The 117,048-nt window shown below is 49.8% G+C and overlaps 2 protein-coding genes across 8 annotated transcripts in view; both read left to right on the forward strand.

The window, feature by feature from the left end:
• TMEM248 (transmembrane protein 248) overlaps window positions 1-16,003 on the forward strand; it is a 20,243-nt gene extending 4,240 nt beyond the window's left edge. For 2 of the 7 annotated variants that reach the window (XM_040532514.1, XM_040532518.1), the window contains exons 2-7: window positions 5,177-5,351; window positions 6,029-6,314; window positions 7,560-7,710; window positions 8,486-8,669; window positions 9,126-9,269; window positions 10,037-16,003. In XM_040532514.1, coding sequence (XP_040388448.1) covers window positions 5,193-5,351; window positions 6,029-6,314; window positions 7,560-7,710; window positions 8,486-8,669; window positions 9,126-9,269; window positions 10,037-10,057 — 945 coding nt within the window. In that variant the 5' untranslated portion in view covers window positions 5,177-5,192 and the 3' untranslated portion in view covers window positions 10,058-16,003. Of the gene's footprint in view, window positions 40-2,159; window positions 2,176-3,171; window positions 3,371-4,240; window positions 4,256-4,525; window positions 4,683-5,176; window positions 5,352-6,028; window positions 6,315-7,559; window positions 7,711-8,485; window positions 8,670-9,125; window positions 9,270-10,036 lie in introns of those variants that run through there. The other 5 variants (XM_040532517.1, XM_040532519.1, XM_040532520.1 and 2 more) reach the window with 5 other exon arrangements.
• Window positions 16,004-34,938: 18,935 nt separating this feature from the next.
• LRRC75A (leucine rich repeat containing 75A) lies at window positions 34,939-104,670 on the forward strand. Its single transcript, XM_040532526.1, has 4 exons — window positions 34,939-35,967; window positions 61,824-61,952; window positions 80,889-81,001; window positions 102,490-104,670. Exons 1-4 carry the CDS (start codon window positions 35,707-35,709, stop codon window positions 103,091-103,093), a joined length of 1,107 nt encoding a protein of 368 aa, XP_040388460.1. The 5' UTR covers window positions 34,939-35,706; the 3' UTR covers window positions 103,094-104,670.
• The last annotated feature ends 12,378 nt before the right edge of the window (window positions 104,671-117,048 follow it).

Here is a 117,048-nt window from a genome sequence, read left to right on the forward strand (position 1 = left end):
AAAAGTGCTCTGCCCTGGAGGATTCCGCTCAATCCCAAAGTAGAGATTTTGGCATCCCTCAGGAGCTAGCCCTGCGTGCCCTCTGCTTCTGGCAGAGGCTTGGGGCTGTGCGATTGCATCCCGCAGCGTCTCGTTATGGTTCTCGAAAGCTGAATTAAAGCAGCTGCATTTGCTTGCACCTCCTGTTTTTTCTGTAGATATCGGTATGGAAAAGTAAGTCTTCCTGTGAAGTTAGTGGGAAAGCTCTCTTTCTCCCAACTGCATATTTTATGTTAAAAATAGTGTATTGTGAAATTCCAACAGAGATGGAAATCTATTGATTAGCTGTCCCCAACTCCTGGAAGAAGCTGCCCGTAAAAGCTGCTGATCGTGTATGTAGTAGCAATGGGTAGTTCATTTCAGGGTATAAAAGGACAGCCTTCTGGCGAGGTTAGACACTTTCTAATTTTAAGTTTTACCCTGATTTTTTTTTCCTTTTTAAAATGTGTGAGATTTTTTCCTTTTCAGAAAGTGGGAGATAATAATTGGTGTTGCTGTGCGAGCCAGCAGAGGCCTGATTTCCACTTGTCGGATCAGCTGATGTTCCTTTTGCTAGTTCTGTTTGATAGCTTGGCGATACCAGATTAGAGATAAAGACATTCTCATTAAGTACTCTTTTTAAGGCTTTGACAGAGCACTTTGAATACTCTGAACTTTAATAGGCAGCTTCACAGTTAACACAGCTGTGATCTATTTTGCGTTACCATTTTTCAGTGTACTTAAATGTGTATATTTACTATTTTTAGCGGTTTAGGTGGTAGAGATCACATTCTGTTCGTTGAGAAGAAAGCCAAATTCAATTAAAGGTATCTTTGGTACCTGCTACAGTTTCCTGTTCTTAAATGAGAGGCGCTTCAGTTTGAGATCAACACCGTGGCTTTGTTTGCATGTTACTTATGGGTGGTTTGCTAGGAAAATCACAGTTCGATTGGTTTGTGTTTGAGCGTTTTCCTGGCACGCAATGTTACTTTCATTCAGGTTAACCCTGATGTGACCCATTTCCTAACCCCCATTGTGCTACTGGTAGTGAGGCGTCTTTGAAAACATAATTGATAATAAAAATACACGGAACTGCACACAGGGAAGATGAAATGCTCTGAAGTGCAGGAAGATGCAGGCTTGCGAAATATGCGAGGTCTCAATGCAGTGCCGTAGGGATGGGTTAGCTCCAGCCTGCTCCCTTTCTCTTCCACCCACCCTTTTCTTCCTTAAGACATTTCAGTGTTGGTTTTTGTTGTTGTTGCTTTAAATATTTAGCCCCCCCCAAATATTTTTCTTCTGTGGACTGCAACTATCTTGTATGCGTAAAAAGAAGGGGAAATATTTTTACGGAAATCACTTGATTTTAAGCTTTCTGGTGGAAAGATAGCAACATTTTGGCAAGAGATATAAAAATTACGTTGTATGTTTACTTTAATCTCTTGGAAAATCATGTTTTGTTTTTCCTTTTGGCAACTCCAATTTTATTTTTAATACCTGCGTTAGTACACCATGTTTTTTGTTGATGTTGTTATGAATTCAGCTCCTTTGATATTAAGCCCTGAGAAGAGAATTTAATACATCTGCTGTGACTCATTTCATCGACCTTTTGCTCTTTGCAATAGACTTCAAGATTTTCCCGATTTGTAATTTATTCTCGAAAACCTCACAGCTCCGTTTCAGAAGTTACCTTTTCCTCATCCCCTGTCACACACGAGGCAGGAACAACTGATAGTGTTGCTTCCTGAGGCTGCTGTATTCATCCTTGAGCTATCGTGGTGGAAAACTCCCCCAGATTGCAGAACAGGCGACTATTTACTTATTTTTTTTAGATGGTTGAACAAGTCTCCTTATTTTTTTATATGGTTAAGCAGGTCTGTGTTTGCCTGGGACTCTGGCATGCTAACTGCTATTTCCATCCTTCACCATCTTTATCGTTTTAATTCCATAACAGACCATCCCAGGTTTCGCAGGGATCTAAAAGCGCGCCACCTCTGCAGCTCTTGTCCCGCGTTTCCCGATGAGCACCATCAGCCAGAACTGCCCGTGTTGTCCCGACGCGTGCACCTCAGCACCAGGCAGCTACGTTGGAGCTGGCGGCCGCTGTTCCGAGCTGGCATTTCTCCTTCCTCCTCTTGTGCTCCAGCCACTTGTTAGGTTGGTCGTGGATGTTTTTATTGCGCAAGCATTAAAAGGCTTGGGCAGAGCAGAGCGAGGCAGACAGCAGCCATTAGGGCCTCTTTCTAGATTACTTATTTAGCTAAAAAGAGAAACCCGATCTTGCTTCCCTGACGTGCCAGGAGGTAATAGCATTCTGTTTCTTTTCCTTAACTGTGTGAAAGAGAAATAAAAGTTTCAATGGTATCCTGTAGGTTATTCATTTACACAGAGGAAGCTGTGAGTTACGAGGAGAGCTGGTAGAGGAACAGCAATTGTGGTATATTTCTGACAGGTCTTAACAGAAGGGAGGAGTGTAAGTGTGTGGACCATTAACCAGCCCCCTAAAATGTCATAGGAATATACGTTTTTGATTTTTGAGCCGTTTCACAAGTTCTTTGATAATTAATGCTGTTCGAGCACTTTGTTCCCTAAAAAATCGGCAGTTCTCCAGGCAGCAGCTTGGAAATACTCCTCTTCGTTCTGGTTTGTGCTAGCCATGTCCAATTGCTGTTTTCATGTCAGCTCCGGTATTAAATCCACAGTCGTTCCCTTTTCTCTCACAAATGCTCAAAAGGCATGTTACGCTTCGGAAATTGCAGCTTATAGCATTTTCTAATTGCTTTCAAAGCTGGTGACTTATGGGAGCATATTAAGCACCCGGCACTTTAAAGCTGGTGATCTCTTACATAAAAATATTAGCCCAAATATTTTCGTACGCGTGCTTTTCAGCACATCGAGCTTTATGGCTGATTTTAGGCCCTGTAGTAAACAAGAACGCTAATGGAACTGTTGGAAGCCCCTTTAAAAAGGGCTCGCAGACCTGTATATGCTCTGGGTGACATTCAGCTTTGATTAAATGCTCTAATAAAGCCTGCATCTGTGTTGTTATTTTCACAAGGAAATCCAGAAGGGAACGCTGCATACGGCTCTGCTTTTGGGTTATCTTTTGATCTATTTCCATCTCAACATGTGTCTCCGATGTTTTTAGCTGGAGCATTCGGGGGTTTATAACTAGGCTCGTTTAAGAAATTTGCTGCAAGTGACCAGACAGGAGGCAGGGCACACAGAACGAACCCAGCATGGTCCTGACCGGCACCGGCTCTCCCTTCCCCTCTCTCTCCTGCCCTCTCCTGCCACCGTCGCAGGCTTGTTTGGCCATACTACGGCTGCTCTTGGGCGGACAGAAGTTCTGGTAAGGTGCACATTTGTCTCACCACCTCTCTCCTTCTCTTTCCCCTCTTCTCCTTCTCTCTGCTGTCTTGGCACTGTGCTTCTCATGCTCGGACATACTGCATACTTCTGGCAGGGGGTGTTTGCAGTTTTATCAGCTTTTGCTGATAAAAAGCTCCCGGCTTTCCTGGTCTTTGCAGAGTGGATGGGAGTTGGTTGATAGAGCAAAAAAGTAAATGCAGGACACGATCTTGTGCTCTGGAGCAAGCCCCGTTTCAGCAGATCTCATCGAGGAGAGCAAGTAGGTGCGTGGGGAGAGTCCAGGAGAGCCGGCACGCACAGCTCCATGTCGTGCTGCTGCCACAGGGCTTCTGGTCTCTTCTCCAGACCCAAATTTCTCTTCTCTGGAGCAGTTTTGCAGCTTTAGTTGGTATTGCTTCTGTCAAGAATAACCGAAGCATTTTTGCCAGTAAAATATTGAGTATGCAAAAGTTGTGATCAATGTACATCGTGCGATCTGAAAAAAACAACTTGAAAGTTTGTCTCGTTCCCTTTTGGATCAGTAGATCAGATCACGGCTTGTGCTCCTTCAACCCTGTCCCTCCTACACCCCTGGGCTTACCGAGGCTTGGGCCGCGCTGCAGCTGGGAGGTAAATGACATGTGCCTCTAATAAGAGGCCATGAGAATCACACAGACCTGCAGGGAGCAGAGTCCCTGACTTAATTAAGGGTTATCAGATCAGTATGAGTGCTCAAACATTAACTGCTGCAGTGCCACATCCTGTAGATACTAGTCCTGAAGCTTGCCACTTCCTATGAGTTTTGAGGCTGAGCAGCATGTAGCTAGGAACTGTTTCTGTCCTTCTGTTATAGATGGGGTTAAAAGCCTTTTCAACAGGATTGTAGGTAAGACAAAGGTAAAAGGTTTTCTTCGAGTTTTCTCCTTGCAGAGTTGCTGAACTAGGTGCTGCAAGGCTGCACTTTAACACTTGAATGTTTGCTTTTGACTGTGCTGGGAGATGGGGAAGCTGATACAGTGAACTTAGCTTAAGTCTTTCTGCTCTGAAAATGGAAAAACAGTTAGAAGAATCAGACTAAATACTACTTTTTGGATAAAAAAAACAATGATTCAGTACGTTTCCTCAGCGTATGTTGAGTCCTCTCTTTTGTTTACAGACTCCAGTAGAAGTTCTCTAGCTGCTGCACAAATTGGAGAGAGAAAGGAGCTGCTTTCTCCTCCCCACTCGTGCTGTTCTTGGGTGTTTCTCACAATGGGATTCTCGGTGCAGAAGCCCAAAATGCCCCTAGGCTGATTCTTGGATCCCGTTTGAAGGTCTTGTCCTTTGGGGCTAGGGATGGGGAGAGTGATGTTGTAAGGCTTCAGCCTCGGTTTTGATAGTATATGGGGAGACGTACAGAGGTCGCTTTGTAGGCTGCATTGCAGCTCCATTTGCGCTGTAATTTGAGGAGCCCAAATATTGCTGGAATTAGTCACAGAGCCTATTCTGCCTAGGAAAGTGGGAAGGAGAAGGGATGGTATTATTGCTCATCAGCGATATCGGGCTGTGCTAGAGGTTGTCTTCACTGCTTAAAGTCTGTTGGTGATTTTTAAAGCTGAGAAGGTAAAATCGAGTGTGTTTTTGATTTGTGCTTTATTTGAGGCGTACCGAGCCTGTGTTCAATGACCAGTACAGAGCTGTATAATTGAATCTCATTTTCACATATGATTTCATTTTTTTGTTGTCAAACTTCTCTCTTTTGTGATTGACCGCCCCCACCCCACAGCACACAGCCCAGTCACTCTGCTGTAATGTTCTTTCTTTTCAGGTGAACAATCAGAATAATGTTCAACATAAACCTGTTGGAGAACCTGAAGGTTTACGTCAGCAGCCGACCTCCGCTTGTGGTCTTTATGATCAGCGTAAGCACTATGGCAATAGCTTTTTTGACACTGGGCTATTTCTTTAAAATCAAGGAGATCAAGTCACCAGAGATGACAGAGGTACGGTACAAGAAGTTCCCAGGTTGAACAGTGGGAATACTGATTTGAAATACATGCACAAAGCTAACGAGTTCCTTTTTCCCCCCTGAAAACCCTTTTATGGCAGTGCAAGGGTCTTATGGGAGATTGTTTTCAGCATACTTGCCACTGATTTTACAGGAAAAGTGACTGTTGGTGTGAATGTGTGAATAGTCTTATTTTAGTTTAAGGGTGAGGCCAAATCATCTGACTTGGATTTTTCCTCCCATGGCTAGGAGCCTTTTTTTTTATTATTATTCCATGATGTCAGCTAGCTTGTTTGTGAAACTTCTGTTCTTACCTAGCATTACTATCCTGTAAGGAGGAAAACCTTGTTGGAAACCACTCGTACCCTGAGCGCGGTGAGTGGACCAAGCCAGTATATTTCTGGAGTTTCAAGAAGGGTATTCTTCTGCTGTGCCCAGCAGCGGTCAGGGGCAGTGGCTGGAATTGAACACTTCAGACTTCTGTAAACAACTTATCCCATTGTTGAGATAGCCATGGTGGTGTTTGTGCTCGCTTTGCGAGCCATGTGATTTACGCTAAATGCCTTGAAACTGCAGGCAGGGTAGTATGTAGCAAGGTCTGTGCTGCTGTAGGGAAGTGGCAACCAGAAGTTAACTTGCTAATCCGCTCTAAATCTTTGCGTTTGTTTGAAGGACTGGAATACTTTCCTCCTGAGGTTTAATGATTTGGACTTCTGTATATCTGAGAATGAAACCCTAAAGCATCTCATCAACGATACCACAACTCCAGAAAGTACCGTGACCAGCGGCCAGGCGAGATCTTCTACACAGTCGCCACAGACTCTTGAGGACTCTGGTCCTATAAACATCTCTGTTACAATCACTTTGACGCTGGACCCACTCAGACCATTTGGCGGATATTCCCGCAACGTCACACATCTAAGTTCCACAATTTTTGGACACCAAATCGGACTCTCAGGTATGCAGGACTTGACTTTTATAAGTTTGAATGACAGCTACAGATAAATGAAAACTCTAGTTTATTACCGGTGAGATGAATCTTTTGCTTAGAACAGATTTATTGTGAGTGGAGTCCTGTACAGAGCCCTTCACTTGTTTGCTAGAGAAGCTTATCCCTGTGTTCAGAATGGAAAAAAAGTGCAGGTTTACCACGATTAGGCTTTGCAATGTTAAGCAGTTAACCTATAATGACAATGGAAGGTAACTTTTAAGCCAAAAAATTCTGAGCAGCAAAATCTTCTAAAAGTGACTCATTGGACAATGGTGTCTCGATACATCTTCAAGTGCTGAAGTCACATTTTGAAGGCGTTAATGTATATACTTTAGAGATCAAGTAGTGTATTGCCTAAAAAATACAGTTTATCTAAAATGCATACATAAATTTTAATATTGCAAACAGCAAAAAATAAAATGATTTAAATTTCTGTGGCATGAAGACCTCTTATTTGGCTGCCCTGACAGCTTTGACAGGAGATTAGATTGTTAATAATAGAACCTCATGGAATTTTAGCTTTTAGCCAGGGTTGCATTTTATAATAATGTCTGAAGGTGTCTTGAACCTCAGAGATCTGTAAGGAGACATTTGCCGTAGCTGTAAATCTGTGTTCTTGTATTTTATATTATTATTTTGTTACTGCTTTGTGTGCTATCAAATGCAAGTTCCATTTCAAGTAGCCTGGATTTATTTTCAGTATGAATATGTCCATATGGAGTCAGTGTTCACTACCTAATCTGCAGTTCAGTATCTGCTAGCACCTTTTCATCTGCACAAATATCTCCAATTTGAAATGTGAGCTTCAGAAAAAGCAGATGTTCAACAACATCTTTGGCAGGAGAAAGGCTAAAGAAGTGTGATTTTACTTTCTAATAAAATTCTCAGAACATGCATGAATTCATTTATAAATAGGGAGGTATTTGTTTCTGAAAGGAGCCTGATGATCCCACTTCTTTTGGGGGCAGGAGAGATTAGAAAGACCAGCAGTTGTTGTTTTGAATTTTTTTGGTGCTTTTTGTTGTTGTTTTTTAAACTTTTTTTTTGCTTTCTGTGTTGATAATAAAGATGCTGGGTGACTTCAAAGGTACAGATTCGGGGTAATGTTGCCTTCTTAATCAATTGCACGCTTTCCTTATCCTAGCGATTGTTGCTCAGCTACTTTTGTGATTGGAAAACAGCTTTCCTTCTTTCCTCCTCTCTTTCTCAAAGGCAGAGAATCCCACGAGGAGATAAACATTACGTTCACCCTGCCGACTGCCTGGAATTCAGATGACTGCGTTCTTCATGGTCACTGCGAGCAGGTTGTGTTCACAACCTGCATGACTGTGACAGCAGCCAGCAACGTGTTTCCTGTCACAGTGTAAGTGCATTTTAAACTCTTTCATAGACTGGCTGTTGGGTGATTAATTTCTCAGCTGCTTCTCTGAGGTTGTCACATCTGATGAATGTTGTTGTTGACTGTGGATATCGTGTATCGGCCTTCCTTCCCCTGCAGTAAAACCCTGTCTGTCTTGAGACTTCTGCTGTCTTTTAGCAATGCTAGATTTTTCTGTGAATGTTTTGTCTCTAGGCATACCTGCCTTTCAGCATGCAGCCTGTGATTTAAACTTCAGTAAGAACTATGGAATCTGTGAATATTTAAGACAGATACCCTATAATTTAGTTTCACTACCTTGTATGAGAGCTAAGACTTGACTCTGAGGATCTTATCCTCTTCCCTACCAAGAGATGAGCCTAAGCTGAACGTTGCTTTGCTACCAAACCCAGCAGGTGCAGACCTTTCATCAGAATAGTTTCCCTTTCTCCTCCAGACTCCCTGACACTATTCAGTATACTCTGGAGAACCATCAGACAGGTTCCCATGACTGTATGAAGCCATATGAAAACCAGCATTTTTCTAATTAAGCTGTGGGGTGTTGACTTACTGGAACAACATTCAGTTAAATTTTAATGTTCGTATAGGAATCATATGTTTTTTTATACAGTCTTTTGGTTAAGACTTTTTTTTTGCTGTTTTGTAAAACTGTGTTTTATACTGCTGTTAAGAAGTCTGGGCCTGACTCAGTTCTGAAAGTTAGCCTTACTGAAGGCGGAGAATGGCAATTAAGGTGCTAATTATTTCTGTTTTTCTGCAGTCAGCCACCACATTGCGTTCCTGAAACGTACAGCAATGCTACACTTTGGTACAAGATCTTTACCACAGCAAGGGACTCTAATACAAAATATGCACAAGATTATAACCCTTTCTGGTGTTACAAAGGAGCAATTGGAAAAGTGTACCACGCTTTAAATCCCAAACTAACTGTTATAGTTCCAGATGTAAGTGCCACGGTGTTTTTTACAAGTTATGTTCAATAAATGTGGTTTAACGGAATATGGGTCCTAAAATAGTCAGATTTAGTGCTGTTTTATTATATTTAGTGCAGGGGCTGAAACAGAGTTGGATATGCCTCACCACTGGTGGGCATGATGGTCTTCATGTAATCTCCATGGGCCTCACAGCTTTTAATAACCAAGTTTTATATTCTGAAATCATTTGACAAAAGGCAGTTCTTGTATATGGGGAGAGATCTCTAGTACAGAGTTTTAACATGAAGAACATTTTGGTTCTTTTTGTGCCACAATTAAGAATCACTTTCATTACTATGCCATCTTTTAATAGGGGAGAAAGTTGATTCATGAAGTAATTTCTGTGCCGAACGGGTAATTATTGCTCTAATATTAAGTGTCAACTATTGGTGCATTGTCAGTAAATGGTTTTAATTTTCTGTGCAGGATGATCGCTCTCTAATAAACCTGCATCTCATGCATACCAGTTACTTTCTTTTTGTGATGGTGATTACAATGTTCTGCTATGCAGTTATAAAAGGCAGACCAAGCAAACTGAGGCAAAGCAATACAGAATTCTGCTCTGAAAAGGTGAGTTTGAGTAATGACAAAATATTGGCTCTGTTAAGAAAACATAGCAAGCCTCCTTTTTTTTTTTACATAGTACAGACTAGTTCTTATCTCTTGAAATGTAGGCCTAATTCCTTTTCAAAGAGACGTGGGTATTTTATCGTGGACAGTAAAGAAGGGTTCTACAAAATACATATATGTGCTGTGTAGATCTTCGGTTATATTTCTCTCCTCCAGAAGTGGATTATTGCAGTTCAGTAAGTGCTATAACGCAGCTCTTCTGCCACACTTCTGTTGTTATTCTCACTATTTTGTATGAAGCATTGAATAGATAGCACCGAATGGTTTTATTTACCTTTCATCGCAACAGACTGAAAATTTTGAATAAAACATGATACATAATTCTGATTAGCAGCCATTAGAATTACAAAAAAAAACCAATCACAAAGGTATTGAAACAGTCATTATTCAGTATGCATTGGAGACATGGACTTTGCTTGAAGGATTAAATATGAATATATTTATTGTGAAGTAGGAAATGAATGTTGGCACCCTTTGATCTTGATTTTTTTGTAGCATAAGCTGTTTTGTTTTGTATTGTTTTTAAATTGATTATGCTAAGAACAAAATACCTTCAGACTTGCTTTGATTTCCTTTCCAAGTTAGACTTTCAAGGTTCTTCGAAAAAGGCAAGGACAGATATGCCAGCTACATGGAGATAAGCAATATCACTGTTATGGGATTAGGAATTTGACTTTAATTAAATGTTTTCTTTTTCTTTTGTTTAGGTTGTTTTGTCAGAAGCATAATCCATCCTCTTCTTTTACTGAGAATGACTGAGAACCGTAATCATTGCCTGCTGAACCCAGAATGGGTCTTAACACTCTGTGAATACATTATCTTGCAATGTTGGTTTATTCCAACCAAAGACATTTCAAGTGCCTGTAATTGATTTGTACATATTTATAAAAGTATATTCAGAATAGGTCAGATGATGCACTTGTTCCGCATTGTAGTGCGGCCAGAAACTTTCAGTCTTTACCTGTGGACATAGCCGAATGTTTGTGTAGATATGTTTAGTGATATGGCTACATATAGTCAGAGCAAGATATTTTTGTCTAGCTGCATCTGGGCAGGTTAAGATGCCTTTGCAAATGTCTCAAACAAAACAACAAATCTTTGTTTTTTTGCCCAATGATATGTACAGTGTGTTTGAAACAGTATGCACCTTTGATATAATACTGCATTTCCAGAGCCACCAATCTACTACATGAATTAAATGTGTATTTGTGTGGCCTGATACCTTCTTCCATTTGCTCCTTGCTTGCAAGAAAAGATATGAACATTTTTAGATTTTTTTTTGAAAAAAAAAAAATACATATACACATTTTAATAGTGCTGTATTTAGGACAAACTTGTGCTTTTATTCATAGTAAAAACTTAAGAAGTGAAGTCCCATTTTAAAATCTTTCTTACTGAAAACTGCTAAGTTTGATTATATTTTTTTTTCATTTGGCCTGCTGAATGCCAGAGAATCAGTCAGCATAGAGACTATCTGGAAAGCTTTCTACTTGGCCTCCCATCTGCAGTCCTCAAACCCAGAATATGCATCTCTGCTGCAGAGCAGCTTTCTGTAAACATTTTTTTTCTAGAAAGTGAAACTTGGTTAAAAGATGCATTGTATTAACAATGCCTGTTGGGGCTCTGCACAGCCTTGGGCAAGTGCAAATAATGAAAGAAAAAGAAATCCCATAGTCTGTTACTGACTCTCACTTTGGGACTCTCTATCCATCTCCGAAGGGCAGCTGAAAATGACACTTTATTAGCTTAGTCCAATTTCAATTTAATGCTGTGCACTCGGGGGAAGATGATGGAGTGAACTAGGACTGTTGCGCTTAAGGTCAGAGAGACCACACAGTAAAATTCATACTGTTCTCTGTGTCCATTCTTAAATCAGAGGAGGTTTTGTGATGTGCATTTTTCCCTTTCTCATTCTGGCTTCTGCTGTTTCTTTCCAGCTTGTTATTTGGCAACCTCCTTAATTTTCAGGAGTCTGGATTTTCCTGCAGACATCTCCACCACTGCTTTTAAAATCTCACTGATTGCCTTAATTGACCTTTCATCTTGTCTTTGTAGAATCATAGAACGGGGTGGGTTGGAAGGAATCTTAAGGATCATCTAGTTCCAACCCTCCTGCCATGGGCAGGGACACCTCCCACTAGACCAGGTTGCTCAAAGCCCCATTGGGGCATCCACAACTTCTCTGGGCAACCTGTTCCAGTGCCTCACCACCCTCATAGTGAAGAGGTTCTTCCTTATATCTAATCTAAATCTACCCTCTTTCAGTTTAAAGCCATTACTCCTTGCCCTATCACTACATGCCCATACAAATAGACCCTCTCCAGCTTTCTTGCAGGCCCTTTTTAAGTACTGGAAGGCCACTAGAAGGTCTCCCTTCTCCAGGCTGAACAACCCCAACTGTCTCAACCTGTCTTCACAGAAGTGCTCTAGCCCTCTGGTCATCTTTGTGGCTGTCCTCTGGAGTTGCCCCAACAGCTCCATGTCCTTCTTATATTGGGGCCCCCAGAGCTGAATGCAGTACTGCAGGTGGGGTCTCACCAGAGTAGAGGGGAAGAATCACCTCCCTTGCCCTGCTGGCCACGCTGCTTTTGATGTAGCCCAGAATACAGTTGACTTTCTGAGCTGCAAGACCACCATGCCAGGTCATGTTGAGCTTCTTGTCCACCAACACCCCCAGGTCCTTCTCCTCAGGACTGCTCTCAATCTGTTCTCCACCCAGCCTGTGTTTGTGCTTGGGATTGCTCTGACCAGATGCAGGACCTTGCACTTGGCCTTGTTGAAATTCACGGGGTTTGCACGGGCCCACCTCTCAGGCCTGTCCAGCCAGGTCCCTCTGGATGGCATCCCTTCCCTCCAGCGTGTCGACTGCACGGCTTGGTGTCATTGACAAACTTGCTGAGGGTACACTCGATCCCACTGCCCGTGTCGCTGACGAAGATGTTAAACAGCGCCAGTCCCAGTACTGATGCCTGAGGAACACTGCTCATCACTGGTCTCCACGTGGATGTTGAGCCGTTGACCACAGCTCTTTGAGTGCAACCATCCAGCCACTTCCTTACCAACCAAGCAGTCCATCCGTCAAATCCACGTCTCCAATTTAGAGACAACATCGTGCAGGGTAGTGTCAAATGCTTTGCACAAGTCCAGGTAGGTGTTGTCAGTTACTCTTCCCCTATCCACCAATGCTGTAACCCTGTTGTAGAAGGCCACCAGATTTGTCAGGCGCAGTCTGCCCTTAGTGAAGCCACGTTGGCTGTCACCCATCACCTCTGTTTTCCACGTGCCTTAGCAGGGTTTCCAGGAGGATCTGCTCCATGATCTTGCCGGGCACGAGAGGTGAGGCTGACTGGCCTGTATTTCCCCGGGTCTTCTTTTTTCCCTTTTTAAAAATGAGGGTTATGTTTCCCTCTTCCAGTCAGTGGGAGTGTCACTGGACTGCTACAGCTTCTCAAATGTGATGGACAGTGGCTTAGCAACTTCATCTGCCAGTTCCCTGAAGGCCCACAGTTGCATCTCATCAGGTCCCATGGGCCTGTGCACCTTCAGGTTCCTTAGCTGGTCTCAGGCCTGGTCCTCTCCTACAGAGCATGGTTCATGGTAATCCCAGTCCCTGCCTTGGCCTCCTGCAACTTGGGCGGTGTGCCAGTGATCTCTTGCTAGTGAAGACAGGCAAAAAAAAAGTCATCGAGTACCTCAGCCTTCTCCATATCCCGGGTAATCAGGTCTCTCATTTCCTTAGAGAAATCTTTTAGTGCTGACGTACCTATAGAAGCTTTTATTGCTCTTGATGTCCCTGGCCAGATTTAATTCTATCAGGGCTTTGGCTTCCCTGACTCTATCCCCAGCTGCTTGGACAGTTTCTTTGTATTCCTCCCAGGCTACCTGTCCTTGCCTCCACTCTCTCTAGTCTGCTTGAGTTTGGCCAGAAGTAACTTGTTCATCCATGCAGGCCTCCTGCCTGACTTCCTCTTTGTTGGGATGCATCACTCCTGAGCTTGGAGGAGGTGATCCTTGAATATTAAGCAGCTTTCTTGGGCCACTCTTCCCTTCAGGGCTTTGTCCCATGGCCCCCTACCAAGCAGGTCACTAAAGAGGCCAAAGTCTGCTCTCATGAAGTCCAGGGTAGTGAGCTTGCTGTGCTCCCTCCTCTCTGCCATAAGGATCTTGACCTCCACCATTTCATGGTCACTGCAGCCAAGGCTGCCCTTGAGCTTCACATTTCCCACCAGCCCCTCCTTGTTGGTGAGGTCTGGGATAGCACCCCTCCTCGTTAGCTCCGGTATCTCTTGGGGAAGGAAGTTTTCATCAACACATTTGTGTAACCTCCTGGATTGCTTGTGCCCTGCTGTGCTGTCCCTCCAACAGATAGCGAGGTGGTTAAAGTTCCCCCATGAGGATCAGGGCTTGTGGATGTGGGGCTGCTCCTGTCTGTCTATAGAGGGGCCTCATCTACTCAGTCTTCCCAGTCGGGTGGCCTGTAGCAGACCCCTACTACAATGTCACCTGTCCTTGCCCTCCCTTTAAATGTGGCCCCTCAGCTCTCTGGCTCCTCATCCATCCCCACGCAGAGCTCCATGCACTCCAGCAGGTCACCAACATGGAGGGCGATGCTCCCTCCTTGTTTCCCACACCTGCCCTTCCTAAAGAGCCTTCATCCTTCCATCCGAACACTCCAGCCATGGGAGCCATCAGGCTGCTCCTGGCTAAATTGCTGGTGTCCATATGAAACAACAGCAGCAGATAATAGTCAGTAGTGTGTATGAGGCACGGTAGCCTCTCGGTGACATCCCTGATAGGAGCCCCTGGTAAGCAGCACACCTCTATAGGGTGTGTCACGTTGGCAGACAGGTGCCTCCGTACTTTGGAAAGTCACCTACTATCCCCTATTGCCTTTTCTTAGTCACACTGGTTGTTATACAGGGAGCAGATCTGGCTGCCTTGCTCAGCTCCAGCGTCTCTCCTGATGTGATGGGTCTTTCCCCTTCAGTCTGTGGAGCAGTAAAGTGGTTCTGCAAGGGCACCTCAGCCTTCGGGGGAAGCCTTTTCCTCCTGCTGGTCCTTGCTGCTGCAAACTTCCATCCTTCTGTGTTATTGGCCCCTCTCCCTTCTGTACGTGCCAGTGGGGGAATCTTTGGCTGTTTGGCTGCGGGTCTACTGCAGGCTGCACTTGGAACCAGCTATCTAACTCCCTCTCAGCCTCCCTGATGTCACGCAGTCTTTTCACTGCCTCCTGCAGCTCTGCCACCTGCTGCAGGAGGTCCTCCACCTGGGCACACCTTTTGCAGGTAGGTCTGCAACCCACACATATGCTTTTATCTCTCTTCCTTCGGTAAATTTCACTCTAAAGTACACAAAACAAGAAAATCCAAGTCAATGTCTTACAGTCTTAATTGTGCTGGCGTAAGATTTTTAGTTTATTACACATAGACACTGTTGGGAATGGTACCCTACTGGTTTGTGGGCCTGTATCTATAGGACTTCAGTATTCAGTAAGTTCATGACTCTTCAGAGCATTTGAAGCAAATAACCACGCTTTTCTTCAGAACCTGTTTCCATTCCAGAGTTTTGGTTACTTAAGTGGTGTTAACTAACATGCATTTTTCTCCAGGGATGTTAAGGTAAAGCTTGAGAGATGGCCTAGTTTGAAGTCTAGGGATAAAATGAAGCTTCCGTTTTTTTCTCCTGATGCTGCTATGGGCTAATACTGCTTCACTAATGTGAGTCAGTGAAGGAAAACAGGTAGACAGCTTCTCCTGAAAATTGTCTGAGCTGTTCCTAATGTATGCATACCCAGCCTTCTGCATTGATAATGACTTCTAGAGTTGCCTACGAGGGTGGCTTGATCTCGGGACCAAAGGCAGGAAGAGGAAACCGATTGGGGTGGTGTTGCAAATTCTGGAAATACCTAATAAAAAACCACAATGCGACTCCTTTAAAAAAGCAAACCCATATCCTTTCTGTTTCAGCAACCTAAAAATCCGCCTCCAAATGTCCTGTTTATGAATTGGTCTGGTGGGGAAAACAGATTTTTTTTTTTTAAATCAGCTTTGCTATTTGGTAATTAGAGGAGCCTGCTTTGCAATTTGTCACCCACTGCATTGAAATACAAAGAAATGCTAAGATTGTGACCAACAAAAGCAAAAGGGAAGATGTTAGAGAAACGTATTTTTGGCCTTAGTTTATCCCTTTGCACCCATGTATTGCAGCGGAGAGCTAAGTGTGTCCATCAGGTTGAAATGCTGTAATACTGAGGAATATTGGATTGTTCCTAGGCGCAATGTACAAAAATTAAATGCAGCCAAACAGAAGAGTAAAAACTTAATATTAAAGTTCAGATCATATTGATCTTTCCTTTTTTGTTTTCTTTTTCTTTTTAACTATGACTTGAATCAGTTTTGATTCTATTTGTACGTGTTTTCTTGTTCTTAGAAAGCTGCCATTTTCTTTTGCATTTTTCTTTGGCATTACATAGAAAATCTGAGCCTTGGTTTTCAACCCTCTGCAGGTGATTGTAGGGTTAAGATGGCTTTTTTTGTTTTGTTTTGTTCTTACATTTCACTTGTCTTGTTGCATGATGGTTAATAGCTGATTTGGAAATGACATTTCTCTCCTAGATTAATTTTGTGTTTGTAAGATGTGCATATTGCTTTGCAGAATAAAAACGATGAAGTTTATTTTGTTGTCTTTATTTCTGCTAACCAGATACTATGGAGGTTTCATAAATCATTACATTACATGCACCCTTGGAAGAAATCAGTAGTGAAAGTCTATAATGGATTGGAATTTCAAATCCTTTGTATGGTGCAGTAAGCACCTTTTTATGTGTTATGGGGGGGGGGGGGGGGGGGGGGGTATGCAGCTGGTTCCCATCATGACAAATGCAGAATTTGTGATGTTTTTCTTGGGACCTCATTGTCTTTTTGTCTCGTATCAGTCACAGGTACATAAAACTTGTTTTATTGATGCAATGCAGATTTCTATACTGCACATACAGGTGGAGCACTAGGAGTGTGACAGAAGAGGACAGAGAACAGCCTTAGCTATTTTTCTGAGACCAGTGTCTTGTTAATAGTCAAATGAGTTTTTATTCCATGCACATGTATTTCCCCTTTCAGAATCCCAAGAATTTCTGCCAAATGTCGTCTGTCTTCTGTGTTGACAGTATTATTAGATTTAGCAGGAAAACCCCCAAACAGGTTAATTTCTTGCTGCAGTAAGGACCTCTGAGAGGAAGAGGAAGGTAGAAATAAGCACTTGTGATTGCTTCATTTTCAGGTTCCATGACAGTGCTAAGAGAAGTACTCAGTATGCCTTGATCATTATCATGCCCACCCCCTGCCTCCTTGCTACAGATGCTCTGTAACTCAGCTGGACTGAGACCAGATCCTGAGCATTCCAAAATGCTTGCAGGTGGCTTGAGATCGTTGAAGGACATATATGGATGGCTTTTGAAATCAAGATAATGTAAGTCATTAAATTCTAGCTCCAGTTATTGTGCAGCTGGAACAAGTTGCACCTGCATGTTTTCAGTGCTTGAGGGAGTAGGAAAAACATACTTGGTGTTGCTCTTGGAAGCTTGTTTAAAAGCTAGGCACTGAGTATTTGACAAGCACAAGATGGCCAGCCTGTCTTGCTTTGCTGGAGTATGGAGTTCAAAGCATTCACATAGTGCTCTAACATACCCTGGATGTATGCAGATGGTGCCTATTCAAATCAAGTGACAAATGGGAGCATTGTTTAAAAGCAAATCTGTGAAGTTGTTTTAGATTCTTTTTTTTTCTGGGGAGAGAAACTCTGAGAATTAATAGAAAAAAGTGAATTTAAGAGAATAGCTTTGACAAATCCCCTTGGTTTGGCTCTAGGAAGTCTGGCTAGCTCTGAAATGTCTGCCCTGAATTAGCATTAAAGCCCTGTGTTAGCATGGTTTCAACTTGGAGTTTGTATGTCACTGTTTCAGTTAGCAAAGCAATCTTCTTGGCCTCTGCTGAATTCAGTCCGTCAGCCAGCAGAGAGGAAGAGAGAGGTGCTAGGACATGTATTCACTTGTTTCCTGTTAAACAAACTTTCTTTTATAACTCCAGCAGCCACTATTTGGCAAATACGCACATACGTTCAGTGAGCTCTGGAGAAGTGCAACTTCCTTGAAGAAAATCCTGTTTTTAGAGCTATTACTGCATAGAATTATACATGAGTAGACTTAAAGGAAGATATATAGTGAATTTCCATTGGGGAAAATGTACTTAGTAAATGAACAGGTGGTGTAATCCATTTTTTTTCTAAAGTAAAGGCAAGGAACCTGTTGTCTGGAATAGCTGACAAGCCTCTTGCATAGGGAAAGTCTTGCTGTAATTTAGTACCACAGTTCTTTCAAGGCCCTCTCCTGGCTGTTCGTAGCATGAGCAGCCTAAAAGTAAGTTTTAAGCAGGTAGTAGTACAATGGAAGAAAACCAGGCTGCTTTGCTGATGAATAACAGGACATTTCCAAGAGCCGAAAGGTTGGAAGGGTGGGGTGAGCAGAAGGGATTCGTTTGATAGCACTGTAATCAGGCTGTTTGCTCGTAACAATGGTGTTTGTTAACAAACAAACAACGGCAATGAAAAATTATGTAAAGCTTGCTCATCTGGAAAAAATGCACACACTATGTTTGCAATCAGATTACATCTAGTGTTAGCAGGCAGCTACAGATTGGGATGAGAAGTACCATCTGCTGTCAGCAATGGCATTTCTTTAATCGGGCACTTTGTGCTAAATATTTTGGTATTATGTGGAAGTATTGCTGAAAAGGAGGAACAGCATCTGTCTTCTTGCAGCAATGCCTTCTTTCTGCAAGCAAATTTCCTTAGCCTTCTTTTTAAAAGAGTTTCAAAGAAGTGTCCACAGAAATGCATGTGAATAAATATGCTGAAATTTAGATTGCAATTTCTTTTCCATCCAGTGTTAATCAAAATATTGCTAGAGATGATTTACCTGGCAGAATGAAAAAATAAATCTGTAGCAAAAGGTAGAAAACTACACGTGTTAAACTCTTTGGGCCTGTCTGCCTTTAACCAGTTAATTCAGTGACTTTCAAACTTGATTTCTGAGCTGCACAAACATCCTCCTTGGAAGATGCCTGAGAACTTGCACATACAAAGGTTTCTTTGTGGTGTCTGTTAACTTGGGTAGTCTTTCTGTTAGCCTTTGCCAACTTTTCAGATGTAGCTTGGGGACTGACCTTGAGATGTCTGTTAACCCCATGCTGAAAACAACTCAGCTAAATAAATAGCAAAATTGCTGAGAACCAAGGTGCAAGCTTGCTGGATTTGGATCTTTGTTCAGCGCTGATGCAAGCAGTGTTCCTGTCCATCAGTGCACTGCACCAGCTCTCAAGAGATCTGTATTTCTTGCTCTGCCTTGCTGGGTGACTTGGGCAGCTTGCTTTACGTTTGCAGATCTCATTTTCTCCTTTATTTCTACAGGCTTTACAGCTGTACAAAGTGCTATGACCTTTACTGGTATAAACTTAGGGAGGTTATTTCCTAACCTGCAAGACTTCCCAGCAGAGCCAATATTTGCTATCTATCTTTCAGAGATGTTTCTTTACAGGATGTTAAAATAAAAATTAGGCACCTAAGGATAGACTTCCTTCTGTTATCTCTGTTGTTTGCTCCTTGCACCAATATTCTTGCACCTTGATGAAATAAGTAACTACATGAGATTTCATCTGTAGCTAAACGCACAAGTCAATCTATGCATGATCCGTTTCATAGACCTTATTATTAAGGTTTGTGAATAGGAAATTTCCCAGGACATTACATTGATTAGCATATACCATTGGAAAAGATCCCTTTTGGTTAAGACCTCAAACTTATTACAAGAGGGAGATTTACAGAGAGAAGGGTGACAATGTCTTCCTACAGTCTTTGTATAAAAGACTAACTTTGTCTGCTCCTACTGTGCAAGCATGTCTGTGGGGAAGAAGAGCACAGAAGCAGCTCAGGTAAGTGAGTGACTGCAAAATGTGGATAAACCCATCACATCCTTGTTCCCATTTCACCCCAGAGCCCCATATAAACAAAATTATCATTTTCTAGCACGCACATTTGGTAAGGAAAGTAATTTTATGACCTGTAGGTGGGGATGTGGACATGTGGAACTCACCCTCCCAGCAGCACTCACCACAGCTTAATACCCAAGGGAGGATTTTCACCTTAGAGTTTCCTCGTTTCTACTGGACTCTCCCTTTCCTTTGGCTGCAGTGCTTGCTGAGCAGCTGAGGCCAAGTTGCTGCCTGTGTCTCAGGTGTGTGGATTTGCCATTTTGCAGGGTAACGAGGTGCCACAGGAGCTGCTGAGCACCTCTGATTGCTCCTCAGCTGGTGGCTGGGGACGTGGTGGTTGAGCTGGGGTGGTCACTGCAGGGCACTTGGGCTTCTCCAGGGGGAGAGGTATTTCAGGCAGTGCATGGGAGGTTTGGGGATGATATGAAGAAAGACTTGGAAGTGAACGAGTGGGACTGGGGCTGCCTCCTCCTGCTGGTGGTGCTGTGACCCAGGTAAGTCCCTGCCTGCAGGGGGCTTGGGGGTAGGGGAGCTGTGGTGCTTTTGTGTTGGGTGGCAAAACTGGACTCCAAAGTGAACCCAAAGGGGCTTTAGGAGGTGGTGGCCGGTGGGCTAAGGGTGCTACAGAGCTTAAAGCAACTGGGGCTGGCTGAACTTGCTGTTCTTTGAGCCTGAAGCAAACAGGGTGGGAAGGAAACTTTCCGAGGAAATCCACAGCGACATCAGAGTCAGGGCTAGTACGGGGGGGAGGACTAGAAATGGGGGGGGGGGGGGGGGGGGGCGAGGAATGAGTTAATTCAGATCAGGAAAAGAGGTCTGACACTTCTGCAAGGAACTGACTTGAGGCATCCAAGGACCTGAGAGAAAACGGGGCGGGAAGCGGCGAGGCCTGGCCCTGCCCTGCCCGCCCGGCGTCGCCAGGGGGCGGCAGGAGCCCGGCCTGGAGACGGCAGGGGCCTGGGCCTGGGCCTGGGCCTGGGCCTGCTTCCAGTCGGGCCCGAGCTGGGCCGGGGCTGCAGGGTGGGAAACATGACGCTTTTTCTGCCCCCGGTCCTGTGGGGAAAGGGGGGCAATGGCAGAGCGCAGTGTCCTGGTGTTTGAGGAGTGCCTGGAGCCGTGTAACTGCACTCTGGGCAGTGAGCGATGCTCGTGGCTCTGCCACAGGTCTTGTCTGGGTGCCCCTGTCCCCCCTGGGGTGCCTGCGTGCTGTAGCTTCACAGGGAGCTTTCCTCACCCCAAGGGGTGCTGGGGTCTGCATCTGTTGGGTATTGTGGCTGAATCTCCTGAACAAGCATTAGGAATTACAGTGCAAACATAGGGTGCTTCTGTCCTTCCTCTGGTGATTGTCAGATGTCATTGTCCCCTAAAACGAGGGGTTTTCATTGAGGAAGGGATGGAATATTGAACAACAGCAGTCTTCCAGCCCTTTCCCTGATGTTCCCAAGCGGTCTCTCTGCTGATGTGCTCCTTTGGATTTGAGCCGTGCTCAGGTTTTCGTGCTGTGACACCTACCTGGCGATGTGCTTCTTCTCCTTGCCTCCACCTGTGCTTTCAATAAACAACCCACTGGCCTTAGCACTTCCTTAGCAGTAGGTGCGTGGTTTCCCTTGCGCAGCATCTGAGGCCACAGATGCCCTTTCTTAATTAGAAACAAACCTCTTATGCAACAGAGGCACTGTGGCGTTCCCAGGACTTTGTTGTAGGGCTGGGGATGCTTTACCCTGCTCGGTTCTGTTCTTGCAGGTCCCAATATGTCTGCAGTTGCTCAGGGAAAGTCTGGGAAGTGGGTTGGTTTTCCTGGGTCTTGTTCCCATGTGGGGAAATGTAACAGCAGGGAAATTGTGAAGAATATATTGGGTTTGGGGATCTTCCCCATTGCAGCCCAGCCTGGTAAGCAGCTGAGCAAAGGTCAAAGCAATTTAACAAGTTTGTCCCTGTTGTTGATTACAGGGGGTATAGAGGAGGCATTTGTCTTTCTCTGTTGTGATGGTCGTAAATATCAGTGCCCTGGGTCTGCAGCTGGTGCTACCTAACCAGTATGGGGTCCATCATAAGTTGGAATTGATATCAGGTGGAGGGAGGCAGTGTTTCCAGGAAGATGGCTCAAACCCCTGCTAGTAGCAGCACGTTAATGTCTCGTGACTATGTCCTGGCTCTTGTACCTAACTTTGCCCTGAAGGAAACAGGATTTAGAAACCTAGCTGCAGCTTGTTTGTTTGAATATTTGAACTTTTCCCCATCTCCTGTTAGAAGTAAAGCCACAGTCCCTGTGTTTCTCTGCTGTGGTGGATCAGGGAAATCTTTCTCCCCCTGCTTTGGATTTTGCCTGAATGCGCACACAGCTCCCGCTGGCTGTTAGCAGGAGAGCAAAGCAAGTGAGGCAAACCCCTGGCACACCGTGCTGTGTTCCAGGAGCACAGCGGGCTCGGAATTATTTATGATGTTCCATTGTGCATGAATAAAATGTTTTGTAGGAACACAGGAAGCCTCCATCATTGGAGATGTCCCAGCAGTGCCCGCTGCGAGCAGGCACTTTCACGAACTGAGGTGCTGGCTGCTCCCCAGTGGCTGGAGCACCGTGGGGTTAATGTCTCGCTGGCTTCTTGTGTACAGGAGGGTCATAGGCTAGACCCATTCAAAGCAGTTTTTCAGCAGAAAAGCTCCATCCACCAAGTGGTTGCCCAGGCTCGATTGTGCATGCACAAAGCAAACAAGTGACTGTGGAGTGAAACTCTGGCACATGAGGCACAATCATCATCTCCAAGCCTGGGCACAGCTGGAGGCCAGCAGGGACCCTGGTGTGGATTGGAGCGGCCTGAAAGCTGCTGTGTCTGAGCTGAGTGACTGGAGGAAGGAGTCCCCCAGCGTCCGGGGCTGGAGCCCAGAGCAGCTCAGGCTCACTGTTCCTCCTTGCCAGGGTAGCCAAATTTGTTGTTGCAGACAATGGTCCCCTGGAACGGTTGCCCTGACAAAGTCAGAATACTTCAAGAAGCACTTCCCCTTTGCTGACAAACTGGAATCTGAGCAGATCTGCTGCAAACTGAATATGAGCAGGCATTGAATAATACAACCTCGAGTCAATGCACCAGCCTCTGCAGCATCAAGATTTCCCCTTGAGTCATTTGCAGCATCATAGCAGTGGATAGAGCTAAATTTGAGCTAAAGCTCGTTTGTGGCTCAATAACTAAGTCCAGGCTTTCCCGATATGGGCTGGGGATGTTGTGGTGAGGCTCCTGGGAGATGGAGCATGTTGCAGAGGGGGCTTCTCCCATGACCTGCCATCCGCAGCCGAGTTCTCCGCTAAACTCCTGCAAGGCATAAGTCCCTTCTGCCCATCTGGTGCTGCACTGATCTGGCTGCTTACAGGAATCTCTTAACTGCTCTGGATTAGAGCTGAAGGGTCTTTATCGAGGTGTGGGGAGCACTAGGCTTTGGGTGCTGATGGGGATGGAAACAGATCTGGCGGAAGATTTGCTTCTTGGCCTGAGCTGCTGAGTATGGCGTTGGTGGCGAAGATCCCAGGCAACAGAAATTTGCTGAAACCAATGTTTCTGGTAGAATTGAGTCTTTCTGTGTTTCAGCTTTATAATCCAATTTGAGCAGGAGGTGCCTGCAGATCAGAAACCTCAGTGGTTTGGGAGTCACTACTTCCCCTGCGTGCTGGTGAGACCTGGGCACGCTCCTGCCTCTAGGTTTTTGTCTGCTGCCATGCTTAAGGCAAGACAGCAGTGTACTTTTCACTGGGAGTGAAAAGCTCTCTATGAGGACTCAAAATCTCTCAGAGGACCCTCAAAAGCAAAGACCATCTCTCGTGTTTGTAGGATTTTCTAGCCCAGAGTCAGCTCTGCTGTGGTGTGAGCAAGAGGCTGCTAAACGGAGCAGGAGCTGCTACGGGAGCTCTCAGTGTGAATCCCGTGGTGTGAATCCAGGATGGCCAAGGCTTGTGATGTTTGCGGACAGCACAATGTCTGCTATTTCTGGCCATGTTTCCTGAGAGCAGCTTGCAAATTCTCCGTGTTGCTGGAAGTGTGATATCTCTGGGAGCTGCTGCGTCTGTGCTGGGACAGCCCGGGAGGACCTCAGCATCCTGCTGGAGAGGTCTCGCTGGTGGGCTCTGTGTCCTCGGGGCTCTTGGTGGTGCTGGCAGTGCTGCTGCCTGCTTCTCCCAGCTGGATTTCATGTGACGCACGGCTTTGCCCATGGTTTCGGTGATTGCAAAACCAGATGGTACCTTGTTGCCAAAAGATTTTGCAAAACATTCCTCCGAGCTGCTCCGTCTGCTGGGGAGAGGGTGCTTTGTTCATTGTTCTGTTTATCCAAAATAGGTCGCTTCCAACCACAAGCATCTGGGGTTTTTGCTGTTGCAGGAAGCTGCCAATGTGAATGCAACCTTCAACATGCCTGTGAGCAAGCTCATTCCTGGAAATGGGAAGATCTCCATTAAAATGATTGTCTGTCCATCACACCACCCAAGGTTCTCCACTAGGATTGTGCTGAGCATGGATCGCTTTTCATTCTGGCAAACGAAAGTGTTTGTTTCTGTTTGTTTGTTTGCTTTAACCTTCTGGGAGGAGATGCCAAGGATGTGTTAAAGAAATTTAATTTAATTTCTCATACTTCCAGAGGTGCTGAAACCAGCGGGTGAATCTCTGCCCTGCTGCGTGTGGGAAGGCAGGGCTCTGTCGCACCAGCACAGGCGTCTGAATGGGGCCATTTTAGAGAGTGATGTAAAGAAAAAGGAATTGATTTATTTACTAACAAAGCCACAATGGAAGAGAACCCCTCTGTAGTGCCAGAAAGAGCATTTAAGATCTCTCTGTCTCTGGGTTAGCTTGGTGTGTGCGTTTGGGGCTTTTTGCCTCTCTATGCAGGAGCATAGGCTAACAGCAAGGGCTGCTGGTGGTGGACACTGGTGGAGAGGGCAGGTACGCTGGTTTACCTTTCTTCTCTCTTTTTTTTCTTTTTCGTTTTCAGGGCTTTTTTGCTCTCTCAAAGCTCTGACAAATGCTGCTGGGCACCCAAGGCAGGCTGCCCTCCTGTGATATATAGGGCCCGACCAAGGCCCTATATATCACCAAGCCGCGGTCAGCTCGGTGGATAGAAGTAGCTCAGCTATCCTTGTCCACCACAATGATTCACTGCGGCTGAGCTTAAAAACAAAAAGCAAAAGCAACAGACAGTAGTACCTCTCACCTTGCACAAATCTCACCTGCCTCAACACCTTGGTGCTGAGGGACTGGGGTTTGTATGTATTTCTATTAAAATTCATGACACACACTAAAAATTGCGGTGAGACTAAACTCTGTTCATGAAGAATTTAAGACTGCTGCTTCTAGTCAGGAAATGCCTTGCTAGGGGGGCACCAAGAGAAAGCAGTCTTGAATAAGAAATGCAGCTGTATCTGCAGTTGGGGTTTATAAATTAAAAAGAAAAAAGAATCGGCTCTCCTGTTCTGGCAAAGACACAAGCACGGCTGAGTTATCTGCAGGGAAGGGTGAAGCTGGTGGGGATCCTGACCTTGGCTTGTAGAGATCACCTTATGCTTCAGGTCCTCACTGCAAAACCTCCCTGCCCTATGGCTGAGGAACTGGGAGAGCCCCTGACAGGGGCAGGATCGATGAAACCAGCAGGCAGGGATGTTGGTGTGAGGCTGCCGTGGTTATTCCATGGCAGTTGTGCATCTCTCTGTATCGGTGTTGGTTAAATGAGTGGTTACGTGTTGGAAGGGTTTCTTGGGGGTGGCGAGGTTTGTAAACCTCCCTTGGATGGCCAGGAAGAACGGCAGGGCTTGGTGTGCCCACTGCGATCTAGGCAAAAGCTGTTGGTACTCTCTGCTCTGTGGCTTGAATCTCAAATACGGTGACTGAGCCTTCTCTGCAGGCACAGCTGGAATTCAAAGCACTCCTGGATTAGATCAACACTGAAGCTTGTAGCGAGAGGGAGAGCTGCGGCATTTGGCTTTGATTTGATTTCCTTCTTCTTCAACCTTTTAAGACTCTCAGGCTTGAAACTTTCCCTCCCGCCCCCAGGACCCGTCTGTCTGCTTATCTGCAGTCCGCAGACAGCCGGCTTTGCTCCTGTCCTTGCCATCAGAAATGTGGCTGGTTGCGTCAATGGATGTCTCGATAGCAAGAGCGATGACCAAGGTACCTGGCAGTGGAGCTCTCCAATGGTTTCAGGGCTTTTTCCTACTATTTATGACCAGGGCCATCCCACGTGGTGGCTCAGGGAAGCCTGGTGTGGCTGTTGCCTCTTTGTGTATATGTGGGTTGACCTTCCAAGGCTAGATGTGCCTCTTCTGTAATGTGGTCAAGGTGTTGGATGGAAATCCAGACTCTTTCCCTGTAAATAACCTTCAGCACGATCCAAAGAATCCCGTAGCTTTTTCCCAGGGAATTGCCTAGGGGTAGGCTTGCTCTAGCACTTGGGAGCCTGAATATGCTTGCAAATCTGAGCTTCAGATGTCTGAAAATATCAGAAAAAGTGAACGTGCATTGGCAAAAGAGCTCCATCTCTTCTCTGATCAATGTAGGCTCTCCCAGGTCACCTATTGATTTACTCCCACTTACAGAAAGGGCGAGACTGGGAATGGTTAGTGCCGGGATGTCTCACCCGCTCCTCCAAACAGCAGTTTTCACCCGGCTCTCCGAGATTTAACAACCTCAGCTTCTTATTGAGAAAAGTAAGCTCTTTGCTCAAGAAGCCAGGGCTTTTCTCTAGATTAGGGCCAAGAAGACGCAAGTAGGGAAGAGGTCTTTGAGTTTGGTCTGGGGTGCTACAATCTGGCACTTGGGTGGGCTTCGTTCTCATCTGTCCCTTTGAATCTTGTGGGGGCTCTTGCTTTGGAGAGGTGCGTTCTTGGGATCCCTTGGCAAGTTGTTGATGAGCTCTGCAGTGGTTGCTGTTGTCCTTGTCCTGACGATGCAGAGCCCTAATAACGCCGCTCCAGGCACCGCGGCGCATTGGCTCGGCAGGGGGCTCTTGCGCCTGGCATTGAGTTGGAGGATGGCCTCGTGTTGGGTCTTCACGGTAATGTGGTGAAGGTCTGATCCTCCAGTGGTTGATTTCTCTGATAGATTTTATGTTAACTTTGCTGAGTGATGGTGGCTATGGCTTTTAATTGCTCTGAGGTTAAGTCAAGCGACAGCATTTTAAAATGTTGTTCTTCTGATTCCGTGTTTCTTTCACAAATGCGTTCCTCTTGCAAGTGGTATCGCTCAGATGCTGAGTAATGTCACAAAAGGAGCACTAGAGTAAAGGGGAATGAGATCCATGCTTCTCAGTGCTGTTTCTAATTTTTTTTTTTTAGCTCTAACTTTTGACTTGTAGCTTGTCTGCACAGTTCATCATTCTAGAAGGGTTGTGAAGCAAATTCCAGAGGCTGAGGAACCCAAATCTCCTAGGAAATGGATGCAAGATGAGTCTCCAGCTTGGTCTTGAAAATCTCAGCCCTAAAATTTGGATGTTCGTGTATGCAAAGGGTCAAGAGCTTTCCATCTGTGCCAATGTCATCTGATCTGATATTTCTTTTTCTTAAAAGACTGTCATTTCTTTCCTTCTATTTGCCCGCTTCAAAAGTTATTTTCTTGTCCTACCTCCTCATGTCATGATGAGCAAAATTACCCTGTTTGTGCTGCTTACTTAAAATATAAAATCAAATTAAAAAGAAAAAATCAGAGGAGCAGTTTCTGCTCCTTGGGGGATTTCCCAGGACCGTGCATGCGCTGTGCACAAAGGCTCTGAGCTGCTTCCCTGCTGATCCTGCCCTCCTGAATTCGCACACCGTTGGTTTGTATTTAGCATGCGGTGACATCTTCCTTTAACGAGCACATTTGCCATCTGGGCTGCATTATTTGGACATCTCCAGGAATGTTTTAAGCCGCTTCTGCACTCCCCCCCCTTCCTGGCAAACAAATATTTTATGCAAGGCTTCACCAGCACCCTGGTGGAGCGGGCAGTCACTGGCCCTGCACTGAGCCAGCGATCAGGCACAGGGGGCCTTGGCTTTGCCCCACCAGGTTGGAAATGGGAAATTCATCAGTTCTACCCAGCTTCTGACCCTTTAGTGGGGAAGGCAGGGAGAAGGGAAATGCTGATCAGAGCAGGTTTGGTGGCAAGGTTCAAATCGGAGCCATGCCCGCTGCTGGTCTGAGCTGGTGTCCGCCAGGCGCTGGACTTTGGGTGGGAGTGAAGCAGTTTTGCTCCAGAGCAAACAAAATCTGACATCAGCTTGGTCTTGCAGGGCCCTCGGGCGCTCAGCTGCAGTGGGAGGGATGCAGCACAGCCACCCCCGGTGCTTGGGAGCGCTCTGCAAATTCCCATTTAAACACTGCAGGGAGTGCAGCGTGGATGTATCGCGCTGGATCAGGTCACCCTGACTCGCCTGCCTGTGTTTTGCTGAAATGACCCCAAAGCATTTGATTATTTCAATGAAACAAAATTGGATTTTGCTGCTGATGCCTTTGCCTGATGCAAGCTGTTGTTTATTCCCGGGGGAGGGAGGCCCGAGAAGACATAAAGAGGAACACGGTGCCGTATCCATGCTGGCTGCCTTGCTGTGAGTCGCTTCGTTACAGAGAGCCAGTAAGAAAACCAGTGTTTCCAAAATCAGAAAGTTTTTTTTTTTTTTTTTTCCTCCCACAAGCAAGTTAAAACTTTGATTTATATTTATTATTTTTGAAATATCAAGTTTTTACTCTATGCTGGAAAGAAACCAGTGGTTTCAACCTCTCTCTGGCCAGGAAATTTTGGAATCGGGTCAGTTTTACCCCACGCTCTAGAGATGTGAACTGCAAACACAAAAGACTTCACTCGTTCCTGCTCAGGAGGAGGATCTCCTCTGGTGTGCAAGCAGGGAAGGCATTGACTGGATCATGGCTTTGCTTTGAGCTTTGGGAGAGTTCAGACCTTGGTGCAGTCCAAACCAGAGGTCTTATTCCTGCCTGAAAACCCATGCCATGCCGTTCTTTAAATAGAATATGTATTTTTCCAGCTTTAACAAAGTTAAAATGGAGAAAAAACTTTAATTTTGCTATTAACCTAAGGCTGTGCTGTGCAGCATGGAGTTTGCTTCTCATAACTGGGAGTTTAAGCCTAATTTTTCTGTTCTCTCAAATGCCCTGAAAATAGTTCCTTCATCCCAGATAAAGCCCCTGCTGACAGCGCAGCTTACTGAGGGCACGGCCAGTCAATGGATGAGCACGAGGCAAACGGGAGATGAAATCATGGGGATTTATTTGTTGCCCTCCCTTCCCATCTGCACTCCCTTTCCTTTCGGGCAGTGTTGACTTGCAGGTAACTGAGCCTAGATTTTGCAAATTATTATTGTCTGAATCCTGGAGAACTGCAAATTCCCAGCCTTTATGAATTGTGACCTTCAGGCTGAGCATGAGCTCTGGCTGTCGCCTTGCTCATCCCTGAGCCACGTCCCCAACCGTGCCCAGCCCTGATCCGTGCGGGGCGAGAAGCCTGCTCCCTGCGCAAGGGAGAGCGTTTAAGCAGCTTTGCACAAATGGGATTTGCACCAGTTGGTTTCTGAGAACCCGCCACCGAGCTCAGCTCCTCCTGCACTCTCCCCACCAGGCCGGGTGGGTGCAGGTGACGTTGGTCCTCTTCTAAACAGGGGGCGGCCTGGGTTCGATGGGCACTTTGTACACATTTTTGAAGGTAATCTGGGTGGCATTGCTCACCCTGTCGCTGAGAATTAATGGGGCCGAGGCTGCCAAACAGCAGCAACTTGGTTCTGGTGCTGAGTGCTGTGTCCCGGAGCACCAGCCACAAGGCCATGGTGGAGCTCGGGACTCTGATGTGTGCCATGGGGCCGTGGTGAAGGAGCCTGGAGCACTCATGGTTTGTGGTCTGCGAAGCCTTGCACCTTCAGGAGCCACCAATTCAAATCGGGTATGGCTGGAAATGCAGTTTGCAGTGCAAAATGAGTTGGATCCCAGTTGGTGTCCTCACGGCCCCGTATGGTCCCCAGAACCACCCCAGCGTGGTGCTCGCAGTGTCGCTCATCTCCACCAAGCAGGCGTCAATCCCCAGCAGAAACCAGGGAGTAAATAAATGGAGTACGTGATCCAGAAACGTGTCCCCAGCGGGCTCGATAATGTGAGCTCCCGGGGCGCAGGCTGTTCCCTCATCCCACAGTGAGGCGTGGTGAGAGCCGGGCTGCCGGCCCTGGTGGGACAGATGGGGCTGGCTACTCCAAAACACTCATCTCCGTGTGATGGCTGGGTGCTGGGAAACGTTTGGAAGGAATTAGGCTTGGCCTTGCCAAAACACCCCACGAGTGCAGGGCTGGCCCTGGGGGGGCTCGGCTTGGTGGTGCTTGGGGTGGGGGTGAGCTTCGGGTGCCAGCAGGGTGCTGTCCTCAGCTGGGATGGAGTTGAAGATTCGTGTCCCATCGTGGGGACGTGTTCATGTCCCGTCGCGGGCTGTGCAGTGGATGCAGGATGGTGACGAGGCTCAGGCATGAAGCAACCTTTGGGAAAAACCCCAGAACCCAGCCCAGGAGTGGTGACCCCGGGTCCCATTGAATTGGCTGTTCCCCCGCAGCAAATCTTACCAGTAGAAAAGGATAATTCTCCATCAAATGCTCATCGGTTTTTTTTCCACTTTTGAAGCAAGGCAATAATTTTCCCTATGGACCAAAGTGCAGAAAACTCTCCAAGCCTTTCAAATCCTGCCTTTTTGCAAAGAGCTGGAGGGAAAGCAGAGGGTGGGTTGCGAGATGACTCCAGAAAAACATTCAGTGAGCCCTCCTGGCAGCTCTAGCCTCTTGCTAAACAACTTTTGGGCTGTGTGTAAACAGTCCTCTGCTTTTATAAACACGACATCCAGATCGTGGAGTGGAAAAAAGCTGCGGCCATCACGTGAAGGGGAGATGTATTGCTTCCGGCAGCTTAAGTATTTTTATCTTCTCTCGGGGTTAAGGGTTTGGGTTTGGACGTATTTCGCCTGGGAAATGTAGGAGCGGGGAGAGGTGGCGCTGCAGAGGGCGAGCACCTGGAGCTGGAGAAAGGCAGGATGGCAGAAGCCCGTTTTGGCAGATACTGAATGTGTGGGGACGGCTGTGGCGGGGTCTGATGCAGGGTGTGTGCTTTGGGTGCTGGGATCCGTCCTCCCAGCACCTGTGGGGGTAGCACGGGCACCTACCTCCATCCCTCTGCATTGGGATAATGCTTCTGGATTCGTCCACTCTTCCAGTTGGACTAAATTATTTAACATTTGCCAATGGCTAATAATAATAAATATATATATATATATATTTTTTTTTTTTCCTGGGAGGCAGATGTAACCTTATAGGTTTGCCTGGCCCAGAGGAGAGACAGTGCCTTTGTCCCTGATAAAGGGACAACTCCCTTAGGGCCCTTTAACAAAACTGAAGATGCAGGAGGCTTCTTGGGGAGGGTGCAGGGGGCTTCTTGGGGAGGGTGCAGGGGGCTTCTTGGGGAGGGTGCAGGGGGCTTCTTGGGGAGGGTGCAGGGGGCTTCTTGGGGAGGGTGCAGGGGGCTTTTGGGGGGGGTGCAAGGCTTTTGCTCGGCTCAGGAACCGCTGGGCGAAGTCCTACACTTAGCACTGGAGATGGTCGGTATGATAACACGCACACAGGAGAGGCACCCAGCAGCAACTGCTCTCTGCTGGCTCTTTGGGACTGAATTTTAAGCAGCCGAGTTACCTGGAAGCAAATCCTGCCCTGTCGGCCCCCCGCCTGCTCTGCAGCTAGCCCAGAGCCCCAAGGTCTGGTGGTTTTCAGGCAGCGAGGAGGAGGAGGAAGGCACTTCCCTCTGTATCACACCAGCATTTCTCTGGCTGCTCAGGCTGCGTTTCCTTTGCTCTTGGCGGTGAAAAAGGGGATTTTTATTTTTTTTTAATCTTTTTTGTTTGCCTTTTCTAGTTGAAGCCGATTATGGAGAACGAATTCAAGGTGAATAGGGAAAACTTCATCCGCTGCCCGGAGGAAACGCATTGTGTTTGTGTGATTTCTCATTTCTTCTTAAACCACTCTCTGAGTACATGTAATGTTTCTCATAATTATATTGCCTCGTTTATCCCCGGGTTTGGTTCGTCTGCAATTACATCCTGCTGCACTTCACCTGGCCCTGCTGCAACGCCTCACTGCCAGCCTCGCCAAACCCGAACCGAATAAAGCCTGGGGAATGGGTAGCTGTGTGCTCTTCTGAAATCAGATTTTTATTCTATTTGGCTCTTGTCCCCAGAGAGGCCGTGTGGAGGCTGGCTGTTCTCCTCCGCCTGGGCCTGGTGCTGTCTTCCAGCAGGGCTGCTTTTTTAAGTCAGAGACGAAATCTCTTTAACTCTGGGATCCCTTTAAATGCCATCTTGACAGCGATGTTTCAAGTGGCCAGCTTAGTCTTGTCCACACAGCAAGCAGCGCTAACCTGCATCTGATACTGACATTTAAAATTAATCCTAATCGTTGCCTCCCCATCAAGACAAACCGATGAGTCGTGTGCTGCTCTCCAAAGCAAAAGTTTGCCTCTGGTGAGCGCCAGCAGCAGAGTTTGGGTCCCAGCAAGTCCAGGTTTGAATGCCCAGAGCTGCTGGGGAGGGACACAAAAAGCTGGTCTGGGGAAGAGTCGTGGGCTGGGCTGGGCTCTGTGTGCAGAAGCGACGGTGGGAGCTCTTGTAAGCCGTAGATTTGTGGGGGTTTCTCAAAGCATTTTGAGAAATATCCCCCTTTTCATTACCCCAAATTGGACCATGCTTGTGCAGAGTGGATTTTCCCATTTAGGATGGGAGTTCTGGTTGAGGTCTGAGATCAAAAAGGGATTTTCTGCTTTAGGCTTTGTGCAGAATTAATCCCCCCATCTCAGTCTGTGAGCGTACAGAAGTCGCAGCACCTTACAAAGCGCATTGCAAAGGCCAGCACAAGTGGCTTGCCGAGAGAGAGGTGTCACCGAGTCGCCATCTTCCAGAAACAGCAGCCAGCCCTTCCTGGCAGCGGGAGGTTTTACCCGTGGCTGATTTGAACCCAAAGGTACACTCGTTTATGTGTGCAGGGCAGTTTGGTGGTGGGCACGGGCAGCTGAGGCTAGGTGCCTCTGGTTTCAGGTGGCTGATGGTGGATCCAGTGTCAGGTCGTTGGCTCTTGTGGTGCGGGTGTGTCCTGGCTTCTGCATGAGGCTTTGTGAGGTATTACTTTCATTTTGGTGTAAAAGTGAGAGTGTTCTTAAATCTGAGTTCTGTGGGAGAGGAGAAAGTCTTCTCCCAGGGCCTCATAATGTGAAATTATTTCCTTTTAAAGCAGCGGACTTTGGTAACACGCCCTTCATACGATGTACCATAAGAAGTGTGAAGAGTGTTAAGGAAAAAGAAAAGGCAAATTCCCTTAGACGAACATCTATTAATTTGCAGTTTGCACACATCTGCATGAAGGAAAAAATGCGGATTGGCTGCGGATCCGGTAATGACTTTTGCAGAGTATTTCAGAGTATTTCTCGGTCAGAGAGCTCCGGAGCAAGCTGCGGCCTGCGGAGAGCTGCGGCCTCGACTTGTTCCCAGCGCACGAGCCCTGGGTGTGCTTGGTTTGTGCATGGACAACTGGGTGTGTGTGCAAGATGAGCATTGCCATGAGTGGCAAAATGAGGCCGGGTCCCTCCCGGAGGTGCAGTAGTGTGTCCTGAGCTCGCTCTGTTGGTGTAACAGGAGCTGCACTTTTTATTTTTTTTTTGCCTTTTTGCTGGCTTTGTCCTGCGCTATAAATAAGCATGATCAGGAGCAGCAGATAATCTATCCGCCCTGCTGACAGGAGTGTCAGAAGTGCAAAGGTTGGGTTTTATTTATTTACTTGGGACTGCGGTTGCTGTGCGAAACAACCTCTCCTGCCAGGATGCGGCTCTGCTGGCTCGCCTCTCCTCTGCCAGAAGCGAGGGGAGGGGACTTTGGGCTTTAGCCCCCGCGGAAGTGTGCATCAGCTCCGTGGGCATCCCAAGGTGGGGGTAAAGGTCCCCCACGAGCTGATGCTGAGGGTCCTGGGGGCTTTTCTGGGAGACGGTGCCACGGAGAGGGTTTGCTTGCTAAAAGAATGAGCTAGACGTAAACTGGTTGTAATCCTTGCTCCAAGCTGGTTCAGAAGTGAGATAAATGCACGGCTCTTTCAATTGCTTGTGTTTGCAATGACCACAGGGAAGCAATTCTTGGTGCGGCTGCATCATGCCCAAACCCCTTTACCAGCAGGCCGAGCACCTGCATCGCAAAGCGCTTTGTAACGAACAGGCTCTGGGATGAAGCTTTGGGACAGGCAGAGGATTGTAGGGCTGGAAGTGCTGCTGGTGCTCAGCTGATTCCAGTGGGAAAAATGCCTTGTGACGGGCAAGGTGAGCGGTCCCCTCCCCACGGCTCTGCGGCCTAGCATCGGGCTCCAGGTCAGGAATGATGCTCTTCAGTTTACTGACATGCGCCCCATGGAATCCCCTAAATCTCTGGTTGGTTTCTACGAACCAAGTGGCTCTGTGTTTCCTCGTGTGGCTTAACCTGCCAGGGCTGGAGCAGTGAAATGCAGTTTTTAGCTCATGGAAGCAGCACAAGGTGTACCTCGGGGGGAAGCACTGGTGTTAAGTTTGGCTTTGGATGCCACAAAGCATCTGCAAGCCAGAGCCAAAGCCTACCGAAGACGATGGGGCTCTGCATGGTTCTCATGGTACAAAAACGTGTTATAGTGGCCGGACTTTGGGGTTTTAGAAATCTCTATGCAGGCCTGCAGCCATTTGGATATGCAGGAGAGCTGCCTTTTACTCCTCCGAGTAACAAAATACCTGCGTGCTCATGGAGGGGCGGTTGCACAGGTTGCAGAGGAGGCAGAAAGGATGCAAAGCCGCTCCGGGGTTATTTCTGCACAGCTACAGGCTGCCCCCGTGGCATGCAACTGGTGCAGGAGGGGATGCCTGCCCGGCCGAGCAGCGGTGTGGGACGGATGCCCGCAGCTTGCTGCACATCTGTACTGGAAGGCAGCCCGCCAGGAGAGGCTCTGAGGCTGCTGCTGGGGCCGTGGCAGTCAAAACCTGAATTCTTCCCAGGTTATTTCTCTAGACATCCGTCTGCTGCTGCAGCAGGTGAGCGCCGGCTGTTCCTCACCCTCCTTACCCCAGAGCTTCAACCCATGCCCCAAGCCCTGCCAGGGGGGTGGCTGGGAGAGGAGGAGCGGCCAAATCCCAGCTGGGGGGCTGCTGGGGGGCTGCTGGGGGGTCCGGGCCGGGGCCGGGGCCGGGGTTCTGCACAAGGGGGGTTTCAGGCGGGGCAGCCGCAGGTGGGGCTGAAGGCGAGGAAGCGGTCCCTCGGAGGAAGAAGCCCCCTGCGGGGAACCACCGCCGGGATGCGCCCCGCAGCCCAGCCCCGGTGCCCCCCCCCCGCCCCTTATCCCCAGTCCCCCCGGTGCAAGCCCCCCGTGCAAGCCCCGGCGCTGCAGGGCGAGAGGAGGCGGAGGAGGAGGAGGAGGAGGAGGAAGGAAGAGCCCCGTCCGGCTCCAGCTTCCTCCGCAAGCCCTGCCTCGGTGCACGGTGCCCGCCCCCGGCCCTCCCCCGGCTCTCCCCACTGCATGCCCCTCACCGCCGAGCCGAGCCGAGCCGTGCCGAGCCTCCTCCCGGCGGGGCCCCCCCTCCGGCTCCGCGCAACAGTTGCCCCCCCAAGAAGTCGTGGCCAGCCCTGGTCCCCCCCCCCCCCCCCCAGCCCGAACCCTTGGAGAGCCCCCTCGGCTCCAGGAGGAGGAGGAGGAGGAAGAAGAGGCTGGGGGGCGAGCTGCGAGGAGCCCCCGCCGCTCTCGTCGGCCCGGTGCCGGGGGCAGGAGCCCCGCCGAGCCCGGTGCGCGCCCCCCCCCCCCCCCCCCCCCCCGCCGCAGCCATGGAGCGGGGCGGCGGGGCCGTGCCTCGGCTCCTCCGAGCCGGGCTCGCCCGTCCTCGCCTCCTCTTGCCGGAGCGGAGCCGCCCTGCCGCCGGCCACCGGCCTCCCTGCTGAGCTGCGGGGGGCTCCGAGCCCCGGCCGGCACCCCCGAACCCTTGGTGCGCCCCCCGAGCCCTTTGGTGGGCATCCTCCTGTCCCTTCGTGCGCCTTCCAAACTCCTTGTGCATCCCTCTTGTGCGTCCCCCTAAACCCCTTGTGTGTCCCCCCTACCCCTTTCTGCATCCCTCTGTGCACCCCTAAACACCCTGCGCATCCCCCCCACCCTCCTCTGCATCCCCCTGTGTACCCCTTTGTGCCTCCCCCTGTGCACCCCTAATCCCCCTGTGCCTCCCCCTGTGCGCCCCCAATCTCCTCTTGCCCCCCCTGTGTGCCCCCCACCCTCGCATGCAGCCGCAGGGCCACGGGGGCCGGGGACGCTCGCCATGGGCACCAAGCAGACCAAGGGCTGCCAGCCGGGCAGCGCCGGGGAGAGCCCCCCGACCCACCAGCGCAAGAAAGCGTCCCCCAGGGACCGGGGGGACTTCCTCGCCTCCCTCGTGGTGAAGTCCGGAGAGAAGTTTGGCAAGGGTGCCGGCAGCCTGCCCCCCTACCACCGGCGGATCTGCATGATCCAGGACATGCTGGTGCTGGTGAAGCAGGGGAAGCAGGAGGAGGCCACCGAGCTGCTGAGACACCTGCGGCAGGTGAGGACGCGCAGCTTTCTCCCCCGGGGGCTGCTTGCTTGCAGTGGGGAAAAGCCAGCCCGGGACCGAAAGGCATCCCGTTCCTGAAATCCGGCGTGCTGCCCTGATAGCAAAGAGGGACGTGCTTCTTCTTCACGGGTCTGACTTTTGTGGCGTGCTTTTGGGGACGTGGCTGAGGAGCCGCGGGGTGGTCGTGGTGCTGGGCACAGGGAAATAACCCCAGGGAGGTGCTTTGCATGGTCAGGAAACCCCGCTGGCTTCATTTTCTCCTTCCCTTGGTGGCTTGCGCTGATAGCTCGGGGTTTTGCGGCACGCGCAGCCCACTCGAGGAGGTTCCCACTCAACTTTGAAAAGTTGGGTGGTTGAGGCGGATCTGCAAAGCTCCGAGGCAAATCGAGCCGGCAGCTTTTGAGAACTGGCTCTTTCCTTCCAGGCTGAGCAGCACCAGCAGCTGGCAGCTTTGCTTTTTAGCTCGCTCCTTTTGACGCACGGCTCTCGGTGGAGTTCTGCTCGTGTTGTGGAAATGCTGTCGGAGAGGGGGGAATTAATTGTGCCGAGCTCGAGACCTTTCCCCTTGAAAATCTGTTTGAGCCGGGCATTAGCTGAGAGGCAACGCTACGGGAAGGTGGTTTGAGCAAACAGCAGGGCAGCCGAGGAGCGCTGCTCTGCACCCAGGAAATTCGCATTTAACCTTTTCTGCTGATAGAAGATGATAACGAGACCGAAGCGCTGGGCGTCTTCAAGGCTCTGGGGTACGCCGGGCTTTGAGGAGCCGCAAGTTTTCCATGCAAACAGAAAGTAGGGCTTCACCAAGCTCGGGTTTTCATGCCAGAAGCCTGCACGGCGTCCTGGTGTTCAGCACAACCAGTTTGACCAGCTGGGGGAAAGCTCGCGGGGCACTGGGAGCAGCTTCTGGCCCCGTAGCTCTGCTCAGCGTCAGTCTGTCCGTGTGAAAATCCAGCTGCTCCAGGGCCCTGCGGGTTTCTCCTTGTCGTCTTCGCGTTTGGGCTTTGCTTTTTGCATTTTCCCCCCATTTTCAGGTCCTGTTAACATTTTCACAAGTGGATGAGTCGCTCCGGGCATCGCCCTGACCCCGTCACCCGCCCCACCCCAGGCACGTTCCCATTACCCCAGCGGCTGGCATCCCTCTGCCCACAGCTACGCGACTTGTTGCTGTCTTTGGAGGAGCCCAGCTGAGAAATCTGAACAGTTTCATATGCTTTTGTGTTAGAAACCTCTTGAGACTGGCCCTGAGCCTTGAGATAAGGTGCCCTCCGAGATGGACGTGCCCTCGCCCCAGAGCAGGCTCTGAGGTGGCCGTGAGCCAGGTGGCAGCTCCGTGCCCCAGAGCTGCGCCGCTGCAGCCCCGCCGAGCTTCACCGTGTGACAGGAGCCCATTGGAGCTGGCAGAGGGACGGGTGCTAATTTTAGAGGGTGTTTCTATCAGCCCTGCACACGCAGACAGAGTAAGTCAGGTGCCTGTGAAATACCGTGAGTTGTTCCCAAGTTCTCCCTGGCTTCAGGTCCTGTTTTTTCTTGGTGATGCTCTGGACCGTCCTCGTCCCTCCTGTGTCTGTGGGATGGCTGGGGAAGGTGTGGGCATGTGTCACGGGCACTGCCCTAATGACAAATCCCATCATGGGGGCATCCCATCATCTGCCAAGGGAAAAAAAAGGTCTCCACTTTGGCTAGAAATCGATTTAAAATTCCTGGGGGAAGCAAGGGACCTGTTACAGTCAGATAAGTCGTCGTGAGTGAGCATTGCTGAAGAGCTCGCTCTGATAAAACGTATCTTAAAGTGTCAAAATAGGGAACACTTTGTCCTAGATACTATAATAGACTTGAAGCACATTTTTAATGAGGCGGTATTATTCTTTTGCCTCTGGGTAGCGCATGTGGGATGCCCCACTGAGCAGATCCTGACGGCCGTGGGTTGTGACGGGTCGGCTGTCGGTGTGCTGGCGGCTGCGGGGACGCTGGCATCACTCCCAGGGGAGGCAGCTGGGGCTGGGCGGTGGTGGAGGCTTTGGGAGCTCCTGAATGTGGGGTTTTGGGGGAAAAAAGGGGGGCAGAGACCTCTTCTCGTTAGCAGTGGTGCAGCATCCATCGCAGAGGGGCTTTGCTGCTTGGGCTGTGTAATTACAAACTTAATGTGCGACGATGATGGTGATAAGGCTGCAAGACTGGGGTTTTCCAGCAAAACTAGCTCTCAGTTGCGTTTTGACTGTTTTCTTTGAAAATCCCAGCCATTTAGGTCACTGGGAGTCTTTCCACTGACTTCATCAAGCTTTGGAGCGAGCCCAGCACGCTAACGAGGGGGCAGGTGACAGCATCCCTGCGTTTTGGAGGTGCTCCATCCCTGGTTTAAGTGGGATGAGCGTGCTGGCAGACACGAGGCTGAGCAGATTTTTGGCTTTCCTTGACCTAGCTCCCTGCCCAATCCCCATCCACCGGCTGCGAGAGGAGGCTCAAGGGGACCCCTCCTGCCTGCCGGCCCCCACGCCCCAAAAATTGGGGTCGACGATCAGCAAAGGGGCAGGGCAGCAAATGGCCATTGCGCCAAAGCACAGACAGGTCCTGTGTGTGCTCCACCAGCCTCTGGCACGCGCTGCCTTCTGCGTTTGCTGGCCTCTTGCATTTCACCAAATTTGGCCAATTTCCCCCTCTCGTCCACAGCCCCAAAGTGGGAGCGCCGCTGTTTCCTTTACAGGCTCCTGCAAGGATTAAGGAGCATTTCCAGAAATGCTTTGGAGGTTGCAAACAACTATAAAAGCGCAAAGATAGGAAGCAGGCTGCTTTTTGTTTAAAAAGGTTAAAAATGGGAATAGCAGCCGGCCAGACTCGTTCGCTTCGAGGCTGCTCCTCGGAGAGGTCACAAACATCCCCAGAGCCGGGGCGATCTGACCCCTGCCTTCCCCCACAATAACGCCCAGCCTCTTACTGCCTGCAAGGTCTGGCAGCGGCCGTGAGCGGGGCTTCGTGCTCGTATTGCTCAGCCTGAGGCAGTGATGGGTTTTTTAGCTGGAGTACCGGTGGCTGTTTCTTTCTGGGTTGGTAACGCATGGCAGGGAGCTGAGAGCCTTCCCAAACCGCCCTATTAACCCCCCTCCCCCAAAAGTGCTGCCCTCTGTTGATGAGGGGTGATTCCCCGTAACCCATCCTTGCCCATGCAGCACATAGGATGCGTTTGGCAGTTAGAAACATCTGAGGGTAAGTGGAAATAGGATCAAACGCTTCCCGTCTTGGTGAGGCCAGCATTTGGGATCGCGATAGCAGAGAAGCCTCCCAGCCCCGTGGATGGAGCCACTTGCCTCTCATGGAAATAGTCCTGGTGCTGAACAAGTCGGGATCCAGTTTCCCTGCTGCAAAGCCCAGATCGACCTGTCAGCATCTTCGCTGCTTGCCCACATGGAGCTGCCACAGGGCCTCGTCCTACGGGATGGTGAGAGCTGAATTAATGATGTTGGCTCTTGGAGACACCTGGGACCCCGCTCCTGGACCCTGTACCCCAACCCTAAGGCTCTCAGGGGTGGGAGAATTGCATCTTCTCCATGCCAGTGGATTACCGTGCCCATTGCCACGCGTTGCAGGAAGCAAGAGGCTTAAATATTGTATAGAGCATCCCTTTTTTCTTTTTCTTCCTTTTTCTTTTCTTTTTTTTTTTTTTGAAGTCCTCTTGAGTTTCAGTGGTTAAAGCAGCCAAGCACTGTCAGTGTATTAAATTCTGGGAGTGTCTCTCCTGCTGGGGAGAGAATTTGTAAAACAAAGCATGTTTTCCTCCTCTCTGCTGCCAAACGGATCGTTTTCCCAAGCGGGATGGCGAGGCGCTTCCCAGCACATTACGTCTTGCTTGAGGAATTTGCCATCGGCTGGGGCTCGGCGTGCCCTCCTCGCCAGGGCAGGGGCTGCTGCTGCTGCTCGCCACGGGCTCGGCCGTCGCCTGCCTGGGGCACGGCGTGGACAGCAGTCCCGGGAGTTAAATAAAAGGGGAAAACAGGGCAAAGTGTTCTGGTAAAACCCTTGGGACGCCGAAGGTGGCCGGAAGCCAAATTGCAAGGTCCGAGTCGCGGTAAAGCTTTGTGACTTGTCAGGTGGCTTTTTGGCTGATGCCTGGGCGGTTTTGGGATGTGACGAGGCTGGGGACGGGGCTCAGAGCCCCTAAAAGGGGTGAAGGCACCGCGATAACTTCAGCTTGGAAGAAGGGGATGGGGCTCGGCATGGTCTGATGCCTGCTGAGCTTTGCAGAGCCCGAAGGGTGCAGGCGGCCGCCCCTTGCCGTGAACGTGCAACCCCGTGAGCTGTCCCCAGGTGTGTCCCTGAAGCTCCCAGGGGAAGGCAACAACGTGGGGTGAGGGGGCTGCGAGAGACCCCAAGGCTGCCTTGGGAGGGTCTGGGCGGCTTGGGAAGCTCGTAAGCAGTGTGTTTACTGTTGCTGGTTCTAAGTAGCATTTTTCTACTTAATGAGTCCCTCCCCATCTGGTTTTTGCCAGCGTTTCTGGGCTCTGCTCTTGGCTTGCACAGGGAGGTTGGCAGAGAAACGCATCGGGATCGGTCGTGGCGGGTCAGGAGTGCTCTGAGGGTTGCTCATTTCCCCCAAATGACCCTTAGGGGAGACAGATGCTGTTGTGTGTCCTCTCCACGTCGAGGCGGATACGTTGTCAGCTGAGCTGCCGGTGATCACGGTGTCTCTGGCAGGGTGAAAGGGATGGGTTTTGGTGTCTCGTCGTCTAAGATTCAAACCAACTCCGCCAAGGATGCCAGACACTGTTTTGCACCAGCCTTGAAGCACGTGCTTCGCCCCACAGATGGCAAACCTGCTGAAATATCCCTGTTTGGCCGTGTATTCGGTGTGTGTATCGATGCCTCGAGCAGACCCTGGGAAGCTCTGTGGGTTCAGGTGACCTCAACGCAGCCGGACCACACCGTGTCTGCCCTTGTCCCCTTGTGCCAGCCACGGGGACTGTCCTGCAGCCCCTGGGATGCTGTTGGACCTTGGCACCATCGCTTCTGTTCCAGGAGCGTGGTGCCCCCACACAACAGGCAGACACGAAGCAGATTTTAGTGCCAGGCTGGGGACGCCCTTGCCTATGGCTGCGGCACGGCGAGGTGGAAATTGGGCAACACGGCTTCGCAGGGCCCCGAGCTCAGCGCTGCCGCTTGGGGCTCAGCAGTTGGTTTCCTCTGGCCTGAGTTGCTGACGAAACCACCGCCGGTGCTTTGTGCAAATATTTTTAACCCCCAGGCTGCTGGTAGCATTGGCAGCAAATGAACATGCCTGATGGCAGTGAGGTTTGGTGTTTCCCACCCCAAATGGGCGGTTCTGGCCTCATTGCCGTGCTCTGCTGAGAGCTGATCTCGTGCGCTGTCCTCTCTCTGCTTCCTGGTTTCCCATCCTGGTTCCTTCTGTTCTTTTTCCTTCCCCCGTGGGATCCGTGGGTGGATGCGCCCCGCTGTCTGCTCAGCATCTGAGCAGCCCGGCTTTAATTAAACCCCGGGAAGGGGGCTCCTGCTGCTCGTCCTGAGCCAGACGGGGGATGCTGAGATGCAGGGGGAGGGCAGAGGCAGTTCCCGCCCCGCAGCGTGGGGGCAGCCCCCAGCTCCCTCTCTCCCTGTGCCTGCAGCAGCGATGCTCGCCGTGCTGCTGGCATGGTTTCCTCTCCTAACTTCCCTGTCTCCCCTGGGATCAGGAAGCACAGAAATCGGCACCGGTAGCGAACGCATTAATGCAATCCCTGCAACACGCCCAGGCAGGCTCCATTTGCAACACAAGGAGAGCCCAAGCAGGGCTGAGCGCCGTGTTCCTATACCTTCTGGCACCAAAGGGCACATCCTGGCCGAGTTCCCTCCATGACCAGCCACCAGAGACCCCAGCTCAGCATTCCCCCGATCCCACAGCATCTCCCCGGCCCCACCGAGCTGGGCTGTGTGGGCTGCTCGTGCCCTCGGCAGAGCCAGGAGCACCACGGCTGGGAGATGCTGCTGGCCGGCAGCCCCTGGCCACCACTTCGCCTGCTTCTGTAGCACCAGGATCGCATCTTTTTTTTGGTGTTTTGTTTGTTTGTTTGTTTGTTTTTCACCTGGGCTGCTTCTGCTTTCCTGTCTGGTGGCAGGGCAGCTCGGGGCTCCAGTCCGCAGGGCACCTGAAATCCAACCTGTCCCCCCCCTCTTGGCAGCTTCGTGTAGATGGCATCATTCCCTGTGTCGGGGGGTCAGTGGCCGTGGCCTCTTCTTAGGTAAGGGAGGTGCTTATGCATTAATACTGGTTTCATTCTGGTACAAAGAGATAAGGGATTTTTTAGCCTTTAATTTCTTTTGCAGGCCCTAGCCAAAAGCCCAATACGATTTAATTCCCTATCTCTCTTTTGTATAGCTCGACCTCTTTCTCCCCCAGTTTTTGTAGAAAAGACCTCTGGATGGCAAATTCAATGTTTCCTCGGAAAGCAAAAGCAAATTGTCCTTTCCATCCCTCTCCAAATTGAAGAGTTAGCTCCAATTACCTAGGGGCTATGACCTCGCTTCTTGGCAACCTCGTGGCTCTCCGAGTTCCTCAGATCTTTGCAGGACTGTTCAGGTTTCAAGTCCTGCACCTCCCAGGCTCCCCGACGGGCAGGATGCCTGCCTTGGGGTGAGCCTTTGAGGCAAGCCTCGGACAAGCATCGGGGCAGGAGGGAGGTGCCCCATGCATTTGTGTGTCTCAGTGGGTATTTAATGCCCTATGGCCTCATTGTTATATTTTCCATGAGGTTTGGCTCTCTTTCCATTACAGATCAGGGCTCAGGGCTGATCTCGGTGTAGGCGTTTCTTTACAGGATATTTCTGGGCATTGCGCTGGTTCAAGCAGCCCGTGCATCCTTTTTGTAGGTTTTTCCTGAGCTCTGCTTCGCCCAGGCTCTGATCGGGCTGCCTGCCGCTGGTTTCTTTTCTTTCATGTCCCCTTTCCTTCTGAGGCTGGTTTCTAGGAAATAGCAGCTGGGTTCCTGGCACCGCTTCGCTCCAGACCTGCCGCTTCCCGCTGCCTGCCCTCCTCGGGAGGTTTTGCAATGTTTGTGTCTGTGCTCATGCGGCGAGGGATTACATTCACGTGTTGCACAAGAGGTTTTGCTAAGGCCCTGTCCCTAAACCTCTCACAGGAATTGGGCTGAAGTGAATGTTAATTAACTAAAGAAGCCCCCAGCAGCCAGGCTGCGCGCTGCAGGACCCTTGGGTGCAGAGGCTGGACATGTGCGTTTCTCCAGAGGATGGGAAGCAGATGTTGGATTTCTTAGCTCCTTGCTTTACCTTTAGCCACAGAAAGTGAGTGCCAGCTGGGAAAGCAAAAGCTTTCTGATTTAGAAAGGGAGAGCCCAGTGGTACAGGGCTGCATGTGTAGGGCTCAGCCGAGCCCCATCGGGTTTGGGGACAGTGACCCGCACGACGTCAGCTCCCCATTGACCTATGGTGGCACGTAGAGCTAACAAAGCTTGTTTCATTGCAGTGTTCTGTCATTTATTTCCATATTTCCTTGTATTTCTCTGAGTCTCAATACTTGCTTATCGAGATCAGCATGCGGAGAAGTAGCAGAGAGTTGTCCACCTTCCATTAATGTGCCTCTTGCTGGCTTTGGGGCACACCGAGGATCCTGCTCACTCCTTTTGAGCACCAGCTTCCCTACTGGTACTGCTGGATGGAAACTGAATTGCCAAGAGAATGTTAATCCATGAAGGAGAAGTCCCCTGCTAGCTACAGCCAGGGAAGAAAGTAGGTGCTTGTAGGGTTCCTGCTTCCCACTGTTATCCAGGCATGCTTCCAGGGGAGGAATTATGATGCGATGCTGATGTATCACTGCGCCAGCCGAGCAAGGCTGTGGGGACATGGGGAAGAAGCAGACTTTTGGCATCTGCAGCCCCCAAACGAACGTCTTGGGGAGTCCCCTCTGAGCACACATCAGCCCTCTCGCTTCTCTGGTGCAGCTTTTGGCCAAAAACACCAGTAGGGACATCAGTGTGCTTGCAAATACCCACCTCAGCTGCCATGCCAGAGTGACGGTGAGCAGTGGGGGCAATGGGATGGGAAAGCTGAAATGGAAATGCAGAAAAGTACTGTGGTTAGGACCAGAAGGGATGCTGGATGTCTGGGAGCAGGATGAGGGTGGAGCTCCCATCTCCCAGCAGGGCGGCATCAACCTGCCTCCGTGCCTCTCCCAGCCCAGGGCATGGAACTGGTACTTGCTCATCCCAAAATGCAGCTCTCCCTGCTCTGTGAGCAGAAAAAGGGAGGATTTGGGGGAAATCTCACTGCCTGTGGTTGCTGTGGGCTTCCTGGGTGATGGCAGCTTGCAGAAAGTGGGAAGCAGTTTGGGATGTGAGTACGAACAACTTATCCGTGGCAGTGACCGCAGCCAAAATCAGCAAGGAGGGGATCTGGATTTAAGCAGCCTGGTTTTATGGGTAGGATTTTTTTGGTTATCCTTTAAGCAAGAGGATGTTTTCCTGTTGGGTTGTAAAAGGCGGGTTCAGCTGGGTGCAATGTGATACTTCCTGCCCCGAGCAGGAGCTGTGTGGCTGCAGGGTTCCTTGTGTGTGGCTTTACTCTGGTGGCAAGCGGGGAATTTTGGGTTTACAGGATTGATTGCTTTCAGTTTTATTTTTTTATTATTATTATTTAGATTTGTGACTCAAGTTACACAGAGACGAAAGCTAGAGTTCAAAATGCAGGAAATTAGTATTTGAATGGGATTTGATCAGACAAAAACCTCAAAGTATGCTGGATATTTAGGGCACACAAACTTCTCAGAACACATTTTACATTTAAAACCAGCTGATCCATTAACCAGAGTATTAATTTTACACAATTAATTATTCTTCTGGCCACCTTAATTAGCGAGCTTGGCTCTCAGGTTGCAGCTTTCCTTGCAGATTGGAAGGCAAAAACATGCATTTCTCTGAAAAGGGCAACGAAGCGAAGATGTTTTCTTTGCCCTTGTCAGGCTCCCCCAAAGCCCAAGGTACTTTGGTTTTTCTGGTTGCTGTTTCATCAGTGACTTCCCCTAAAATTTTGGCAGCAAGCACGCCCTGCTGCTTGGGCTGACATACGCCGGTTAACATGAAAGCGTGGCCATAGGTTGTCATTATCTTGAGTGGCTTGTTTGAAATGTATGCTTTAAAGTAAACGCGTGTAATGCATAAAGCCATTTTAAATGGCTGTATTAAGTGGATTTTAATGTCATTGGGTTGAATTCTTGTGCAACCCAATCCTTTTTTTTTCTCCCTTAGCAAGGCCTATTTGTGGAGCCAAATGTCTTTACCTCTGGGGTTTTTAGAAGAGAGTGAGTGACCTGAGGGGTCCCACCCTGCCACAGCCGCACCTCCTCACCCCTACCAGCCCCCAGAGAAGCATCCAAATCCCCTGGTTCCCTAGGGAGGGAAGTTAGAAACCCGTCAAGAAAGGGTTTTCTTTCCAGGCTTCTTTCCCCCGAGCCATGTACGCAATGCCTGCGACCGAGTCCCTGAGGCTCCACTCTGCCTGATGGTTAAAAACTGCGTGCTGTAAATAAAAACACGCAAGCATGGGATAAAACACGGGAAAGGCTGAATTTCCTCCCTTAACCTCTCCGAACATGCCCGTTTTCACTCAATCGTATACTCCTGTAAGATGGGATGCGCCTCCCAGTTCTGAGCGGTGCAAATTGCAGGGCTGAGTGGGTCTTCGAGGGGCAAATGGGGAGGCTTTTGAAACTCCCTGTGAAAAGTGGGGTTAATCTGCTCCAGCTGATGGCCTCCTCCATTACCTCCCCAATCAGCATCCCATTTTTCTTGGGGTGTTTTGAGAGAAACCTTTGCCTCAGCAATTCCCTTCCTGGGGCTGCCTCGCAGCCTCTACTCGAGCAGACAAAATTATTGTGTGTGCCATTAGCAAGCTGTGTAATGAGAATTAGGGACTGCCTGCCCAGTGAATCGGGCAGAGGGCTGCAATTTAAACAGCCTGGCTGTGCAGGAGAGCTTTGGAGAGGAATTAAGAGCATTCAGCACGGCCCTGCTTCCTGCAGGTGTTGTGCTGTGCCGGCGCTTTCTCTTCTCTTGACTGCAGAGTGCAGGGCTGTGCTTTTCATCTTCTCTTTGCCTTATAAACGTTGCTTTTAACCCAATTCCCGAGTGCTCTTCAGCACCTGCAGCAGAGCATCCCTAGGGTGGGCGGTGCAAACAGGCTCCTTCCAGGTCTCTGTGGTGTTGTTTGTGGTGTGGCTGTGGTGCAACAGGCTTGGAGAAGACCCCAAACCCAACGCTTGATGGGCATGGATGAAAGCCAAGGGGTGAGCCACGGTAGCTCTGCTGGGCTGAGAAATGAGAGCTGCCAGGCTGCCTTGGGCATCAGGATGGAGGGCAGCAGCAGCTCCTAAGGTTGCTCCGGGTTTTAGGAACACCCTGGGTGCGTCACAAGTGACCTGGGACTGCGTCGGCGCAGCACCCGGCACGGTGCAGGTGGCAACTGCGTGATTGCAACGCGAGCTGGTGTCCCGATGCATGGCTCCACTCCCCCTGTTTTTTAGGCTGATGCACAGAAGAAGTGGTCTCGGGGCTCTCCCTGCCCTCCCGTGGGCTCAGGGGTAGTTGCTCCTTCCTCTGTTTTCCATCCCACACTGTAGCTGCAGAGGGAGTTTGGGGAAGCCCGGCTGCGCCCACGCAAGGTCTGGCTACAGCGAGCCATGCCCGCCCCTGCTCAGGCAGACACGCAGCAGCTCTCTGATGGGATTAACTCCCTGAAACGTGGCGAGAGATTTCTGCGTGCCGTGCTGTCAGCTCTTGCCCGGCAGCTGCTATTCTCCACCAACACAAAGGAAATAAATAAGCTAAACTCCTGCAAGCCATTTTTTTAAAATATTCCCTTTCAACGTTGCCGCACCGTGTAAATCAAATACATTTCTAGCAGGAGTCGTGTTCGCTTGTGAGCCCTCCCTGCAGAGGTGGTGCCGGAAAAAAATATGCAAAAAAATGGGTAAAAAATAAAAATACAAACCTGAAATAACCCCAAAGGCAGGAATAAAACACGGTGCGTGCAGCTCCAGGTCACTTTGCAGTCCTGGATTGCACACGGACAATGGCATTGTGCTGCTGGCCACCACGTGCCACGTCCTGGCGGGACTGGAGGCTCACCAAGCTCCATCTCTGATGTGCCAGGGAGTGGCACGGGGCTCGTTTGCAGCTCGTGCTGTCAATTAAGTGGGAAGCAGCCAGGCAGCTTTTCACCTTTGGTTCCTACTGGCTGCAGCAGCCTCAACAACCTCCTGGCTAAAGCACCAGAAATCCTGAAATTGGACTTATTGCCAGTTGACTTGAAAGCAAGGAATAACTTCTCTTCGTTTTCATGTCTTGGGGGGGTTGTTGCTTTTTTTTTTAATTTCTGACTCTCATACCTTGTGTGCAAGCAGTAGTAATGGTGTAAAAAGCCTCTTATAGACTGCGATCTTACATTTGTGTATATATGTGTAAAATATAAACTATATGTGCAAGGAAATGGCCAAAATGTGGCTTGTGGCTCTCTAAAAGATTTCTCCATCCCCACCAGGCTTGTCTAGAAGAGTCATCTTTCTTATTTACATTTACAGCGCCCTAAAAGACACTGCAACAATTTCGGTGTAATTAGACATGAGGATTAAAACACCTTTCACATTACACGAGCGTTCTTGTTAGCAGCCAAAACCTCACCTCCAGCAACTGGACAAGGGTTGTGCTGTGTGGGCTTTTATCCCCGTGCTTTCTGCCTGCGTTCCTGCAGCAAGTAACTGCTGCTGTGCCACGTGCCTGCATGCCAAAGGGGGTGAGATGGGGATTTCCTCGCTCTCGCTGGAGACGGCATCGCTGGGGACCTGCTTGGAGCCCGACCTTTGGCTGGGAGGTGGCTCTCCTGCTGCATGTGGCACGCTTGGGAATGCAGCTCTGGTTTTGTGGTTGGTATTTCAAGAGGACGCTTTGTAGGGTGCTGGTGGGGAGGCTTCATCCTGGGAAGGACCCTCCCTGTGTGCTCCTTTCTGACCACATTTCTTTTTTTTTTTTTTTTTTTTTTCCAACAACCTTTCTTTTTTCCCAGCAGGTAGCAGCCTGGTGGCTGCTGTCCCCTGGGACAGGCAGGTCCTGAGGGCAGGGGCGGCGTGGCCGTGGGCGGCTCAGAGCAGCTGCTGCTTGCTTCTTCCTGAGCAGGGGAAGATAAAGGGAAAGAAGGAACGTGGTAGCACAAGATGAGTCTCCTCGTCAGCCTGCTGGCCCTTAGAGGTAGGGTTTTGAACCCTCCTCACTCCTCAGTGGTGGCTTTGGCTCGACCTATGCTCCTGCCGAGAGAAACAAGTTGTTTTTTTTCCCCATTTAACATTTTGCAAAAAGGAATCTTTCCTTCAAGCGTGATTCCCTGACATTTTTTGAGGGGAAAAGGGTCCCACGAGCCGGTCTGCATCACCCTGTGCTCAGTGCTCCTAGCTCTTTGGGGACGCCGTGGTTCCCCTGCATGCCCTGGGGGTGAGGCTGGAGGTGCCCGAGGGGCCATGGGCTGGCTGCTCCGGCTGCTGGAAGCCAGCCCAAGGCCTGCAGCGGTCACGTCTTGGTGCTGACTCGCTGCTGAGATCACCGGCCGTTTATTCGGCTGCCTCGTGGCCAATTGAGGAGTTCCAGCCCAGGGTCACGGGTGTCTCAGTGGGACCAGAGCAGGGGGGGAAGGCTCGGCCGGCCGTGGGGCTGTGCAATGAGCTCATCCTGGCTCTGCTCCTGCTCAGCTCGTCGTCTTGCATCAGGTTTCAGCGCTTATTCAGCCCCGCTGTTGTATCTGGAAAGCTCTGTTAAGAAGTTGGTCCTGCATCCTGAAGGCTTCTCGGGTTCTTCTTCCTCTGCTGCTAGCTTCAGGAAAGGCTGCCAGTCCAAAATACTAGCGTTGGCTATTCAGAAGTCGGAAAAGAAATGTTCTCGGCTGGTAACGCCAGGGCTGCGGTGAGAGCTGGGAGCCAAGGACTTTGTTCTAGCACCTGTGGAAGTGTTCCTTGGCCACAGCGCTTCATGGGGCCTGGCTTAGCTGCCCAGGAAGGCTCAGCCACCCAGGGAGGAGGACGAGGATTAGCGGGGTGCTCTGTTACCGGCGGCATTTCAGGCCTCTGCTTCTGGCCGGGGACGCTTCCTGGGGCGGTGTAATGTTATAAGGAGGCAGGGAAATAGCCCAGGGCGTGGAGGCAGGAATCTCTACATTCCCAAAGGAACGTGTGTGTGGAGCCCAGGGGCTGGAGGATGCAGGTCGGGGGGAGGAGGAGGTGTGCAGGGCACTTAGACCTTCATCCCGTGTGGCCCAGTGGAGTGCTGTGAGCCACAGCTCGCTGCCAGCACTGCTTTCTTGCTGCGTGTCGGCTCCTCTGACCTTATAAATTGGCAAGACCCAACCCTGGAAGGCCAGGCTTCTACCTGAGCACCAGGCCATGGAGCTCACTGTGCTCCCGTGGGGGTGAAAACACCAAGCAGGAGCTGACACAGGAACCATGGCCCTTTGGGTCCCGCTGTCGCACCCCAAAAGTGGTGGCTGGGTGGCAGCCAGCGGTGGCAGGGAGCTCCTCAGCAGGCTGGGAGCTGCGAGAAGCCAGAGCTGAAACCTGCCTTGGGTCTGCTGGGGCGCATCAGCTCCAGTGGGGCCACATCAGCTCCAGCGGGGCTCGGCAGTGGGAGCAGCAGGTTTCCGATGAGGCTGTGCTCCCCTTGAAGCAGGTTTTAGGTGTGGTTTTTAGGTGTGGTTGTGCTCGCAAGGGCAGCATGATGAAACCTGGAGGGCAGCGTGCCGCTACATGCTGAGCAAACCCTCCTCGGGCAAAGGTTTGCTCTCCAGGTCGTCCCGAGTTCGTTTGGCACGTGTGCTCCCGACATATCCACCGGGAAAGGAAATATCAACAAGAGCAGCTTAATGGCCCTGGCTGTCAAACAAAGCAGAAATATTCTCATTTTTAATCGCGGGGGACTCCAACGCCTCTTAGTGCCTTCCCGAGGGAGCGGCAGCCACCCAGCGTGGGTGCTGCTCATGTTTGGGGTGCAGGCAGTGCCTCTTCCCCCGGGGAAAGGACCCGGAGCCTGCAAATGGGGCAGAAATTGTGGAGCAGAGCAGAGGCTGGTTGGTTGCTGTGTAAATGAGATCTGGGAATGAATTCTCATCGTTGGCCAAGTGCGGGGTCTCTTTCTGGCCAAGGGTGGGTTCCTGCGCTGTGTGCCCACAAAGCCCACCCCTGAGCCCTACAGGGGCAGAGGAAAGAGGTTTTACAAAGCCCTTTGGCTTCAGCAGGGTGTAAGCATGTGCTGAGAGTTAACCAGGTATTTAAGTGATTTTCTGGCTTGCCAAGCATGAGATAAGATATTGCAGAGGAGGAGAGCAGAGCCGTGGTCTCCCAGCTGAAGGCTTGTGCAGATGGGGACCTGACCAGGCAGAGGCAGCTGCGGGGTGAGCCAGGGGCTGTGGGTTCAGCTTGCTCTGGTTCTTCTGGTCCACGCAGGTGGCTGGTGAGCTGCAGGCACGTGGGACATGCTTGAGGAAGGATTGCAAGGGAGATCTAACAGGGAGAGCCCTGCCTCCTGCTGCTGATAAAGAACGGGGCTGGGGGACATCCCCAAAGCCGGGCCCGTTTGGTGGTGCTTCTGCTGCCATTTCCGAGCACTTTCACTGAGTTCCTTGCTGACGTAAGTCAGGCAAATCAAATTCACGTAGTTTTTTGCTCTATCACAACAAAGTTTTACAATTGCACCTCTGGCCAGGGCCGGGCACAGGAGAGCGGTGCCGGGGGAACCCTCGCCGCGGGTGGGCATCGGGGCTGGGCATCCTCCAGCTGGAAGCAAGCACGGCCGTGACTGGCTGGAGACATCCCTAGCTCTGGTGCCAGCTTGCCATGACACACTTCTAGGCACAGATCCTGAAAAAAAAAAAAAAAAAAGCATTTCACAGGTTTGATGAGGAGTTCAAAGGAGAAGTGGGTGATAACCCTGCCTTTTCCCAGGCTGGGGCTGGCCACTATGACCCCATAGTTTGGGGTAGCATGGCACAGTGGGTTTCTTTGTGCAAAGGTGTGTGTGATGGGTGCTTAATAAAACCACTTCTGGTCCATCTGCTGCCAGTGTCTGGAGGGAAACGAGCCGTAAGCTTCAGGTCGGGTTCATGAGATGGGATTACCGGGGAGCTGCGCTGCACGGGATGTGCTGGAGTGGGATGGGGGCCACAGCCAGCAGCTCCCTCCCCTCCTCGCCTGGCTTTTGGGAACAGGCAGGTGGGTGTCTTAGCTCAGCGATGGGAGAACGTGGCCTGGAGGCTGCAGAAGGGGAGGTGAACACTGGGGGAAAGCCATGGACAGCCTGGCAGTGCAATGAGAGTTTCTGAGAGCTGAGCTTTTAATACGCTGTTAATTTTCCCTTGGCCGTGGGCAGAGTGAAAACAAAGCACTGGATCTCTACCAAAACCCGGCGATCCGGGAAGCCTCTTTCTGTTGTTCCAACACAGACAAGAAGGCACAAGAGATATATTTCTTATGTGTGGTGACGTTAGGAGTGCCAACCCTGTGTGCTGTGTAACCTTCCTGCTTATCCTCCCCATGCTGTGGCCGCTTCGTGCACAGTTATCTGGGTTTGCTGCTGGGAATTTCAACCTGGCTGCATCCTGCTGAGCTCCTTAGGTGGCCTGGGCTGGGCTTGAGTGTGTCTCCACATATGTATCCAGAAGTACAGTTGCCCTGATTATTATGCAAAGCATAAATTATTCTAGCGTACAAGCCTGTTATGTATTGATTTGCCATCGCTTTGAATCCCATTACAAGAATCTGCTTTATTAATGGACTTTGTCTATGCTTGAGGTGAACTGCGATGCTGGATTTGCAAATGAAAGGACTGAAATTCATGGTGTCCATATTAATTACTTGTGCTCCGCTGGCCTCCTTGGCAAGCGGGTGGAAGCTGTGGAAACCTCTGGTTTTATTCTGTTCCTGTTGCTCTGTCTTGAGTAAGAAAACGAGCTTGGTGCTGTGGGGTTTGCCTGTTTTGCTCCTTTGCTGGAAGCCTCTCGTACGCGATGAGAAGGTAGCAAGAGCAGAAAGAGGCTCCGAATGTGGTGTGGAACAGCAGGCCGTTAGCTGAAGGAGATTTTATTTTAGTGCCACATCCCACCCTGCCTCCCCATCGCTGGCTCTGAGCTAAAATCCACCGACCTCGTGTTCCTCCCAAGCAACTTTGCCTCCTCTGCCCCTGCTCTCCTCCCACCCAGGCTCCTGCTGGTGTATAAATGGGGCAAAAAATGGCTTGAGATGCTTTTCTTGGAGTCAGCTGCAGTTTGTTCCTTTAAATGATCTTTTTGCTAATGCTCACATTGTTCTATGGCAGCTGGTTTAAGGAGTTAATTGAATATTTCTCTCTCTGAGCGATGCCTTCAATTACTCCCCTCGAATAACCTCCTCTGAGAGCCAGCTGTGTTGAGGAGTCGTCGTTGCTCATTTTTACTATAAAGTCTGTATCAATAAGATTTCAGGTTTTGTTCTGGCATCTACCTGCTTCGAAGGATCCCAAAGCAATTGTCAAAGCATTTGTGTAGTCTTCCACCGCTGAAATTCAGTCCCTTTGAAGTAGAGGTTACATTTATTGAGCAGTAACAATATGTCCCTCCGTAGCTAATGCAATAATAATCAACCCAGGGCTTGGAAGTGAAGCCGGGTTTTAGGTAGCCGTTATTGGATTGCAGGCTCTTATTGTACATGCAGGAAGGGATTGATTTCTTCTGGGGGGGTACGGGAGGCTCCCAGTGGTACGGTAACACCATCGACGCTGCAGGTTCAGTGCAGTGTGGCCGTCACACCAAGCAAACCTTAGCTCTGGGGAAACCCAGCTTCTGCCAGCATCTTGCCTGAGGTCCCAGCTCAGCAGCTCCGATGGCAGCTGTGGACCATCTGTCCTGCTGTCTGTCCGTCTGCTGCAACCAGGTCCTGGTCCTCCCCTAGCTGGGATCTCCTCCTTCCCCTGTTGCCGATTCCCCAAAACTTAAAAGACCTTAATCACCTTTGCCCCTTTCCCATAGCCGGATGAAACTGGCTGCCTTCTGGAGTTACTTGGAGGACAGACAGGTGGAAGGATGGACAGACAGCAGCCAGGCCTGGTTGCTTGATGGATTCATTATTAAGGTCGGGCCACCTGAATCAGGATTCGTGGGCTCTCCTCTTGGCACATCCCTTTGCAGAGGCTGCCCATGCTGGGTGCGCAAGTGGGACTGTGTACAGCAAGTGTGCTTGGCTCGTTACATTTAATTAAATTCGGTAAGAGCAGGTGAGAGATAAGAGCAGATTGCACAAAGCGCTGGTAGGCTCGCTGTGGCTTCAGGAACTCCCATGGATTGTAGCGTGTGCGGTGAGACGCCGCCGTAATTCCCAGCGCTGCGGTGCTGAGTGCTGCCCTCGTATCGGGAATCGCTCGCTTGCTGTGTGCCCACACGCCGGGCGGTCTGTAACAGGCTGTGGAAATTAGGGAGATGAGTGATCCCGCCCTTCTGCTTGCAAATCCCTTCCTCTTTTCTGCAAGGATCCCAGTGCTGCCTTTTTGTTGCTCCTGTAAACAAAGAGGTGCATGCGAACACAAGAACTGCATGCTCAAATGTAAGACTTGAGTGCCCGTAAGGCATCTCCTGTCCCCTTCCAAGTCCAAGAGGTCTTTGAGCTACAACTTGCTGCCAACAAAATAGTGGGGACCTAAGGAAAGCTTAAAAACTTAGCTGGTACTGCTGGATGGTCAGCTGCAAACAGCAGGAGACAGAAGGAGAGCCATGCAGGGCTCTGCGTTTCCTGGGCTGGAAAACAAAGGTGAGAGCAGCGTGAGTGGGGTTTTCCTTCTCAGGTTGCCTGAACATTGGATGTCTAGGGTGAGCTAATTAGAGGGGCTTTTCTTGGCAGCTGACTGATAGAGACAGCCACGTCCCGGGGCTGCCTCAGAGCAGGGGCAATCGGCACCTTAACGTGAGCGAGCAGCAGAACAAGGTTAGGCCACGAGGCTGGGTCCTTACCTGTCAGCAGATGAGATGCCTCCTGGCCTGTCAGGCTGTTTGCCCACTGAGATCTCAGAGCCTTTTGCAAGGGAGGATGAATTGGGTTTTACATGGGGCTGGCCCCTGCTGGGATGAGGGTCCCTGTGCAGTCTGCAGGGCCTGTAGTAGCCGAAGGCACCCAAAGCAGAGCGATGTTAAAGACAAAATGCAGCAGCTGGTGCCATGGTGGTGCTCTGAAGAGCAGGTCTCTTTAGAAACGGGAGATTCCTAAAAGCTATGGTAGCTGCAGGGCAAAAGAGGAGCTTGCTGCTCCTGGTTTGCACTGCAGTAGTGACCCTGAAGTGCAGGGACAAACCGCAGCCCTGCTGCTGACCCGAGGCTTGGATGCTGCGGTTTGCTCTGGGCTTTCTCCAGCGAGCACTTCTAGCAGACACATGAGGCTGGAAATGGCGGATGCTTGATGCAATTTGTCATATTTTCTCTTAATGCTTCGCCACAGAGTTGTTAAGGGGAGCTGCAGCTTGCAGAGGAGAATTAATGGGGCAGGACAGAAGGGACCTGAAGCCTCCTTGTGTGGGTTCTGCAGGGGCTGGGGTCCCAGCAGGAGCAGTGGTCCCAAACTGATGGACCAGCAGCGGCTTGGGTGGGAAACCAGGGTGTGGACAGCTCCTGCTGCTTTAGGAGGGATGTGTGAATAATATTTTGTGAGCTTAAGACAAATGCTTGTGTTAAAGGCATTGGTGGACCTAAACTGTCTGAATTGTTCAGAGCCTGGAGTTCCCTTCCCCAGGCAGTGCTTTTAAGCCCTTTCTGTACTGGGATCCCACCGGCTCTGTAAATCAAGGTGGGGGGCTATTTGTTCCCATTAAATATCCACAGGCACCTTCCTGAAAAAGTCTGCAAGCTGTGGTCTGGCCTAACTCCAATTGGAGTAATTACATTTGCCTCACAGTTTAAAGTAAAGGAGGCACGTTCTTCTGCCAATCTCTTATTCCTGGTTGTTTATTATCGGGATGGCAGCATCTTATCTGCCCATTAATCCGTCTCTCTGTGTTTCCAAAATTCCAGCCTCCTGGAGGGGGTTTGGGCTGCCACCATTTATTATTTGAGTCAATCTGCCAGGCAAATGTTTACTTCTTCCCGTAAATGTTTACTCTTCTCTAAATGTACCCTCACTTGAGGCTTGAATGTGCAATCAGCAGTCTCTGACTAGTATTTACTCTCCTAAACAGAAAATATCCCATGCAAAACTCCGGTTTTGCACCAGTCTTTTGCACCCTGGGGATTACAAACAGAAATTTGCGGCAGCAGTTGCTGGTTTGCCTGGGCTGGGGACTGTCACCCTTGTCTCTGGGCTGGTTACAGGGGTGTTTGTGGGTGCCATGGGGTGCTGGGCACCTGGAGAATCAACTGCCCTCCAGTCCTTCCCAGCAGTGCCTGGCCACCTTGCCTGGCCTTATTTCAGCGGACAGCAAACTAGTTAGCAATTAAGCAAATGCAGGAGGGCCGATCCCGTGCAAAACAGGTGGGGGCTGATTCCAGGGGCTGTGGCCAGGCCTAGAAGATTGCAGCTGGCAGATCCATAAACACGCAGTTCTTCTCTGGCTTACGAATCTCAACCAGACTCTAGAGGATTGGTGATCGACCTGAACGTCCTAAGGATTAAAGGCAAGGAATAGTGTGTTTTATGGGACCGAGCAGCTCCATCCGTCCTCCCTCGTGGAACAGCCCTGGGGCCTGTGCGCACCCCGTGCTGTGCTCGCTGCTGAGCACGTCCCATCTCCCATGCCCATCTCTGATCCGGCCTCAGTCGCGGCAGACACCCTCCTCATGAAGTCACCTTCCCCAGAGGAGTTGCTGAGGGTGATGGATTGCACTCAGGATTAATCCCTCTCTTCCTCCATGCCCAATGCTTGTTTACAATACCAGCCTCTCTGCCTGGCGATCCATTATGCTGCTCTGGCGCTTGGTAGTGGATAAGAACCAGTTTTGGAAGAGGTGCTGGCCAAAATAGCAGCTCTAGGGATATTTATGAGCAGCTGCGACCGAAGGAGCTCTGGGCGATGTTTTGCACAGTAACCTCATTTGGGCAACCAGTGACTGCCTTCCCCCCACGTTCATAAAAGCAGCGACTGAGCACCCTGCTCTATCGTCTGGCTTCTCACACAGACCTGCTGAATTTTCCTCTAATTGCAATTCAGTGCGCAGTGACAAATAGTTTAATAAGAGAAAATGTGCCCGACTTCCGCTGCTTATGGCTGGCTCCTGGTGGCTTGGGGGAGCATCGCGTGGTGCCGGCTCTCATGGAAACGGAGCGCGGGGAGCCGACTGCTGGGCTCTTGGTGTCGTGCTGCAGTTCCTGACAGGCAACAGAAAGGGACTAACAAATCCTTGTGCCCAGCGAGAGGGAAAGATAAGCTAGGGTTATGACTCCTAATGCCTTGTTTGCCTTTTTTTTTTTTTTTTTCCTTTTTTTACTGGGAAAATGGCATCGCTCGTGTAGGGTTTGCCTGGGGAAGTCAGTGGTGAGCCCTGACTTTGGGCTGGGGTATGGGGAGCTGGGTTGTTTCATGTTGTTGCTTGCAAAAAGGAATCCCAAGGTCTGTGGCTGCACCCGTGCCTGGCTGCTGTTTTCCCAAAATAACTGGGAAATAACTCTTGTGCCTTCCATGGCTGTGCCCAGGAAGTTTCCTTAGCTGGCTGCCGTGGAGGGAGGCATTGCTTCTTCCTGCTGGACTTCTGAGTTAAATCGCTACTTCCTTCACAACCTTCTTTTTTATCTTTTTGGAAATGTACGATGTTTGCATTGCAGCAGAAGACCCCTCCTGCAGAGGCTGAATGCAGGTAGTTGGTGGCAGGGGGCTGTGATCCCTCCGTCCTTGCCCCCAGCTGGTAAACTGTCCCCAGGGACTGGTGAGGGTTTGGCTTTCTCCTGGCCTCCCAAAGCTAGAAACAAGTCAGACACATTGCAGGAAGGGCATGGGTGAGAGCAGGGAGGATGAGCAGCAAAAAGAGCAGAGTGGGACCATGCTTTCAGCCCTTTCCATTATCCCGGCTTTCTCTGCTTGCTTGTGTCATTGATCCCAAATCCTGCCTGACCTGGGCATCAGTGCAGCAGCATCATGCAGGATTTGCATCTCGGAGACACTGAGATCTCTGGTCCACTCTTGCTGGTGCCCCTGAGCATGCCAGGGGCTCGGGGCAGCTCAGGGGTGCAGGGACGTTCCCCTTCTGCTGATGCAAACCTTCCCCAAACCATCACAGCCCCATACAGGACTTTGGGTGCACACCAGAAAAACACCCCTCCAGCCAGCACTGAGACAGCCATGGTCTTACCAGCTCATAAATACCATTGTTTTTTACCCATACACCTATTTTTGTATTTTGTACTTGCTGTCCAGGTAAGGATCCTCCAGGGAAAGGAAATGTGCTGTAAAAACCCATAGAGATCGGAGCCAGATGCTGGGCGTTTCCTCCAAAGCTCGCGATCTGCGATTTGCTGCTGACAGCCTGAGCTGGTGCTAAGTTATTAAACTGCAGATGAGCTCATTGCTTGGCCTTGAACAAGTTTCAGCCTTGAGTGGCTTTAAAATATTACATGTGGTGGGAAGAGACGATGCTGGTGTGGCAGAGAGATTTAGGGAGCAGCTGAGAAAGACATCTGTGCATGAAGAATGCTTACGGGGAGGGAGGAGGGGAAGCTTCCTGTGAAAAATGTGAGCTCTCCCAGGAGAGAGACATTCCCAGATTTGTTGGTTCTATATTTTAATTTTAGCTGAAAACTGTCAGGCTCCTGAGATGCTCAAGGGGAAGTGGCAAGATGCTAAGCCTGGCTTGATCCTGAAAGATCCCAGTGTGCTGAGAGCTGCATGTGTGGAATTGCTCCTGCCTAGCCCCAAATTCAGCCCCTTTAGTACTGCGTGTTGTTTGCCAGTGATGCTGTATGACCATGGGTCAAATCCAGCTCTGACCTGATGTTAGCTTAATCCTAAGGTTCAGCTCTACCAGGTCGGGCAGGTAACAGCCACCCTGCTGTTGGAAGATTGCGTTCTCTCCCTGGTAGAGTGGGAGCTGGCTTTGGGAGTCTCCCTGCAGTGTGTTATCTGCAGGATTGCTTTTTCTCCCTTTTTTCTCCTCTTACAAAGGAGCCCAAGCTCTTGAACACACCCAGTTCTGCACAATCACTCGTGGAACCACACAGTGCTGAAATACAAGAGGAAGAAGAAGGTCTTGAAGGATGGAGTTAGTTTTTCCAACCTAATTAAAACCAAACATGCTTGAGCAGCACTGCTGGGCTCACATGGGTATTGCAGTGCTGCTCCTGGGGAGTTCCGTGCACGCAGACATCTCAGCCCCAGCTCTCAACCCTCAGACTAATTCATTATTTTAAGTGTCAACTTGGTAGAAGCTGTGGGATAGACTGTAAATAGATAGGGATGCTTTATTTTTCAAACAAGGTGTGTTTGCAATTGGAGCCTTGGTTGCTTGATTATTGTGGCCGCTTGGATTTGTTGTTTTGGGGCTTTTTTGGGTGCTCCTGGTGAGGGTGAACAGCCCCATGCATGTGGGTTTTCAACTGCCTTGGCTTGCTTGGGGCTCTTCTGTACCAAACAGCATGTCTGCAGCAATCAACAAAGCCTTGCACTTGGTGCCAGAGGGATACCCCTAGCAGTAACAAGGTTATTTAGGTCTGCAAGTATCTTCCCTCCCCCCTCCCCTTTTTTTGGAGGGGGTTAAACCAAGAAAAGATGCTTTCTTACTGCCATGTTGATTTTTGGCTTCCTACAGCAGCAGCTGTATCCAACTCTTCTGCACTTGTACTTTAAAAGTTGCATTTATAGAGCAAGACCTGGGCTCTGCGTTGCCTTATCTGTGACACAGATTGGAGATGGGCTCCTTCCTCGTGTGTGGGACTTATAGCATCTCATGGAGCTGCTTTGCTTAGCTCTGTAAGGGAAATAATGCCTTGGTGTGATCCTTTCCTTTTAAATACATCATCTCTAAGTGCAAGTGCTTGTGGTTGTGGGTGATAAATGCAATTTGCGCTTGTGAGATGCTCTAATATCCTCACATGACAAGTTCTGCAGAAGTGCAAAATGCTCAGTAAATAACAAGTTATTTGTAGAGACTGTAAATAAGAAGAGAGCCAGGAAGGACAGCTTTTTGCAGAATGATCGTGAATAAAATTACCCCAGCCCTGTGCTGTGTGTCTGGCACTTTTCAATTTTTACTGAGTGCCTTAGCCAGACTGCAACTCCCGCAGGGTCAAATAGCACCTTCCTGCTACCAGCACCTTATAAATAACTTCACGTTTCACTTTCCCAGCTTGGCACAACAGCACCCGGCCCTGGGGTCCTATCCTGTGGGTTTTCTTTGCAGCCAGTTGGTTTTTCCCAAGAGGACCAGAGCATCATGTGCTTTCTCCTCCAGGCATGTTTCTGGCATTGCTCATTCCTTCTTTGCCTGAAACTTCCATTTTGTTTTTGCAGCTCAGCCCTTTCCAGCCTCAAATTCTTGGTAGGATGGGACCCGGTTTGCTTTGCTGGCACCACCACTAATCGCTGGGAGTGCAGCCATCACCGGGCTGAACCGCCCTGCCGCCCTGGGTAGTTTGTTGTAGCTGACATTCAGCCTTGCATGGGGTTAAAGATTTTAACATCAACCTGTTAGCATTCCTTTCGAGACACTAAGCACCCGAAACACCCGCAGATCTCTTTGCTCTGGTTCGCACAAAATTTGGCTGTGGTCGCTCCCAGACCTGCTGCTCCGGCTCAGCTTGTCGGGGCTCTCACGTGTGCCAACGCTGCAGTGTGGAAGCCACAAGGGTGGATGCCTCTTCCCTGGCCCTGGTGTGGGATCCCTGCTTCCTTCCCTCCAGAATTCATAGGGTGCATGTGGAGAGGTGGATGCTGAGCACTGAGCTTAAGGGTCTTGGGAAGCTGCTTAGTTTTGGGGTGGCAGGAAGGAAATTTGGGGAGGGCAAGTTGGCAATGGGTCTGTCTCCGTAGGCTCATGGTTTCCTATGTATGAGGTAGGTAGGGGGACAGCACCAGGTCCATGTGGAGGTCTCTGCCCGCCCCAAGCCAGCCGGCTACAAATTGCAGGCATTTCCACCCCGAGTGACGTGTGTGTGTTCAAACATCACAACATTCTCCATGCCAGGTGCCACCAGCTATGTGAAAGGGGGACTTGGCATTTAATGGGGTTGTGGACAAATCTTCTCCAGCGTGGCTGTTCGCAGGAATCAAAAACCATTTTCCTCGGTGCCGGTGGAGATATGCATCCGAGAACTTCATCATTTCCTGACTTTTAGTGAAGAGTTGAAATACTTCCTCATTTCTGCTGTATTTTGGCTCAGGAAAAGCTCAGAACTAGGCCAGCCCACCAGCTTACACATCATCTCCCGTTGCCAGTGAGGGCCTGGAGGGCCAGGGTTTGGGATTTCCCGCAGAAAGGTTCACACTGGTGTGCTGTTGATGGTCACTTCTTCCTCATCAAGTCACATCTCCACCAATTCAGCATTGGCTGCCCGTTAATCACTGCCACGAGGGTTTGGCAGCACTGGGCCTCTGTCTTGCCAAAACACACAGCGGGGTGGCAGGCCGTTCTCAGCAGTGGTATGTCCCTGCCTGCCGAGCCTTGTAGATGTCATCTGGAAAGTAAATGCCTTGGGGTAGGCATGGTGTTGTCCCTGCTGTGGGGAGGTGGACGTGTTGCCCACACGAGAGGTGAAGTAGGATGAAGTGCAGTAGGACCTACAGGCCCTTGTTTCACTAAATCCTGTCTGGGCCAAATAAAAGGGGTTGCCTCTGGGCTTCACTCTTTACAAGAGAAAACAGGCTTGTGAAGAGACACATGAAACAGCCCATTGCTGTCAAAAATAAAAGGCTAAAGGGAAATGGCTTGCTCAAGCTGACTCGGGAAGGCCGGGCTGGAAAGCAAGCCCAGCTCTGCTGGAGCTGTGGTGTCAGCCGGGTCCTTGAGGCACGTCTGCTTGCTGCACCAGCCCTGGTATGGGGTTATGCTGTGGGGTGGCTGTCAGACCTCACTGCGACCCACATTCATCTGAGGGCCATCCTGTCCCTTGATCAGCTGCTGCTATGGAATAAAACTACAGTGGAGCTGAAATATTTGAAGTAAATGGAGTACGCTACATATAACCCTTCCTCTCCTCGTCCCTGTGCACTAATGTATTTCACAGCATGATGAGCTCTCTGCCAAAATTCCTCAGATTATGATGTCTCAGGATTGAGAATCAGAGAAAATAGTCTTGGAGGGGTCCTCAGGAGGTCTGACCCATCCCTAGGGCAAGATCAGCTCGATCGGAACTGTTCCTGACACTTCCTTATCCAGTCTCCAGCGGCTGAGCCTCCACCCCTTCCCCAGCCAGTCTGCTCCAGCACTTCGCCATCCCCACAGCCCCTGGGTTTATCCTTCTGTTTCCCTCACTGCAATTTGAGGCTCATTCCTTCCTCCTTATACACAGCAGAGGCAGAGCACGGCTATGCTATGGCTGTTCTCTGGTTCCAGCTTCATGCCGGCCAAGCATCTGTGTTTGCTGGAGTCGCCTGTGATTTTACCTTGTTGCATGCCTGGTGTCTGTTCACTGGGTTTTTGGCTTGTGAGGGGCATCGAGGTGTTGGACCTGCACCCCTAATGCCTCTTTGCAGAGCAGATAAAGCACAGGAGTGCTGCTTCCCCCTGGGTGACACGTTGGTGTGCCCCTTGTGTTGGGTGGTGGTGGGGATCACTTTCTTCTTGACTTCATGGGAACCACCACTGCAGGTTAATGTAAAAGATCCGTGCTAGCCACCAGCCTTGGTAACACATCTAACACTGCTCCTTTACCCTGTCTCCTGCAGGACTTAGGAATGGAGTCGACCTCTCTGGATGATGTTCTCTATCGATACGCCAGCTTTCGAAACCTCGTGGATCCGATCACTCACGACTTGATCATCAGTCTTGCTAGGTACATCCACTGCCCCAAGCCGGTAGGTACCGTGGCATCGTCACACCCCATAACTGTGCTGCTTTGGGAAACGGCTCCACTGGGAACGTGGGGCTTCACCCAAGGCAAAAGGCTTCCTATTTACTGCAATGCTAGTGTGTCTTCGGATAGAGGGGACGTGCTCAGAGATCATGGTTAGACTGCATGATATTGGGCTTTTCAGCTATCCTAGTGACATTCACCTAATGTGAGTACTTCGTGTCCTAGCACTTGGTTTTGCAAGTTATTTCTGCTTTTTGGCTTTTTGTTTCTGTGTTAAGGAACTTGCCACGTTAGAACACTTTCTGCCTTGCAAGGACAACAGAACCTTCCTCGCCCTTGTGCAATATTTATTGTGATCCCAAATGACAAGGGAGTCCTTGGCTGTGCCTGCAAGGCCAGGTTGCCAAAAAAACACAGCCTCCGTGGGCTGCTGGTTGGGCTCTGCCGTGAGCAGGTTTCACTGTAAGCACAGCCCCATGCAGATAGGGGCTTTCAAAACTCTTGGCCCTATTTGCTCCCTGGCATCAGCAGCAGCATACAGGCTTTTGGAAATCCCAGGCTGGCTCTCTTCTCTTCCACGGTTAACGTGACTTCGTGTCGTGGCCACTGGCTGTTTGGGTAATTAGGGTTTGTTCTCTCCCCAGGCTTTCCTTTTAAATCAGCAATATTGTCGGTGTCTGATTCAGAGCAGCATAGGCTCAGAGTGGTGCGAGATGTCTGATAGCTCCAAACACACTGGATAAGGGGGAGAGGGGAGGGGGGAAGACCAACAGCCGCCAAGCAGTGATTGCAGCAGACGTAGGTGGCATCAGATCTGGGGGATGTTTTAATCTCCCCGTCCCCCTGTGCTGCAGTCGCTCTCCTGTAAGCCTGGGAGGATGGCACAGCTCCGTGTGCTGTGTCCTGGCGCTGCAGTCACAGAGATGTGTTGTGCATCAAAGATGAATTGGGTGCAAACATCTAAAACACACACCTTGCAGAAGAAATTGCTTGCTTCTGCCAAGTGCTGTGCAGGCTGAGCAAGAGCTGTGGTCAGTGATGCTCACTCGACTCCCCTTGGAGTGTTTCCTCCTAAAGAGGCGTTTCTGTCTGTGTTTTATCTGGTCTGGACACAGGTCAGAGCACGGTGTGGGGAGCTGAAGGCTCCTCTGTCACAGTTGTGTTTTTCTTCTCCCCTGCACGTTGCTTGTCAGGAACTCAAGCTGAATTTAAAACAATGTGAGTTGTAGGAAGAGGCTGAGCGTTGTTTTCTGGTGAGCACAAAGGAGGGCTTACAGGGCTTCCTGGTGGGATGGCTCCATCCTAATAGCTTCCTTGGGGGTGTGGGAGCTCTGCGGCTTCCCTGAACTTGCCGCCTGGGACCCATAAGCTACTAAAAAGCTCTCTTTGCTCCAGAGGAAGCCCTTCCACCCCCATACCCTGCACTTGGCTCTGGTCACATACAGACATGATGAAGCTCTGTTTGAGGGCCACCAGGAACATAACATCAGTTGGGTTTCACACCTGATGTTGGTGGGGCCATCTCCTGTGACATGTAGGGTGCAGCCCTTCCTGCGCCCCTCCTGGGGGGCAGCAGCACCATGGCTCATGGGGACATCAGAGCAAGACCCAGCCCCTCTTGGGGACCACGCTGTGCAGCCCTGATGTTTTCCCGATGCTCCCACTGGGGCTGTGTGTCTCCCTGCAGGTCCTAGACCTCTGAATTTCTGCCAAGAGCTTGCTCGTTGCACTCCATATCCTTGAACTTGGTTGCAGAGTGGGGGTCTGTTGGATTGTTTTTCCCTCCTGGAGGCAGCAAACTCAGGGAGAGCTCTTCTGTTCTCTCTCTGCTGCTGAACTGCAAGCAGCCCATGCAGCATGGGGGCTCTTCTTCCCCACGAGATGCTGGTCGCTGAATGCACGTGGTCCTCATCATCCCTTGGGGTCTGCACCCCTCCAGGCAGTGGCCCTGGTGGCACAGCGAGGGACAGCTTCTTGGTGCCAGCCATCCCCAGCGAGGCTGCTGCAGCAAACGCTGACAGGTGGCAAGCGTGTGAGCGGTGACAGCTGTATTCACACAGCAAAGAAAACGTCACCCTGTGTTTTTGTGCAGCTCAGCGCTCCGGCACGGAGCCCTGGGGGCTCGCGGGCAGCTGCTAAGCCCCGGAGCATCCCCGGTGGGCATTGCCTTGGAGAGGAGAGCAGGGATTGCGCAGGTGGCAGGCAGCAAGTCCAGCGGCAGGACGGTGCTGCAGCTCCCGCTGGGCCTTGCTCAGGGTTTGGGTGCCACTGGCTGAGCTTTAAATCGTCTTTCATTTGGCAGCTGGATTCTGGGTGAAAAATAATTTCATCCTGGTGTTTGGCTGTGGTTTCCTGATACAGTGAGTTTCTTTTTGTCCCCCAACAAGCTGCATACCTGAGTCACCTGGGTTATTTTCCAGCCTCCAGTCCCTTTCCCCCCAGAACTTTTGCTCTTCCCCAGTTTCTTTGGCAGAGACTTGGCAGCTCTGCACGAGAGCAGGGGAGAGCTCCGGGCCAGGAGTGCTGCTGAAGGTTTGGCTTTCATTCAGCCTGCCAAAGGTATGTCGTTGCGTCCTGTGGCACACATATGCATGAATATATAGGATGAGGTAGCTGTGAACTTGCCCACATCTAGAAGGAGGTGGAAAAACTGGGGCTGATGTGGACCCTGGTGGCTATTAAATAGCTGGGAGCGATGGGGTCTCGCTTTCCTCCTGGACAGAGCTCTTCCCTGGCTCTCTCTACGTTGCTCTTTCCACTCAGCCTCTATTTATACCACCTTAGCTTAAAGGTGACCCCTTGGCTTCTCCTCCGAGCTAAAATAAAAGCCGAATGGTTTTTCCGAGCACCGGGTAAACACGTAGTGCTCTGTAGGGCCAGGAAAAGCTGGCCTGAGCTGTCCGACGTGGCTGCTGCTCAGCACAGCTCCGGGGATGCTTATTCCAGCGAGCAAATTCAAACCAGCAGCAAGGCACGAAACCCAGTTTGTGACGGATGGGGCTGGAGTGCTTTGAATGAGCACGAGCTCAGAAATTGGGTGAGCCCTCATAGGGACACACGAGTGTTTGGTGCAGAGGCTGGGCCGTGTGGCTCGTGAGGTCCCAGCCTCCCTGAGGTGCTCGAGGTTAGGTGGCTTTTGTGAGAGGAGCCTGACCATCGTCCTTCTCCATGTCACCTGGAAGTGCTCGGGATTGCTCAGCACCTCGGTACGGACGGATAATGCTGTTCGACTGACGCTTGCATATGATCAAAGACATTTGAACAAGTGTTTCCTTCCCCACAGCCGTGACCCTGGGGCTCTCTTTTATCTTGCAGTCTCCATTTCTCCCCAGCACCATGGCAGGGAGCCGTGGTTTCTGCTGTGGGCACTGCCAAATGCCATGGTGCTGGGCATGCGTCCCCACCAGGTTAAGGAGGTGGTTGCGGTGCTGTGGGAGCTCTGGTGCGATGTCTCTGTCTGTCCAGCGTTGCCCTCTGAATGGGGAAAAGGGACAAAATGCAGTGGCGAACAAAGCCACATGGTATGGGACCGAGCTGCCTAATGCCCCACAACTTCCCCACAACCATTTATCTTTGCAGTGAGAGGTGTTCCAGGCAAAGGAGCTGAAGACACAAATGCAAAAGGAGCAAAGGGCCCCCTGCAAAAAAAAAAAAAAATCAGCTCTTTTTGCCAGCAGGAATATCTGGCTATAAACTCTTGGAAAATTAAAGCGGTTTCTTTTTCCACAGACTGCAGCCACATGTATGGATGACTGATGACTGTGATAGCGAGTGAGTCAGGCTTTCCCCCAGCTTGAGGACTTGTTGGACGTGGGATAAGCACCGAGCGGGGCTGAGGGGAGAGCAGAACGTGAAGCCTCAGGCGAAGGCTGCTTTTTCCACTTGCAGCCTTGGGGCGCTTGATTGCTCCAGCTTTTACAGGTTTCGGGGAGCAGCCAGGGGGGTGGAAGCTCATCCGGAGTAAATGAAAACTGAGATGTTGGCTTTGCTCATCCCCATCCTGCTGCAGGTTTCTGCCAGCAGTGGACAGGGTAGGGCTGGTGGAGCAGCTGAGCAAAAACCCGCCCCCAAGCCTCTCCCCAAGTGAGACCCCAAGCTTGGCTCTTCTGCAGCCCACTGAGAAGCCAGGTGAAAGATGAAATCCCATTTGCTTGTAGGGCACCGGATGAGGGCAAACAGCTCAGCATAAAAACTCTGTCCGACAGATAATGTGGTCCTCTGTCTCCTCACCGAAAATGCAGAGGTGATGTGCTGGGCAGGGACGCAGAACTGGGTTTGCCCATGTAGGCGCAGTTAGATGAAGACCCATTTTGTTGTTCACTTCTGTGTCATTTGAGAACCCATGTTTAACTCTGGTCCTGGCTCAGATTTCCTGCTTGAGCTCTAAACTGATCAGGTTTGCAGTGTGGGTTTGATTATATGGCTTGTCACCCATGAAAGCAAGAAAAAGATATGTAAAGAAAAAGTAGTTATCATGACCTGGTTGAAATAGTCCATTTCTAACCCTTCTTCAGCCCCGGGGGACAAGGATTTGACTTACAGATGATGTTAGGTTTTTATGCCTTGAGTTTTTAAAACATGTAATTTCTGATGGAGCTGTACAGAAAGTAACATGAGCATTTTTCCTCTTATTTACAGCCCTGTGTGCTGTGACATGTGGCTGAGACTGTATTAATAAGCTCAGCTTATACAGGGTGAATATAACCAGGATACCGTGACCACCAGCTCAGTGCGTTTATCCCAAAACCAAGCTCATAATCCAGCTCCTCCACCATGTGTGTTAGTATTTGCTCTTGAATTAAAATTATCATTCCAGGTTTCTGACATCACACTTATTTTTGTAGCAGGACAAGCTGAAATTACAGGTACGAAGGGATGACACGTTGGGGGACACTCAGGCAAAAACCTCTAAAACCCCAAATACCTGATATAAAAGCAAAGGGGATGATGAGGATTCAGCTAATTCAACTGTATTCTGTATTAGTGGCTCAGGGTTTTTTTGCCAGTCTTGTTCCAAGTGTGAAGATAACTCGTTATGGGTATTTAGACATCTGCAATACATTAAAATATCCCGCAGCATGAAAAAGGCTGTGAAGCTCAGGTTCTGCTAACGACAGCTCTGGTTCTTCCCCATCTGGAAGTGTCGTGCCCTCTGCTCTTTACAAAAAGAGAGTTGTTCTCAGAAGCCCTGGAGCATGAGCTAAAGCTGAACAGAGAGCCTTGGAAACATGGGGAAAATTGCACTGAAGCCTTCTCTTTGCAATTTCTTTAATATTAAGACTGAAAGTGAATAATAGTAAGGGCTAGATGGGCTGCGATGGTGCCACTACCAGCAAATTTGCTGGGGAAAACTGTTTTTTTTTTTTTTTTTAAGTGCAGAGGGAGAGGGGATGCTAACCTCCCCTCTCCGAAAGCTGCATGTGGCTGGAAAGTGGGTTTGGTGTCGCTGCGGGGCTCTGGGCTGGGGCTGTGAGCTCTGAGTTGGGTCCCGGCACTCAGCCTGCTGCACCCTTTATTTATAGTGCCACGCTTCGTGGTGCAGGAACCTGGGGAGGCTGTGCCTGTCGTTTTAAAAAAATATGTCAAGTTTTAAAAAAATAACGTCAAGTAGATGAATCCTATCTGGAGCATAGCACCATATATGAGATCTACTCCTCTCTTGGGGGTGGTCAGTGGGGTACCACCCTTTCTGGCTACCTCATGTCTTGGATGTCTGGCCTTTCCTTACAAAAATCAGATACCCCGTTATAGACTTTTGTACTTCTTGTGGCTCTGAAGGAAATCCATCACATGATTTTTCAGCCTGTTGTGTGCAGAAGAGCTGGGGAAAGCCCCCCATCACTCCCTGTTACCAGCAAGGCGAAGAATTCCCTGGATTAAAAAGTACTGACTTGTCTGGGGACCAGGTGAAGGCACAGCAGCGTGCGCAGCTCTCACTGCGGTGTGGAGAGACAAAGGAGCCTTTCACATCCCGGTTCCCTAAATGATAGCGGGTGGGGGGCGATGCACGGAGAAGCTGTAATCTCAAAGTCTCTGAAGCTGCACCATTCTGGAAGAAGGGGGCTGTATGAGCATAAACAACTGCCGACTGAGGTTTTTACAAGCAAACAAACAAAAAAAACTCCATTTTGTTTCCCCCTCCTTGACCTCTGGGGCCTATCCAGCTTAGTGAGGGTGATTTTTGTCAAATTGTTATCTTTTTATCTCCTTTGGGTTGCTTAAACCCAAAATCTCAATGCTGGCTGGCAGAACTGCTGAGCCCCTTGCTCGGTTCTCATAATAACAGGGCGACCTTTCCTAACGGCTGTGCAAGCATCTGCAAACCCTCCTAAATGCTGCAGGATGGATTTTGTCATCTCAGAGGCAGATTTTGCAGAGCCTCCAAAATGTCAGGTGCTGCTCAAGGGCATTCGTCACCCAGGTTGGGACCGGAGCAGATGATTAAAGAAAGGAACCCAGAGCAGGAGAAGACATTTCGTGGTGCACTCTTAGCAAATGTTCCTTCTTTTCTCAGAAGGCAGCTGTTGCCAAGCACCTGAATTAAACCTCGGGGTTGAATCCAGAGCAGAAGAGGAGGTAGAAGGGGACAGATCAGCATGAGGATATTAATGCCAAAAAGAGAAGGAAATGGTCTGTGGCTGAATTTTGGAGGGATCCACCGGTTCTCAACAGTACGGCAGTGATTTCCTCCCCAACTCATTGCTTTTCTTCCCAACTTCTCCTCTAGAGAAAACCTCAGGAGGAGATGATACAGACCCAAGCTGCCACTGCTGGGTGTCCACCTTTGACTCTCCCATCGATGCTGCATGGTTGGGCAGAGCAGCTCTTCTCACCTTCTTGGTGGCCTCCCATTCAAGGTGGGCAAGAAGAAGAGCCATGAGATGCTCTGCTCTTGGTCACGATGAGCAAGGCTCCTTCTAGTGTTGGTGAAATCTCTTGGGGAAGGCTCTAATATCTGCCTGGGCAGTAAGGGCTCAGCAACCCCTCATTTGAGCCGTCTTCGGTCTCTTCTTCAATGCATCGCTCCCTCCAAAAAATGTCACCTGGGAAACATGTCGAAGAGCCATCCGCATGCAATCCACACCACAAAACCAGTTTGGGTCAAGCAGACCTTGTCCGGTCCTGCCCCTCACTCCCAGAGAATCCCAAGATGAGGAATATAGCCAGGAGAAAACGTGATGAAGAAGGATGAACTGAAGAAACCATTTGCTGAGCTTGTTTTGCTAGAGCTGGCAAGCTCACAGACTATTTTGTGAACAATACCATATGCTGCTTAATAATTTGAAATAATTGAGTCCTGTGGGTGTGTGTGGCCTCGTACCACTTTCCAGGCTTGATGTCGCCTCTGTTTTGTCCCTGGCAGAGGAGCTTTGCCCATGCATGGATGGGGAGCAGAGCAGTTCCCATCCCTACCATCTGCCCTGGAATGCTCCACTTGCAGCCTCTCAGCTAAAACCAAGTGAGTGTCCCCGAGGGAAACGACGGATGAAGAAACAGGTACCTCATTAAACAGTAACAACATGTTTTATTGATGTTTTCTGACGGTAATTGACATTTGTGTTCAGCTCATTGAGCTTTTAATCAGAAGATAATTTACCCCGTAGGAAGGAAGCGTATTGATTCCCTGCCTCCTCGTGGGAGCAGTGTTTATGTACATGGAGCGCATGGTGGGACTTGTGCACCACGGCTGGAGCAGGGAGCTCCCTGCTTGCTGGTTTTGTCCTGGTGGTTCGGGCACGTGGATGGATGCTTTAATATCTGCTGCCAGCCTAATTCATAGCAGGGTGAACGCCAAGCAAGCAAATGGTCTTCTGGCAATGCGGGTGTGCAGAAATGAATGGTTTAATAAGGAGGATTTGCTGATGATGCCAGAAATTGATGGCACGCTGAGGAATCCGCCCAGCCGCAGGTTGCGGGCACATCGCACTCGGATCCCACATGCCAGGCAGAAAAGTCCCGCTCAGTTTTCATTCAAATGGGTGAAAGATGCTCTAAAAAATAGCACGATTCCATCTCAGGGGCAAAAGCAGGGGCAGTTCCCTAGAGTTTGGGGAATGGGAGGAGATGGGGGCATTCGCAGAGTGAAGGGCAGAGGAGCGAGCCCTGCCAAGGGGAGCAGGGATCTTAGGGCACTGTGTGGTGGCTGTCTGGGGTCCTGCAGTGGTGTGGTCATCTGCTCCAAATCCTGCCTTTGCCCCGTGCTGTGGACTGCATTGAAACCTGAAGAAAAATCCATTGCTTGGCTTGCACCCTACATTTCAGCTTCTTTACTGGATTGTAGGTTTGGGGTGGGTTAGGACCCTGTAGGGACAAAAGGCTGATGGATCGAGAGGAGCCGAGGGGTGCGCCGTGTCCTGCTTCCCCGGGGGACACCCAGGTGACAGTTCTTCACCGAGGTGATGGAGCTGCTCTGTCTCTGCTGGGCAAAAAGGAGCTACGAAATGCAAAGAGCCAAGGTCTTGCAGATAGGAAGGCTGCCAGCAGGACGTTTGGTGATGGCTCTCAAATGGCGGGGACTGTGATTTCTGGCCAGAGTTCAGCGAGCGATGATCCGACACTGTGGCATTATCCCACCCTTTCCACCTTTGAAGATTTTTGCAATCATTAGGTGATCTGCTAAACCTCCTGATTCCTTTGCCACTCTCCCTTTTCTTCTCCCCACCCGGCTCTCCAGGAACATCCCAGTACAGCCCCTGTGTTTGTGTTTGTATTTTCATGTCTGCTTGGAGCACTGGCTGGGACGACCCCGCTCCTCCTGGCCTCATCACATCCCGCTGCTGTTGCTGGGAGAGCTTTGCCAGAGCATGGCCACTGATTTTGTTTGCTGCTTTATGACAGTGATCTTATCAGTTAAAAAAAAAAATAATCCCAGGTTATCTTGTGCCCGCAAGGTGAATGAGCTGAAGGTGAGACTTGCTCTGAGGGCCGTGTCCTTGCCCTCAGGTGCACGTTTCTGTGCCTTCCCGCAGCGGGGAGTGACTGGCACTGATGCGATGGGGACTTTGTCTCCCCTTCCCAGGCTCTTGTGCACATCACGAGGCTCCCAGGGGTTGTGGCGAGGGTCTGAGAACCCGCACGGGACCACGTAAATACTCGAAGCAGCGTCCTGGAGACGCTTCTGCTTGCCTCTGACAGAAATAGCGAGTGTGCTGAGCTCTGCTTCCCGTGGGACCTTGCGCGGTGCGGCTGAGAGGCAGGCTCCGCAGGAGAATTGTTGGGCTGGGAAAATCCTCCGTGATGTCCTACATCTGCAACATAAATAACCAAATGTTTTACTGCTGGCTTCACCCCGGAGCACAGCGAACGGTGAGCGTTCCCCTTTAGTTAGCAGCAAAAGCAGGCACCGGGCTCCGACCTGCGGTTCCCAACGCGATTCCCCCCGAGAAGTGCCTGCTCCTGTGGCTTTCACACCTGGGGCTGTCAAGACACATTGGCTGGGGTGTTGTGGTGGGAGGTGACACGGATGTACTGCATGACATCCTGCGCCTATCACTCTGCAGCGCGCCGTGGCCCTGGGTGCCTCGCACCTCGGCTGCCTGCCCCGTACTAGGGCACCAGCCCCCTCCGTGTGCCACATCTTCATCCTTCCCCGCTTCGTGACACACACAAGTGAGCCATCACCAGGAAGCTGCTTGGTTTCTGCCCTCGCCGTTCTGCCCCGGCTATATGGATTATCTCGCGAAGCTGTTTGCTGAGATGTTGCCAGCGTAATGAATGGAGCTCCTGGGTTTTGAGCTGCTTGCTTGGCTCTGTGGTCACTCCCTGCATCTGGTGGAAGGAGCCAGAGGGGTCGGTGATTAAAAGGGTGGTCCTGTGACCCTTCAGGATCAATGCTGGCACCTCAGTGGCCTTTGTGTTCATGACTGTGTTTATGGCAATGCAGAGGGTCCCCACATACTTGGCTCAGGATCTTCCTGCATGTGGCAGAAGCACGAGTTGGTGATGCTCAGAAGCCTCCTCCCCAGTCACAGCTGTGGGCATCTCAGCTGAGAGTTTGGGAGGTGTGGGCTCAGCATCCTTCTGCTGACCTGGGGTGGGAATTTGGCTTTTTGGTCCCTCCCTCATCTGTTCTGCTGGGCCAGGGGTAACTGCATGCTCTGCTCTTAGAGGGGTGGGTTAACACCAAGTACCCTGGCCCACACTGCAGTGATTTCTGCCATCAGGATGAATCCCATAACACACGGCTCTGTGCTCAGCGCCGTCCTCATGGCTCTGCTGCTGTCTGTGGGGTGAGAAAACACTGTTGGGAGCAGGATGGGGCTGGGCATTGCAGCACAGGGTGCAGACCCCCCACCAATCCCTCCCCTTTCCCCTCATCGTTTCGACCACTGCTCGTTTATCCTCTGCTGCCGGAGCCAAGCTGGGTGCCCTCCAGTATATCTCGCACCAGATTTTTATATTCCTTTCTGCAATTTCCCTTTATCTCTCATGCTCCCCTCAGGGCCATCATTCACCTCGAATTTTATTGCCTTTTTTAATTGCTTCTCCGAAGTCCAAGTGTAATATTACTCCTGAATCTTCCTGAATAACTTCCTGAGTCACTGCGATCCCATTCATCTTGTACTCCTGGCTCTTTTGATAAGCCCCATTGTACATTGCTTTTCATTTCGGTATGTCAACACCGAATCCGACGCATTGCACTTTGGCCTTTCGTCCAGGCAGGTGCTGAGCACTTCTTATGGTGGTATCTGGGTTGCAAAATTGGTTTCCATTTCTCTTCGTTTCTACAAATTTCCGCTCTCAGTGCTCTGCTACTGCTGCAGCATCACCAGCTCCTAATTTGGGCTAGGTCAAGGCAGGGTTTAATTACTGGGGTCTTCATCACCCTGTAATTGATCATCCTAGGTGAGTTCTCAGTCCTGCATCAGGACAGCCAGCATGGCCTGAGCACTGCCAGCAGCAGCTCTCACTCTGCTCTTCTTCCATTAAAACAGCTTTTAGGAGCCCATAAAGAGCTTCTGAACAGACTGAAAGGTTTAAAATTTTTGAATGGATGTTTTTGCAGGCAGCCTCCTGATGCTTGTATGGAGCGGTGTGGTGCATGGTGCTTTGACAGCTCTGCCAGGGTCTCACTGGCTGTTTGTAGGTCTGCGGCCCAAATCCTGCACCCCCCCGGAGCTGACTCCACCACCCAGCGCCCTTGTGGAGTGGGAAATTGGGAGCTAGTTTATTTTTGTTGAATTTCAAGTCTCCTGCTGCTCTGTGGATGGCTGGAAGGGGACGTAAGCAGAGCTTGGGACAGACTCTGCGGTCAGCTCGCCACTGGAGCCATGCTGAGAGAAGGGTCAGCAATCCCAAATCTGAATTTCCCATACTGAAAAAACGCATATTTCCTGTAAGAAGGTAAACGCCTCTTCTCGTACAAGAGACCTTCATTCTGTTCCAGCTGGTCCTTTCTTGGCCATTTCATGATGCAGATTAATTCTGGGGCTCATCCTTCTCCTATAGAAGCTGTAGGATGATGCTGGTCAGACAAACATGCTTGGCCCCAGTCTTGGTAGGGTCACGGGCAGCGTGCGGCCCCAGGGCTGTGTACCTGTGGGAATTGGGGTAGGATCCAGGGGATCAGCCCAGAAACAGTGAGCCCTTCTGCGAACACCCTCGTTCTTATTACACAGGGGGGTTGGAGCCTTCCTGGTCCCACAGGAGGAGGTCGGTTTGCTGGAGAAAACTCCATCAGGGCTTCAAAAGGCAAATCTGGCGCTGCTCGCCAGGGTGGCTGCCGGGCAGATGTCTGCATGCAACAATAGGCTGCGATTTAGCCCCGTGCTTTGAACGGGGAGGGGAAAAAAAAAAAAAAGAAAACCAGAAACCCATTAGATGACCTCAGCTCCGCGTGACTACATCAAAAGGGAAGGCATCGTAAATTCGGCAGCGCTGGCTTTATTAAAGCCTGGGGCCAGGGAGCAGGGTGCGGGGAACGCCTGCTGTGGGGCTGTAGTCATTACAGAGGTGTCACAGAAGAGGACACAGGTCACCCAAAACTGGCTGGTGACAAGCCCAGGAGCCAGCTCGAGGCCACTTTGAACACCAGAATCCTGCTGCAGGAGGTCAGGCTCCCCTCCACCATCCCTGTCCCCATTCAGCCAGACTGAGTGCCCTGTTTGGGTGCCACCTGGGCACCGATGGGATTTCCCTGCTCCGAGGCTGCCCCGTTACCCAGCCTGCCAGCAGCCAGGCTGCTTTGCTCCATGCACATAATTGCATGTACAAAGACGTACAAAGTCACAGTCTCCCAGATTAAAAAAAAAAAAAAAAAAAAAGTCACCCCCAAATTCATCATACTTCTGGCTTTGCCCCTCTAAATGGTACTGAGGTATTTAACATGGCAGGGAGGGACCCAAGTGCCCAAACCTTTCTCTTCCCTTCTATAAATGTTTCCTTGCTCATCTCTATAGACGGTGGCTGATTCAGTTTTGTTTCATTGAGTTTTTGCAAAGAAAAATCTTCCTTCCCTGGACTGGCTTTTGCTCAGGATTTTGCATTTCGTGTTAGCAGGTAAGCGAGGTGGGAGCATGTTTGTTTTGTTGCCATTCCCTTCCAACCCTAGAGTTTATCCCTTCGTCAGCGTGGTTTACTGGGGGCTTGTTCTCCTTGGCTGCGTGCTAATTTGTAATAACTGCTCTGATGCGTGCCAAAACCCATTTAAGATGATCTGTCTTAGGGCTTCCTAGAGCATCTCTCACTGTTTTATGTTTTCGTGATACTGAGTAATAGCTGTGTTTACCATTGTGAGCATAGTTTTTTCTCTCAACTGTTTTTTTTCCCCCCCTAATAACCCAAACTATTTGTAGGAAGGCAAATCCTAGCTAACCACCTAAGGCAAATAAAGCAAATGGGACTTGGAAGGAAATCCATCAGCTTCTCCTTGTTTTATGGGTATGAAATAGGTCGTGTTTTAAGGGTCAACATCCACTGAACCATATGGAAAGGAAACGTCTCAAATGCGTTACGTGCAGGGAACGGTGCCCCCAGGACAAGTGCAGTTTCCCTGGCTGGTGGCTTTGTGCATTTGCGACCACAAATCCTGCTGCAGCCTCAAAGAGAGGATGCAAGTTGGAAAAGGTGAAAAGAAAAAAAAAAAAAAAAAAACAGAAGAGAGAACTTAATATTTTTAATTCAGTCCTGGTTTTGGAGGGCCAATCCGGCGCTTGTCGCACGTTGAGATCTGCAGCACAGCACCGGTTTTGCCCAGAGACTGATTGCGAGTGACAGAAACGTGGGGCTGGGTAACAATGCGAGCAAAAACCTGTCGCTTCCTCCAGCTTGGGCCGATGGCTAATTGTTCTAATTTGAGTCAGAGCCCTGCTGTGCTGCAGCCTGAGTTCTTTATCGGGGCTCTGCAGTCATTAACGCTGACCCATTTAACACCGTGTCTGGCCCCAGCACAGCCCCCCCGGCTCTTTTCTGCCGCAGGCGATTCAGTGCTTGGCGAAAACAAATGAGTTTGCAATAACATCTTTATTTCAAGGCCTTACGGTGCTTTTTGCCTCTCGGCGTGCTGCTTTTGGAGCAGCCCAGAGGTGAGGTTTGGGAATGCGGAGCTTGGCTCCTCTCGTGGCATGGGTTGGGGGGAGCAGCATGGGCTGCAGCCCCTGGGGGCTCATGGGGCTGTCTGTGGGGATGGATGGGCGGATGGATAGATGGGTGGATGGATAGATAGATGGATGGATGGACGGACGGGTGGATGGGTGGATGGACAGATGTGTGCCATTTGCTGTGTGCATCCCTTCCCATCTGAGCCCAGTTCCCTGCTCTACTTCCCAGCCCTACCCAAGCCCACACCTGCTCAGTGCCCAGACCCACCTCTCTTCTCACGGGGCTGTTCCTGGGATCTCTCCCCGCCCCGACCTGCCACCACCCAGCACGGTGACACCAGCAGCACCAGGTCCCTGCACCCAGCTCTGCGCCCACAGCAGCAGTCCCAAGCCTGCTGTGTCGCTGCCACCCAGCATGCAGGGATTCGGCTGCTGTTGAGCAGCGTTTGCTTTCCCGTGGTGTCACCCCTCTGCTGCCCACCACAGCCCGTTCTCTGCCAGCCGAGTGGCAGGGAGCATGGCCGAGGCTGGCTCAGCGCAGTGCACGGACAAGGAGCGGTGCCCTGCGCACTCAGAGCTGCTCCTTGCCCATGCCATGGGTGAGCCCTGCGTGGGGACAAAGCAGGTCCCCCTGCAGGAGCCAGCTCGGCTCCTGCCCCTTCCTTGTTTTCCGGTTGCGGGCGCGGGGCTGGCGGCGTCTCGCAGCTGGGGTGTGTGCCACGAATCCTTCTCCCAGCTGAAATCGGTTAAGGGATTGCAATCTCATGAATCTCCGGTTCCTCCCGGCAGCAAGCAGCCTTCTCCTCCTCCTCCAGGGGCTGGAGGCAGGCGAGGATGGAGGAGGAACGGCAGGGAGAGGGGCCCCGTGCAGGGAAAGCCTCTGCTCTCAGCTCTCCCCTCATCCCTCCTCCATCTCATGCTCAGCATCATGTCCTCCACGGCCAGGAACTGCACTGGGTTTCTGCCAGCTCGGCCAGGACACGGCGGAGAAGGAACCGAGACGTTGCCCCAAAACTGTGGCTGCTGCCAACGGCAGCGATGCTTGCACTGCCAGGGTTTGCCCGTGAGCTCTGTGAGCCTTACTAGGAGCTGAGGTGCTGCACAAAGGTGCTCTGCGAGGCACGGCTTCTCCTAAACGCCTCCCAGCTTCCCGAGATAAATGAATAGGGGAGCAGGTGCCACGCGGCTCCCTGCGTGCTCCGTGCACTGTCCTGTGCATGCGGTGCCGGGAGAAAGCCCCCGGGCCTCTTCAGCAGCAGCAGGTGGGAAAGCTGAGGAGCTCTGCGTGCTGCCCTGCATCTCCCCGACCCGCAGACGCCCTGCGGTTTTCCTCCCAGAGGCTGGAAACCAGAGCAACAAATTCACGTTCCCATTTTCCACAAATGCCCAGCGCTAGCAGGACCCGGGTCCTCTGCGGACATGGAGCACCACGTCATTGGCATCGCTGCCCATGTTTTGCTGGAGGTTCGTCCCTCCATGTTATTTTGGGGCAGTGATCAACCCCACAATTTGATTCTGTTTGCAGACAACGTGCTTAGTAAAAAACATCAGTTTTCATTGTTTACAAGGAAAATTGTTTTACGGAGTGTTTGCCAAAACCCAGTGCTGCGGCTTTCAGGTTTTGCAGGTTGAGATAAATCCTCGTCGCCACTTGTGCCCTCTGCCCCCAAAATAGCCAGCCCTAGGTTGAGCTGACGGCTGCGGGGGGGCAGGAAGCCCATCTGGCCGCTGCCTTTCATTTTGAGGGAAGCGAGGTTAAAACTTCCTCCAGGCGAGCGAGCCGCACTGTTTTTTCTGCTGCATCGGTTTCCAAACAAGCTTTTGGGCTCGGTCCCATGAGACCGTGTGCAAGCTTCAATTATTTCCTGATAGACTTGTCCAATAAACCAGGGAAAAGCCTTTGTTTAAACCATAGCACGGGCATCCAGCTCTGCCTTTGGCACCGCTTCAGCTGCGTCTCTGCTTCTGCAAGCAGGTTTTGGGAAGCCTAGGGTGGCATTTGGACACAGGTCAGGCCTGGGGGTGATTTTGGGGAGCCCATTTTGCTGTATCGTGGTGCTGCTGGCTTGGGAAGAGCTGTTGTAGGGCTGGCCTGTGACCTTCCCCACCGAGTTCTTGGGGGATTTGCTCCTGCTCAGGTCTTGGAGGTGCTGGAGGTTTAGGGCCTTCCTCAAAAAGAGGCTTCCTGCAGCCTTTTCCAGCCCCAAAATAGCGCTGCCCCACGAGTGCTGCTGGTGGTCTGGGGTCCTGGAGGCTTCGGGCAGGTCCAACCAAGTGAGCAGCCTCTGAGATGGGCTGAGCATCCATCCCAGTGCTAAACTGGAGCATTTATCTCCAGCCTGCTGCAGGACGATGTGGAGAAGCCCCTCCTGTCGTCCCCTTGCGTGGTGCCACGACCAGAGGGGCATGAGTTGCTGTGTCCAGAAGTGGTGGTGTCTAAATAATGTTTTAAAGCCCCAAAACACAAGGAGACCTGTGCCCGCAGAACTTGTGAGTCGAGCTTGCTAGTGAAGGATGAGCTGGCCGTGGCTGCTGAAGCAGGGAGATGGGGCTCAGAAGGTGCCTCGTCCTGCTCTAGCATCTTTTTGTGGAGCCCCTCAACGTGCTGCAGGGGTGCTGGTGGTTTGCTGGGTGCCCTTGGGGGGATTTCTTTGTGCTCAATTTCTCAGAGGGTGGCTGTGATGGGAAGCCAAGGTCTGAGCCTCCAGCAAGGACCTGGACACAGCACTCGGGAGGTTTGCAAGCTGCTTCGGGCAAAATCTCTTACCAGAGCCTGGAGGGCTCCCAGGGAGCCTCCTGCCATGCGTGCATCAGCACAAGCTTCTGGTGCTTTTACTTCCTGTGCATTTTTTTTTTTCCATATTCCTCTGCAGAGTCGTTTCACTTCCCCAACAATTTAGTTGTCAGGATAATACAGGAGATAATTTTAATTGTCATTTCCAGGATGATGGCAGAGGCAATTTGCAGCGCTGAGTCGCAACACAGTGCTTGCTTCCTTGTTTTTTTTCCATGCGTTTCGGTGTGCCGTTCCCTTCCTAACATGCATCATCCCGTGCGGTGCAGCGGGGGAAAGCCCAGCTGAGCCTGAGCAGCATGGGACTGGGCACCGTTATGGAGCTGGGCACTGTCATGGGGCTGGGCACCGTTATCTCAAAGCTGGGACACCACAGCCCCCTCTGCTCAAGGCGGGGGTCTCGATGGCGGGGTCTGCACCGCAGCAGGGAGCAGGGCACCCGCTGTGGCTGTGCGGACATCTCTGCTGAAATTGGGACCCAGAGTTGGTGATGCTGGCATGCAAGGAGCCAGGAGGATGAAGCACAAACAGCACTGGCACGGGGAGAGCATCGCTGAGGAGCCCTGCCTGGCACGCAGCGTCCCCACCAGCTGTGCCTGATTTGTAGTTTCTCTAAAGAGTTTCTCTCTGGCTTCTCTCCCCTCTGTTTTATGCAAAATGTTTTTGCTTCCCTTTAATTGAAAGGCAGCAAATGGCTCACGGACCCAAAGATAAATGGCAGGAGCTGAAACACGGGTTAGGTGTGGAAATCCACGGCATTTTCTTCTCGTGCTGGGGCTGCTGGTTGTGCTGGCAGAGGGGAGAGCATCGAGAGGGAGCAGCACGTGTTGCTGTCTGCCTCAAATGTTTTGAGTCCTTGATTAAAAAATGACTGTAATGTGTTTTCAGCCCTTCTAGTGGAAAACATGAAATAAATTATTCTCCTTTTTTTTTTTTCTCTGCTAATTTGACGTGCTGAGCCTGTTGAGTTCCCCCATCTCGAGTCTCGAGCTGTAGCTATTTGTTGCTGCAGGGCCTTTAGGAGAGATTTCAGCTTGCTGGGGGTGAGCGTAGGCTGAAGCCACACCAAAATTTGTGGGATCAAAACCCTTATTTAAAGTCATGGTGATAAATGAGGTGCTGAAAAGAAGGGGTTAAAGCCCTATGCTGCTATTTCTGCTCCAGCCATCTGCTGATGTGCCCCTTCTGCCCTGTTTTTTTTTTGTTCCTTGAGAAAACCTGATGTATTTGTTTCCCTGCACACCCAGAGGTAATTTGTCAAAAACCAGATTGCTCCTTGGTTAATTTAATATTTATAATGTCTTTATAAAGCCCGTCCTGCTCTGCTGACTACGAGGTGAGGTGGGAGAACACATTGCATAAATTACGCTGCACGAAATACGCAGCTCGCAGCCGGGGCTGGAGGGAGGGAACAGGAGGGCAGCAGTAATTTGGCATCCTGGCAGATGAGATACGACATCTTCATCAGCATCTCTGTCCAAATTGTGGCAAAATCTTGGGCAATCAGTGTGTATAAAGAGCAGTGGTGAGCCAAACCTGGGCTGAGTGCTGATTTGGGGGCTTCCTACCCAGTTTCTGTTTCTTTTCTAAGCTGTTTCATGATGCAGCAATTTCATAAAACCAGGCAGATTCCACAAATTGTCACATCTTGGCTTGTTGTATAATTATTCCTTTGCTTAATCTCTGCTTGTCATCTCTCAGAGAGCAAGCCAGACATTTTACAGCATTAAGAGTCGTATCATGTGTTGGTATATAGAAACCTTGAAAGGAGACGTGATTTAGCTATTCAGGTGCTGGCATTTGTATTATGGTTTATTTTTAGGAACCAAAATTCTAGGACCAAATTCAGAAAGTTTCAGAATTAAAGTTTTTGGAACCAATGATTTCTCATTTTACTATCCTTTCGCATGGAAATTTTAACTGGAATTAAGGCGACTCCACCAAAATCGCTGCTTTCCTTGATGCTTTTTTTCCTATCAAATACCCACTTTGAGAGTTTCTGATGAGTGCTCTTCCTGAGATCTCCAGGCTCACCAAGCCTCTTAGCGTCTGTCCTTGTGTAAAATGGTTCTGACAGTAATGGATGGGTCGTTTGGTTTATTTAATCAATCTCTGTACAATTTGTGTGCCCAAAGCCATTAGGTGGTGTCAAACGATAACGGCGCTGCTGCTGAATGAACTGCAGTGACTACGGCACTGCGTGCGCTCACGGGACAAACCTTCCTGGCGGGTCATGCTGGGGATAAACCCCATAAATACAAACAGTGCTCACATATGTGATGGATAACACTTGGGAGTTTGGGTCATGGATCCCACCAGGGCAGTGGGCTGCTGCTTGCAGGCTTTGCTCGCACTTGGAGGTGGATTTGCAGAGGAAGAATCCCATCTGTGAGCAATGTCCATGTGTGTGCTGGCCCTCGGTGAAACGCCCTGTCCTTGCAGCACCCTAGCTATCATTGGGGTTTTTTGTCCTCCTTCCTGTACAATTTTTAGCGTGGTGCCTTGCGACTTGCCAGCTTCTAGCGGCTCTGGGGTTGGAGCATCCTGTGGGCAGGACAGTCACGCTGCAGCCACCTTACCTGGCTTCCCTCCCTTGTCTCTGCAGGAGGGGGACTCCCTTGGGGCCATGGAGAAGCTCTGCCGGCAGCTCACCTACCACCTCAGCCCCCACTCGCAGTGGAGACGCCAAGGCATCATGAAGAGGAAGCCGCAGTCCTGGTGAGTCGGCTTTCCGAGCCACCCCAATGGTCCCTGTCCTGTCCCTGCTCCTTTTCCCCTACACGTGGCCGTTTTACCAGGTTTCCTCATGCTCACCCAGAGGTGTTCTGCTCCGCTGCCGCTTTTCTTTCCCCATTACAGCCTGCTCCAAGATACCCTAATTAGCTGGTAATTAACGTATAGGCACATGTCATCATGCAAGCACATGTCACCGTGCATGCCAGGGCTTGCTGTGTGTTTGCACGATGGGAACTGTTTAATCAAAAAAAGAGGAATAAATGGCCCAGTGCCCTTCTCACCCGGGTCCTCAGCAAAGCATCCTGGCCACCAACGTCCTGGTCCTGGTACCGAAAACCTCTGAATGAGTCTGATGGGAATGGAAAGGGCTCCTTGTTTTTGGCAATACTACGCCCTACGTATGTAATTGTGGTGCTTTGTATTTTTAAAGAAGTAAGAAGTGCAAAAGAAGCTGCAATCTGGCAGGGTTAGGATTTGTATCCAGGTGTTTGCTGATGGTCCTGAGCGAGTGTTGGTTCCTGGTGTAGCAGATGTTATCTGTAGCCATAGGAAGAGACTAATCCTGTGAAAAAACTCAGTCTTACAAAAGATTACAGAAAAAGAGGGGAGGAAAATAGACACCAGGGACTAAAGGACTGCGGGTCCAAACAGGATTAGGACCCTGTCTCCTAGAGAGCTGGCTCAGCATCCCTTGAGCCCTGTTGTTCGTAGAGACCCACATATCTGAACAACACAGAGATGTTGTTACCTCCCCATTGACACCATCCTGCACATGCAAGAAGCAGGCACGGTTGCTCAGTACCTCTCAACCTCTAGTTGGGCATTTTGCTGTGATGGGATGGCACATCAGCCGCTTCCCTTCTTGTAATCTCTTGCTTCCCTGCTGCTATGATGTTCACCGCTACATTTCCCCCATCCCGAAGCCGCAACCACCTCTCGTGTGTAGTTTCTGCCAATGTCTCTCCAATTCAGTCCAAAAGCCCCTTTATTGTTTCACCACTCTATCTTGTTGGGCTGAATTCCAGTTTAAACAGAGACTTCTTTCATCTCCGCCCAACAAGCAGCGCAGTCAGTGCTTCAACACGCTCCGGCTTCATTATGCCTTGCTCTGAAATGTCATTCCATGGAAAAATGGCATTGCTCTTGGTTCACTCGAGGAATAATCTTGTTTCTACTAATTTGTGGTACTACCACAACAGCTGTTGGGTGCTTAAGATAACTGCGGTAGGAAGGAGAAGGTCAGTGAGGGGAAAGGGAGCTGCTGCGGTTGAGGAACGTGGCACAAGCACGCTGTGACCCGGTGGGATCTCTGCATTTATAAAAATCACATCCTTGGGACCTTAAATATGGATTTAGTACTCCAGTATGTTACCTATTTTCTTCACGCTCTTCAAGTTTAAACCTTTTTTAATTTTTTTTCCTCTTTAACATGCCTAAGGGACTGATCCAGACCCTTTGGCGATGCCCCACTGGTGCAGAACTTCAGTGCCCATCCCAGTGCCAACGCACCCACCTCTTGTACTTTGCTCGTGGTTTGCCACTTGGGCAGTGTTTTTTTCTCTGGTTCTGACTCTGTCATGACTCAATATCCATCATTTTTCTCTTGGGACGAGCGAGGAAATTTGACTGGGATGGGCTGTAAATCTCTGAGATGGAGGATCTGTTTAATCGTGAAAGTGTCTGACACTGGCTGGCATCTTCTGTCCCTCTGTGAGTGCTGGTGTGCATCGGGCGATGCAGTAGACAGGTGTTTGTCACTGCTGGCATACATCAATGCAGGGCATTGCTGCCTGTGTCCTGCCTCAGTTGGGGCATAAAAGCCCTTGAATAATAAGTACCTTTTCATGTTACATGCAAATTATGGGGTGATGCACGATAAGACAGAATGTAGCATTTGTTTCCTTTGTTTTTCCCAGCCTGAGCAGGGCTGAAAATGCAGTGGTGCTTTCCTCTTGCTCCACGTCCCTCCTGCACGGTGGCAGCAGCACCTGGGTAGGAAGTGAGCAGGCATTTGGCCCTGCGGGACATGGTTTTGCAGCACTCAAAGACAAAGGAACAGCCTGGGGAGGATGTCTGGTAGCTCAGCGTGGATGGTCAGCCTCCTGGAGCTGCCTTAAAGCCCCTCTCCAAGCCTCCTTTTGCCTTCTGGAGGCAGCTGGAAATGTGCTTTGCTCCCTTCTTTTTCAGTGCCAGTGTTGCCAGAAGTTGGAGGTATTTTGCCCCCGAGGAGGCAGAGCTCCCAGCTCCCGTTTGCAGCAGCGGGGGCTCCCCTCCTGGCTCTCCTCCAGCCAGGTGACCCCTCCAGCCGGGCCCCCCGTTTGCTTTGTTTCCCAGGGTATTAAAGGGGATGTGGGAACACGCCAGTAAAAGGCCTCTCGCCAAAGAGGAATGCTTCCTGTTGAGCTTTGGTCTCAAAGCTGCTTGGGAATTTTTCTTTAGGGTCAGAAAATTCCTAATTTTTCCTGCCACTGTTGTTTTCTTCCTTGGGAGAGTTCAGCACCGGTTCGGTGCCAGGTGACTCTTCTCATTGAAACGGCTGGGGAAAGCATCCGAAATATTTTACCATCAGAAATATTTTATCAGAAACTGAGCCTTTGTAGAATGAAGGCCTGCATTTTCCCTCTTTTTCCAGACAGTGCTCAAAGGGTGAGTGTTTGCAGCAAGGAAAGAGTTTATGTGAGAGGCAATGTTAGTCTGAAATGGGTGCTCATGGGTCCTCCTCTACACCCAGGAGTCAGCCTGAGCTCCCCCTTGCTCTTGTAAAACCTTCGGATGTGTTAAAAATCTACTTGAAAATCCTGTTTGGGCTAAGATCTACCTGCTCTGGCACAGCGGGAGTTCTTTATTAGAGCAGAAGAGACGTGCGTTTAGATTTTGTGATGAACTTATGGAGGTTAAGCAGCTTTTAATTGTTGGTAGCAATGATCTTTTAACATCCCACTCCTGATTTCATCAGGGGCACAAAACATTTCTGTTCTGGAGGAATGCTGGCTGCTGATCGTTCATATCGTTCATACTTGCTTGTAGTGTCTGCTTGCGTTTCTCTGCAAAGCCTTTGTGAAACACAAATTTAAAAAAAAAGGGAGTTTTTACAGGGGGAAGCCTGATGCATGAATAATGTGCCCTTCCTTTTGAAAACAGAGAGAGAATGAATGTTTGTGGATTAAAATCCTCTGCTGCTGTTGGGAGTTCGTGGGTGAGCGATAGCAGCAGTTGTAGCTCCTGCAACAATGGCCCCTTCTGAGCCTCCAGGACGAATCCACCGCCAGTGGGAGGAATTGTGTGGTCTCCTCTTCATTAAAATCCCATCCTTGTGTGTGCGTGCACAGCAGGCTGCTGAAGAAGAGCAGGGATTTTGTGAGATGGAGACCTCTGGGATCTGTGGGTGGCTGTCGTGTCGAGGGGACTGCCTTTCCCCCTCGGTTACGGGGCTGCCCCAGCACAGTGCTGTCCAGCTTACGGAGCAAATGCTGCCAAAACCAGGCTGGGGCGTTGCCTGGTGCCCTCAGGGCTGGCTGTGTTCCAAGTCACTCCACCTTTGCAGTGGAAAGCAGGTGATTTCCAAGTCTCTCTGCTCTTCCCCGCATGGCCTGAGGCTCCGTGCCTGCGGTTGGGTTGCAGAAAAGCAGCACTCGGGTTCTTTCTGGGAGCTGCTGTGCTCCATGCCGCTGCTGGGGCTGGGGACTGGGGACATCAGGTGCTCCAGGCCATGGTGGATCTTCTGACCTTAGCTATGCCACATCAAAATGGCCGTGGTCCACAGCCTGGTGGCACCTGTGTGGTCACTGCAAAGCCTCGTGCTGCCACCCTTTTCCGAGTTAAACACCCACTGTGGTGCCTGCGATTTCACTGATGGCCCCAAAGGGAGCATCACCCCTAGGAGAGGGTCCGGCTGAGCAGGACCACAGGAGGCTGCCATCCTTGCTGCCCTCCTCACGCAGCTCCCGGCCATCCCTGCCCATCCCCACGCTGGTGGTGGTGGCAGACAGAAAAGTAGCGGATGCAAGCAGAAAGCAATCCCTTTCCAGGGCAGACGCTAAGTGTTGCCTGCTGGCTGCCTGTGCGTGGCAGATGCTAATAACAGCTCTGCTGCGGTGGAGTGCAGCTTGTCTCCATGTGTATCCCGTAGCATTAGAAATACTGCAGTTACTTACTGCATTTTTTTTTCCTGTTAATTGCCCTAGAAGCACAGGAGAGTCCATCTCCAACTTATCATACCATACTTTTGCCATTGCTTGTCCCAGGAGGGTTGGAAATGAGAATTTAATCTCTGCGTATGGCGGTGGTTCAGCATTCAAACCCCACCTGGCTGAGGCAGACCAACCTTCTTTGGGAAACACAAAGTGACCCCCAGAAGGGTCTCACGTCATGGCTGGTGCCCTGGTGTCCCTTGTCATCGTGCCAGCTGCTGGTAGCACAGGAGGGGTCCCTGTGTGAGCCCTCCTGACAGGGAGCAGTGGGGCTAACCACGGGGACAGAGTAGTCCGGTAACAGCAGGGTGACTTCATCTGGTGGGAAGTCCTGGCGTGACACAGAAGGGAGTGAAGGTTTGGGGAGGGAGAGTGGAAAACAAAGGGAGAATGAGCAACGCACAAAAAGCTCTCCCTTGGCTGCCTTGGGTTCTGCAGCCCCCGGCCACCCTCGGTGCGGTCAGCAGTGCTGAGCATCAGCCTGCTCGTGGTGCACCCAGCATCCTGCTTAAAGCATCGTTTCGCTTGGCCTTTCTTTTACAGCGTTGGTCTCGGACAGGCGAGACACTTGCTCGGCCTTATTAATGAACTCTCGTGTCGCTCTCTGCCCTGCTAATGAGAGCAGTGGCAGGATGAAGAATGGTGCTAAGCCCGGCTCCTTCAGGAGGGAGCAGTGGAGGAGCCAGGCAGCTCAGCCATGAGTGCAGAGGGAGGAGGAAAGCCAGCTGGCATTTACAGGTTGTTTTTTTAAGCTTTCCCACCTCTGTGACCTTTCTGCCCGTCTCCAGCCCTGTGAGCATAACGGCAGCGTCTTCCTAGCAGCTGCAGACGAAGTAGGAGCTTCCTTGTGCAGACAGATCTCATAACCTGTGGGGGATATCCACCTTTGGCTTGGTCTGGTATGCACAGCACTCAGCTGATGTATGTATAAACATGTTTTCTGTGCTTTGAAACTCTGTGGCAACGCTAAGGAGGACAGCAGGGGATGGGGCTGCCTTCCAGCAGAGCTGGGACCTGCGCTCTGAGCCCGCTTGTGCCCACCTACAGCACCCAGTGCAGCCCATGAGCAGGCTGACTGCGATTCAAAGCACACACCATGGGAGAAAAAAAAATAAAAAGGAAAAAGCAAAACATTTTGAGGCACCAGAAGTCAAGACGGAGTTGGGAGAAGTATTTGGATGCAGGTGATTTCACAGTGTGTATCACAGGCGTGCACTTTTCATCACCTTTATCCTCCTCACTTTGTGTCCTTCATGGTCACTGGGCATTTCCTGCCTCTGCCAGCCTGGGGCTCTTTGGACTTCAGTATAATTACTCAGGAGATGTCTTTCAGCATTAAGCAGCATGGTTTAGGTGCAACTTCTGGCTCAAGAAGTCCCTAAAGCTCTGGAAGCTGGGAGGATTTTCCAGGGAGGAATAACTGATTAAAGTCCTATATCCTTTACTTAAGCATTAATTAACATCCAGACACAGGCTGTTCACTCAGTAGACCTTGATGTGACCAAAAATGATTTTTCTTTTGCACCGATGCTTGCTGCTGTCACTCTATCAGTGTGGTGCTGGGCTGAAATGTTCCCAGGGAAAGATGTTTTCCATTGGAGAACACCAATGGTGACCGAAACAGAGGTGTTCCCACGCCAGGGTCCCTTGGGATGTCAGTGTACATCAGTCTGCCTTTCCCAGGGAAGGCAGAGAGGCTTGAAAGGAAGGTGCTGCGGTGGTTGTTGTGAAGCAGCAGTGGGTTCATTTAGAGGCAGAGGCACTGGCACGACCGTTGGCGAGATGCGAACGGTTCTGAAAGGCGAGCGGATGAAGTGCCTGAATCCAGGGGAGCAAATACTGGTGAGGTCTGTGATTAAGAAATCATTCTGCAGCGTGCTGCTTGTGGCAGTGAAACATGCTGTGCTTGCTTTTGTGGGAGAAATCAGAGTTCTCCTGGCAGCCTGCTCCCTCCCCTTGCTGGAAGCCCCAGCACTTCCCAGCACGCTCCAACCCTGCACACCCCAAAAAGCGCCCAGCGGGGAGGATAAGCAGTTGGTGAATCACACATTTCATTCTTTGTTTCCTCTGGAAATTATCTGGCCACCAAATAGGTGATTTTGGGGTGGAAACGAGTTATTTTTGCAGGGGAACAGAGCACTGCAGCAGCATGTGGAGGGTGGGGCTGCTCCTGGGCACTGCCCGCACTCTTCCCAGCCAGCGCTGCTCACCCTGGGGCCCGTTTTGTGCGATGGAGATGAAAGCACTGGTTTAATTTCCCAGCTGCTTGGTGAGTTTATATCATCTGGCTGAGACCAGGTGATCCATCAAGCCGTTTGCTGGAGGCCAGCAGGTTGCTCACAGGCTGGCGTGGCTCCAGAGAGCACGGTGCTGCCTTGCTTACTGCACCAGAGCAGTTTTCTGGGACAAGACACAAGCCCCGGCTCAGCACCCATGCGTGGATGGGGGATGCTGTGTCCCTCTGGGTGCCAAACCAGTGTGTGGCATCAGATGGAGGTGTCCAAAGAAAGCTTCATCCCAGCTCCTGCACTGTGGGTGTTCATAGTGTGGGCGTGTTGCTGCTTTGCAGCATCAAGACATTTTGACTGATGAGATTTAGGGCAGATGAATTGGTGATTGAGCAGGCCAAATCCCGACTCTGCAGGTCCAAAAATGCCTTTTTGGCAGCCGATGAGGAGAGTGCCTCTGCTTGCAGAAGTCTCGTAGCCGTGGGAAGGGAGCACGGTGTCCTCGCTCTGTCAGAAAGCGCCATGGCTGGTCTGGGGCTCTTTCAAGACCTTGGGACCCAGGTATGCCAACAGATTGTCAGGGGCTGAGCCTGGGCATGAATTTAAAAGCTTTCAGCAAAATGTGAGGAAAACAAAACGTGGGCAAGCACTGTTATGCAGTACTCGGATGGTGACAGCCGGAGACACCAGCTGCAGGGTGGTTTTGTGCCACGTGAGGTCTGTTGAGCCTCCAACCAACCTGAGAGCATTTGGGACTAATTCAAATTGGTGTAATTTGCCTTGGAAATAGGGAATTTGCCTTGGCCACAAAGAGATCACTCCTACAGCCAGTACCCCTTTGCTTATGGACAACAAGCGCCTCTTCAGAGGAGATTCTCCTGCCTGAAGTAACTCCTGGCAGGGACACTTTGCAAGAAAGCAGCAGCCAGCGTTGATTTTGGCTGGGACTTGGCTTCATGCATCCCACACCAGCTGCCCAGTGTCACACAGGACTGTCAGAGTCATGCCCTGCAGTGGGGCTCGATGCCCTTGGTTCAGCATCTCCGTGCTTCCCCGTGCAGCATTTGGGATCGCTTGTTTACGGAGCACAGGACATGCAAACGCATGGTGCTTGTTCCTGCAACTGCTCACCGGATTCAAATGAAATGCATGGCAAATAGGGATTTCCATTGATTCAAATTTCTGCCTTGTGTCCGCTTCACCCACACAGCCCTGCAGCAGCTCACCCTGGCTCGCTGGGCTGCTCCCACTGGCTTTTTGGCTGTTATTTTGCTGGTGCAGGCTGTCCCCGATGGCTGTGTAATCGCAGTGATGCTGCGGCTGCTTCCCCAGCACTGCAGCTGCCTCCAGCCCCTGCTCACCTTGCTCAGCCAAAGAGTGCCGGCGTTAACAAAGACCGAATTTTTAAGCTTGTTGGAGCTAAACTGTAAATTATGCATTCATATTGAAATGCCATCCGGGTACGTGCTGCAGGGCAAGATGTAGTGTTGGAAGGGGCTTAAGGTTTTCCATTCAATCACTGTAAAATGAGCCCTTACCCCGTGTGTTGCCCTCTGCAAGCCTACTGGGATGCTCCAGAATTTAAAACAATTAACCCAAACAGTGGAGCACCGTTTATTTTTTTCCGCTGATGAATACCGGTTCTGACAAATGCTCGAATCGCCTTTGCTGTTCCCTGCTTGAACAAATGAACCGACAGCCAGAAGTACTAGAAAATAGCCTAAAGGAGAAAAAAATCTTCCCTGGCAGCAAGAGTGGAATGAGGTGATTTACAGCACCAGGGCTTTCCTCACTGCTTGCCTGCTCTCCTGAGCTGGCTCACACTGCTTAACCTGCCCCAGCCTAAAAGCTTCAGGTAGTCACCAGCACGACCTGTGCCGTAAAACCTCGGTTCCCAGCCTCCATCCTCATCCTCCTTCCCCCCAACACACTAAGAAATAATTCAGTTTTCTCAGAGGGAACATTCCTAGGTGATAATTGGCTTGAAGGGAGCTGGAGCCATGCTCTGGTCCTTCCCTTTTTCCCTTAGGAAGACTAAAGAGGGTAAGCAGCGGGTATGGTGGGAGCAGGACCAGCAGCCCCACTGACATCCCTGCACGCCCTTGGTGGCACCTTGCTCCCTGAATGTATTTTTTCATTCTGTGCCTGATTAGGAAAGGCCTTTGACTGTTAAAGGTGTGATTTTGTGTTTTTTAATAATTAGTCCTCCACTTCCTCTGCGGCTGGGGGGGGGTGGAAATTAGATTTGCTTTCGGCACATTGCAGTGATGGTTTAAATCTATCCTCAAAACTCAGGAAAGCATCTAGTAGAAGTTGTTATTAAAGGAGGAATTGGCTGGCGAGATAATTAATCCCCCCCGCCACACTTCCTCCCTGCCTTGGAAGTCCTCAAGGCACCCCGTGACCACTTGTCTTGTCCAAACCCTGTTACCTTATTCCTTTTTTCAGCCCGCCACCTTGCAAGAAACTGCCCGGTGTGGCTGGCTCCTGGGCAGCCCCCGGCTACGTTTGCCAGTTAGGAGAATTGAGCTTTATGGTGAAGCTTTGATAGTGCATCGGGTTGCTTTTTTCAGCCCTTTCACGTTGTGCGTCATTAGGAGCAGTAAATGAAGTGCTCAATGAGCTCATGCATCATACGGAGCCGAACCTCGGGGCTCTCACTTCTGATCAGCTTTTCAGTTTTGTTGCTGCTCTCTTTGCATGAAAATAACGCTTTAAAATTAGGATGCAAATGCTGGGGTTGATGAGAGCGCTGGAAGCGGTGCCATCCCCTGGGAGCCTGGCCCTGAGGTCCCAGCTCGCCCCGCGGTGACCCAGACACAGATGGGACTCGTCCCTTCCAAGTCGAAGGCTTCGTAATTAGACGTGGCATATTCCCTTGGCTCAAAGGGCCAAAAGGTGGAGGAAAACAGAAAAAAAGTGTCCTCTGGCATGGGCCCAGCGGGGATGGTCGAGCATCATGGCAGCGCTCAGCCCAGTGCGATGGAGCTTCTGCATCCCAACAAGGGGCTGGGCAGCACCTCTGTTAGCAGGGAGACCAAACTGCAGAGCTCAGATGCTGACCAGGCGCTCAGTTAGCAGCTTTGGCTTTTGTGACTCTTGCCAACACGTGGCAGCTGGACACACCCCTTAAATAATGGGACATTCAGGCCCAAAATTGGTTTCTTATTTGTCCAGCAAGGAGCCCAGGGTAACGCTATGCTTCTCCAGGTGTTTCACTCTCCCCTTGTCCAGGGTTAGCACTAGATTGTTTTTTCTTTTCTGGGGTGGAGGAAGCTGTCCTCATGTGGTGGCTTCCCAGCCTGCTCAGTGTCTCATGACAATCACGTCTCACCTTGCTGCCAGAAGATGAGGATTTTTCCTCAGTAGCATCTCAGCTAAGAGACAAATGCACAACCGGAGCGAGTCCCCTCCTGCCACCCCTGCTTTAATCAGCTTTTGGGTCCTTTAGGCCACTGGTGGTTAAAAGGTGTCTCACCATCCTCAAGGCGATGAGGCTGCGACTTGGAAAAAATATATTGATGCGTCCACACAATATGGGCAAGTTACCTTGGAAAGATATATGCTGATCTCTCCAGCGTCACTCATTCTCTAACAGCTCAGAGCACAGCAACATGAAATATCATCACTGATGGGTACAGAAAACAGAAAAAAGGGCAAAATGTTTGCATTGAGAAAGCTGAATTGGAGAGGGTGCTTTGCTTGTGGTTTTATTCATTGTTTTCTCCTGAAGCTCCCTGCAGCGCAGCATATGATACAGCCGATAACAGGGCCTGTCTCGTGTCAGAAAAGCAAGTAGGTTAAACAGCCAGCTAGGGAAAATTCAGGGAAGGTTTTTGTGGTTTTCCTGCTTGTCCAGCACAATGTGCAGCACGGGAGAGACTGCGGGAGCTGGGCGAGTGCTGCTGGCGTGCTGGACGGAGCAGTGTATCAGGTTACCTCCGTTCTGCCCGGCTGAAAAGGAAGTCTTGGCAGCCCACGTCTCCTCTGATATTCGCTCCCTTTTCATCTTTTTAGGGGAGATGAAGGCTGAAATCCCCTCCGGGAGCAGGGCAATAATCTGCCAACAGCAATGAAGCACTGCTGGAGGAGCATGTTTGCTTTGGGCAGTGAAATACGCTTGGCGATGCCTGCTTCCTTTCATTTGGTGTTGCGTCCCCAGAAATGGCAGCGGCTGCTCTCTGCCCACCCTGGGCTCACGGAAAGGGTCTTTCAGAGGGAAATACGAGAGCAAATATTAGGTGAAGGGCATTCACCGTGGCTTTCTTTATTTGCCTTTCACCGTGGCTTTCTCTATTTGCCTCTCGCCTCTCTGCTTGGCAGCTGGTCACTCTGGTGATGGAGCCCTTCTTGCTGTGTAGATCCTGCTAACAGAGGTGCCCGGGTGCCCTCAGCTCCCCAGCCTGGCCCCAGGGAAGCCATCAGCCCAAGGCAGCCCCAGAAAGAAGGAGGGCCCCGGGGAGCCGGGCTGGCGGCCGCCTCTGGCGCTCTGGCTCTCATCAGCACGGAGCAGAGGCAACGGGGGACCCCTGCCTGCCTAAACTCTTCCAAATGTGATCTGTGCTCCGATAAAATAAACAGTTTAGGGAAAGCGAAGCCCCAGGCACACACTTTGGCAGCTGATCACTCCCTAATTGCAGGAAGAGCAGTTGGGAGAGGGAATTTTTTTTTTTTTTTTTGGTTCCTTGGGCTGGTTTCTGATGAGAAACTGGGCTGGAGGAGCAGAGTTGAAACTTTTCTCCCTCCCCAACCCCAGACAACTATCCCATTTTCCTTCCCCTCGCACTGACGGAATGTAACCCATGTCAAGGAAACAGAACCAGGCTCTGCAACGGGTGAACCTCAGGGAAATCCTTTACTGTTTCGTGCATGCAGTTCTCTGCAAGCTTTTCCTGAGCTTTTTGTGGCGTTCGACGCCCCAAGGGGCACGGTTGAGGCCTACAAGAGGCAGGAGTGGGTGCAGGCACTGCTGTAACCCAGAGACTCACAGCACAGAGACAATGCCCCTCAGGCCACCCTGTATGACCGTGGTTGTTCCTTTCCCAGGCAGGAAGGGACGACGATAATTAATGCCAGCCCCTTCCACCCACATGCGGACAAGGCCTCCATGCAGTCAAGGCCTCCCAGCCCAGCCCCTGCCTTTCTCCTACCTTCTCTGGTCCTTTCCTTTCTCTTCCTCTTCCTTTCAACTCACCGTTTTGGAACTGTTTTAAATATATTGGCAGCAAATTGTGTGCTTTTATGAGCGATTTACTAATGATTTCTCTTCTTGTGGCCTCTTTCTTTTGGACACTGAGAATTAAACCTGATTCAAAGGTCTTTTTTTTCCAGTCACATCAGACTCCCTTCTCTGTAATGGGGAGCTGCTCATGTAAATCCAATAGAGACTTGGATATTTTTAATATACCTAATCACAAAAGTCCCTTTCCAAGAGCTTTTTCAGGTTTTTTTTTTCTTTTTTTTTTTTTTCTGCGCTAGAATTTAAAGAAAATATTCTTATTGTTTGTTCTAATGTAAACTTGAACAAATTCTTATTCTGGTCAAATTCTATTCCAGGAGGTCATTTACAGAAGCAGCAATCCCAACGTGTTGTTTTCTTTTAAATTCTTGATTGTTTTTCTGTTGGCAGTAGTGCAAATTGCCTTTCCTGCAAATGCATGTTATTAATGGGGCGTCAGCTGCAGTTTCTTATTACGTTGGAGTAGAGTTTGTTGGAAATATTCCAGCACGGTTTCTCTATAGGAAAATGCAGGTTTGTTGAGTGCAAAATGTATCATAGGAAGGAGGTTATAAATACATTTCATTTCGGGGATAAGGAGGGAAGAATAATGGAGTACTCCAACAGCGCAATATTTACATTTTTCTACAAGAAGTTAAATAGGGCTATAATTATAGCAAAGCATTTTGATGGATGCCAAAGGCTTATTTTTAGAATTTTGTTTAGCAGGAAATTAAAAACAAGTTGGGAAAAATCCCTCTTCGTGTAACACATAAATGGTGGTTCTCGCAATGAGTAAGGCCGTCGCTTTCCAAAACACTTTATCCTGCCTCCTCGGCTCTGGACCATGACAAGGAGCTGGCTGTGCGACATGCAAATGAAAGCCATTCTTCTGCTTAATTATCCCTGCTGGAGATATTTACCAAGTTGCTTCTTCGGCTAACAGCACTTCATTTTTTGAGAATCTCATTGCTTTTAAAGGTTTAATTGGGTTCTTTTGCTAAATACCACGGTGATGCGGTGACACTGGCGCAGCAGTGATCTCGCAGCTGTAGGCTGCTCTGAGCGGCAGGGAAGAGAGGTTTTCTGATAGCAGCTTGGCCATGGGAAGGAGCGGGTGGTCTTTTGGTCCATCCCGGACTTTTTGCTTGGTTTATACTTGCCACCTGCTCTACGGGCTGCTGCCATAAAACCCCAGCAGTGGCTGTAGGTCACCGAATATCCCCCAAATGCAGCTGCTTCTCCAGCAGCTCAGGCATGAGCCCCAGGAGTTTGACTCGATTGGGTTTTCCTTGGGTTCCCGGGTAATGGAGCTGTGATTTCTGCTTGGCTGATGCTGGTGGGTCACATTTATGTGGTTTGGACTGAAAACCAGAAACATTGTGAGTTTTTTCCCCTTTTAAATTTGAGTAACTGTTCAGTGTGTCTGTTCCCTTCTGCCTGACGATATTTTTATTCTCAGCTTCCAAAATCAACGCAGTCTTCGTACTTCCAGCAGCCCACGTGTCCGTGAAAGGCAGTGCAGAAGCCAGCCCCTGCCTGCTCATGGAGCTGCCTGACCTTCATTACCCTGATCATTTTCCTCCTGTTCTATTCTAGCACGATTGAGACCTGTCAGCCTTAGAAAGGGACCAAATATCAAATTGCCAAAACATTTAATGCAAAGAAAGTCTCTCTGTTATTTCCCTTCCTCAGAAACATGCTCTAGGGTGGAATCAGAGGCAGCTGGGGAGATGTTGGTTCCATTATCCAGCCGCAAACAAAGACTGTTTGCTGCTAATTCTGCTCTCTTTGTCTGAAAGCTCTTTCTCCCCACAGAGGTTCCTCACCCAAAATACCAAGTTCCTTCCTGCACGCACACATTACTTTGAACATTAGAATGCGTAGGTGCTTTTTGAGCCAAAGATGGGTCTTCCAAATCCAAATCTCAGCCCTTGTGAAATAAAAACCCAGCTGAAGAGCCACGGGCTGTGCCACAAGGAGGCCATCCGATGTCAGGGTCACCAGGGGTGACAGGCAACGTCCCTTGTCCCCGCCAGCTGGGAGGACATCGGGTGGGCTGTGTCCTTCCCACTCTCGGGCGAGGTGCTGGCTTTTAGGCACCAAGGGCTGGGTGACACTGCTCTCTAGTGGATGGCTCTTCATCAAGCGGGATGGAGATGCAGGAGCTGAGGCTGATGGAAAGGGTAGGTGCTCATCTGTGGATAAAAATTGTGTTTTCTTCTTGTTTGCATCATGAACTTGTAGAATTGAACACGTCCATGGAGACATTGCACAGGCACAGAGCCATGTTCACCTTCAGTAATGAAATGTAACTTGACTTATCTAACCATGATGGGAAGGAGTTATTGATGAAGATCTTCCTGATGCCAGCAGTCCTTCCACTTAGACACCATGGCCAAAACCAAGACCCTTGTTGGCTCTTCTACCCTTCTAGGGTCCTGGTGCAGGGGATGCTCTTGGGTGCACAGAAATTACTCTCCCCATCCAACACCCCATGCACATAGCAAGCTTTGAGCCTGGAATACGAGAGGAACAGGCCTGTGCAGCTTGGTGAGGAGCCAAAGAAAATTCAGCGGGATTTGGAAAGGAAAGGCGAGTAAACACAGAGCTATTCCTGGAGCAGCCCCTGCTCTTGGGCACGCAGAGGAGGTGAGCTGCAGGCATCGCACATGCACGCAAAGCGGGGTGTGCAAGAGGAAATTTGAGAGAAAATTGTAGCCTACCTTCCAGCTGTGCCCTTAACTAGAGGCTTAAAAAATGCTGAGCTGGAGCAGAGAAATAGCCCAGCATTTGGTCTTCAGCAATGGCAACAGGCAATAGGCTTTAGGGCTGTTGCATGATGTCATTCCCAGCAGACAGAATTACTTTATAAATGGAAAAATTGATTTTGATGTCAGACATCAGGGACAAAATTAGGAGCAAGGCCCGCAGATGAAGAGCTGCAGGCTTGTGGGTCTGCCTTGCCTCCCTCCCACATCACATGGCGCTCGCTCGAGGTTGTGATTCTGGCAGCAGGGGCAGGACATTACCAATGGGGTTGTCAGCATGTTATGATGTGAAAACTGCAAACCTTAGCAGAACCGTGAACATTCTTGGAGCGCGAAGAGATCAAAATAACTAATCCCCACCGGTACTTTCCCTCTTACCAGCAAAGACTCAGGAATTTCTTACGTGTTTATTGGTAAGGTCTGAAGGAGTTTTAAAGTTACATATTTTTATATTTTAAAAAATCCTCTTTGCTCCGAATTGCTGTAAGAAGAGAAGTGAAATCTTTCTGGCTGTGAAAACCAGACTTTAAACTGTACTGTTAATAATCCCCTAACCCTTTCTGTGGCAGTAAACAAGGAGCTAAAGCAGTCATTGACTAATCCCAGCCGCACACACGTGTGCCGAAGCTGCCGGAGAATGTTGGCAGTGGACGGTGAGCGTGAGACGTGGTGGGAACCGAGCGGCTTTGACTTTTTGATGCAAACCCAGCCAATTTTTTTTTTCACCATCCTAACGTGACTGTCGATGTTATCAGCCACAGCAGCTCTGTGTCAACTTCAGACCTCCCACAAAGCCCTTGATCTGGGCTACATCCCAAGGTGGGAGGGCTGCTGCTCCTTTCATCTGCTGGGAGCTCCGGCTCATGGGTCAGGGGGTGTCCCACAGCTCATGCATGAAGAGCCTAAGCCACAGCAGTCTGTCCTCATCATCTCTGTTTTACTCATTAGTATGAGTTCAAAACTTGTCTTTGGCCAAACACCACAACTTCAGGACAGCTCTTTTATCAAAGACTTATTTTACCCAAGAAATGGGTGCAGGGTGTACAGTGCTGCCACCCATGCCAACAATTTTTCTATATTCACAGAAATCTTGACACCTATTTTGTAAAGCCTAAAACAACAAAAAATCCATCCATGGGTCAGAGATTCCCCACATGGGCACTGGTATTTATGCAGCGAGATATTACTATGTTGCAGACTTGGACGTTTTAACAACTTGACCTTAAAAGAATTGCAAGGAAAAAAAGTGGAAAAGGTAAATGCCCAAAATTTGAAGCATGTTTTCAAAGTTGGTGTCCTCTTGCATTCAATGATTTTTGCTGGCATTTCTGTGAACAGTTTTCTCACCACTGACATCACATATTTTTCTTCACTCTCTGGGGATGCCTTCCCTTATTTCTTGATTCCTTTGTCCTCCAAGGAAGTGGCTGAATTGTCCATTTGCACTTTATTATAGGGCACATCAGCATCTCATGTCCTTAGTTATTATACAGTGCTGTAGGGAAATGGCCTGAATTTAAACCAGGAGGAAAGCCCTTTCTTCTAATTCTCTTTGATCTAAACATCAACATTCTCGGTCATGGGAACATTTTGTGAGCTGATCCGGTGCTGCATGCAAAACAGCTCTCGGTTCTGCAGGAACGGGCAGAAAGCAGCAGGCTGGCTTGCATGGGGCAGCGTCACATCCCAGCAACATGTCCTACCAAAGCGTTATCAGGGATTAGTGCATGGATTTATGCCAAAACCTATCATTACAGCAGTCAAAACCCCATATACTGTTTCCAGCTGGGAAGAAAGCCGTGTCTTCCCCTATGGAACAGCCTCATAAAGCAGGAGGATGTAACCAAGTGGGTGTAAGTGGTCCTCCACCACAACTCACTGGGATTTGTGTAATGGTAAAAATCTTCCTATAGAGATTTGGGGTCATTCTGTGGCAAACTTTATGGCAGGGATGAAAGTTTTTACAGCTGTTTGTTACCGTAATATCCTCCTCATTGCCGTGAGACAGTTCACAGGATCCACAGAGCTATTTTTATTAAATCATGTTTGGAGTTGGTTTGCTTGTTTCCCGAGGGATAGACTGAGTGTAGGCAGCTGCAAAGCAGCGAGCAATCCCCCAGCTCGGGGACAGGGCTGTCCCACTGACAGGGGAGATTTCCTCTACGGTTACTATAGGCTGCTGATCTTCAGGGTGGAAAGGCTATTTGTGCAAGGTAATCAATCAGTTTGGGTAGCTATCAGCCAAATCCCTCTCAAGGGTAACGGATAGATCCTTAAGGAGAAAGTCTGTTTTACTTGCTGGCAGGAATTGTATGCATACACCAAAGGAAAAAAAAATAAAAAAGAAGGCAAATGTGAAGCAAGACAGAATGCAGCACAAAACAAAAAAGAGCTGCCCTGAAGTTATCCCCACTCCCCCTTTGTTATCTTCTTGGGTTTGCTAAATTAAAGCCAGGGTAGAAGGCCCACACAAAGTCACATGAAGGCAGGCAGGCAGCATCGCTCCACGCAGGGGATAAAGCAAAGCTCAACCCCTGAATGCTGATTTTAGACATGCTTTTAAATGGTTATCACTTATTCACAGGGATATTATGCCCTTTATTTGAAGTGAGATCACAGTGTAACAAGCTTTGGGCTCCCCAACTACAAGACAAGAGTGGTTTAGGCTTTGTCAGCTTAGGTGGAAAGAAGTGTCTGCCAACATATAAATATATATATTTTTTTCTTTTTATATTAAATGTATTATTCCATCAGTTTCATTCCCATTGTTGCCAAAAAAAAATATGCAGAGATAACGATGTCAAATTAAATGTCTTTCTGCCTACATACAGGTGTAAGGGGCCCTGGTGAAGGGATAATTACAGCTCTCATTAATTGCCTGCAGAGGTGTGTGTTTGAAGGTTCGGCTAGCCCCGCACCCCACCACCTGTCACCAACAGAGGAGCCCCGCAGCAGTGCCACACGTCCCCAGGGCACGGGAGGGTTTAGCGGGGCCGTATTGCCGAGCTCCAGGACGCTACTGTTGTGCTCGCTGGAGCTTGGCACCAGATCATTTAGTAACAGCTCCTGCACTGCGTGATCCGTCCTGCTGCAAGGGAGAGAACTCCATTAGAGGTTTTACATTAAACAAGGGAAAACATCAGGGGTTTATAACTGATTTAAAAAAGCCCTCTCGCTCCTGGGCGTTGTGCTCGAGCTCTGATCCTCCCTGTAGGTAAGGCACCACTCTTATATCTACCAGAGCTTCCAGAGCTGTTTACTCCTACAAATCCTGGGCTATTTTCTTGTGTTCAGTAAGCTTTAAGTCGGACCTAACACTTTTAAAGAGAGGCCCCAACTCTTCGGATGAAAGAAGCTTAGGCTCAGCCCGGCAATTTTGATTTCAAACACATCCTTATGGCAGAGCAGCCCAGGCTCACCTCAGGTGAAGGGGATTTGGATCAGTCACTGACACAACTTTTCTCTGGAGGTATTTAGGCTGGGTAAGCTGTTTTCCTAAAGGTGCTGCTGTGAGGAAACAAGAGCCCAGATGCTGCAGCAGCCCTGTGACCGCTGGCCAAGCCCTGACCCTTTCTCCAGCTCTGCTGGCACCCAGGGGGAAATTCCCAACATCCACCCTCTCCAAAACACTTCATTTTAAAGCAATGTAACAGGGTGTAGCAGATACAGCCTCTCTTAGCCACGTCTTGTGGCTGAGAGGAGCCGAGCTGGGTTCCTCTAGTTGTGATCTTGCACCAAAATTAATAATAATTAAAAAAAAGAAAAAAAAAAAGATTAAAACTATAGAAACTGTCTGGCCAGCCTTTTGCTCAGCAGCCTGTGTGAATAATCTTTGCCAGGGCAAACCGGCAGCTGAAATGTGCAGATAATGACAAACAGTAAGAGCAGCTCTCCTTAGACTTGCCCCAGCTCCAATCCCTGCTCTGCCCTGTCCCCGGTGGATGCCTACAATATGCCACAGGCTCACGCTTAATGAGCCAAGATTTGTTAAAGGAGAAAAAAAAAAAAAAAAAAAAAGCTTTCCAATCAGCTTTGCCTGCCCGTGAGTAAGCCTCAAGTGATGGTTCAGAGCCTGCTGAGCATGATTGCAGGCTGGGGCTGCTGTTTATGGGAAAGCACGGCCTACTCGGCGCACGGGGAGGCTCATCCATCAGCCTGGGCTGGGTTCTGCTCCTCAGCTCTCTCTCAGCTGCCCGAAGCAATGCAGATCCTTGCAACCATCTGGGCTTATACTTGCCACTGTTTTGCCCAAGCCCATGGAAGGCTGCTGAGTTTTAACCCCAAAAATCTCACGCTGCTGTGTAGGATCCAGCAGGAGCAGAGCTCTGTGCTGGGGCTTCAGTTGGTGTCGGCTAAAGCTGGTCCCATGAAGCCTGAGGCCCCTCTTGGATTTTGTCCGAGCAGGAGAAGCAAACCCCCATATTAAATATAATACACAAAACCCCAGCACATGTCAGCTCTCTGGTTTCCTTGCTCCTGGTGCTGCACTCAGAAGAAAATAGCATTTCCTTTGCCTCCAGCTGTTTTGGCTTTTCTTATTTGCTCTTGCCCCTTCTGAGCTCATCCATCACCTCAGTGGCCTAGCTAACCGTGCAGGATATGGCCCTTTTCTCCCAGCTTCTGTTCTCAAGGCTCCGTTATGGATTGCTCTGTCCCCACTGCTGCTGAACAAGACGTCTTGTGCTCGGCCCTAGGGGCAGGACTGCATGGCAGGCTGGTGCAGGTGGTGGTTCTTCACAGCAGCCCAGATGTCTGCCATTCCCCCAGCCTCCCAGGGCTTCCCATCAAGGGTTCTGAGCTCACAGTGAAGCACTGAGATGCTGCAGAATAGGGCCTGATGGTTCCTGACGTTATGGTGGCACAGAGCAGAGGAGCCTGAAGAGCTGGAGACAGCAGAAAACACCTCCCAGAGGAGGAGGCAAATATTCTGGGAGATTGCCCACACAATGAAATAATTTAAACACATCATTTGCAAAGCTCCAGTGTATGGTCAACACCTTCCAAGCCTGATTTCTAGATGGCAAAACAAACACATCATTTTTCTAAATTCCTTTTGTCACTTTGTAAAGGTTTCAGACTGGACCAGGTCTGCTTGTTCCCACTGGGCTTAACTCCGGCTTCAGGAGCAGAAAGGATTTTGGGGAGACCCTTCCTGGTGGCAATGACGTTATTTTGGCATTGAGCCTGGCCTTTTCTTATGGCTAGCTCTCAGGAGCTGCTGACAGGCAAAGTGCTGGCAGAGGCGATTGATCCCTGGCTGTCTAGCACCTCTTGCAGACACCGTGCTGCTCCGGGATGCTCACCCTGCCTTGCGCTCCCCGTCAGGTATCTGAAGGGTTTTCCTCTGCCAGGCAGGAACAGGGCTCAAAATTACCCTCGGTCTCCCGGGTACTTGGGATTAGGTTATTGAGAAGTCAAACGCTTATCTTAATGGTGGCTGGAAGAATTGGTTGACTGCTGCACAACCCCACGTTTTCAGGGTGGGGAATTAATTCGTGCAGCTGCCATTTGGGTTAGAGACACCCCTGTGTTTCTCGGGAAGACGCGTGGTGGTCCCTAGGTGCCTCCGGTGTCCCGCCTGGTCTCTCCTCTCACACATACGGAGCAGCTGAGCAGTTTCTGGAGCATGAAGAGAGGGAAAATTTGATTTCCTTAAGGAGGCCTTAACATTTCACAGCCTAGTTTGGGTGAAATTCAGTCATTTTGCTTGCAGCATGGCAGGCAGGTGCCTTTGTATTACAGCATGAGGCTTGCACTGGTCTATGGGAGCCCATAAAGGGATCAGGGCCCCATGAATGAAAAAGGAATTTGGTTCTTTCCTATGAGGTGTTCCCTCAACAGAAATGAAACTCGACACAATTTACCATTCCCGAGCTGGGTTATTTGTGGGATGCCTCAAGGCAAGGCCCCGCAGGTACCAGCTGGCTGCACACACCCATGGTTCGGGTTGGACGTGGTGGGAAGAGACGTAAAACACCTTCCCGTGCCATGCAGTACAAATGTCCACCAACGTGTGCTGGCACCAGAGCAGACACGCTTGGAGTCGGTAAGCTTGCTCTGCAAAAGCAGTGTCAGTGCTGGTTTGCACCTTCAGCAGGAAAAACCAACAGGAGCTGGGCAGAAACATTGCCCAGCTCAGGATATAACAAATGGCAAAATTTCTGCAGGTTTTAGCGAGAAGTTCATGCTTGTGCCACGGCAGCAGATGAGAAAAGGGAACTCACCCAGCTGGCAGGAGCAATTAGTATGCACAGGGCTCTCCCCGCCTCCTAATTCACTCAGAATAATTCATCAACAGAAAGCCCTCAGCAGCGATCCTCTGCCGACAGGACCTGATTGTAGATTTGTTCTTTGATTCTCTTTGGAAGATAAATTGACATGTGAAGCTCCAGTCGAGCTTGGGCTAATGAGTCTCTGTAGGGACATCATGGGAATTCACTCATTTATCTGAGGATTTGGTGGCAGCGCTCATCTCCCCAGCAGCAAGGCTAAGGAGACAGCGTAGCTCTAACATGCTGACGGTGCTGGATCTCATCACCCAGCCCTGGAGGTGGCAAGCCCACGTTTCCTGTCTTGGGCTAAACTCTTTCTGTTTTGGGACCTCAGTTTCCCACCTGTACTGCCAAGAGGACAAAACCCAGTCCTCCTGCTGAATGAGCTGCATAATCACCGCTGCGAGACGTGTTACACCAGCACTGACACAAGCTGCAGTTCCTGTCCATCTAAGCAAGGGTTTCCTTACAGTTTTTGGCTTCTTGCATCTTCAAAAGCAGCAGGATAATCAGCTTTTTCCATAGGCTTTGCAGTGGACATGGGAAAGAAATACACACTTTTTCTGAATTATGGTGTTTGAATGTACTTTGTTTGTTTCTGACCATCTTCTACCTATAGTCAGCTTTGAAACATCCCCCCCCAGGTGCACAAAACACCCCTGGCCTCCAGAGAACAGGTTGTTACCCCCAGCTGAACATCTCACCTAAATAATGCATAGTCCTGCCCTGCAGGAGGCTCCAAGCAGAGATGCCCCCCACATTTACACCCCTCTCCTTTTCCTCCCCTGCAGCCTGAAGGCCGTGCTGATGGGCAAGCCGCAGGACAACACGGTGGACTTGTCGGGCATCCCGCTGACGCTGAAGGACCTTGAGCGCATCGCGTCCTACCTGCAGCACAGCTCGGAGCACATCGACACGGTGGAGCTGTGCTTCACCGAGCTGACGGACGAGATGCTGCTGCAGCTGCTGCCGGCGCTCTGCGTGCTGCCCCACCTCACCACCCTCTCCCTCAACGGCAACCGGCTGACCAAAGCCATCCTGCGGGACCTCACCGAAACCCTGAAGGACCCCAAAAAGTTCCCCAGCGTCACCTGGATCGACCTCGGCAACAATGTGGACATCTTCTCGTTGCCCCAGCCCTTCTTGGTCAGCCTCAAGAGACGATGCCCCAAGCAAGGCAACTTACCGACCATCCTGGAGTTCGGCGAGGGGCAGGTGAGCGATTTGGAGAGCCAGGATGGCCAGGCCGAGAGCCAGGAGGACCTGCAAGCCGACGAGGGTGATAAAACTGGAGCGGGCATGACCGACAGCACAGGCTCTCAGCCGACGGACAGGACGGTGGAGGCTGGGACGCTGCCAGGCTCGGAGCAAGGTGCCGCCACACCACAGACGTGATGCTCGGCTCCGCAGTGGGCGCGTTGGGCAGGGGTGGCAAACCCGAGACCTCCACAACGGGGGTCCTGGCAGAGGGTGGACGCAGGCGGCGGGGATGCTCTGGGAGTGCAGAGCATCGCCTGCCTCCCCTGCGATGAACGTCGACGTCGTTCTTCTTGACGAACACACGGACGGGATGGCGGTGAATATTTACGTTGTAGGAAAGCTGGCCGGGTATTTTTAAACATTAGTGCTATGCTTTTTTAACTCCTTAAAAACGCATTGTCAAGGTGGTGTAAGACAAGGCCCTTAGAAGAGCACAGAACCGGAGAAGGAAGGTGACCAGGTCTTACAGGATCCCGGCTGGTCAGACAGATGCCACAGCAGGACTTCAGACCTCTCCCACTCTGACTTCAGGAGCTGCTGCTGAATAGCGTGCCTGGTGAGATGAGCCCAAAGCCTGATCGCACGCTAAGCGGGGATGTTCCCGCTACCAGCATGCCAGCCCCACGGGAGGGCTTTGCCTTCCTGGTGCTGGCGCGGAGCTAGATCCCGTGCCTGGATGCTGCCCTCTCCAGCCTTACCAGAACTGGGCTGGCCCCGCTGCCCGCCTGGGGTTTATTTGGCTGTAAAATCCCCTTTCCCACCGGCCTTGCTGCTGTGATGACTCCAGGCCTTCCTTGAGGTACCTGGAGCTGGCACCAGGGCACTTGGTCTGTCCCAGGGAGTGAGCTGTGAAGTCCAGAGCTGGGGCTCAGCTCAGGCTCGTTGCTGTTACTGCCAGAAGAGGCCACAATCCCAGAGGTTTTTAAAAAAGAAAAAAAGAAAAAAAGAAACCCAGCCCCTGGGGTTTTCTCCCCTGTGTCACTGCCATTCAGGACTGGGTGGATGCGACCAGCCAAAGCCTCAAAGCCTCAGAAAGGTTTTTGCGTCACTTGGCTGTGTTCACCCCCACCCGGACCAGAAGTGCTTTGTTTGTAAAATGTTTTGCTCTGTTTTTTTTTTTTAAGAGACATTGATTTTATTTTATTTTTGGATGGAAAACAGATCACAACAGAGCATCAGCGTGGGAATGCACTTTGGCTTCTGAACCAGATTTTCATTTGATCCTAAACCTGGGGGAGGGCAGGAAAGTGGGAAATACTTCCCCTCCCATTCAAAGGACCAAACAGGACTCCCCTTGCTGAGAGGGAGCCCCTCTGTATCTGTTCACAGCCCTTCCCCTGACCAGCCTTGCAGCATCATTTTCTGCCTCGGAGCAGTGACCCTCTGGCTTTGATTTTTCTGGGTGTAAACAGACTTTTTGATCGTTCTTTGGGTTCTCTTTGTTTAACATCACTGCACAGGAAGCTGCACACCATTTCCAGGGGGGTTCATGCTGTTGGTTGTTGTTTCTCCTCCATATGCAAGTAAGTAACTTAGAAGAAACTCTGCTACTCGTTTTACTACATTTGGCAAAGTTCAGTATGATTTGCATGTATCCAAGCCTTTTTTTTAATGCTCTTTCCAACAGGCATGAAGAATCTTTGCAGTGAATAAACTGTTCTGTTTGAAATAAAGGAGCTATCCGTAATCAAAATAAATGACAATGTTTAATAAAGAGGTAGCACTGAGATCTCTGCACAGCCGGCTGCCCAGCACTCTGGTGCCCCAGCGCACCCACAGCAGCAGGGCAGAGCGGTGCTGAGCACGGTGCTGAGCACAGCGTCTCTGCTTTCTCCAGGTCTCAGCAAAGAATCAAAAGAGGAAACAAACAGTCCTGTTCATGGGCTGGATTCAGTATGTTCAGAGTACATTACGGGGGCAAGGGAGGTGATGGAGACAGATGGCCATCCTTATTTTATATGTAAGAAATGAGCAAGAGCTCTCTTGGTACCCCAATGCTCACCACACTGCTCCCCTCCCTCCTGTGCACAGCCCAGGTCCCCCCCATCTGTTTAAATTATTTAAATCACAAGCTCCCTGCTGCACAGCTTTTAATTTCTGCTAAGTATTTGCACAGGAACCAGCTGCCTGGGGCCTCAGCATCCACCTGGCCCCCCCCAGTCAGGCTGTGCAAATCCAAAAACCAGAGCTACTTTGCATTTAGAGAGCTGCATCTTTTATTTATCCTGTGTACACTGAACTCCCTCACTGACACAAAGCTGACACAAAGCATCAAGCCCATTGCTCCAGCCCTATTTTCCCCCCAGCTGAGCTTCTACATGCTGCAAAACTCATCAGGAGCTGGTTTGCATTTATCTCCAGGGCTGCTGTGCAAAGGACAAGCCTCCAGAGAGCCCCCGCGTCCCCTGTCCTTACACCATGAGAGCAAGCTCTGCTCTCCCAGCATGGACAGGCTGCACCAGCGTCACTGTGTCCAGAAAAATTTATCTCCTCTGAGACAGGGAAATAACTGGAAAGGGCCTTTTATTGAAATATTCGTGCATGCTGAAGCCTGCACCATATTACTGACTGTCACAGGAAAAGAAAAATAACACGGCTCTAAGAGACAGCGTTGTCATAAAACCAACAGGGCTTTAGCTACTCTGTCTCTTCCTTGCAGTGTGGGTTAGGTTAATTAGCCATTTATTGCACTTCAGCATGATGCTGATCCTGTGGGCTCAGTGAAGCGTGAGGTTTTTTTAAGACCATGCCATGAGATTGCTTCCCTGCCCAGCCACCAGCAGCAGAACAAGCCTGGAGCTTGCCCCATACACTATCAATGTTTCCCATGCTACAGGGGGCTGCTTGCTCTGGACAGAAGCTCTTAACTGGCCCTAAAATAAGGATTTGAGTACTGAAAATCACTGCTGTAGATTATGAAAGCTGACTGAGGTCATTTCTCATCAAGGTGGGTGGGAAATGCCCACCTTAAAATAAAAAGTTCATAAAAACATATTGGGGAAGCAGGCTCCAGGGCTTCTCCTTCCACACCCCTCAGCCAGGCCACGCACAGAGCCAGGACTTTCCCACCCGTGGCTTAACTCAGCAGCTGGGGGGCGATTGTGGTAGCTGGAGCCAGGCCATAACAAAACCTACACAAATTCCATGAGTATTGCGAGGAAAATCCACTCTTGCAAGAGTGCTTCAGTTGCGCCTGGATAAACCAAAAAGAAATGGGTAGGAGCAAAGGGGGATTTGCAGGATGCAGTTTTCCTAGGGAGCACATGCCTCGGGGGGGGATTTTGATGCAGGACACAAGAAGGGAGACGAGCGAGACCAAGGCAAATCCCACCCACAGCGCGTGGGATGAGAAAATCATCTGCGTAACAACCAGGAGGAGGTTAGGCTAAAGCTGTCAGCTGCTGAACCACGCTACCTGCTGCCTTGTCTTTTTCTCCTTATTAGTAGAAGAAAAAGTCCTGGCTAGGGGAATCTGTTGCATTATTTATTGGCAGCTCATGCTGGTGTGTTTAACTCCAGGCCCAGAGATCACGCACAGGCTGCTGGAGCTCAGCTGATAGGCAAAAATGTTTTTAGTGATATCTGGAAAAGCAACTATTATCCCTTAAGGGCTACCTGGTTTACATACAAAACACCGAGCAAGCACAGCCAGAAACCAGAGGGGCTTTAGTCCTTGCTGTTCAGGTAGCTCTGAACCAAAATGACCTTGCAGTTCAGACGTGCACGGTTCTTGCTGGAATCGTTTTCCTTGCCGGAGCAAAAAGGCTGACACTGAAACACATCAGGGCCCAGAAGAACAAACAAACACAAAAAAGGTGCCAGATGGCAAACACTGAGCAGTGGTGAGGACCAGGCTCCTGCAAGTGGGGATGGATGGGTCAGGCCACCCTCCCCTTCCCAGCCCATCGATCATCTCCCACATTTCAGGGAGCAAACGTCCCTTCCTGTTGATAAATTTCCCTTTTTCTCTGACCACAGTCTAAAAAAACCCTGATGTATGGTGTTGTTTTGATGCTTATGACAACACTAAAGGTCCCAGCCAGGATCAGGGCTCTCCTGCAGCAGGTGCTTAGAAACAAGCCCTGCCCCAGCACATTGTAACCCATGTGGAAGGGACCCTATTGGGTCTGGGGTGGGCTAGCAGCCTTTGCCTGCAGTCACAGCTCTATCATGCCTGTGAAATGCAGTGCCTGGGTGGAAAACCAGCCCTTGGCAGTGCAAGTGTAAGTGCATCCGAAAAATATCAGGGCTGGGGTTGCTCTTCTGCCCTGCACCAAGGCCTTGAAACCACCTTCTGACATCCTAGGAAAAGGCATTTGATCCCTTACAGGAACCACGAGAAATAAGACAGACACATGGCTGAATTTCTCCTTATTTCATGTCTACCGAGCACCAGTAAAGCTGTCTCTACTGGAAGTTATTTAACGCTTCTGCTTTGCAATAAATATAAACCGCTTCTGTTACTCATCCAAGGCCTCCTCCCGCAGCGTAGTGCCTGCCCCTGGGGAGATGCCCCACAGCGACTTGAGACAAAATTCAGGCTGCCAACAAGCCCCAAAGGGAAGCGCCTGGCGGGTTCCTCGTCTTCTCCTACGTCAGCCCATGGCGAAGAGGCAGCAAGGCGGCTCTGAGACAGGCAATAACCCACAAAGGTTCCTTGGGGGGGGTTTAATAGGTGCCAAAATGGCATCCGTTGGGACACGGCTTTTCTGGAAGCGACAAGTAAACATGCTTAAACTGATTTTGGACAAATTAACATTCATTATTGAGCTCCTACAACTCGTGCCTGCTCCCTAACTTCCTCCAGCCTCTGTTCTCATGATTTCCCCTGGGAGGGTACAAACCACGTCCCGGATAACGGGTCCAGCCTGGCTGCTGGGCCCTGAACCTGGAGGTCTGCCCACCCACACACCCCAGTGCCCTCTTTCTTTTTCTTATTTTCCACGCTGTGCATGCCGCTGGCATACCTAATAAGGCTGGAGCACGGAGCGAAGCAGCCTCCAGCAATGCTGCTGCAGTTCCAAAGAAAGCCTCAAATCGTTGGGCTGAAGCTTGCCAAGTCCCAGAGCGGCACAGCCACGTGCCAGGCTCCTGAGCAGCTCTGTTGCAGGTCGGAGGGAAGGAAAGACAACGCATGGGTTTTGCTTTCCCTGGGTTTTGTTTGTATTTTGTTTCAGCTTGCCTTGAGAAGAAACAGAATAGATCTTCAACTAGATTTTCCTTAAGATTTTTTTTTAAATTAAAATAAATACAGTGAAAATCATGTTTAGTATCAGCTGGAGGCTTGTTGACTACAAAGAAAAGGAAAAAAAAAAGGCAGAACCTGTTTAAGGTAAAATTTTACTTCAGGGTGGGGGTATCTGTTTTGTGCAAGGACTGTAGACATTTTTTTTTAACCAAATAAATATTGCATTAACCACCTAGCACGAAGCTTAGAGCTGTACTTTGAACATACATAGTGGAAAGGAGGATTTCAGGATCTTTTACCCCAAGATACCCCTTCTCATCTGTCTGCTCCTTCCAAACCAGTGACTACAGGACATAAATGCCTCCTGTGACTTAATATTTGTTTTTTGAACAGTTAAAAGTGGAAAAACAGCTAATAGTATTTGCAGATGGTTTAGAGCTGTATAAAGGCAAAGGACTAAGAATATGGGAGTCAATTTAATCCACGACCCAAACATTGCTCTGACTAGAGGACAAAACCCAGGGACAGCTCAGCATCTTTCACCACCCACTCAAAACTAACGACCAACAAAAGTGACTCCTAAGTGACTTCTTTCTATATAATGCCTTCAAAGACCAGTTTTCCTAAACATCATGAAAGAATATCCAAAAAATAAGCTGAACAACCAAAATATGTGTTTTGCATTGAGCTGGGTGCTTGTTGGGAATACTACCACTAAATTGCGTAGCGTATTTCTTTGAGCAGCCATAATCACTGAGCTGGTAGGGAAAGAAAATATTTAATCCACGTGGCTGGGGCATTACTGTTAACAAATCACTAGTGCAGAATTTACCAGGACAAACTGCATGAACACTGCTAACTGTAAGGACTGGAGGGGCCTGGGATCCCAAGCTGGACCCGTGTTTGGGAACACAGTGCTCACAGCTTGCATGAAAACTTCTTAAGCCCATGACTCAATTACTGTTCCACAGGGAATTGAAGGTGCTTTGTTTCTAGGCTCAACGGGGCTTACGTTTTCTATCTTCTCTCCTGTAAATATGCAGAGAAGACAGTTGTTTTGCCTTTGGGTGAGCTTATGGCTTTACAGAAAATTGAAAACCTGGTTTAATACAGTCAAAAAAGATGTGATTTGTTCAACACCACCCTTAATTATTTGTGCAGATTTCTAAATCCATTTCCCGGTTTTTTTGCCTCCTAATAGCTTATTGATTTTGTGGCTTGTGCGCCACCGTTTATTCTTCTTTGCCTTTTTATTAGTTCTGAGGAGAAAGTAAACCCGGGCAGCCTGTTTCAGCCCTCAGGAAGGGGTTGCTAAGCTGCATCTGGTGGATTTGGCTGAGGAACCAGCTGTCAGCACCGTTCTTTAGGAGCCCTCTTGCACACTACATCCCTCAGTGAGTTGTTAGTGGAAATCATAGCTAGAATTAGACGTTGGAATATCTTACTACAGGCACGTCTGTCCTCCAGGTATAAATACCTGGAATAGATACACAGGGACTCAGACTGGTTATATGCAATACTACAAGAAAAGGGAAGGGACATTGGCTATAACTAAATCTAGGTGCATTGCCATGGGAATGAGCCTACCTTTTCCTCTTTTGCAACTGCCTCTTGTCCTGCTATATCTCCAGGCAAGATCCGCAATTTCAGCTTCTGATATAAATGAAATGTAAGCTGGCAGCAGAGTCTATCTTCAAGCACAGTGCACGCCATGCTCTGGTACCCGCTAACCCAGCTCCTACCAAACAAATTCCTGTTGTATCCCGCACGTAGCAGTGCAGGCATAAAACCTCAGAGGTGGCTGCATCTCCAAACACGCAAAATAGGAGGCATCCGCTTCAGAGCTACCTTCACACATGCCTTTCCAATAGGAGAGCTTCACCATTAATTTGTTGTTTTCTTTCATCTCCTCTGTACACACCTGCCTGTTCAATTATGAATGCAAAGGCTAAGTCATTTTCCAGCAGCTCTGAGGGAAGCTGCACTTGCCCGCAAGCTCACAGCTCCCCTCCACCACATGGAAACAGCTTTTCGCAGAGCTGCAGGCTAAAACACAAAACTTAGCCTACTTCATATTCGTGCCCTTTGTCTGCTTCCATTTGCCACGCAAACCTGCCAGCTACAGCTACCTTCAGGGTCTTTGCAAGAGAAGGAAAGGAAAAGAGTATCAGGCACATGAAAATGGTGAGATTTTCAAAAGAACAAAGCCCCTTTCCAAGCAGCTGAGAAGAAAAAGCTTTGCAAGCTTGCTTAAGCCAACCAGGTGATAGGCATTTCCCTCAACGACTTGCAAAAATTACTGTAAAATCAGTCCACTGTTCAGCTAGGAATAAAAGCGGTAGGATAACGTAAAGCACCACAACGCTCAGACCACCACGGGCCAGAGATAGATGGTTTGTCCTGCTCAACATCCACGGAGAGCAACCCCGCTTCCAACGCTACTGAAATGCAATGAACTGGGAGGGCACACAGTCAACAGGTGAGACAAGAGGGCGGTGAGAAACGGGGGAGAAGAAAAATCAGATCAGAAACAACACGGTCGGCACAGAGCCCTGGGAGCTCTCAGAGCAGCCGCAGGACCTGCGCTTGTTGGGGGGCAAAAGGGCTCAGAGCCACCACGGTGTTTGGGACAGGTTAAGAGAAGAAAATCAAGCAATCGGTAAATTAGAGAGAAACCCTGTGCTACACGGAAATGCTGCAAGTTCAGAGTGTCACAGCAAGCTCCGTTAAATCTTTCCACCGCTCGCTACTCCAACGCTTTCTATTTTTCAGACGCGCTGGGTGGTGGCACGGGTTGCTGCCTGCAACATGCAACAGGAACCAAGTCCCCAGAGCAGCACCAAGCAACTGCTGCGGGCAGCCTGGGAGAAAAGCCTGCTTCCCATCTCAACCCTCTACACGTCTCGCTGCTGGAACTGTCCTCATTCTAGCTCATTAACCTGAGCGGATACTGCTTCTTTAAGCTGCAGGACTAATTAGGAGGCAGTAGAAGACAAGAGTTATTTTCCCTACACCTCTGCACTAGGCAGTACGTATGCCCAGTGGAATAACAGCTTTAATTTAAGTGGTCATTTTCCTATAAAGCGCATCTCACAGATGGCTCTTAGCAGCTGAGGTGTGCACGCCAACATCACCACCCATCTGGCTGCTGAACACAGGGGTATCGGCACTCTGCCTGCCGCACCAGCCTGATTTAAAAGTTAGTGCCACACAGCTTCAACACAGCTCGCATGAAAGGGATTAAAAAGGCATTCCCTGGTGGTAACTATATGCAAGAATCAAGTAATCAATGATAACCTATAAGAAATAAGGTCCCAACACTTCTGAAGGGCATTTCTGGATCAATGCCACATAGATGTAACAAAACATTGCCCTTGCTGCACCACTTGTGTATTTGCATTCAAGTCTCCATTACCTTGTCCTTATTTTATGCCGTGTACTTCCAACTCACCAGTTTCTTTCCCCTTTCCCTCCTAAGCCCTCCAAAACTCCTTCCAAAATCAGAGCTGCACCTCACACAAGGCTCCTTGCGCTGCGGCTCCGTGCAGGGCTCAGGCAGGCTCTGGTGCCAGCAGCTCCTCCCAAAATCCCTCCATGCACCAGGATCAACATCTGCCCAGCAGCATTTCCTCCTCCCTCCTTAACCTCTAGGAAAACCTGCAGGGTGGGATTAGACACCAATTTCTCCGGGTATCATCAATTTTCCTACCTGCTGTAATTTCCTCTTAGGCACCAACTCTTCTTCCTCTGGCAAGTGTGACTGCTGCCTGCAAGCCTGTTGCTTCAGAGACTTCTTTCCTCATCACCGACTAGCAGTGCAGCTTTCTGTCCTCACCTGCATCCCCAAACCACCCAGCACTGCCCACTTTGCTGTTAGATCCCTGCAGCTTCCACCCTGCAAGCAGCAGGAGAAATCAGATAATAAACGTAGTGTTCTTTACTTATAAAATACTGGATTCTGTTAAGAAAAAAAAGAAAAAACCTTGCCTTGTGCCTGAGCTGAGTGTTTTGGGGAGCACTAAATGGGAGACAGATGTTTAAAATGAGGGGGAGGCTTAAAACAAGGAGAGCTGCAGGTGGTGCTGCACCTGGAGCACCAACAGGCAGCAGCTGTGCAATCACCAAGGGTCAGCAAATGTCCAGCCCAGCCCTGTGCCAGTTTGTGAACAGCCTCGGGGTTTTTAGGGAGGGTTTTTCAAGTTTTAATATTGTTCAACTCAGATTGTGCCACCCCTTCTTGCAGTTACCTGAAGACTTTGCTTTTTAGCATGTGATCAGATCGTCAGAGGCTGTAGGGGGGATTAGGGAAATTGCCAGACTGATTAGGTGCAGCTTTAATCCCTCAGATCAGGAAATAAGACCTGCAAAACATGAACCCAAGGGCTTTGGTGGAAATATCTCCACTGCATCTGTCTGTGAGTATAAATCTTGTTTTGTATTTACAGTTCTGCACAAATATCCTCTCTTAATCGACACCAAATTCTCACACCCTGTATCTGTGCTCCTGGTTGTTGTCTCCAGAGGGAAGATGTTTCCCCAGCTGCAGTGTTACTTTACTGCCACTTTCTGCTTTCTTTTTTTAATCTTGCTTTTATGTTTTCTCTAACATCCACCATCTCCAGGCACTTCACGTGTCTCCTGCAGCATCCCATCTGCAAACCCAGTGCTTTGACCCGCTGCTTTCTCGGTGAGAGGAGTTTCCCTGGAGGCAGAACTGCCTTCTCCACCTTCCTTGCAGAAACTCTCTCCAAAGACACAGGCTAATGAGCTTTCCTACTAGAGAAACCAACCTCAGAAATGGGCTGAACTTGGCCAACAGGCACCCAGAGCAGGGGCACACATCAGACCAGGGCTGCCCCTTTATTTGTGTGACCAGCTCCAGGCATTGCATCGGTTCTTCACCCAACTGTGGTGTCACTGCTCTTCCATTGGTCCTACTGTCTGCCTCAAAACCCTGCTTTCTCCTCATCTTTAGCCTCTGAGCTGCTGACATACTGCCAAGTGACACAGTCACTGCTGCTGTCATCTCCAAAACCCTTTTTGAAGCATAAAAGCAGTAGCTTTGAAATTCTCTCTCCTTGATGTGGTCTCCCATTTTGCATTACCAAACAGCTTGGCACTGACACAAAGGCTCTGTTGCCTCCTGCAAGAGGGAGCCTCCTCCTCCCCCTGTACAGATGCTCCTGCAGAAGCACACAGGCTGGCTTAGCGAGGTGACGGGATATGTATTAAATCAAATTCAAAGTGTACCTTGGTGCAGTGGCTTTCCATTATTTTCTGATATCACTGTGGCGTTTCAAAGCTCCAGGTTCGTACCCTGCTTTGAAACAATTCTCATCATTTTCACAGCAGGTACCCTATGCATTTCACAGCCTGAGGAGCACTCAGCAAAAGATTTTATTTATTTACTGCTACAGTTGAAGGTAATAAATAGCTGGTTTGACATTACTTAAGTAAAAGCATTTATCTAAAAACCAACCAAGTTGCCCCTCCCTTTTCTCACTCACCCCATAAGTCTCTGATCTCCACTTTCTTCACCTGTGCTGGGGATATAATACAGCTTCCCAGGAACGCTGGCAGACCATTTCAGGGTTATCTGATGGAGGCACAAGAGATGTAAAACATTTTAAATGTTTCATCTGCTGTCACTGTGGGCTGTGTTAAATGGCTGCTGGACAGCAGATTGCTTGAGCAATAGCACTGCATTTGCTAGCAGATAAGCACTCGGATAACCTAATTACTATAGGAAGTGTTCTATACCACTGGTATCGTGATCCAGATATTTATTAATAAAGTTTAAGCTCTTCAGGAAAATTCACTATCTGGGTAGTAAGCTTAGACTTTGCCTCTTGGCTAGGAAGTTTGTCTCAATGTGCTAGCATCAAACCTAATTCCATCCTTCAGAAACAATGCCCAGCTAACACAAATCATCAAAAGCAGATGTCAAAAGTACAGAATACAAGAAAAAGAAAGACAACCAAACCTGAATAAATTATCCTCCTAAGGGACCTGGAAAAGTGCAAGCAAGGAGGTAGTTAAAAAAAAAAAAATCTAGAAAATAAGATGATCGAGAAAAAAAAGCCCAACAAAAAGCCATAGACAGTATTGGGAACATGGATCATTATTTCATTCATTTAGCAAGTTCAAGTTGCAGCTGTGCTATGCAATCCTTTTATCACAAACCATTACAAATAAAACCCCTAATTATGAAAAATCTAACTACCGAATTGCAAAAATGAACAAGTGTCTAATAAGAAAAGCATGTACAGGAGAGCTCTTTATCTCCAAATTACTGGAGATAAAACTTTTGGCATTTCAAATTGATTAAAACAGCAGGGATTTCAAATTCCATCTCCTTAATATTAACGAATTACTCATTTGTATTTTGCTCAGGGTTTCCAGCTCCACATGCAGGTGCTGGTCTGCAAAAGGTGTTTATTCACTGCAGCTGAGCTGAAGCTCAACACTCACCAAAAGAGAGGCACCTGAGCTTTGCTGCATGAAATGCAGGCTTCAGCAAGTCCTGAAGCTGAATGCACTTGAGAGAAAGATAATGAAAGGGAGGCTGTTCTTCATGCTTTGTTTTTATTTCTCCTAGAGAAAAATAAACTGTCATTCCATCAGCTCATCACACTGTTTAATCATGCACTGTGTCACTCCCATCAAAGAAAACAAAGGCTCAGCCTTTGCTGGTCCTACACTACGAAACATCATTAACAGCCAATTAAAGTGACATTTTCACTGTACGGGGGATTCTGTGTGGTAATGAAAGTTGCAAATCTTATTAGAAGAAGGAAATAGCAGAAACACCATGTTTCCCCAAACAAGCACCTTCCAAGGTCTCAAAATCTTTCTCTACAGTAAATGCTCTGAAGGTGATGGCTGCACCATCTTGTGGTCTCAAACATCGGTTGGTGAAACAGGGCAGATGTTCTCCCTCTTCCTGAATTAGAGCCCAGGAGCACAAATGCTTACATTTTTCTAAATACGTTATTCTTTGCATGCACTAAATGAAATTCCACCTGTTCCCTTCTTTAAATCTTGAGCAGGGTTAGGATGAGTTCATTGTATTTGGACTAAAATTGATGTTAAGTGTAAAACTGAGACACTAAATTACACCAACTGACAAAATAAGATGCGTGTTTGTTCTACCAGACAACTAAATCATGTGTTGACCTTGTCCTTCTTTATAGGAACACACAAAATGTGACAAAGCTTTGGCTACACAAAGTCAATCAGGTGTTACAAACATTGCTGAGCTCAAGGCCTGGGTTAGGAAGGTCAAACGTCCCATGGGTATTTGGAGTAGCTCAGAGTCTGACTCTAGCATCCGAAAAACTGTAACAAAGCATTTGCTAATGCAGCAGTTGGAAGAAAACAAACCTCTAAATTTTCCTTGCATGACACTAATATCATCTTAGTCATTCCCTGCCAGAAAACCGCAATTCCTCTGACAGCGCCTTGCTTTCTCCTCCACTAATTTGAAACGACGAGGGAGAGAAGAGTTGAAAAATTAACTGCTCTTCCATCTACCTTCAAGAAATAAGGAGTGAAGTTTTACAGTTTAGGACAGTCTTCATTCTGAAATATGCAGTACATCCTCCTCCCCTCTAATTAAGTTGATACAGCCAGCTAGAATTGACTCAACTGGAATAGCAGCTACCAAGCCAAGAAAGAGCACATTTTAGATTGGCTTTAGTTAATAGCTGGGATATATTAATTATAGTAATTCATGGTTCTGCAAGTGTTCATTTTAATGCTTATGTAGATATGATTGCTTTACAATAACTAATCAGGAAATAACAATAATTAGCATTTATACGAAACACGAAGCTTGCAAACCACAAGCGTGCTGGAAAGGCAGCCATCTCCCAACACTTTCTCCGCCCCCGATGCTTGCTTTCCTGTCCCACATCTTTTTTTATGCAACATTGGAAGGAACAAGGGATGAAACCAATGCACCTTCACTGGCATACGCAAACCATTTGCACCACGCACATTTAATACTTCTTTTGATTCATTCTCCCATCTTCAGCATTGTAACACCTCAGCCTATTTTTATTATTTATTTTATATTCTGCCTCCAATGGACTGATGAGCTGCCTGTTTGTGCCTTTTAGCATAGTCAGACGACAAATTCCCTCAATAGATTACAGGTCAGCACCACCTTGTCTTGTTTAGCGTCCTGCATATAAAGGAGCCTGAGGATTTGATTCCGCTTACAATTAGGCGAGTATTCACATCACAAAGTGATCTCTGCTGCTGGCGCCCTCAGCACCATCTGAGTACAGCAGGGAAGATGTGAATGGGAACAAGAAGTCTATTACCCAGAGCAGCTACTCTCCATCAGGTCAGCAGTTACAGCTTGTAGTTTGTGGATAATAGCACCATACGTAATCATTATGTTTTCGCACAAATGAATTACTACATGACATCGGCATCTCGATTATTGCTAAGAACTGGCACTCTGCCATTCTTTGTTTCACGGCGTACGATTTATTTTTCTTGCTGCTTTAATACTATCATCTATTTTAGAATTATCTGTGGTTGTCGGCTGTTTAAGTGCCAGGGACTCCTGCCAACTTTCTCTTAAATCTTTAGAAAATCCAAAATAATTGTGTTTTAAAACCAGGATTTATTTTGTCACTTATTTCATAACACTGGAAAGTTGATGTCTTCTGAACGTAATAAAAACAGAACGATCTTATTTCCCCTCCCCTCCGTGCACTGTTAAGACAAATACTAAGGTTATTTAATGTTTCCAGTTAAGATCATAGTAATTTGTTACGTTCAGGACACCTGTTTTGGTCAAAAGGCACCATATTCTAATAAGAACAACACTTCTGCATTCATTCATCTTTGCAAAAAAAACAGCTTGTTAAGAGGATCCCTGCTGAGGAAC

The sequence above is a fragment of the Cygnus olor genome, chromosome 20 (assembly GCF_009769625.2).
Source record: "Cygnus olor isolate bCygOlo1 chromosome 20, bCygOlo1.pri.v2, whole genome shotgun sequence".
Classification (NCBI taxonomy): domain Eukaryota; kingdom Metazoa; phylum Chordata; class Aves; order Anseriformes; family Anatidae; genus Cygnus; species Cygnus olor.

What these genes read in the sequence shown, in the direction of transcription:
- LRRC75A (XM_040532526.1), top strand. Translation starts at nt 35,707, where the DNA reads ATGGGCACCAAGCAGACCAAGGGCTGCCAGCCGGGCAGCGCCGGGGAG. An exon ending in TGCTGAGACACCTGCGGCAG is followed by an intron (nt 35,968 to 61,823) that starts GTGAGGACGCGC and finishes TGTCTCCTGCAG; the next exon opens with GACTTAGGAATGGAGTCGAC. An exon ending in AAGAGGAAGCCGCAGTCCTG is followed by an intron (nt 81,002 to 102,489) that starts GTGAGTCGGCTT and finishes CCTCCCCTGCAG; the next exon opens with CCTGAAGGCCGTGCTGATGG.